We start from the raw sequence: 101,478 nt of genomic DNA on the forward strand, positions 1-101,478 counted from the left end.
TGGAGGTTTGTATTGACAGATTTTGTTTTTTACGAAAAATGGATGTCAGCCACTTGCTCAACCTATTAGGCCCATACCCTGACACACACAAATTGAAAAACAATATGTGTACTTGCCAGACCCTGGATTCGAACCTGGGACCCACGGCTTTATAGTCCAACGCTTAAGCCGCGCGGCCACCGTGGGTGTATTAATTAATTAAAATTTTAAATCACGCTAATCCATTAATCAACTCATTACTATCAGAAACAGCAATCTCTTATTAAATTCACATTATTATTTAAATTACAATATTATTTACTCCGTTAACCTTGTGTATTTCCAAGATTCAACGTATAAAATATTAACAATAAATGTCTTAAATTGTATAAATTATACTAGATTTATTTTTGACCGATTTTATCAATGTTATTTGTAAATATAAAAAATTTATATTAACAATGGAAAAAATGCCAATCCCGGGCCCGGGATCCCGGGATTGTCAAATTGTAATCCCGAAATCCCGGGATCAGAATTTTGGCTCGGGATTGGATTCCCTACCAACAACCAATTCTCATAGAAAGTCTGTTATTACAACCAAAATTTATTTGGCACCTTGTATAGAGTTTACATACTTTTATCATTATAATGTTACAGAAAATTTTAAATTTAAAAAATGACAGTACTTTCGATCGCAAAAAGCGATATTGCTTGTTATTAATTATTATTGTTTCATAACTGTTCATAATTGTTTCCCTTAGTCGCCATACCCGCTCTCTTTGATTTTTCAGTTTTGAATGTACGTGTTCTATATTGATAGGTCTACCAGCCTGTCGAGATGCGAGTTTTAAATTCCGCCCTGTTTCATCAAAACATCAAAATGAATATTGACTTGAGTCACCAAATCCGCTCTAGGATAAATAACAGGTTACTAAATCCGCTCTACATAGCCGACCAATCAGATGTCGCGATTCAAACCATGATTTTTAGAATACCTTTAAATCGCTTTACAAACGTCACGACTACTAGCATCGACATCATCGTCAAATAATTGAGTAGCGTTAATAAAATGGCCTAATGCTATTCCGGAAATAACGCACATTAACAAAAGGCTTACGCAGTTGGCGAGGAAATGCTACACCATAAAACAAATAACACATTACACAAAATAACATATTAAATAATTCATTGTCAAGTAAGGCAAACTCACATTAATATCGAAAAACAAGAGTGCTTCAGACAAGGTAATGCAAACATCAATTTCATTATTCACAGAACGGTAACCTGTAAAATTGTTTACCTATGGAAAAATTATTACAAAATCACAGGGTTTCGCACGGGTCACCAATGTTTGATGTCAACAGATGACTGCCGTACAGAATGGAAGTAAGATTAAGATGACTCGCACACAGTAACGGCAAACCGGCAACCAGTAATCGTCAATAACTTTCCTTTTAATAAAAACCTCACAAATCCTTAATGCAACAGTGGCAAAGACAAAAAGAAATTGTTATTTAACATTTCTCATAACTTATAAAGATGTAAGTATTTCAATTATGAGCATTTCTTAACTTAGTGCCTGAAGTTATGTAAATTGATTTATGCGTCAGTATTTAAATTAGGTACAGTTTGAGCAAACTAGCGAAGTCTCCACAATTTCAGTGGTGACAGTCCTTTGTATGAGATATTTTGTTTAAAATGACATGTGTTTAAAATGTTTAAAAAACGCTAGCGCCATCCAGAGGTGAAATAAACAGCGCTCCTCATAGTCCAGTGCGTAGGGCACTGATTTTTTATCCGGGGGCCCCAAACTCGATTTTCGGTAAGGTCACAATATATTTATGCGATTGTTTCTCTTCTATTGTTTCATTAGACTTCAGCCTCATATCCTGTTTTAGCGTTAAAAAGAACAATAAAAAAAATCCACAACTTGTCACAACACGATTCTGAAGATTGTATTCACTAAGAGATTCCGAACAATGAGAGCATCACGTATCAACACAATGTTTGGGATTATTTACTTTATTTTTAAGCCGCTGGCTTGATATTGGGTTTATGTCACAAAAAATTATTTACTTAATTTAGTTTTATAATATTGTCTGCAAGCTTTTAAAATGTCATCAAATTTAATATTCGTAATTTAATGTAAAGTGCGTACTGCCCCTTTTTTTTATGAATCGTTTATCTCTCCTCCAACAAGCGGTCTTCACCACTGTAAAGCAATAATCGGCTGCACAAAAATATTTCTATGACGTCTGCGGAAAGATCTAAAGATGGCATTACGGAAGAGTGAAAGGACACTTCTCAAGTTACGAAATTGCCATCATCGAAACAAACTGTTATTGTCTACTTCATGACGTATCAATTGAATGAAGGATCATTTTGTGAGTGAGATTGCTGTTATTTTGGTGATATCACAAATCACTAGTTGCCGATTGCTAACAATGTCAGTGTGCGAGCCCACCAAGTTGAAGGAATATATTCAGCGGCTCGACGCACATGTATAAGATAAAATTTCAGACTTCGATACCGTCGTTTGAGCCCTTGTGGGGGTTTTTGGCACGTAATTTGTTCTCCTCGTTCATCTTGGGCTTCTCGGTTCTGGTATGCCACACGTACACCTTGGTGCACATGTCAGCTAGCGGCTCCAGCTCTTCCCGAGTTATCAGCTGCCGCAGGATCTCACTCTCCTAGAAAAGAAATAATACAACTTGTTAGTCTCAGTTTGAGAGAAAGACATATAAAGTGACGTATCATTTTGGTTGTAAAAGTTTTGTATTCCTGAAAAGATTCTTGCACCCATAGCACGTCTAATCATGTTAGAAATCAATCAACAGAAGTCTAGTAAATCATGTCCATATAGTGGAAAAATTTGCAGCGGCTTTATTTAATGTACCCACCAGAGTAGAATCTACTGCCCCAAATAGTTAACACCTCGGTTACTCAGCGCAACATGAATCCGCGGTGCGGTAATGAATCACAAGGGAATCCACCGATTGCGCAATATGGTTACTTAGTTGCGCAATTGCTTGTGCGTGCACATTTTGACAAACTATTCACGTATTTTTGTGTACACACTAAAGAAAACAAAATATCATTGGCAATTCTTATCAATATCTAACCATTTGCTTCAAATTATAAAATGACAATACTTTACAGATTTACTATTGTGATAACAATATTATATCCACGTATTTCTCACCCAAGGATGTCAGTCAGATGGAATATTTGTATAATTAAACTGAGACTTACTGTTATTGTATAAAAATCGTCAATTTTAATTTAAACAAACAAAAAAATAACCTAACCTGCAATTCCAGACGAAAACTTCATGAAACTAATTGTATGGAATAAGTATCTTTTAAACACATTTACATTAATATAATTAATACAATTTCGATTTTCGCAGATTCGAACATGGACTGAATAGGGGATACAACCATTTTTTACAACACTCACAACAGGTTCCTTTCATCCTTTTTTTTAATCTAATAAACTCTGAGATTCTGAGATGTTGTTTTGGATTAACAAGGTTTACAACCATAATATGATTAAAAAATGAGTTACAAGCAGTTTTCTCATCACAAAAAAGTAAAAAAAGGTAAATTACCATGCTCACTCTATTTATGAGTCAACAGAATGGTATTCCAAGATGAATTGAATGCCTTGTATGAGAAGTTATACACATTTTATTTTAACACATTCGCAGACACATGTTAGTGATATGACACATTGAAATTATTATTGTATTAAGAATGTTTTACTTACTTTTTTTAACTTTACGATTTAGATACATATGTATATAGAAATGAAGTCTTAGGATACAACATTATCTAGTGGAAATATGTTCGCACTGTGACACAAGTAGACAGGGAACATATTGTTTTAATCCAAAACATGACTTCTATAAACATTGTGTTCAACAAAAACATATTCCGTTCCACAGTATAGGAGGTCAATGCATGTTCTGTCATATCACATCCCACAGAATACAACGTTTATAGAAGTCATGTCCGCGACCGTGTTAAACATTGGATTAAATTCTGTGTAGTCCTAAATAAAGATAATATATCAACAATGGAATTGAAATAATGAATTGTTTGAGAACAAGATCTCGTTTACAGAATGTTAAAAACTAATTTTAAAAAAAGAATTTGAAAATCTATGTTCAACTTTAAAGTTGATTTACTTAAATTGGTCCATGGATCATTTTAATCCTTAGCACTTCAATTGTTTACTGATTAATTAATTTAGTGATAATAATAATAATAAACAGAGTCATTGTAAGAGCATGGATAGTATGCCAAAAATAGTAATTACTATATCTTCCAAATGACTACACTTCAAGGGCAAACTATAAATACCTAGAAAAATAGAACTCAGCCCATTATCAGAACATATAATACGTAAACACAATTGATTACCAATGGATTAGGCAGGATACAGAAGACAAGGTTCAATTGCCTACGCATATTATAAGTGACATAAGTGGGAACTATATGAGATAATAATTACAAGATAAAAAGAACTTTTTATACACGTTTTTAAATTTTCTGTTGAATCATATAAACTTGACATACTAGCTTAAACGATCAAAAAAATTTGTACTTGATAGAAATAATACTGAAATGTCATTTTGACATGTCATATTGATTTCCATAGTAGCGGACGTATATTTTAATAAATTAGATGCTAGGACTCCAGACCCCTAGCAACCAATAATAGTGGATTGGATTACGGATTTCTTCCAAAATAACTTTTCATACAAAACAGAATTAACTGAAAATTAAGTCAATTCTACTTAAAGATGGCTAAAAGTATTAAAAGAATGCATTGGCATCGTGTTCCGATATATTCTAAAAGTTTCAAATGTCTATCTAGTCGGGAAGTTAGTTAAAAATCGATTACAAGATTTGTACTGGATAAACAACCACCGGACAAATAAGAATACGACCTAATAAAAACGTTGAAAAAATACATGGTATAACTTTTATTATTTCTAGCAGTCGATTGTAGATAGTAAGTATAGGTAGGCTATGTAGATCCGATATAAATAGTGCATACTTAGACATACTTGTTTATTTTCATTGAACTTAGATAACAAATTACAGATGGTAATGGTTAGTTTTTAAAATTCAATTAAACCCTCAATTGGTAAAGCATAAGGTAAATGTTATATGATGCTTGCTATTAGATATATGTACCTGATATCCTGCTTGGACTTTATGCGTGAAGACAGCATTGGGATGTATCTTGATTAGGTTGAGGTGTATGGCGAAACCGGCCATGTCGATGGGGAAGGGCCGCTCGGGCCGCCACACGCTGTTGAAGCCCAGCACGTGCTGTCCCTGAGAATCCACCACGGGCCGCTCCACCATCATGCCTCCGACCAACCCCACCGGCCACACCCCTACCTTGCGGACCTGCCGCATCTGAAAGAATAACATAGTATTAATTCTATGGTAGAAAGAAAAAGGGGATTAGTCTGAAATAAAATAAAATTAGAAAGAGTAAATTACAATGCGTAAAGGAAAAAATAAATGAGTCAAATCAATGCTTCTAAATTAGTAAACTTCACACGGAAACATTCAAATTTATCGAAAATTCTTTTCACTCTCCCGAAAAGTAGTGATTCTTGAAAGCGTTGTGTGGTGTCCATATATCTAACTAAGCAGTGGCCATGGATTATGTAAGAAGAAGATATCATTAGAAATACTAAACAATTTACTAACTAGGTCTACAGCCAGACACACTGGGTAAGACATGCGTCTGGATGAAGAGACAAGGATGAGTTCTTATTGCGAAAAATCACAGCATGACGATAGCATGCTTCAAGCACCAAATGCACGCACTAAAATCGTGTTAAGAATGTCAGAAGACAGATAAATATATTATTTGGTAACAAGAACGTGTGATAAAACTCACATACTTATTCTTCGGTGTGTTGTGAGTTATAAATATTTTAATAGTGTGCCGTGATGCAAAACAGGTTGGAAACCACTAATCTATACCTAACCACTAATAAAGTCATTAGATTTTAATTTTAGATATAGCAGGGGTGGCCACACTTTTTTTTTCTAGGATCGACTAGTTGAAAAAAATATTTATGGCGATCGACTGTAATTATATCACGCGAAAACAATAAAAACCCATTTTTTATGATTATTTAAATATGTATTTATGTATTTTGAAAACAGATATTTTGTACATATAAAAAATAACGATACAAAAAACGAATTAACGACTATAATATATCTAATAGTATTATATCTTTCACTACTAAAAAAATGAAGTAGGCACACATCAACTGTAATTTCGACATAGTTACCTGCATACCTGTATATCGAATATTAGAAATTTTGTAGTAACATGGAACCCTTCGCCAGGAAACATACTCAAAATAAAGTCTATACATGAATTATCATTTAATTACATGAATTATCATTTAATTACATCAATAATCGTATCACATCAAATTGCATCGCACAGCATGTATTTTAAAATGTAAATACCCCTCGTGGAAAATAGCGCCGCAGGCGACTTTTTTTACTATTCGAGCAAATTTGTGGTTTGTGTTTTTCTCACTTAACTGGTCGACCCGCTACGCCGGGCCCCCTTAGGCTAGAGCCCTGTCAGATCCAATTGAGGGAGCCATGCCTGCTGGTGTATAATGGAATAGTAACTGATAAAATTGGGTATTGCTTCCTCATTTTTACATAAAGTAATAAGCCCAAGATGATTCCAATCATAGCAGGAGCTCCATCAGTCGTTACCGATACTAGTTTATGAATAGGACATTGAGGACGATTAATATAAGACTTAAATGCATTAAATATATCTTCTGTTTTGGATCGTTCCTTCATTGGTAAAACTGTTAATAATTCTTCTGAATTTCTTCTTCTGTTCGTTTGAACAAGAAATAGTACAATATGTCCGCGATCGACCAAAAATACCTTTGCGATCGACGCACTTGCCATCCCTGAAATATAGCTTATCAAGAGAACTATAAAATTCATTTGGTTGATTTCTGTAATCAATCATGCCAATAAAAAATCATAAATAATAATTAGTTAAGAGATAAAGCATAGATATTATGATAACAATGAGATGACTCATTGAACGAAATATTCCAGTAACACCCATCATAACTGATTGCTTAATTTGTTTTGTAAAACATATACAGTTTGGATTATAACATAACGGATTCATAGGATTTTTTTATATTACAATATTTTATGACGATCCACGTTTTTTAGTGTGGTTGATTCGGTGGTCATACAAGAAACGCTACTCTGTGTTGGCACATTAAAATATAGCGGTTTGATTCGACGTTTTGGTACAATGTACATAATATGATATTGGCATACTTTGAGAATTAAAGATCACATCACCCCGCCTCCTGTGGGCTTTCTCACTGAAGTTGATTATGAATGTAACCGCATACCTACTTGAGCGGTATGAGTATATGGTATTCATAACTCTAGAAAACTTGAACACTGCCAGTTTACGCTTGAACCATGTCACCGGTTCAGACTTGCTTAACCCATCGCGCCCTAACGTGTTACAGTAATGTGTTACAGTAACGGTGTTACAGGATGCAAGACATGATGAAAATCAAAAAATTTTAATCATATTTTGTTTTTTTTTTAAAGTTGAAATTACTTAATAATAGATGTAGCTATCATTTTATGATGTTAGTTATATACAGTCCAATATATTTTTTAAGAAATATTTGATTTTTATTTAAATTTGTCAAAATAATGATCAGTTCACTAGGTATGAGGTGTTTGAGACAGTAATAAACATAAAATGGCCCTCCATCTTCTAAATATCTTAAAGAGTATTATATTTAGCTCCAGTTTAAGTATACCTTCCTTTTATTATTTACTTCTATATATAAGATATGAGGCGTAGAGTTACAAAACCCGCTCTGGGCGATTTTTCAAAAAAATAGTTATGAATGTACGCAGGAGCTCTTTCGTAAGACCTATCTTCTGTTCTAGGTGAGAGTTTTAAATTCCTCTCTGTTTCTTCAAAAAATCAAAATAAATATCGAGGAGACTGACTAAACCCGCTCTGAAAATAAATTTGTTCTGGTAAAACCCTCTCTGCGTAACCGGCCAATCAGACGCCGCGATTTAAATAATGACTCTTCACGAATCCTTTAATCTCCATACAAACCGTCAAACCGTTTTCTTGTGCGGGTCATAATTTTGCTTCAATTATTTTACTATTTTTTACTTTTAATAATGAATTTTTCAATAGTTATTGTGACGGAATCTCAACAAGAACAATCAAGGAAGCGTTTGAAAAATCCAGTTGCGTGGAAATGTAGCCTGTTACGCCAAAAAACGTATTTAAAAATTGACTATATTTTGCTGTATTGTTACGAATAACCCAGTGGTGGCTCATATTATTTTCTAGTTTTACGTGTATTTTTTTGTCGTCATCATCATTATTTGGTTTGAGTCAAAAATATAATTGAAGGAAAGCTATTTTCTGTCGGGGAAATGCTTTTTGTTTGATAATTTGTACTATACAAATGATAGATTTAGTAGGTTATGTTACGTTAGGTAAGTTTTTTCATCTCCCCTGATAAAAAATAACATTCCTTATCATTATCTCTACGGGACAAGTTTTTTTCGTCATAAAATTGTATCATTCGTTAATATGAATGATAATGAATTTTAATTCAAATATGTTTATTAATTTGTAGATTAGCTTAGTTGTAATAACGATACATAGTTAACAATGCTGTGCTATCTTGTAGAAATACCGTTATTTTTATAATACGTTTTTGCAATAAATTTCAGAAATTCCATGTTTACTATTATTTGTATACAAAAAGTATGAGGAACAACAGAATATAGGTAATAAATATTTATGTGGGAAAATAAGTAAGCTAAGACTTTGCGACTTTTGTTTGTCGGATTTGGTTTTCTGAATTAAATGCTATAAAATATCTAATATACCTAAGTAGATTATGAATAATATAGCTTTAAAAAATTATCATTTTATTTTTACATTTAATAAATAGGTTGGTAGGTAATGGTGGGTTTTCCCACAGACATGGAATTTGGAGACACAGGTAATGCAGGGATTAGTTAGGTAAAGGCCGGTACTTAATTCCGCTGGGGTTTTTTTATTTATGCTATTGATATTATTAAAAAATATGTTATTGTTATTTCAAATTATCTTATAATTACCTTTGAAGCATTTAATATTATCTTTTTGAATCAAAATATGGTCATTAATATTAAAATTATTAAGAATTATTAGGGCACTTATGTAATTATAAAAGATTAGTTACCTATTAAACAAATAATTTGCATGATATGTAGGTAATAACTAATTGTCTCCAGGAAAAGTAACATTTTTTGATAATGATTTTTTTTGTTTGTTATAGAATAAAAATAAGTACATGACATTAACATATTAAAATTAACTAGTTTCACAAAGGCAATTTGACATAGTAAAAAGTAGGTACTATTCAACTAAATAACTATTTTTTTAAATTTTAAAAATTTTGTTTTTAAGACAAGTACATACCACTATTTTTAAAAAATATTACATACCAATATAACAGCTAAATATGTAGGTGCAATGCGAAAAATATACAGCTCCCAGTAGGTAAGAATGGCTACAAAATATTTTCTAGACAAAGTAAATTCGAAAACATATTACATAATTAAAATAAATACGGACCGCTACTGAACTATCATCTCCTGTCGACAATGTACCACTGTGCGACAAACACCGCTCCTTTTAAAAAATTCCGCGTCGAACGCCGCTCTGTCAGGTAGAGACTGACAAAGACCGCTCTTGGGATAATTAAAATACATTTATTTGAATAAATACAGCTTATACATTGCATTTGACAATTTATTATACTTTTCCGTACGTAACGGAAGAAATGTAACATCTAAAATTACACTTAAATCATCATAATATGCCCAAAACAGTTTTTCGTCATTTACTCAAAACTCAAAAAAGTCTCTAGAGCGGGTTTTGTAACTCTACGCCTCATATATTCAATGTATAAAAAAAAGGCTAAAAAACCCCAAAAAAACTATATTTGACATGTTTTTTTCATTCCACTTATACACAAAGTTTACTTAAAATGTAAATACTTAATAGAAAAATTCAAAACCTATAATTATTTAAAAGATTTATTTGAATTGAATGAATAATACATGAGTTACGAGGGTGGGTCAATAATTCCTTAGAAAAAAGCATTAAGGGCGATGTCATCAAAAATTGTGATTTCATAGAGACATCTATTACACGATTTGCAAAGCATATACGAAAAATCATATTGGAATATCATTCCAATTCAAAGAACCTTCGAGTCATCTTAACTAGATGTCTCCGTATTAAAAATCAATGAAAAAATCGAAAAACCGGTGTTATAATTACAGTTGTTATTTAAACAATGGTTTTATACATCTATATAACATATTGCATTTTATTTCAATCGAACTGTCTTCATATTTTTATAAAAATACTGAAAATCGACCTAGTAATAATAATTATATGAATGTAACTGAATAGTCCAGATTCTGGATTTTATAGTCATTCTAATGAATATATTATTGTACAATGTCCTAAAATTATATGATATTATGGAATAATATTTAAATTTAATATTTGATTGCCTATCAAGTTGGTGATAATAATATTTTTTATGTATATTGTCTATGGTATTTGCATGACATTTGGTATATCATAATACTCTATACATAACCTAAAATATTTCGTGTTTCACTCAATTTCAAAGTTTGACTTAATATTGTTCTACAGTATCATAATTATTATCCATGTTGTACATATTTAAAATATTTGCGTGGCAAAAAATTATCAGAAATATTAAAACCAACAAAATCTTGAATTTATTTTCAGGTAAGATTAATTCATACTAATAATATTGTTATGTATCAAATATCAAAATTTTACGTTTGTTTGTGAGTTACCAAAATACGTTTTATTTTTATAAGGTAGGTAGCATGTTAATCGTGTATTAATATTTCCAGGCAACGAGCAGCTAATTGAGTTATGCCCATTTGAATGGAATAATGAAATTGAAATCGATGAACCCTTTATTGATTCAAATTTATCATCAAACTCTTAGAGTCACCGATGAAACATTAGATATGGTATCATAAGATCAGATACCTCCTACTTCAGGTATGTTCAGAATCGTTGAATTTATTTATATATTGCATAGTAAATCACTATTAAGCTCACAATGGCCGAGCGGCTTATAATATTGTGGGTCCCAGGTTCAAATTCTGGGTCTGGCCATGCGTATTGTTTTTAATTATTGGAGTCAGAATATGGACCTATTAGATTGAGCAAGTGGTTAACTTCCATTTTCTCGTGAAAACAAAAAATCTCTTAATACAAACGTCCATTCTATGTAGACGCTTGTGATTTTATTAAAATCGGACATGGCCAAAAAATAGTATAATGTCGCAGTTCTATTATTATTTATTTGGTATTATGTATGAGATAAATTAATTGACAATGAAGCTTTGTTACAAATATATTACTCATAGGTACATATACTTAATTACAATAATACCTATATTTTATGATTATTTATTACAATTTATAATTATGTATCATTTATAGGTGGATACCGTTCATGATGCTGCTGAATACAAAGCCATTCAGGACAAAGGGAAAAAGAAAAAGGGGTGTTTTTGCAGTTGCCGGAATCGAACCGTACCACGATTTTAGATAGGAATTCAACAGTAATCCACAGTGGAGACTATAAGTACCTGTTTACCATGACTGATAATGATAGGAAGGCTTGAAAGAAAAAGAATCTTGGTGTACAATGTTTTTTATTTATTATAAAACAATTTATATCAGGACATAATTTAATGTTACATTCGTCATTGCTAATATTTTAATAGACAACCATTCTTTATATAATATATACATTCATAATGAAATATATAGATAAATTCGCTTCATTACAATTTACATAATTTGTCTTTATTTCTGACTATTGCACTGTGTACCTAATATTTTTGTCTACAATTATTTATGTCTGTATTATGCCAATATGTTCGATAATTAGCAACTTATTCAGTTCTTCACAGTAACTGTTCACACTTATGGGTAACTTTCTTGAGATTTCATCACTGTTGTCGAAGAATAGCTGAATGTTAAGAGTCAGAGGTAAGTTGTTGCCAGTGCTGTGTCAGTATTCATGAATCTTTGAAAGAAGCGGTTGGCAATTTTGGCGACTATGGAATCTGCTACCTTGAGTAGCCCCCCTCCCTCTGGATTGGGGAGACGAAGATGATGATAACTGGCATGGTGGCAATTTGCAGAACAGATTCTTTACCAGAAAAAGTGCAGTTCACAATGTGATCCATGTCCAATTGATGTTAGGTGTCGTTTGCCTATAATGTTCATAGAGACTATTTTTACTTATGTATAACAGTCTTGTACATAGTCTGCTCTATCAGGGTGATGGTGTATTATGCAATTGATGATTTTGCACCCATCATCAGTGTTTGCCATATTCTCCACAATGAGATGTATGATTTACTCCGAGGGATGGGCAGCAGAAGCCATAGGTAGAATGACATTTTGTTGGCTACGCAACCTCTATCAGTCTCACTGTCCAAAGCGTCAGGGATCTGATATGACGAACTTAGGATAGGCAGCCGGAGGTGTATTGCAAATCGCTCGCCAACCTTTAATACTAGTCTTATGAAAAATCAGTCTTTGCATAGTCTTTTCACATAGATTGACTAGATGAAATAACAACTCAATGTGTATTCTTGGAGCTCTTCAAGTCTTGCAGATTTTTTTTCTCATGTTACATTAGGCAATGTTCATACAGAATATAATAACATAATTTCTTACTATAATAGTGATGCGACAGTGCTATAAAAACAATATTTTGGTAATTTCGCTTACGCGATGACTGCAAATAAGTCGGTACAGGCAATTTGAATGTACATACACATTCAATTCGGTTTGATAAGATCCGATGATCGCATAAGTAAAATTACACCATTATATCTTTATAAATTTAAAATACACACAAACGACAAAAAAAAATAATAGTAATACATGAAGTAATAAAAAAAATACACAATACACAACAATGCCCACCTATACTATCATCAAATCAAGAAGGTGAAATATATCGTTATTATGCTTCTTTACATATTATATTTACCAACAACCATTTACTGTTGTTATGGAGATACATAAAAATTAACATTCAACATAAAAAATGAGTTTAATAATTATTAAAGGGCTCTTATTTTTTATTTTATATTCAGTGTTTGATTGAAAATTTTACATTACGGTCACACGACGCTAATTAGCCCACAAGGCATAGGTAAGGCTCCAATTCTGTTTGATTTATACATTTTGCTTATTATATCAATTATTTCATGATACGTGTAAACTTCATATATAAAGAATTTTCCTCGGGTACACAAAGAGGCGAGCATCAATGTGAATTATGAAATTATATGTAAGTATTATAATTTTGTTCAGACTGGAATCGATGATAATAAAATTTATGAGTATTTCACATTCACAAAGCTGTGGACAGACAGGGACGACAATGAATATACTACAATTTCATTGAAACAATAGTCAGGTGCTGTATAACATTATGGGTATAATTCAACGTTAGAATGCATCAAAATATTTCTTGTGGGAATATATTATATAATATCGGCAAATATGAATATGTTTCGGTACTACATGCCCACCATCATTTATGGCACTACAACGGGTCTTGACCTCCTTCAAAAACTTCTTTCATCCTGAACAAACGAGTGCAGTCTCTCCATTTTCATATGCCACATGATCTTTTCGCCTCTATAAAAACCACATATCCATAGCTTCTGTTTATATTATCCATGTTATGGATCTTTCATGCGACAGTATCTTCCGCTGACTGCTCTAGCCCGTTATCAAATAAAAATTTTGAATAGCATGATATGCTTGATTTTTTCATCTCATATTTCAGTGAAACTTTTAGTATTCCTTTTCTAGGACTAGGTGGCCACTGTAATGTGCCAATCAGTAAATTCTGTGTGTCCTTAGCCAAGATGTACTGATTGGAATGTCATATCTTCACTTATATAATAATTTTTTTCTTCTTCTGATGTCATAATCAGGTTGACTTGGAACAGACTAATCAGATTGAAATTCTCATGAGGCATCTGCAGTATGTGGCCTGTTACTCAAAGCTCAGTATACAGTTACTCTGATCCTTCATAAAGTGCTATAACGGGCTACCAGCACCGTCAGAATGAAAGCGTCGAATAGGCAGTATTTGGTTCTTTAAGACGTTCACAATATAACACAACGTTCAGTACATATTTTTTGCGGTTTTCCTAGGTAGATAGGCAGGGCTTTTATTACAAGAGAATCTGTAAACTCCATAGTTAAAACCCCTGCCTATCTACCTAGAAAAACCGCAAAAAATATGAACTGAATTCACGTTACAACACTTGTATTAGACACTGTTACAGCCGCTATCTACCCAAAAATCTAACTATTCCACCAAGCAATATCAAACCAACACTAACTAACTAACATTAGGTATCTATCGACACAACTTCCGTACCTAACTTTCGAAAGCAATGGAAAACTGTAAACAATAAAAATCAATGTCAAAAAAAGTGCGATGTTGCCAGTTAGCAACGTTGCCACATCTGCATAGATAATAAAATATTCTGTGAATGCCTACTAACCGCCACGTATCTACATACGAGGTAGGTACCTATTATTCATGCGAACTAGAATCTAATACAGATGACAGTTATTTCGGTATCGCACGTTATTGCCGCTAGAGGCAGCACGTCCTTGACGACTGTATTTAATTGGAAATTAGTAAATAACATAATAAATATAAATTAAAATATTACGTTAAATATACCTAAAAAGTAAGAAAAATATATTGAACAGGCTCACGTATTCGCTTGATGCAATTAATGAAAATTGAACATTTTTATTTTTCGTAAAAATCGATTGATTTTAGATTGAAAAAAAAACATTAAAACTATAATTAATTGACAAAAGAGATTCGCCAGTTCCAAGAAAACTTATTAAACAATGTTAAATCGATAATTTTGTTTCAAGAAATTACTTGGAACAATAAATATTTATTTTAGTAAAACCCTTATTTTTAGCCGTTTTTTCAAATTTGTCGCTTTCTCTTTGAAATAAAAAAATATATTTTATTTTTCCCATTGTATTTAGATAGGTATCGATCGATTAAAATATGTTTAAAGCTTTAATTTGATAATGAATTTCTATGCCTCTCCCCCTTAAAACAGTTTTTATTTTTTATTTCTCAACATAATCTCCTTGGAGCTCAATACACTTGGTTAGACATTTCTCAATTTTTTTTAAACCATCAGAAAAATAAGTTTTCGGAAGGTCCTCAAAATAAGCATTTGTCCGATCGATGACTTCTTCATTTGAAAAAAAACGTTGTCCACTTAGCCATTTTTTTAAGTTTGGGAAAAGGAAAAAGTCACTGGGGGCTAAATCTGGCGAATACAGTGGGTGGTCGACCAATTCGAACTTCAATTCTTCAATTTTAGCCATTGATCGTAAACATGTGTGAACACGGGCATTGTCCTGATGAAAGAGGATTTTTTTCCTGTTTAAATGAGGCCGTTTTTCTTCAATTTTGTTTTTTAGCTGGTCCAATAAAGATGCATAATAATCCCCTGTTATTGTTTTTCCTTTTTCCAAATAGTCAACGAAAATAATTTCACGTGCATCCCAAAATACAGTAGCCATAACCTTACCAGCTGATTTTACGGTTTTCGCCTTCTTTGGACATGGTTTGCCTTCGCAATCCACTGCTTTGACTGTTCTTTCGTCTCGGGAGTATAGTGGTGTATCCATGTTTCATCTACAGTCACAAAGCGACGAAAAAATTCATCCGGATTGCGTTGCATGAGCGACAACAGGGCTTTAGAGGCCACCACCCTATTGCGTTTATTGTCGACTGTGAGCAAACGCGGCACCCATCTTGCAGAAATATTTTTCATGCCCAATTTGTCATGTAAAATAGAAATGACGCTACCTTTTGAGATCCCTGTAACCTCAATTATCTCACTTAACTTTAATCTTCGGTCACTTAACACCATATCGTGGATTTTATTGATCATTTCTGGTGTAGTCACCTCTACAGGACGTCCTGAGCGTGGTTTATCCTTTGTTGATGTACGACCACGTTTAAATTCATTTAACCAGTTATAAATAGTTGCAAGTGAAGGAGCAGATATGCCGTGAACTAAATCCAACTCATTTTTTATTTCCTTTGCTGTTAACCCTTTTATATTAAAATGTTTAATAACAGCTCTAAACTCAATTTTCTCCATTTTCCATTTTTCCATTTTCCACAAGCAAATTTTTTTTTTAAATGTACGAGAAACACACAACAACCCGACCAATCTGATTGAAACTTTGCAGCATACTAAATCGGTAGTGCTGCTGCATGAAAACAAACCGCTAACAGTACTAGTCGCGCCACCTGTCGGCTTTTCTAAGGACTTATTGACCCACCCTCGTATATCAATTTTAGTAATCAGTGTGCCTTTTTAAGTGATCCTGAAAAATTAATTCTGTCTGCAATGGGTTAAGTCACACATCATGTCGCCTCTCATAATATTTGTGAAATATTAACATACACACAGTAGTAGAGTGGAGGTAGGCTGTGGAGATCCAATAAAAATAGTGCACAATAAACTTTGTCAGTCTTACTTATTTGTTTTCATTGAACTTAGAAATTCGTAAAATACATCCAAACTGAAAATAAATCAAATCAAACCAATAGAATATTGATATAGAATATCAAATTTTATTTTAGGTGTGGTCCCAATATTGAAACTTGATTGGATATAAATAAAAAGGATTTCAAGTTATCCACATTTATATTTTTATAAAAATCGATGTTTTTTAAAATATAAAAAATATTAAAACGATGAATTAGTCAAAAATCTACACGGTAAAAAATTTTAACTTAATAAACTAAATTTTAATAATAAATATAACCATAAAATATAATGTAATAATAACTTAACTCGTGACATAAATATATAACAAATTCACATTTTTTTTACAATTGTAAGCTTATCTTTGACATAAAAAAAAAAATCTTTTAAACTTAAAAATAACTCAAGTACAGCAGTATTAAAATGATAAAGCGTACGAAAGAATGAGTCGGTTTCTCGATGGTGAGCGTGCCGATGTGGTATAGGAAGACCTAAAACGTTACTAGAGATTTAATGTTTTTGCGTATTAATTAAAACACATTGAATCAAAATTGAAGCGTTGAGTTTTAAATCCCCCTAAAACGATTTTAGATAGTTTTGATAAAAATGAGAAAAAGTCATATCTATTGAATGCGTAAACTTTATGTATTTATTATTTGATTTATACATTATAAAGAGTATTATACCTATTTAATATCTTTTACTCACTTTTTACATATTTTACCAAGAGAATAAATTAAAAATCAAATGATTTTCATTTTAGGGGACTTTAAAACTTACCTACCATTTTAAGGGCTTTTGAAATTAACATGTATGATTTTGGTGTTATGAAACTAGCATTATCGCAATGACGCATGAGGAAATCGCAAAAGGCGTTCTGTGGTTATTTTTTTTTGGAGAAAAGTTAAAAAATATATTTATTCAAACAGTACTAAATTTAAAAATATAATTATGTTTACGAACAGGTTACACATTTTTTATATTTGAAATGTTATAATAGCTTCACCAAGAATTAACAGGATAAAACATTATTTTTTTAGCTCGACACAGTGAGCATTAACAAACAGTTGATAAAATTTAATATACCTAACACGTTTATTTTTGTATTACTACAAATTTAAATAACAATCAGCAAAGATAAAATGTGGATACAAATAAGATATAAAAGAAAATAGAATAATTAATAATAATTAATACGCAAAAAACATTAAATCTCTAGTAACGTTTTGGGTCTTCACCATCGAAAAACCGCTTTTTTCGTTTTGATTTTACTGTACCTACATATCAATGTCAGATAGAAAATAATAATAAATCAATCATTGATAATAGGGAATATGAAAATGGCAATTAGATAAGCCATGCTGTTTGTTTATTTATGTCAATTATTATTCAAACCACAAATAGTTAGTTTATAAAAAAAATATATATAACTTACACAAGAGAAAATAATATGCACTAGGATAAATAGAAATGAGAAATTAAAATAACATCCGTGATACAATTTTTGCGTGCCGTTATGCAGAAAGCAGCCAGTCCACAATTTGGACAAGTATGAGTTATCATATTCAATATGATAATATAAAATGTTTATACTACGTTCTGCATAGAACAATATTCTATAAATGCATCAAGAAAATTTCACTGATCGCTGAATGTGTCATCTTCAATTTGCAGAAAACGCAATATTAACATATATTTTAGTTTTTATGAGAAATGGATGTTAGCCACTTGCTTAACCTATTAGGTCCATATTCTGATTCCCAAACACAAATTGAAAAAAGTTATATGTGCGTTTGCAAAGAAAGACCCAGGATTCGAACCTGGGACCCACGACATTATAAGCATCGTGGGCGTCACATATCCATATAGATAGATATTATGGTACCTATTTATCATAAAAAAAAACTAACATTTTGTTGAAGTAGCCCTTGTTCATCGAGACCCCAGCAAGTGTGAATTCATTATACTGAGATCAATTTTTAATAAAAAAGGACACATCTGTAAGTAGTGCACTACAAACACTAAATGCGGAAAGAGCCATCTGAACACGTAAAATTTATTTGCATGTCGTAATCTGGAACGCATAAACTAAACATCAGTAGCCTGATGATGAGTACCTCCGCTATACGGAAGTACATTGGAACATGTATATGTCTGAGAGCGATTGAAGACACATATCCACATTCCAATGTACTTCCATGTAGCGGAGGTACTCAGCATTTACCCACTAACCAAATATTTTTTTCAAAATTGAATTTTTTACCCAGTCTCTCAAAAGGTTACCGACAACTGATGTAGATAGGGTTTGTTACTTTTTAAAATTAAATTAAACCCTAAATCCAAGTCATATTAGATAATAGTAAAAAAATATTCATTTATTTATTAAATATCTAAAATTATGCCATTAAACCATACACAATATTAGGTATTTTATAAATAGAAGAATATTTTTTATCATCAATTTGTTTAGTCAAGTATTCACTTATTAACGTATATTTGTCTTACTAAGGTTCACCCACGGTGGCCGTGCGGCTTAAGCGTTGGACTATAAAGCCGTGGGTCCCAGGTTCGAATCCTGGGTCTGGCAAGTACACATATTGTTTTTCAATTTGTGTGTGTCAAGGTATGGACCTAATAGGTTGAGCGAGTGGCTGACATGCATTTCTCGTAAAAAGCAATATCTGTCAATACAAACCTCCACCCTGTGGAGGCCCATTTATGATTCTATCAGGATCGGACATGGTCAAAAAAAAAAAAAAAAGGTGAAAAACATAAATTAATAATTTAAGAAATAGGTACCTACATATTAATAATATATAAAAATATTTGTCGGAAGTTGGATTCGAACCCACGCCAACAGAACTTCAATTCAATTTTTATACAATATCTGCAGCCTTAGACCGTGCACCATGCTCGTCGCGATGTTGTGAAAAATAGTAATAAAATAGTAATGGTAACATTTTGCGTTACACTCGAATTTGTGCACATAATTTTAATATCACGGCAAGCGGTAAAACATATACATGTTAAAATATTGTCCCACACTTATTTTGACATGTGCCACGTCACAATGAGTGGAATCATGGGCGAACGATCATATTATTTGACAGTTATCGACAAATTTTACATAATAAGTTCAGACACGCCAAGCAGGGTAATCTAAATAGATTCTTTTTTGCAACGCATAACAAAATGAATGTTATTTTTACATAATGTTGCAATATTATGTTACTTTAATTTTGTTCATTTTGTAAAGTTTAGTAATAAAGTGTTTTGTTTTTCAAATCCCTGTGTCCAAAACATATTCCCCAAGATCAATAGGCATATAATATAGGGTGTAGTTTTAAATAATCAGATTTAACACAAAAGTGCCTATTTCTCAGGTTGGTTGGAAATTATTTAGTTTATTTGACTCCGGATTAAATTTAATGCCGGTAGTTGCTATCTATCTGCAGTAAAACAACAATAAAAAATATTCCTTTGCCAAATGCTATTAAAATAAATGCTGAGGAACGGACTTCATTTTTGTTTTACTGCAAGTAGATAACATTATTGACAACAGTGTTATAATAGTGAAATTTTAACAATACACGTAAAAATAATTTTACGACTATACTGCATACGAACTGTAAATCGTGAAATGTAAAATTGTCATTATGTTATAAAGATAAAGTTCTTTGCCATTCGCAAGATATCATTTTATGGAATAAGCATAGGTATTATCAAGTCAGTCTAGTAATGGGTAAGATAGGTAAAAAAGACTTTTATGATTTTAAGATAGTGACAAATGATTAATTTTAAATGAATATTAACATTATTCAAAAGATTTGTAAAATATTTACGGTCATAAAAAGAAAATTAAACTGATTAACAAGAATGGAAAATTTAAAAAAGTCAAAATCAGTTTTCTTCTTCTTTACCCATGTTTACTCCTCAATTGGAACGTCTCCAAGAATCCCAAGAATTTACAGTGCTATAAAGTTGGCTAAGAATGTAACTGCATATAATAATATGATTGGCTGCATGTTAATATTACACAAGTATTTTGACTGTACAAGCGGCATGAAAATGCTTGAATCTCTTTACTGTGGAACTTATGCAAGTCAGAACTGGTCACATTTTTTGATGACACGGTTCAAGTGTAAACTGGCACTGTTCGTTAAATGGCTGTCATGAATACTTATACAAAAAATTGCACAAGAATACCAATCAAGTAGGTATGCGGTTATATTCATAATCGGCTTCAGTGAGAAGCCTGACAGAAGGCGGTGTCATGGGCATTGCTCAAAGCATGTCAAAGAAAGACACTCCCACACTGCCCACTGCCCATGACCCCCACAAGGGGGGGGCTGACAGGACTTTAGCCTGGGGGCCGGGCTTATGGGGGGGCCGGCGTGGCGAGTCGACTAAATAAGTGAGATAAACACACATCACAAATTTGCTCTAATAGTAAAAAAAGTCACCTGCAGCGCTATTTTCCTTTAATTAGATACAGCTATATTTTAATACACTTATAATGTGATTGAGCGATGTAATTTTTAATTGTGTCATTACTTGAAAACTCCATAATTCAAGTGGAGGTAAGTATTAAAAATACACTAAATACCCTTAATTTTACCGTGAACGCCATTTGGAAAACGCTACTGTAGAGCGTCACACTGCCTTTAACCTTGGCGATAGCTAGGGCCCTACAAAGATCCTAGCCTTGGGGCCCGCTTCAGGATGTGGGGGCCATGATTGAAGTAGTAAAATAGTAAAAAAAAAAAGTAGATTGATAGTAATTTATTTTACATTTTTATCTGGAAACCGACCATGAAGAATCGATAGGACTGATAACAAAAAGTGGAGCCTCGATAGTGTTGCCTTATAATCAAGCCTCTAGAGGCGTAAATGGCGTAACCTCCGCCGCCTCCTATAGGGTTTGTGTCTTACATTTTAATAGTAGCCCTATTATATACCATAATGCTTTTGAAACTGTGAAAATATGAAAAATATGAATAATGCAAAGATTTAAATAAATCGTTGAATTGACGTTATCAACAGCGGCGGCTCCTCTAATACCATACAAGTGCTACGCACCGCCTGCATTTTTGAAGACATCGCTCAACTTTTCATTGTTATTCATATGTGTATCACTCACTTAGCGAAGTAGAACATGTAGCAATATTATGAACAATACTTCGTTCATGGGCGCAAAGCGATTGCGATCCAAATAGATTTTCAGTTTGCACAGGATTACAATGAGGTCATTGTATACTTCTTAAACCGTGGTCCAATGTTCCTATGGTAGCGGTGTGTGTAGCATTTTTTACACACTTTCTGATCGGCGCACGAAATTAGGACTCTAGAAACAAAAACGCCAGTTTCTGTTTTATAACAATGTTGGCGAGCTAATTTTTAACAATTTCACATTTAAGATTTAATGAATCGCCAAACTTTTACGAAAATACCAACTCTCGCATTTATTTCTAAACCACTCAAATACATTCATATAATACATCAAAATTCAAAAAAACACAGCAGCACTACATGGGTAGTAGGTCGTAGCTGAATAATAAATAAGAACGATAATATAAGAGAAACAGACTTTTAATGACATATAAATACATTAGAAATAAATCTGAGTTCGAATGAACGCTGATTTACAATATAAATATTACCTACGCAATGTTAGTTTATTTTATAATTTCACTTAAATTAATAATAATGTGAAATTTAAGAAATAAATATACTGCTATTCACTATTGACAAAGTGACCCAGTGTCGTCATCCGTTTTTAGAACGGTTCAATTTGGCTGACGCATTCATTGTTCGCAGCAGCGTTAAGCCATAAACTGTGACATTTATTTTTCTTTATTGATATTAAATCAGTCAAGTGTTTAAAAACTTTTTTAAGAAATATAATAAATAAACAAAGACATATTTAATTTATCTTCTGAGAAGTTCGACGTTCAGTCATTATTGTACACTAAGATATTATAATATTAGCTTATTGACACAGCAGTCTTCGGTGATTAAGGTAATCATGAAGAGACGCTTTACGACCTTTACGTGGCTAGGACAAGAGTGTTCCTGATGCCGCCAAAGAGTGTGACACTTCATACCCTTATGGCACAGCCTCAAGGGTTTCGTTGCCATGGCCGGCCCTCCCTCACCCTGCAGCGGTGCTACAAAAGCGACCTACGTGCTGCAGGTCTGACATGGCGGGAGGCGCAAGAGTTGGCGTTGGACCGAGGGAAGTGGCGCGAACTTGTGCTTGCCCTATGCTCCAATGCTGGGTATAGAAGGTAAACCATTGCGCACTACCAAAAAGTGCTATTCTGAAGACCACCGTCCGCCACTGGTTATCAACGGGTGCTATTTTAGACGATAAAGGAAGACATGGGAGGCTAAGAATGGTGGGGGCAAATTGAGCCAAACATGATGACGATTTCAAAAAAAAAAGTGTTGCGACAAATAAAACTCATGTAGGTTTTACGGTCTGATTCTATGTAACAAAAAGATTATTTTTTTATGTTGCGTGGTAGTAGCATAATAGTTGTCTGCATGGTTAACTTTCATTTCTAGTGATAACAAATAGAATATGTGGGTGGACTAAAATATGAAATGAATATTATTTAGAACAATGGTTCAGTGTATGTGAAATAATAAATGTTATCTCTCTTGATAAAAATTTGGAGCAGATTTGTAAAAACAAACACTTCTATAACAGTTTTTATTGCCTTATTTACAATGGTCACATTTTGTCTAATGTCTTAAATTTCATAAATCATCAGCATGGCAGCGCAAAGAAACGTATCGCATTTGAATCCGTTAGTGAAATTATTTTTATAATGCTTATAAAGGGTTATTTTTGTTTAACACATATCATAGACAATATCCAGATGTAATAAACATGTATATAATAATATAGTAGTCAGTGTGTATATAATATGTATCGCGAAGCATTAAAAATAGAACATAAAAATAGGTCTGTTTTTAATGTACGCAGATTTTATCTGCTATCCTACATTACGGTATTTAATAAGAAAAAACAACAGGATTTTCCAAATTTTACGTGGCTTCAGGCTGATATAAGTTTTTTTAGTGCATCTATTGATTTTCTATTTCATCATGTTTTAATATAAATTTTAAAATCTTTTCGAGATCACGCGGGATCAATTTTTTTTTAAAAATCGAAACTAAATTTAAAGGACTCCATACTGAAAGAATACAAATTAGCATTATTTTTTAATGAACAGTAAAACTTAAATGCAATAGACTAATTTGGTCGAGGGGCGTTCGTATTAACGGAAGTCTGGTTTCTAATAAACTAGGTTTCCCGAATGCATATGTTACAAATTATAGTCCCCCCTGCCTAACTAGTCCCTTAGTGAACACGAATATCAATGTCGCTTTTCCTCCACGGATTGTTTAATACAATACTCTAAGGAGAAAAAAATAGTACATTATTTAAAAGTATATAGCCTAGTGTTTTATCTTTTGTAGATGCTCTCATCATGAACCAGAGATAGAACATTCGTTTCGGCAAGTGACACACTATAAAAATTTGACTACAGGTAGTTTACCTGTTTGTAATCGTCTGTATTTAAGGTGACGCATCAGTGAAACGCCAAATAATTTTCAACTGTACGCACGACGAAATTTTGGACTCGCTGCCATTCAGTGAGAGAATGTTGACCCAGGAACACGTCACTTTGCTGCGTGATGGCGGCGGGTCAATTAATTCTAAAATCGTGTAAAGATGACTAAAAACGTTACCCATTTACTTTAAAAAGAAAACATGTCAATGAATATATTATTATTGTTACTAATAGAACAATAAACAGAACATAAAATGGACGTATGTTGGATTTATATGACAAATAATATTTCGTTTGACAGGCGTCATTTTCACCCGCCACCCGCAATCCGCGCATCGCCTAGCAACGATCTTTTTAGACCGTGCCTCAACTAATGCATGGCCTTAACAAAATAAAGTTAAAATTTCATGTCAGAATATTGGCTGGCACATGTTAAAACGGCTGCAGAAAGTCACACCAGGCGACAACACGCAATGCTATTTATGATCATGTGTTAGTCATGGACTGAACATCGATGACTCTTGGATTTACCTTGGAAATATGTAAACCATTTAAAAATATACAGGGTTTAAATATCCGTGAACTGAGTTTTATGAAATCAAGATTATCTGAATTATTTCGATGTTTTCTTTTTTTTATAAGATTTGTCTTTTAGTTTTTTCACCTTATCAAACTGTTGTGGGTCTCAAATTGTATATGGAGAGATATCTTCTCAACTTAGTAAACATAACATACTAACAGTTGCAGCTGTGGCTTTGCCACATCCAAGAATATATCATTTGGAACATTTCTAACCATTCGCCATCACAGTGGTACCGAACCGAAATGTTAAAAAAAAATTAGCGTTGCAGGAGAAAAAATTCTATCAACAAACTGTACACATTTCATTTACAAAATACAATTGACATAATTTTGTGGCTTTAACTTCTCTTTGGTTTTTCTGTGGAGGTTACCGTGGCATTTATTTAAAGTCCTCATAATATTGTCAAAATCTAACAAAAAATACTTGCATATTTTAGATGTAATTTCATACAATGTGACAATGATCTATAATTACTCTCAAAACCTGAAAATGATACAGATAAATGCTGATATGTCCAATTTTATTATGCTTATATTTATAGCAATAAGGGTTTATGGATTAATAAAAATAGCCATAATCTTGAAAATAATATGTTAATGATGGAAAAATTAAACTGATATTTAAAGCAACCATTTACGTTTGTAACACAAAAATGTTAATTACCACAAATATTGAATAAAATTGTAGACTTATTTGGAAATATAATATATTGGTATATTATTTGGCATGAACGTTATGACTAGAAAATTTTATTTTAATAAGTGTAATGGCTCACCTCTTCGAATAACTTGAGCGAATATGTGTTGTCATCGTCCATAAAGAAGACGACCCCGTTGAGCTGGTCTCCGTTGAGGTTTTTCCGCAGCCAGTCGAGCCCCGCGTTCCTCTGCTCCACTCCGCGCGCCTTCATCCAATTAGGTTCCTTTGTTATTCGGTTCAATACGCACACACGTGTGGACCAGCGGAAGCATACATTCATTTCGGAGAGATGAGACGGGATTTGTTTTGTTTTGGGGAAATGAAAAACAAATAAAATGCGATGAACTAGCGTTGCCTAATAACAAAGCATCAAACGAACATTATACACAAGGGAAACAATACAGGTCAGATAAGTCACAAGGCATGGCACTGCGTCGCCGCCGGAGTGAACATAGAAACACTCTTGGCAGCGTACTCCGCAATATGAAGAAATTAACGGCAATCGAGGATATAGAACAAACGTAGTAAAGTTAAATCATATTATGGTCTGCGTTTAAATCAAACTGCTGAGTAAAAGCGGATCAGAATAAAACCAATACCCGATCTTTGACTGTCAAGCTTTAGAGTAATATTACTAGGATTTTAATAGTGTAGAGCGGAATTTAATCGGATGGTCCCTAAATGGGGGATGGTGATTAGAACCCCTTTTGGTCAGTGGTATTTAGTACTATTTTAATAATAATGGGAAAAATATGCATGTTGTTTTACAATATGCGTTTGATCCCAATGAGTTAGAATAATGGCTAAGAAGCATTCATTGTAAAAAAAGTTTGTCAACAAAACAAAACTTCCACTCTGTGGACGCCGACCCGCTCTGCTTAGGAGAGATGTACTTGAGATATTTTTCAGTGAAACTCTAAGCTTCTCAGGAATTTCAAAAATAATTTTAAAAGTAAAAAATCCAACATCCCTCTGTGGCACTTGAAAAATGGTGCACACCACTTTTCTATAAACTATTTCAACTAAAACCATCCTAAAAAGTCTTCACTATAAATAGATTACCACATTTAAATAACATGCTAATTGCATCTAATGGCCGTTTAACGGGGACACGGCAGCCGTGTCGTCAGCGTCGAACGAGTTAAATAACATAAAAGTGGAAAATGATATGAGCTGTAAGACTTTTCTTATCAGGATTAATTTGCTAGCTATTCGTTAAAACTTGATTTGAAAGATGTGCAAGCAGACGGGCAAAGGAGAGAATTACATTACACTAATAAAAAAAATTCAATTTGTGATCAACGAATGTGATGCACTGCAAATTTCTGATCTACGGTGGAAGCCATATTCACTATGATCTATTAAAACAGACTAGCTTCGATTAATTGTATCAATGTTAGCTTGATAATAAAGTATAGGGAAAATAGTTATTCCAATGGATGAGAATGCAGTGACTCGATATATATCTATATATATCGACATCTGAATGAAATGAGACTATACTACTCTAAAACGAGACGGTCATGATTAATATGGTTTTATTGGAGTATATGTATATTATGTATTTATTTAGAAGGAAGTCAGATTTCGGCACGAGAGATTCAAATGTGAGAAAGAAATTATTAAATGCTAAAATATTACGTAAGTATGGAAAATTATTGTAAGCTATTTTAAAAAAAGTAGTTTATTATTAAAAAAAAAAGTAAAACAGGCAAATGCCAAACTTACGAAAGCCATTATACCAACGTATAGACGGTTGTGATATATGTATGTATCAGTGACAAGAGGTGGAGGCTGTTGATTCGACATAAATAGTGCACACTTAACTTCAGTCATACTTATTTGTTTTCATTAAACTAATATTACAATGTGTAGATAGTATTCGTTAGTTTTTTTACATTCAATTAAACCCTGCCAATCCAAACCGTAATAGTTTAGGTATGCCATGGGTGATCCGACAAAATAGTGCACACTTTTTCAGTCATACTTATTAGTTTTCGTTGAATTAAGAATACATATTTTAAAATTCACGAAGCCCTGCCCACCAAACCATAATCGATAAAAAATATTCTTCTATCTATAACTACAGATAAATGAATATTTTATGACTATTATCTACTATAGCTTGGGATAGGCAGGGTTCAATTGCATTTTATAAACTAACAAACATTATCTACACATTGCAGTCTTAGTTCAATGAAAACAAATACGTTATGACTAACAAAGTTCAGTGTGCACTATTTGTGTCGGATCTTAACAGCCTACCTCCACCCTTCACCACTGTATGTGAGATTAGAGATTGAAAATTGAAGGCAAAACTAAGAGTGAGGAGCTAATTCATTTGGGACATGCCAGCTCAATCAATTATCTAATATATTTTTAAAAATAAACTACCTACTAGGCTAAAAAAATATATTTTAAGTAGGAACTAAGCTAGGATATATTTTTAACCAGTTGTTTAAATAATTATTTTTAAAAATACTTACTACTCCAAAGTATCAAGAGAAATTTATTTTTGTATGTATTCATATAATTTAAAATCAGCGTTGTACATTTTATGCATAATTCATGAAATTGCCAATACTACGAAATTCTAATTTTCAACTAGAAAATTAATTGACTGCAGGCAATATATTTCTAAATTCCAAAATTTCCAAAAAATTCCAGTTATGGTTGTTGCATTATTCAGGAATGGATAAAAAGACGAAACAAACCGTGACCAGAAACTTGTACGTATGCAGTTCGCCGTAGCACACTTCACAATGAAATGTTGTATCGGAAATATATGGCCGTATATTAAAGACCGTCCAACCTCTTTCGGTCTTATAGTATTGACATAAAATTAATGTCTAAATAAAACACGGTTCTTGTCGGCTTACACTTTACAGGAAGCCAGCAGTAAACAAATTTTGAAAATAGTCGATATACTGGATTATTTGTTAGGTTAGGTTTTCATTCTTGAATTCATGAATTTTGCCAAAATCAGCTATAAAAATTGAATTTGAATCTAATAAAATTGGAGACCGTATATTATTAGGTCATCTCTTTCCGATAAGAAAGCTCACAGCGAACTGTACCACGGTGAAATGTTTTACGTACAATTTACATGTAACCGAAACAAACGCGTTGGTTATGTTGAAACACAGTCGTCACGGTAATGTCACTGATAATTGTCGGGGTATGGTAATAGATATATTTATTTATGTACAGGCTAATAAAAGATGGATTATTATATCCACAGCCCACCTAGTGAACACATATAAAATTTTCTTTTCATCTGAAATAGTCGAACCTTAAAAATTATTCGGGAAATTGGCAATTTCATGAATTAAGGCATAACATTAAAAATGAAATACGCAATATGAAAAAAAAACATGTCAGAATAATTAAGTAATAGCCTAGGTGCCATATAATGGTCGATAATGAAGAATTTGGGTATTTACGGGAACTGTATGAATAATCTGCAGACTTTAGGAAAGATGTATATGTCATTATGATGGCCTGTCACTTCTCATCAACATTTTATGATAAGATAAAATATATTAATATGTACCAAAGTAGTAAAAAAATAAACTATGTTCGGTAGGTACAGGAGACTCCCGTGTTCTAGTACCTTTTCAAAGTATTCTTTTGTCAACGCATGCATTTAATGTAATTGTTATCTAACATTATTTATTATAATAGAGTAAAATTTATTTAGTTAACATTCAATTGGAGTTTACAATTGACTTGTAAATTTGGTGACATTTTGCGGTCTATATTTTGCCATGATATATGCATTTTATGATGGCTTAATATATTTTTATCCCATGGTCCATCTTTCCCATTCAATAAATTATATACCTACACTGTGACTAATGGTACTAGTAATGGCAGGAAACTGGACATGGTCACCATTCGGGGGTAAGTAATTGACAATGGGCAATTCCTTAGCGGTCAGATCCAACAACATTTTTTTTACATCAAAGCACATTATTTCATAATATTATGATTTTTAACTTATTGGCGAGGCTCGACATAACAAAGTCTTTAGGTATAGTTTTCACAGGGAAAAAGTGCATATTGTTAAAAAAGCGTCATACACATACCGGGTCTGCTTTGGTCCATCATTCACTATTACAATAATATATCAATATATTATTACGATGGTAATTTGATTTGAAGTCTACAGATTGTTTAGGCTTAGCTTCCGAATATACCCAAAATTCTTCATTTTCTACCTTTATATGGGACTAGTTCCATTAATTATTTATAAAAATTCTCTAAATATAAACTATAACATTAAAATTGTCCTTGAAATTTTTTATGGCATTTAGGTTGAGGTACATTGATAAGAGTCACTCAACACCAGAATCATGAAAAAAAGAACATCTGGCTTCCGATATAAGATAATAATGTAGTTTTTTTTTTAATGTAGACTGTTTTGTTTAGAATATTTTTGTGTATCAATGTTCTATAATAAGCGTTTAGCAGTATTCTATAATATATACTGATAAAGAAGTATTATTAGTAAAGTAGATGGAAAAAGAAACTGGAAAGAATTGGTTAGTAAGTGAGTAGTGTGTGTACATGCAGTGCCTGAAATGGACTTTTTGAGTGCAGTATTATGTTGGACTTCGCAAAATTGTATATACAGAGTTGTGTATAATATGCAGTGCTAAGTATAGTATAATATATATCGGTCATTTACATATTAATAAACATCACACAAGAAACACAAATTATCAAAGAGAACACATTTTAGAGAGAACACAACTCACACATTGTATCATAATAGGTACAAGAAAAAATAAGTATTTAACAATAATATATTAGAAAGATAATATTAATAAAAGATAAAATGACAAACGGGTAAAACGTAACACAAAATAATATTTCTCACACGTGTTGGATTTTGAGGAGTCTTCCATACAGCGGTTTTAAGCCGAAGATCTTATATGTTACATATATTTCATTTCACAATGCTAAGACTCAAACTAGAAATCATTCTAAATTGTTGTCATAATATTTATAACGCATAATTATACAAAAAAGAACCAATCGACAATTTAGTGAATAATGACAAATAATGTTTTTTATTGGCTCTACAATCCGGTGTGAATCTTGGCCATCTCCCAAGTAAGTTTCATAACAGTTTTCTTAACAACAAATGGTTGTTAGTCATTCGCTGTCAGAACCACGCTTAGAATCTGAACACATATAAAAAATGTCATGGGATCAGAACACGCACCCGCAGCCTCGGAAATTGTCAAATAAAATAAATTCAAAATTTAAAAATTGTCAGTTGGATTCCTTTCGCATAGCTGCAATCAAATTTCAGTATTTTTTTTGTAGTTCCTGAAATATTTTAGGCAAACAATTCTGTCAACAATAACTCAATACAGTTCTAGAGAAATTTTACATAATTTGTTAAAATCTTCAAATTAGTTTTTTGTTACTGAAAGACTATCCAAATTAAATAGTTCCTGCCCGTTGACGGTCAATATTGTTTACATTATTTTTGTTGTACTCAAATAAATAAAAAAATTAATAAATTTTAAAGTTAAAACAGTTAGTTATAAGAAGAAAATTTAATCGGTAATCTGAAGATATTGTTCGAAAATATATATTTCAATGGCACAATAGAAATTGAGTTTAAAAAGCAAAAAACCAGTGTTTTAATCTTTTATAACAATGCATGAATGAAAATGATAACGTCTACTACATAAGGTACATTTTTTCGGATGTCCGGTATATTATCCATTTATGCATAGAAACAAGATAAAAAATTAATTGAAAAAATATCAACTTAATCGTTTTTTAGATAATTAAACATCAATTAATTAATTCTCTCCAACATTTTTCATTTAGCAAGATATATTTCAGAATTGAATAATATATTTGGAAAAATAGAATTAAGAACTCGTCATGAGTTTATTGTGATTTTTGAATTAAATACCGTATCGTATTGATTATAAGATGCTCGTCTTTTTGTCCAATTTTAGTGACTCTGAATTCGGGGTGCGTCTTACACCTAATGTACGTCTTACAATCGGTGTCAAAAATGTAGCAGTCGCGACGATCCCCGGAGGTGTAAGATATACCATCATAAATCGTCTGGTGTTCGAATTTAGAACTAAGCTCATCTCAGAATAAAAAGTATTAAATGATATGTCAAATGTGAGCATGTGGCACCCTCACTCAGCGGACAACTTATACTGGTGGATCTATAGTGACAGAGCAGGTAGTCGAGATACGTTGAGTTTGAATAAAATTGTCCCCCTAATTGTCAATTGAACGTAGTTATGCAGAATGTAGCCAGTCCACAATAAAGTCGAACTGAGATAATGGCACTTTAGCAACAACACGATATTATTAAAAATGTATGTAAAATGTAGAATTGTAAATAGTATTTTATTTCAAGAATAACTTTTTCGGCTTCAGCATAGCGTAGAGAAAACCTTCTTGCATCTGATCTATATCATATCTCATTTTATTTTGTGTGGACTGGCTACTTTCTGCATAACTATGTCCAATTAAGATTGTGTATGCAGAAGAATGGGTTTATGAAGAATATTGTTGGATTTTATTACAAAGCAACTCATCTTGGTATTTTAAAAAAAGTGTCATCTTATAATTGATGCAACACGGTAATAAATTATTGAATCACTAGTATTTGTTATTTCAATTGTTACTGAAGAAAAATGCAATTTATACTGACTGTAGGTTTCAGCTGTTTGTTTTTCTTGGTTCTGGCTACTAAATGAGTATAGTGCAGAGTGGATTGCTTGAGGAAGTTTCCAACTAAAGGCGTTTGGGTCTCCGAGTCCTCTATCACAATCCAATGGAAGTTTTCTAACCACATCAGCGTTTGAGCAAGCCTGCAATGGTAAAAACTACAATCAACGACAGTCAGCAGTCACGATGAAATACAATAAGATCGCTAGCACAAAAACGGTCAGGCAGATTAAGATGACCATAACTTAAGATGAGGCATCCTGGAGAACTGACATCTAGCGATACTCCCATTGCAACACTAGTACCACCACCACGCTTCTTGTTAAAGTTTTCACAGTTAATGGCGCTGCATCACTGAATCTCTGTAGCGAAAAGATTACTTGTTGAACAGAGGCAAAAGATAATGACAAACTAAAGGAATAATGACACACATCTTAAGGCTGGTTCGGATTAGCCGAGTGACGAGTAATTTAGAAACAGTGTATGAACAGACAAATTTAGTCGAGTAATTTAGTAAAATCATATTTAGTCGAGTCAATCCATTTTGTTCGAATTTTTCGGTCGAGTAGCGACCCTCACCACCTCTCACTAAATATTAAACAAGCCACGAGACAAGTCTGAACACATTATCTTTAGTCAAGTTCATTAGCTGTAGTAGAATTTCTTCCTCCAATTCTTCTAATATAGCCATTATAAATGAAGTAATTAACTTATTTATTTTTTGAACATACATAATTTGACAACGCTTTGAATCAGGTTCATCACGCAGTTCGAACCTGCTGGGTATTTTTATGAAAAAAAAAAGATTTTTTTCTATTGGTTTATATATTTCTCTGAAGTGTTTTTACATTATTTCAATAAAAATAATGTTACATTCTTAAACCTTGTGAATTTTTCGTTGAATAAAACATATAGTTAATTATTATTACCTACTGGCTAAAGCGTCAACGTGAGATGCACGCTAATGTATATGTACGTGTGTGTAGTTACAATACACACAAGGCTCACGCTCAACGTCCAACATTCTCGTCTCAACACGCTCGGTCAATTTAGAATCTGCCGGAAATATAAAATATTTCTTTCTCTCTCATTTTTCATATGTGAGACGGAGAGAAAGCACAAAGCCTTTTTTTCTTCATATTATTTTGTCGCAGCATTAGGCTTCATTTTGGACAATCAATGTTAAAAATACTAATTACGATCCAAAATTTATAGTATTTAAAGGTTACTGATAGAATAATAAATCAATCGAAGCTTTGTAGGTGCCTAGCAGTGGCGAAGGGTAGAGGTAGGCTGTTAAGATCGGCCATAAAAAGTGTATATTAAACTTTGTTAGTCATACGTATTTGTTTTTATTGAACTAAGACTACAATTTACAGATGGTATTAATTAGTTTTTAAAAATCAATTTAACCCTGCCTAAACTAAACCATGATAGTTTTGGTATATTTTGGACGATATGACAAAATTGAGCACACTTTTTTTTGTTGGATTAAGAATACATATTACACAATATATTGTTGATACGTTTTTTTTAATTCATTAAGTCCTGCCTATACCAAAATATAATACAGCCGAACTTGGTTATTACGAGGAAGATGGGACCAACTGAATTTGCTCGTTATAAGCGTTACTCGTTACATCAGAGAATATGTATTTTTAAATGAGCAGTCACATAACACAAAGTCACAATGCAAATAAAAATACACAATTAGAATTTATTTACACACCCATTACACACATATTACATTTATCTGTGAATCCGCTTTTCTTATAAAATTTAAAATTGATTCATGTTTCATTGTTTTCACTCTCATTGTTCTTAAATTTCCCCTCAAAGCACTCAGCCCATTAAAAGACTCTTGGGTGTTTATAATGCATTTGTCCAGAGTAAGCATATGTAGAACATAAAAAATCTGAAAACCATCGTAAAAATCCCTGAAACAAGCATGGCATTCATAAACAACAAAAGAAGTTGTTTATTGTAATGAACGCTGGTAGGTACCTACTGACTTCACAAACCTTGGATTTTTACATGCAATTTCAACCATATGCGTGGATACTTTTTCAATATTGTCAAAATATTGAAAAAACCAATTAGGTAGGTACTTAGACACTTAACTAGTGTCATAAACGTAATCCGTTCCCGGCGGCATCCTGTCCGGTCGGATTTTATTGCTTAGGGTCGAATTTTTTTAAACGATCGACACATGAAGAGTTTTAAGAAAATTTTTGACAATATTTTAGTTCGGTATACCCGATAAGTAGCTCGTTATAAAAGTGAATAAATGTATGGAGAAAATCATAAACTAAAATGTCAACGAATGTTTCCTCATTACATCCGAGATCTCGCTATATCCATGATCGTAATAACCGAGTTCGACTGTAGATAAAAAAAATATTATTCCATCTATAAAATATCAAAAGTTATGTATGATTTAATTGCATGATTTTGGATATTTTATAGATAGACGAGTATTTTTTGACTGCTATCTATTATGGCTTGGTTTTCGCAAGATTTAATTGAATTTTAAAAACTAACCAACAATTGTAAATTGTAGTCTTATTTCAATGAAAACAAATACGTATGACTGACACAGTTTAGTGTGCACTATTTATGACGGATCTTAACAGCCTCCCTCCACCCTTCGCCACTGGTACCTATTGTGGATTATGTTTAATCTTGAATATTTTTACAAGCCGAGTTACCCGTTTGGCTTATAGGATTAAAAATACATTATGATTATTATTAACAAGTGCATTTAGCATGAATAATATAAATGATCATAGTTCAAGCTCGCTTTATCTGAGTGAAGCCCTTGAAAGGCTTTTATAAAACTGTCTCATCAATACACAAAGGGGTTCAAAAAACTGTGATAAGTGAAATTTCGCTGATAAGAAAATATCATTGATGCATTTTAACCGTACTACTGCATAACAAAAATAATTCTGATTAAAAACAGAATTTGTTTTTTAATGAAAATGACACATAAAAATTGTCATACTTATAATTAAATATTACATAGATAGATAGAGAGACAGTTGAGTTATGAAGTGTAAAATTGAGTTAACAATTTAATCAAGGAAAATTGTATACATATTTTGGCAGACACGATATTAAAATTTGCGCAGGGAAATTTATTTCTAAAAGTATTTGTACTATGAAAAACCTATACTAGAAGTCAATTCTATCCTCAATCAGACTGGTCGGCTATTGCGATTGCGTTCCTACCAAGGCCGACTACCAGTGGCGAAGGGTGACTTTTGGAAAGAGGTAGGCTGTGGAGATCTGATAAAAAGAACATACTTGTCAGGTATAGGTACTTACGATAAATAAGAAGATAATACGATATTACTACTAATGAATAGGTACACACCAATGACAACGCACACTAATTTAATGAAACTTCAAAAACTCACTGACGACATAAAATTAAGCGATCAGTTTAAATTACGTATTTTTTCAAAACATTTATACACATCAAAAATCATTAGATAAAAGTTCTTTTTATTTTTAAAAACAGTATATTTATTAATATTCGATTAAGCATCATAGAAATTATTTTTTTATATTATCTAATTATTAATTATTTAGTTTTAGGCTCCGCGATCGGAGCTTACCTTAGTCCATACAATTCAATATACTGGGCGGGGCTACATGATGTAAAGTCCATATGAAAAAAAATTGAGAATTATTTGAAACATAATCCGACCTTTATTTACGTCAAGACAGATGGCGCGCTGTGGTATATTTTTAAAACAGATTTAAGCAGATTATTTTGTAATTAGTGTGTAATACATTCCTACACATACGGCATCTCTTGTTGGCAAAATAAATTATTTTATAGAATATATAATCAAGTCATTATATAAATAATATGCAATAAAAAAATATTTTTCTTAAGAAGGTAGGCTTCAAATAATCGCCTAGTATGGAGTCTTCGCCACTGCCGACTACATAATGCGAATTCGATGGTAGTGCTAGTTATTGATTATCTTCGAATGCAATGCAATAAATGAAGACTTTCAATTTTTGCAGGAGAGGCAAAATACTAAGATATTAATAATTGTCAAAATATATAATATATACTTATATTTTTTTTTTATTGCATTTTCTTTTATAAAAATTAGAATTTTTTTCTTTCAAGTTGGTAGTTGAGAATTATTACTGTTTGTATTTTTTTATTTTTCGGGATTTCGGCCTTCGGGATTCTGGCCATTCGGGATTCAGCATACGGGATTTTGGCATTTGAATAAAATTAAAACGTTTGATAGCATAATACGATCAGCATTATTGATTCATAGAATTAGCTCAAATTCCCTGGCAAACTTTTCTGTATAGAAACATTCTCAATATACTGTTTGTTTACTAGATGTATGGTTTGCCCATTTAATTCTTTCCTACAGATGACACAGATTGTGGCTGATAAATGAACTCTGAGAACGGTCAAATTGCAAACAGTATTAATTTGTGTCAATGGATAAGCAATGGAGGTACGCTGCGGAGATGTGACATAAATAGTGCATACTACACTTTGTTAGTCATAATAATTTTTTTCATTTATTGTCGCATTCACTGCTGACCTGCTAATTAATATTTAATTACCACATTTAAATATCATGTTAATTATATCTAATTTCCAACTAATTAAAACGCGCTAGGCGCGTTGTCAGCACTAAATGAGACTAAATATTCACTAGTACAAATTGCAGATAGTGTTAGTTAAATTAGTTATTAGTTAGTCAATTAAACCATGCCTAAAGCAAAATATAATAAGTAGATATTATATAAAAAATATTCTTCGTATCTATAGAATTTAATATCTAAATTTATGCCATTAAGTCACACTAATTTTAGATATTTAATTTTGCATCTATTATGGTTTGATCAGGCAGGGTTTAATTGATTTTAAAAAACTAACCAACACCATCTGCAATTTGTATTTTTAGTTAAATGAAAACAATTAAGTATGACTGACAAAGTGTGCACTATTTTTGTCGAATCTCTACGCCTACTTACATTATTATGGTTTGGTATGGCAGGGTTTAATTGAATTTTATAAACTAACCAATACCATCTGCAATTTGAGTTCTTAGTTCAATGAAAATAAATAGGTATGCCTGACAAAGTTTAGTATGCATTCTTTAGTCAGATCTCCACAGCCTATCTCCACTGATTTGTATATAACATTACTGTTCTATTCTGCTAATGTGTCTACACCCACAGCTATACTTTTTTAGACCATGTCCGATTCTAAAAGATCATACCCGGTGTCCACAGAGTGGAAGTTTGTATGAATAGATTTTTGTTTTTACGATAAATGGAAGTTAGCACTTTGCTCAATCTACTAGGTCCATACTCTGATACAGGATTCGAACATTGGACCCACGATATTATAATCCGACGCATTAGCCATTCGGCCATCGTGGGCAAAGCTACAGCTATACTACCAGACGTTTATTGTAAAAATACAATGGTACCTATGCACTAGAGGTGGGAAAACTGGTTGATTTTAAAGACTAAGTATACTTACTACCAGTATAAAAAAATACTTAGTATCGAAACTTGTTCCAAAATACGTACTAGTATTTGGTATATTATATAGAGCGTTTGGCGTACTTGACTTTTTAGAAGCCATTTTTCACAAATTGTTTTATAATTATTATCCATTTACACAATCACGCATAAAATTTGAATGCAGTTTATAAGTTCCAATTATAACACTAAAAAATCGAGAAACTCGACGTGACAAAACCAGATAAACGCGTAAATACTTATCAGAACTCAAGCACTAGTACCTATTCCGGGTCTTGAGACAGACGTCAACCGACATAAGTCTCATACTCAAAACAAACTTGTCACCGTTTCTGTCCTTCACTATACCAACTTTACAACTGGGGAGAGAGAGAGAGCAATGACAGTTGACTGTATCACGGCTCGGCATACGTGTGTTATGCTATCTCGCTCGCGCGCATTTAATGTCATTAGTATTGAAAGTCTCCCAACTAGCGAGTCGCGATGCCGATGATCTCATCGAATGTGTTCGAACAAGTTTATTGGGCCACACTTACAGAGTATGGGTAGTTGCATCCGAGACTTGAGTACACAAACTGGTGACAGTATTTCCAACTCACCTCCACTATACACTGTAAATGAACGTCTACATTACAATAAGGGACTCCTATAGATTTTTGTCAGATACATTGACCTATTCTGGAAAAAATGTCGATCAAAGTATCCTGATACATAATTATACTTAAATGTTTAAAAATTGTATGTGTTGTCCTTGTGATGTTGATATTTTAAACATAATATTATGTAGTTTAACACCACTACAAACATTATTTAATTTATTATAGATTATTTACTCATTTAATAATTTTAATTAAGTAAATCATAAAAAAATTTAATTAAAAACTTTGTATAGAGTAACCAGAGCGGTGAATATACCACTATAATAATATATTTAATACGCATAATTATCTGAATTGTGCTGACTCAACCATAATATACAGCAGAGGAAATGAAGACTTACTGACTATTAACAATATATATAAATAAATAAACAACAAAGGATGGGGCAACGATGCATAAAATACAATTTGCGTGAATGACTATACTTATTATTGTGGTAGGGTATTTTAGAATCTATGGAAAGTGTTACCATGTAAACAAAGCCTAAAAATAATTCAATAATTAATTGTTTACATTATTTGTATTTTGACACTTTAATTTATACAACAAAAAAAATGATTATTTACAAAATTTGATGCTACTTTTCTCGTGATTTTATGTATAGAGAAATTAACAAGATAGTGTAAAAGGGGTACCTAGATCAAACGAGCATATGATACTTGAATCACGGTTATATTGCTGTATTGAAACATTTAACTTCAAACAAATATTGCGGTGATAAAATAGGTAAAATAAAATTTAATTTAATTATATTTGACTCCATATACTGTCCTAGAGATAATTTTTGTGTATTTTTTATACATATTCATGATAAAAAAAATCCTTGTAAACTTAAAATATGTAAGTACTTAAGAATATTACGGTTATTATAAATTAATTTTCCAACATAATTAAATCAAATTTTTTGTTTAAAATGTTCTCTACATATTAAGTTACCTATTTAAGTAAATTACCTACCTATAAACATGACTCAAAAAAACTTCCTTCTTAAAAACAGATACCGAATCATTAGTACTTAGCTGTTTTATTTATGGAGGAAACACTATTCAACTAAGTATTCTAAATTTAAATTTTACGAGTATACCTACTCGGCCTATTTGAAGAGCGGTAAATTAAAGAGGAACAAATATTTCGCAAAATTGAAACTAGTGGAAAGCGGTATCCAGTATTTGGTTTCAGGTTTAATAAAAGAAATAGTCCTCTAATAGGTACTCGCCTCCTGTGTCACGACTCTGACATCTCCGGTCAGCACAGAGTAATTGCTAATGACGTAAACCTGAATTTAAAAAGATTCAGTCCTTGATTATAATATAAATCGTGACCGGAAAATCATCTACTCAAACCGATGATCATTCACTAATTCAGTAGAATGTGTACTTCACTCACCTGGTAAGCTCAGCCTTTTGTACTGGCCTCGTATATGTCGGAGTGATGGCATATATCATGGGCAGATCACTCTTAACCTCCTTCTTCTCATTTGTGCACTGCGTCGTCTTGTTGGTGCTGGAGAAAAAAGCAAACAGAAAGATGAAACATATCACCGCATACAGGAGGAATGTCCGCTTCCTGATTCGAATGTCGGACGACATCGCGATTTGTTTATGTTAGCTGTAACGAAATTGCCGCGGATACGCGTCATCACCCGAGGAACATCTTTCGCAAACTGACGTAAAGCGAAGGTGTTGCCATGACACGCACTACCAAAACATTATTTTGTATACAGGCAACACTTCTCACCTCATTCAACTGCTGTAATAAAATTTTATTAAAAATATATATAAATTATAATGTTGAACACCCATTTACAATAATATGGGATTATTTTGTCCCAATATAAGAATTAGAAAGAAGGAACATACCGTGCAATGTCTTTGTTACTCTAGGGAAGTTAAATATACCGACGGACGATTAACAATACCTATACTATATATTAATAATGACATGATTTATTTGTTTATACACCAACATGAATAACAAATTATTAACTTTAGTTTGGAACACCAAAAGTATGGAATACATAGGTAGCATGCAAGATATCGGCTGCATGCGGAATTATTAATTGTATTATTCGTTCAAGCTATACTGCAGAAATGGCATTATAATCATGTAGGAAATTTTGGCGGGTTCAGTTTCAAAATGTTCACCGATTACACAAGATAAATAATATAACTGCAGTACATTTTTATTTTTTTTAAATAGCGCCAGCTGTGAGTATAGTAAGATAATATTACAATATTACGAACGATTTTTCTATAGAAACATAGGTAATATACAATTTAGTTAAAACCAATGTCAAATTGTTTTTTTAATTAAATAGGTATCTTTAAAGTTTCCATATGACTAAAAATATATATTAATAATTAATTTCGATATGGTGACAATATTAAAGCTCGATTCAATAAAGTTTTGATAAAAAGGATTAAAAGTTAACATTTTTTTTAAAATTAGAAATCGATGTTTTTAAAATAATAATAAAAAGTTAAAACCATGAATTATTCAAAAATATGTTTGCTGCTAAATTAAATTTTAATGATAAACATAACCATAAAATAATATGTAAACATAAGATGAGACCCTAAAAGGAATTCACATTTTGTAACTTTTATTTTTGACTACTCATTTAAAATGTAAATTATCATTTTTTTGGAGGTGGAGTATACCATAACGAAAATTGACAACGTCAGATGCATTTATTATTATTGTGGAAATTTCAGCGAGCATATCGCGCGGAAAGGAATGGTTCAAATCAAATCCCACTCCGTGCATATCCATAACAATTTTCATTTGTTTTGGATAATAAATTACCATGTGATTCCAAATGAAAAATACTATTAATGTCATTGATTTCTGTGGTAAAGTAAATAGTTTCTACTTTACCTACTGGCAATCTGGTATTTACAAAAAACCCACTCGCAAAGTTTGAGGTTTGCTATAAATAAACGATAATATTATTTTCACTGCATTTAGCATTGTACGCCGTCCCGACTACTAATTTTATTTAAATACATACATATGCCTGGGGATACACATAGGTGCACAATATTCTCAGAAGCTTCCACGTTTGCGGTGAGATATGAATGCAAATCGTATTTAATCCAAAGGTTTAGTTTATCACATTATTAAATACATAGCGGATTTGCGTAGGTACTCAAGGGTCGTTTAATAGAGTGGGCAATCCCAAAGGGAATTAGGGAAGAAAATAAATTAAAGTGATAACGATTCGGTATATTAAGTGACGTCCCTAGGCAAAGTTCCGCCTCTAGACATACTGAAAATCGCCCCTACCCCCCCCGGCATATACAAATTAGTGGATGTATTGATTTTTATTTAATAACATACCTAATAACAAAATTACTGGGTGTATCTCTAGTACCTGTACGACATTCTTTTTGTTTTGATATTGCTGTCGATATTCGTTTGTTGCATTTTGTTTTAATATCACAAATGTTATACTCAATGAAATGAAAAAATATACCTACTTTCCATAGATTTAGTACCTAACTACTGTTAATAATAATTAGGGACCACGACCATAGACTATATATACATCTAGACGCCACCCGTTGCATTGCTAAATGAAGCTGCGTGCCGTGCGTTTGGTTTGTGGGCGAGCGAACGAATTCGTCTACAAATGTTCGAGACCATAGACCATTTCTCTAGTGCTCGCACTAGACGCTCAGAATTAAAATATAATTTACTATTTTTTTTTACGTTATATAGTATTTTTAAGCGGTCAAAATGCAACCATTAGGTAAAGATATCCATAATTTAAGTTATTTTAAAGAAACACTAGGTCACTGATATTAAAATATATAATAATATACAAATAAATTATCACGAACATGTATCAACTTACCTATGAAACGTAATACCATCTTCTTGCTTATCAGTACGGCTACCATATTTTAATACAACACAGAGAACCATCTTTCCTACTTAATTAACTAAAAATTTTTACCACTGACTTTATGTTTAACACAAAAAATAGCAATTTTAGCAACACGAGCTCGCAGGTCATCGACGCTACGTGAAGCGATTCACCAGGATTTTCCGGCGATACTTTTGGAAACTAACTCACACATATGTAGACCTTTTATCTTACTCTAGCGCAAGGGTGCCGAATACTTTCTCACTCGCACTCATGCATCGTTTTTGTTCAGGCCTTGACCACGACAAATAATCTGACCTATGATAAAACTTAAATTGTCACTGATATTTTTTTTTTCAAAACACATATCTTGAAGCTTTCCTAGTAATAAATATCTTATTTTAGAATTTGAAACAGTCAGCGTTTTTGCACACATACTAGAATCCCGTGAGAGGATCTACGTAATCACAGAATAGATTAATAACTAGAATTCAGATAGGCTATTAATACCCCAATCATGGCCCCCACATCTTGAAGCGGCCCCCAGGCTAGGATGTTTGGCGGACCCCCCTACCTATCGTTAAGGGTAAAGGCAGTGTGACGCGCTACAGTGGCGTTTTCTATGGTGTACGCGGTAAAATTAGGGTGTATTTTTAGCGATTTTTAATATGAACATCCATTTGAATTATGGAGTTGTCAAGTATCGGCACACAGTTAAAAATTGCATCGCACAACAAATATAAATTATAATTATTAATATCATCGAAGTAACATAGCGCCTTTACTATTATAGCAAATTTGTGATCTGTGTTTATCTCATTTATCTGGTCGACTCGTCACGCCGAGCCCTTCCTGAGCCCGGGCCCCTAGACTAGAGCCCTGTCAGCCCCCCCCCCCCTTCGTGCGGGCCATAACCCTAATAAACTACATTTTGAATGTGCGAGTGTCCTACGTATGGCCCCTACATCCTGAGGCGGGCCCCCAGGTTAGTTAATCGACATGAAGTATAATAGCGCCATTAATATATAGTACCTATAATAGGTAATATATGATGTGTGTTTATCTCACTTACGCGGTCAACCCGCCACGCTGGGCCCCCAGGCTAGAGCCCTGTCAGCCCCTCCTTATGGGGGCCATGGTCCTACGAAAATGAAACATACATTATAGTGTGTGTTGCAACCTTAAAATACAAATATATTGAATGAGCGTAAGTGCATAAACCGAGAGCAGTTGTCAGAACGAATGACAAGTTTAAAATGACGTATTCTGGACACGTGTTTAGGTTTATCCCATATTCTTCCACACTAGAGATCGGTTGCCTGTTACTCCACACTCGTTAGGTATTTCAGTTCCCATTCATTCTGTGTTCCCTGTACCCTGTACGTAATATATCACGTGTTGTTAAACTGATCCTAATGCCGGGTCCACACTGGCAACATGTCGCGCGACAACCTCGTTAAATTTTACGATAAGTATGATAATTATCGTAAAATTTAACGAGGTTGTCGCGCGACATGTTGCCAGTGTGGACCCGGCATAACAGTCATTCTATGTAGGTATACAATATCATCAACATCTGGATACTTTTCGGTGTTTTTCATGGAATGGAACTATTTACCGGATTTTAATTATATTTAGTAGGTACTTGGTGTTTCGTAGTGGTCATTATTAATCAGAGGTACTCAACCAATAAAATGAATTTAATGTTTAATAAAAATATATTTATGATATTATAAAATTTAAATATGTAAATTCTATAAATCTATTGATTTGTCCTCGGGTGTGCCCCCGCGGGACATCACTGTGTATACTTATGTGTAGCGTTAATCGAAAAAGGTTCCGAGAACATCTATTTTTGATACAAAATAAGTGTCGAGTAGTTTGCCAACTATCCGGCTAGGGATTATTTATAATAATTGTAGGGTAATTATTTCAACAGAGTGCGTGCAATATAATTGGATTAAGGAGGAGAGAGTGTAATCGTAATCCAAAGAGACTTGAATTTTAATTCAAATACCTATCTCAATGTCATGTTAAACTTGTTTGTTCAACATATTATAATAATTTAATACTAAATTCATTAACAATGATGTTAAGTTATTATGACCGTCATTTAGTTATCATTCACACAACATTATATTCATTCAGAATATTCTATTAATATTTATTTTATTAATACATATTATCTGGCATTTTTTAAATTATTATCTGCGTACACCAGGTCACACAAAGTTAACGGGAACTGGTTTACACTACCTACCGGGTAACAGGGTACATAACAGGGTATGGATATCGAGTGTGAAAAATTCTGGGATAAATATAAACACGCGTTCAAGAATGTGTTATAGTGACGTCTGTCTCATAATATGCATTAAAGTTTGTCACGTAAACATAACGCGCGTTCAATATTTAAGGACAATTCGGCACGCTTTGTGTCCCTTGGTTTCATCGGCTTCATAAATGAAGCGAACCCTGGTTCAAAACTGTTACCATACTAGGTATGGCGAGCCAGTTCTCATTAAATATAAATGTTCCCTGTTTGCGCCTATTACTAATTAGATACTAGGCTTAGGATATGTAGGTACTACAAAATGAATAATAGGTAGGTACCTATCTAAAATATGTAGATATAATTGGAAAATAAGTTATTGAAATTTCATAATTATGTGCTAAAAAACAAAAATAGGTGATAAAATTTAGGTTAGTATTACAATAAATCATATATATTTCAACAGTATGACATTCTTTTTACGACACGTGTTTCGGGCATACATATGCGGTTCATTCTTCTTGCTAGGCTAGGATTTTCCTAGCTGTTTTGAGTGTCATTTAGTTAGTCGTTATTAGTTTTAAAATGTCGTCCACAACCCCCACAACCTTATTAAAGGATCTCGTCCTCAACAGGAAAATGCTGTGTTCCCTGGTTGCATCGCATGGTCCTTCCTTATCAATGCCCACACCAAAACTATAATATTATGCCCATTTTGAACTCATAATAAAATGTTCTTGGTTGCCTGTTTCCCACCTTTTCATTACCCCAATTTAAACCAAAATTAATAATACAATCGAATTCGGTAAATTCAGTTTAGTTCAATTATTTTTCTAGTAACATAATATGAATACCAGGGTCGGCTCTACCTTAGGGGTTCGAAGGGACCACCCCCAGATCCATTCATGTCAAAAATTCACGTCTGATATTTTTATTAGGGTGGTAATTATTCGCACATTGAGTAAGTCACAATTCACAGGATCACTAATTAATTTTCCAACATTTACGAAAATAGTATTCACATAAACTAAATAATACCAAACAAAAGTGTGTCACTAGATTTCAAAATCAGCTAACTCCATAATAAATGAATAGGAGAAAAACAGCTTTTTGTTTTCTCAAATGCACAGTCACAAGGGTGAAATTTTATATTATTTCGAGTATAGAATATTTAAAATTGATAAGTTCAAGAAATGTTAGAAAGCAGTAGTTCTTCAGAAATTCACAAAATAGTCAAAAATACCAAAAAGTGGACTTGGCTGCTTTGAAATCTAACGACACAAGTAACGTATCACATTTAAAAAATATAATACCCCGTTAACACGTACATGGATTTACTGTTGACAGTAAGTGTTAACGCGGCCATAACAAGAAAATGTAATGTATTATCCTGCAGTTGCAAGCTTGCATGCATGAATCAAAAAAAGTTTGGAAGCTTCTGAAATTCGATCTGAGCCTGCGCAGTAGAACGATAGTGGCGAACCTGTCGGCAAAAAACGAACTACTTATACACATTTTGAGGTTAACCGATTTTCACTACCTGTCAAATAGTACCATCAAATGACAACACGCACTATTGCTGCCAGTCAATCCATGTACGTGTACATGCGCTATAAGTATTTTGCAACATAGAAAAAGGACGTAATTCACAAAGCGAATTCACCGAATATAGAAACAAAACAAAATTGATTGTAATTTATTCCTTACGCCTTACATGACCGAGTTAACAATAATTAATAATTATATTACAGACAAGTTGAATGTCCGAAGAGGAGTTGCATAATACGCCATTATTTTAGATGGCACTTGATATTTAAATAAATACCACAACATTAATTACACTAGAATGGTCCAGCTCTGAGATTGGCGTTCGGGTAAAATTAAATTGGTACCAAGAATACGAAATTAACTTTACGAGTAGGTAGGTATATGTAAAATAAAATAGTGCCTATATATAAATATAAATAAATTATAAAAGGTTATTGTTAATTTGATTTCACATTTGAAATCAACAAAAATGCATCAAAGCGTAAATCCAATTAGGTTGCAATAAAAAATAGATAATAATTATTTAGAAACTTTGTTTCCGTAACTGATTGAAGGGCGACTGTAATAAATTAATAATACTAGCTGAGCCAGCTGGCTCTCGCCAGTCTTTCTCGCTAGGTCTTGCAGACAGCTTTTCGTCATAATGACTTTGTGTTGGATTTTAATATAATAATTGTAAAGTGTGTATAGACGGCGCCATAGTTTTCCCTTCGGGATGGATTTTCATTCACGTCAGACAATTGAAAATTTATCTGATTTGTCAGTTTTACGATCTGCATGTCGTCACTGCCAATACAAATTTGGAGTCATGTGCGTAGTCTATTCTGGAGTCTGGCCTTCTCAATATCATCTGACACCATTTCAGACTGCTAAGCCTAGCAGAACAGCTGGCAATCGCCGATTGATACCACTGTCATTTTAATTTTACTACAATATATGTGTAGGTATGTGCATTTAAATATGATAAATAATTATACATCTCAATCGTGATTATCATTAATAGCGATCCAATATAACGCAAATATTAATCTCTTTCGGGTCCCATTTACATAATAGAAAAAGGTTAGCAGCATAAAAATAAATTTAAACATTATTTTGTTTCATTGTCTATAAAAAATTAATGCTTGGAGCCATAGAATAATATTTAAAAAATCATATTTTGATTTAAAAATTAACCTTTAACAATATAGTTTCCCGGTGCGGGATATTCATATCGAGACAAATGTTGATAAATAATGAAGCAATACATATTATATCTGATAAGAATAGGAATTTATAAGACCTAAAGATGTGGAATCAGCTTAAAAAGGCCTTCATCCAGCAGTGGATTGATACAGGTTGATAACGATAATGACGATATAAATGGGTAGGTATATAAAATCAGAAATTTAAAAAAATATTGCAGTTTATATGACCAAGAAGAGTAGAATTAGGTTGGGATAACCTTCATCCAGCAGTGGATTAATCTTGGTTGATGATGATAATGACGATTATATGAATGGGTAAAGATAATATGAGCAATTTTGATAAATATAGCAATTCATATGACCGACAGAAATTCAAACAACTTAGAGAGGCCTTCATCCACCGGTGGATTGATTCAGGCTCATAATGATAATGGAAATATAAATAGATATAATATAATATCACCGATTTTGATAAATACAGCAATTCAAATGACAGAAAGGAGTAGAATCAGGCATGGGAGGCCTTTATCCAGCAGTAGATGAGTTCAGGTCAATGATGATAAGGACGATAGAAATGGGTATAATATAGTAGTAGAATCAGGTTGCGGAACTCTTCATCCAGCATTGAATTGATCCTGGTTGATGATGATGACCATATGAATATGTAGATAAATGTAATATCAACGATTTTGATAAATACATAAATTCATATCACAGAAAGGAGTAAAATCAGGCTAAGGAGGTCTTTAAGTAGTGGATTGGTTCAGGTCGATGATGATGATGATGACGATATGAATATGTAAATAAATATAATTTCACCAATTTTGATAAATACAGAAATTTATATGACAGAAAGGTGTAGAATCAGGCTAGCGAGGTCTTTATTAAGCAGTGGATTGTTTCAGGTCGACGATGATGATGATGATAATGATGATAATGACGATATGAATATGTAAATAAATATAATATCACCGATTTTGATAAATACAGCAATTCATATGACAGAAAGGAGTATAATCAAGCTAGGGAGGTCTTTATTAAGCAGTGGATTGGTTCAGATCGATGATGATGATAATGATAATGACGATATGAATATGTAGATAAATATAATATCACCGATTTTGATAAATACAGCAATGCATATGACAGAAAGGAGTAGAATCAGGCTAAGGAGGTCTTTAAGTAGTGGATTGGTTCTGGTTGATGATGATGATGATGACGATATGAATATGTAAATAAATATAATATCACCGATTTTGATTAATACAGAATTTCATATGACAGAAAGGAGTAGAATCAGGCTATCTAGGTCTTTATTAAGCAGTGGATTGGTTCAGGTCGATGATGATGATGATGATAATGATGATAATGACGATATGAATATGTAAATCAATATAATATCACCGATTTTGATAAATACAGCTATACATATGACAGAAATAAGTAGAATCAAGCTAGGAAGGTCTTTATTAAGCAGTGGATTGGTTTAGGTCGATGATGATGATGATGACGATATGAATATGTAGATAAATATAATATCACCGATTTTGATAAATACAGCAATGCATATGACAGAAAGGAGTAGAATCAGGCTAAGGAGGTCTTTAAGTAGTGGATTGGTTCTGGTTGATGATGATGATGATGATGACGATATGAATATGTAAATAAATATAATATCACCGATTTTGATTAATACAGAATTTCATATGACAGAAAGGAGTAGAATCAGGCTATCTAGGTCTTTATTAAGCAGTGGATTGGTTCAGGTCGATGATGATGATGATGATGATGATGATAATGACGATATGAATATGTAAATAAATATAATATCACCGATTTTGATAAATACAGCAATTCATATGACAGAAATAAGTAGAATCAAGCTAGGGAGGTCTTTATTAAGCAGTGGATTGGTTTAGGTCGATGATGATGATGATGACGATATGTATATGTAGATAAATATAATATCACCGATTTTGATAAATACAGCAATTCATATGACAGAAATAAGTAGAATCAAGCTAGGGAGGTCTTTATTTAGCAGTGGATTGGTTTAGGTCGATGATGATGATGATGACGATATGAATATATAGATAAATATAATATCACCGATTTTGATAAATACAGCAATTCATATGACAAAAAGCAGTAGAATCAGTCTATGGAGGTCTTTATTAGGCAGAGGATTGATCCAGGTTGATGATGATGATGATGATGATGATGACGATATGAATATGTAGATAAATATAATATCACCGATTTTCATAAATACAGAAATTCATATGACAGAAAGGAGTAGAATCAGGCTAGCGAGGTCTTTATTAAGCAGTGGATTGGTTCAGGTCGATGATGATGATGATGATTAATGATGATAATGACGATATGAATATGTAAATAAATATAATATCACCGATTTTGATAAATACAGCAATTCATATGACAGAAATAAGTAGAATCAAGCTAGGGAGGTCTTTATTTAGCAGTGAATTGGTTTAGGTCGATGATGATGATGATGACGATATGAATATATAGATAAATATAATATCACCGATTTTGATAAATACAGCAATTCATATGACAAAAAGCAGTAGAATCAGTCTATGGAGGTCTTTATTAGGCAGAGGATTGATCCAGGTTGATGATGATGATGATGACATTATGAATATGTAGATAAATATAGTATCACCGATTTTGATAAATACAGCAATTCATATGACAGAAAGGAGTAGATTCGGGCTAGGGACGCCATTATCCAACAGTGGATTGGTTCAAGTCGATGATGATAAGATGGATAGAAATATGTATAATATCACAAATTCGTTGAACTAATAGTAGTAGAATCAGGTTGCGGAACTCTTCATCCAGCAGTGGATTGATCCTGGTTGATGATGATGATGATTATGATGACGATATGAATATGTAGATAAATAACATTAAAAATTCAATACTGTCAAAAATACAATCAACGTAGAGAGGCCTTCATCCAGCAGTGGATTTATTGAGGCTCGTGATAATAATGGCATTATATATAGCTAGGTAGATAATAATATAATATTACTGATTTTGATACATATAACAATTCATGTGTAAGTAAGCAGTCGAATAAGGCTGAGGAGGCCTTCATCCAGTAGTGGATAGGTCTAGATTGATGATGATAGGGACGATAAAAATAGGTAGATATTATACAATATGACTCATTTTGATAACTATAACAATTCGTATTAATTTCTTTCATTGTTTGCAATGGCAACTTTGTTAGTTTAATATGACTATATTGTGATCTATGGAAATTAGTAGCCTAGGTAATTATTCATTAAAAAAATAGTGTGTGAACAGCCACAAATAAGTATTTAAAAAATCAAATTTGGAATATCACGTTATCTATGAAATGGCGGACAGAGGCGGGTGCGCCTGTCATAATTTTATTTACGTAGTGAATCGTACCAATATTATGGTTTTTTCACCGGAAAAAAGTGCGCCAATGCCTACATTACGATATTTGAATAAAAATAATCGAATTTGTTTGTCAAATAAAGGATTAGAAGGTCTTAAGCGACGAAGACGTCATTCTGCTGTACGTTAAATGAAATATGGCGTATCGTATACGGTATGTAAGAAAATATCGGATATAAACGTCACGTACCTGTAAAATCATTGAAAATATCTGAAATGTGGTCAATTCAAACGGTAGATGAATCGGTAGCGCACATTTTGTATTGACGATGTAAAAATAACAATAAAATGTCGCTTAAATGAGCTGTTAGTGAATTTTCCAAAATCTCTTAGGATAATAATATATAAAAGATACTGGAGACATCTAGTGATGCAATTACGAAACGTAATCAAAACACTTGGCTGAAAATTATATTAAAATTAGTATGTAGCTGTACCTTATTTAAAAATAATAAAACAAAATTGGAATAGCATAGTTAAACCGATGTTTGGTTAGTATCATTTATTATGTTTCTTATGATCCTTACCTAGGTGTGGCATGGTATATGAAAGTATGGTGAAGCCGGCAAGTATGACGAAAAAGTATGGTGAAACAGGTTGGTAATCAATTTGCGGCAAAATTTCCACGTTAACATTATTTTATATGGGTACGTTATAATGACAAAAGTAAATCCTCCCTGATGCCCTGCATTTTTTTTATCGCGTCGCCATTTCTCGTGAGTTATCAGCTGTTGTCGGCATGCTTCATTCAGTTCTATGAGGAAGCCAAATCGTTGCCTATCTCTACTTTTAATACATCTATGATCCTTACCAATGGCATTTATTGTGACTAATAAAATAAGTCTCCGTCAAAGTTGTTTAAATCAATCATATACCTAGTTCATAAAATCAAAATGATAACATAATATAAATTATAATTTTGTATCATTATGTAAAACGGGATTCTATCAAGTAAATAATATACTCAAATAACACATAATTTATGGTTTAAAAAAATCTAGGCAATAAAATGTTGTTTATTATTAATTGAACTGGCATTTTATACGCTTTATAACATTGCACTTTTTTGCAGTTTTTCTTTCTTCTTTCTTTCGACCATGTCCGATCCTAATAGGATCATAATATGGGTCTCCACAGAGTGGAAAACACACAAATTGAAAAACAATATGTATACTTGCCAGACCCAGGATTCAAACCTGGGACCCTCGACACTAGACCGGCGCTTAGGCCACGCGGCCATCGTAGGTTTTTACTACACTGATATGCCTCTTTGCCTGATTACCACCTCGCATAAAATTAGATCAATAATAATAATGACGTGTATTAATATAATATCATCTAATAAATACATAAATAAACAGGTAATATAATATGTAAAATAAATATTTTTAGAATATAATATGAAACCATTGCCATCCTAGAGCCGGAGTGCAAAATAATGAAATGGCAACTCTACCTACAACTCTACCACAGTGGTTTTGTAACATTTTTTTTTGTAAATGATTTATAAACATAAAATAATAAACAGATAACACAGATCTCTTGCATGACTTTACAATCATGAGCCTTTGCTGTCCCGAAATTTCGTAGAATTAAGAACAATTAAATGTTTCAAAACCATGCAAGGCAAATATTTGTTAGGAAGATTTTTTTCGTCTGAACGGTTGTCTACCAATTTTTTTCCCGAGCAATCAAAAAATAAAAACAATACCAAGGCGGTTTTCCTCCGAAACAAATCTGCCAACTTTTTTTTTTGTTAATTTGTAGTGAAGATTTCTCGAATTCTCAAGAATTTCATTTACCTACAATTTTTCCTGGAACGATCTTGATATTTCATAAAAAAAATCTCGAAAATTCTCCATCACAGATTGATTGTAATCATTATTTTAAAGAGCAATAAATTATTTGTCCTCTATTTATGTTTTCCCAACAGTATTTTTTTCAGTAGGCTGTATTTAATTATATTTATCGTAATTCGGTCACTAGATGTCTCTAATACCTATTATACTCCAGTGGGTCTATTCTATACTTATCGAACACTAAATTGATAAATAGTATCAAACTTAGGGTAGGTTTGTATCAAAATATTAGCACTTATTGTAACAATTACACGAAGCCGGTTTTTATTGTTGCAATAAGTGCGATATTTTAACAGCAGCAAGATAGGTGCTGTTAAAATATAGCACTTATTGCAACAATAAAAACCGGCTTCGTGTAATTGTTACAATAAGTGCTAATATTTTGATACAAATCTACCCTAAGTTTGATAATATTTTTCACTTTATCACTTTAGCGGTCGATAAGCATAGAATAGACCCCCAGGTTAAATAATATTAGTTAACAAGCTTCTAGATATTCTGAAAAAATCGTCAACTATAGGTACAAAACCGCTAGAATGTATTGAGCAGTGATTCCCAATGTGGGGCGTACGCCCCACCGGGAGGCAATTTGAATGTTTTGGGGGGCATTGCGCAAATCATAAAAATTAATAAATAAGTCAATTGTCAACAAATCATTTTTTTTGCTATTTTGCAACAAACAGACATAATATATAGAATACTGAAATGTCATTTTGATTTCCATAGTAACGCAGGTATATATTAATAATTTAGTTGCTAGGACCACCCCCTTAGCAACCAATAATAGTGGATTGGATTACGGATTTCTTCCGAAATAACTTTTCATACAAAACAGAATTAACTGACACAGCGCTCGAAATGGAAAATTTTACGAACCGGAGCGCTCGATGATTTTACGAAAATATTAACATAGCTATCTAAAAGTATGAGTATTTTATAAAAATAAGTGTTAGGTTTTTTGTTTTATGGCGGATCTAGCTCAGACGGTCAAATTATTTTCCTACGAGATTTTATTAATCGGAACGGCGCTCCGGTGCGTTCCGGTCCATTTCGAGCCCTGAAATGACAATGAATTCAATTCTACTTAAAGATTGCTAAAAGTATTAAAATAATGCATTGACATCGTGTTCTGATGTATTCTAAAAGTTTCAAATATCTAGTAGTCGAAAAGTTAGTTAAAAATCGATTGCTATATTTGTACTGGATAAACAACCACCGGACAAACAAGAATACGAGCTAAGAAAAACGTGGTAATAATAAAATTTTGAATACAAAATACATAGCACGTCACTGAAAATGTCTACGTCTTTGGGGAGCGCATTGACTAGTCTTGCACCCCTCGCTAATGGTGCCTGATAGGCTTGACACGAGGAAACGGTTCCGATCTAGAATAAATCATGGCTGCGACCACGTAGGTAATTAACAGGCGCATGTAAATTCAAATTCTTTAGGACACCAGGATTGGAAAACATCCCTCGCGATGACAGGCAAAAATGTTTCAAGACCTATGAGATTCAAGAGAGTGAAAAGTAAGCATGCCTTGTAGAAAGGCAGTCGGAAAATAACCATGACGAATTATCGAAAGGAAAATACATAGTTATATTATGTTTTAAAATAAAGACATCGAAGAAATTTCTTCTGGACGCGTTCTAACATAAGCTTATAGGAAACCTATTTAGTATATATTTAGTTTTTCATATTGAATTATTTGAATTCGACTCTGTAGAATTAGTTGTATTACGCTAGTGTTACTCAATAATTTATTAGGCTGCAATAACGATTCAATTGCCGGTTGTAGTTGTTAATGGCAATCGAAAATGAAATGGCCACTTCACCGAATTACTGGGCAATATAAAAAAAGTATGATTAACCACCAAACGCATCAGTGATTTCAATGCGTATCCACGCAGTAGCCACAAAGGAAGAAAAAACAATTCATGCTATTCGAATCTGAATGAGTGATTCCTAATTCAAAATATGCACCTGCCGAATTGCCACAAAAATCTATTGTAACTAGTATTGTTTAAAAAAATCTATACAGTTAGGTACCTAGCAGGGGCATGAAAAATTAATATGTTCTCATAAATAGCAACACAAAAAGGGTCCGCTCCAACCCTTTGGTTTCAACGACGCTTTCAAGGTAAAACGATCGTATTTTGTTATGAGGAAAAAAGTTCTCCACAAAGACAATGTACGGGTGCACACGTGTGTCGTTTCCATGACAAAATTGAATGAATTGCTTCCTCATCCACCATATTCTCCAGATTCAGCTCCCTGCAACTATTCCCTATTTCGGGATTTAATGAAATGGCTTGGTGAAAAAAGATTTGGCATTAACGACGAGGTCAACAATGAAATAAACGCTTATTTCGAAGGGTTGGAGAAATTGTATTTAATATTTTTAAGGGATCACAAAGCTACGAGCACAATCGAGCTAAAAGAGGACTATGTTTATAAACATAGTACACTATTTATAAAAAAAATCGCGTCTACCCGGAGAGAGGTTCAGCCCCCAGTTTTAGAAGCGCTGAACTAAACAATACGTTTTCCTTAAAGTTACACGTGTTTTCTTACAAGAATGAAGATATTAATAAAGGTGATTAATCAAACCTTCTACAGCCAGGTTGCCATATGGCACTAATGATGGCACTTCCCACACGTCAATGGTGCCAGTTGGCGATGTTTTTCTACAGAGTGAGCTTCTTCTTCGTAAATTATGTCAGGATAATGAAAATATACCTTTCATATTTGTAGGAATTGCAATATCGAATGAAAATATCAATACCGGTATTTCATATTGAATACCGGTATTCGTAAAATAATTGGAAAAAAACAGAAGTATCTACCAATACATATAATATATGTAAAAATCTTTAAAATATTAATATTTTATAGCATGTGTCATTGCTGGTCACCATGGACGGTGAAGGGCGACGGAAGTAAACCAGACATCGCGTGATCCGATAAAAATAGTCATGTTAAGTCTATTATGTTAAATAATACATTTTATTTCCACTTTCAATACCGAATATATCGGTATTGTCTGATTTTTAAAACCGGTATTTCGGTATCTAAAAATACTGGGATACCGGTTTTGAAATATCGGTATTGCAATCCCTATATTTAAGGCCAGGCTCACACGACGTATAACAGTCCAACAAGAAAAAAAAATGACTATCTTTGGGAGATTAGCCTTAATAATCCTGTCGAAAAGGTGAAAATTTCATTATGATGTTCTCTCTTTTCTCATCCTAAGAATGAACATGGTAAATTAGAATAGAAAGTTTGCCAAACATATTTTACTGCTTACCGTTTCCAAGGGGCACTAAACGACCACAAGGACGCTCTAAAATCCGCTAGATCAACAAAATCATAAAGTTTAATGGATGTAGGTACATAAAAGCGAAGTGCTGAGGGCTGGTGGTAAAGTGGATCTAATCAGCTTGTAAAGGCCTCCATTCAGTGGGTTGATCCAGGCCAATGAATTTCGATATATCTTTTAAACATTTTCAGGTTATATTAGAAGGTTACATCCAAAAATTTACTTTGTAAATTTAATATTAATTTTTCGCTTATTTGTACTTAGAGCGCGATGCTCAATCGTCTGTCATAACTAAAATGTCCTTAGCCGAAAACACTATGGGCGTAATGCTCAATTCGTACTTACCATAAACTTACAGTAAAATTGGAAAGTAGCCGAAACCCATCTGTTAACTATAGATTATAGAGTTAAGGAATCCTTAACCATAGGCTACTTTTGTTATGAACTCGCCCCCTTCTGTATTACCATTTACCACTGACAGCTGCTGTCAAAATAAATTTACGTGTCTATAAAACAGCCCATACACTCAAATTCATTTAACAATTGATCTTAATATGGGTATTGAACAACTATTAAATATCCGTGACATTTAATACGACATATTTTCCTTTACTTTCGTTGATTCTGTACATGTTTTAATTTAGTAAAACCGATTATCGAATTGAAATGTCAGTGACAATGAATTATGAATTAACTTTTCTTATTCGGATTTAGATATTTATGTAATATAAAACGAATAGATAGGTAGTTGAAATATATAAGTACTTAGTTACCTACACACCAACATGGTAATATTAGTTTTAATCACTCTATATAATTATTCACATCATGGCATATTTGTAATAATTGTAAATGACAAAATCTGACATTTCAACGGCAATTGTTACCGTATCGGGAAAAACATGGGTCAAAAAATAACTTATATTATTCACTAATTGTGGAGACATTTAATCATTTTAATTAAATATTAATTGTGTATTTATAGTTATTGAATTTATTTTGTATATTTTTCATATTTTTGTCATTGTTTAACAATTACAAAATAATTTACCTAAATTATGAAAAAGAGAATTTTTATATATGGTATTATTTTCAATAGAAAAACAGAACGAAGCTATTGCAGATCTGGTGGACCATAGACAACTCGATCATAACTATGAAAGGCTTTCTGGATAGTGTTTTGTTGTAAATAAATTTTAGTTATGACCTTAGACTATAGATACATCTAGACGCCACCCGTTGCATTGCTAAATGAAGCCGCTTGCCTTGCGTTTGGTTTGTGAGCGAGCAAACGCATTCGTCTACAAATGTTCGAGACCATAGACCATTTCGCTAGTGCTCGCCCAAAGTGCTCGCACTAGACGCTCAGAATTAAAATATAATTTTCTATTTTTTTACGTTATATAGTATTTTTAAGCGGTCAAAATGCAACCATTAAATAAAGATATCTATAATTTAAGTTATTTCAAAAAAACACTAGGTCACTGATATTAAAATATATAATAAAATACAAATAAATTATCACGAACATGTATCAACTTACCTATGAAACGTTATACCATCTTCTTGCTTATCAGTACGGCTACCACATTTTAAGACAACACACAGAACCATCTTTTCTACTTAATTAACTAAAAATATTTACCACGGACTTTATGTTTAACACAAAAATATCAATTTTAGCAACACGAGCTCGCAAATTATCGACGCTGTGTGAAGCGTTTTGCCCCGATTTGATGGCGATATTTTTGGAAACTAGCTTACACAAATGTATACCTTTTATCTTACTCTAGCGCGTGTCAAAGAGATCGTAAGGGTGCCGAATACTTTCTCACTCGCACTCATGCATCGTTTTTGTTCAGGCCTTGGTTATGACAGACGATTGAGCATCGCGCTCTATGCAGAAAGCCTTTCATAGTTATGATCGAGTTGTCTATGGTCCACCAGATCTGAAATAGCTTCGTTCTGTTTTTCTATTGAAAATAATACCATATATAAAAATTCTCTTTTCCATAATTTAGGTAAATTATTTTGTAATTGTTAAAGGATGACAAAAATTTGAAAACTATACAAAATAAATTCAATAACTTAATAATTTAATGTCTCCGCAATTAGTGAATAATTAAGTTATTTTTTGAGCCGTGTTTTTCCCGATACGGTAACACTTGCCGTATAAAATAATGTCATATGATGTCGTTTACAATTATTACAAATATGCCATGATGATAATGATTATATGTAATGATTAAAACTAATATTGCCATGTTGGTGTGTAGGTAACTACTTATATATTTCAACTACCTATATATTGGTTTAATATTACATAAGTATCTAAATCTGAATAAGAAAAGTTAATTCATAATTTATTGACACTGACGATTCAATTCGATAATAGGTTTTACTAAATAAGACATGTACAGAATCAACGAAAGTAAAGGAAAATATGACGTATTTCACGGATATTTAATAGTTTTAACTTGCAATAAGTAATTAAAATATCGTATACCTACCAACGTACCTTTATTATTGTTATGAAATTGTACCTACTCATAACATTATAATAATATATACTACCTACCTAATGATGAGTAATGATTGTATAATGAATGACTAGTGAGTAATGCAATGTAATGAGTACTAATGAGTATGACTAATGACCTAATGAGTTAACGACTGTTGACAATTATTCACAATATAATATTATCGTAAGTATTGTGTTTCAATCGAAAACAAAAAATATCTCTTCTCTTTTTTCGAGATTGTCCATTATCGGCATTTTGCACGAATTCTACCATGCGCCATTGTTCGCAATAACTGCAAACTGTGTACATGCATATTTTGCATGTAGGTAGATGCCAAACGAATTAACACTAGCAATATCCACATTGAGATCAATTGTTAAATGAATTTGAGTGTATGGACTGTTTTATAGACACGTGAATTTGCAGCTGTCAGTGGATACAGAAGGGGGCGTGTTCATAACAAAAGTAGTCTATGGTTAAGGATTCCTTAACTCTATAGTCTATAGTTACCAGATGGTTTTAGGTTACTTACCAATTTTCCTTAAGTACGAATTCTGCATTAGGCTCAATTAGATACGTAGATTTTATTTTTCGGAATGTTGCAATAAAAAAACATACATTTAAATTTTTTCCACGAAGCATGAACCCAATGTATTGGTCATATTATGCTAACAACTTACTATATCTCGCAAAATGAGCGAGTGCGTAAAGCGAAAGGAAACTGTTAAAAAATCGACAAAGTGGCGTGTAAATAAAAAATGTTATGTAAGAGATTTTAGAGTAATTATTATATTGATACAATACAATAATATGAAAGAGTGCTAGCCGTGGTTCTAGCTCAGACTAACTAGGTTCTAGCTTTTCAGAAATATAGCTACACTAAATTATCGGCAGCGAATATTCGAAGTTACTAAACAGTTATTAACTCATTGTTAATTACGAGCACTTTACCATAATATCGAAGTAGGTACCTACCAAACATAGACAATATTCATAGTGCAGATTATTTATTTATTGTTGTCACATAATGTAATTTATAATATTGATTGCACATGACACTCGTCGAACAAGCTGTTTCTGAGAAATATTCATATTCATTTCTTTATGAAAATGTAAAACACCATCTATCGGAAAATTATCAAAGCCGCATTACTACACGGTTATAATACGTAAAAGTATTAAAATGACGTAGTCTCTTGTCTTGTCATACGACATAATATTATTTTGACATTCACAAGCGACATCTATAATATACCATTAAAAGCGTGCAATATGTCGTCAATCTAACAAATTGTTTCAAATTATTTGTCAATTGATCGTAATATCAATCCCAAAGACAAAACTTAAGGTGAATGCGCCGCCTAACAGAGGCACTCAGAATTTGAAATAATTTATCGATAATTCATATTTTGAAGGGTTTTAATTAGTTGAGTACCTAATCAATATGTATCGAAAACATTAAAAAGAAAAATATTTTTTGTTGTAAGTCAAAGATAAACTCACAGTTTATAAAAACTAAAATACAAAACAGGAATTCGCTAAAACATTCTGTTTTTATGAAATATTATTGCATGGTTATGTTCATCAATCAAATTTAATAGAGCGAAAATATTTTTGTACGATAAATATATAGTTATAAGTAAAATGTTGTCGACGAATTGAAAGGTGCCCTGGCAATGGGTAAGACGGAAGAGCTCGGCAAAATTGTAAAGTTCTTTAACAGAATTGGAGTGAGGACCAGATCGCGGATCCCCTTCTAGAAGGAAGAGACGATATGACAGCTAGCCGCAGTCAAAGCCTCGGTAAAATCATAAAAAAAAATGTATTTTATATTTATTTTAAAGAACACCGTTTTTATAAAAAAATAAAAATGTGTAACTTGAAATCCTTTTTATTCTGCCACTGGAAGATTATAGTAGGCATTTTTGAAACAAACAATATAAATAAGCGTTATCGGTTGATTTGTCAATAGTTCAGAGATAATTAATATTATCTCAAAGATAGTCGTTGGTTACGCCACTGCAGGGGCGGCTCTACCTTAAGGGTTCGTAGGGACCATCCCCACATCGTTAACATGTCAAAAATACACGTCCGATATTTTTATCATTGCCGTAATATACCTACGATTAAATGAACTATTTAATTTATTTTATCCATCTAAACCCGTCGCAATTTTATAGAGGTATTTATTATTATTATACAATTAAAAAATCGATGATTGTAAATTATATAATAACATAATAATGATTCCGCGATATTATAATAATTAATTAAATTAAATACGCCCTATTTCACGGTGACACCTATGTGCAAATTTAGAAAGCAATGGCGTTTATTTTTCGGTGGGGTCACTCGGTCCCATCCCGTCGCCGCGGTACAAAAATTTCGTTATATAAACGATGTGAAGGCATTAGTAAAATCATATTATTATAAGTAGCTTGTTACATAATGTATAATATGAGAAAGTATGTATATTTAATAAATTAATGGCCAAACCCCACCACCTAGAAAGTCGCCGAGCCGCCACTGCGCCACTGTATACTGTGATAGGCTAGGACTGGTGATATTGATCATTATAGAAGGCGCTAAATACGTATTACTCATATAATGCCTACTATTACTATCATTGACGTGATAATTTCATTTTTGTGTCGACGATATTGATACAGAGGTTTTCTAAGTGTGCAACTCAGATTAGTCAAAAAAATAATAACTCCAATTGGGAATTCATAATTAAATGCAGGCATTGGTGCGATGTTACAGTTATAGATAGGTATGCTTCGTTGAATGTTGTCTTCAGGCGAAAGTCTAACTAAATAGGGTGTAAAAATACACATTCAGGATCCAACCATCAAACCGTCCAACAAAGTCGAATTGATTTTTTTTTGGGACAGTAAAGGATAATTAATATTCTTTGCTGTGTTCCTGGTTCCACTTGCGACAATTAACTTCTACGAAGTTGAAAACCAGGCAATCTTCACCGTGAAATGGGGAATAAGAATCGCTTTGTACAGTTGATTAAAAAAAAAAAAACTGTACGGTGAACACAGGTTCAGCTACCACACATAATTTTAAAGAAAAATACAAATGAAGGGTAGTAATATGAAAAAGTTTTAATACCACTGGTGTAATAAACTCTTTATATGAAATAAACGTGACATCAGTATAACACGTGTATTTATCAGTTATGTCAGGCTTGGGAAAACTATTTGAATAAAGGGCCACATTAGGAATATAAAATTAATGGCGGGCCGCAAGTAAAATACTATTTTTAGACTTATCATGAAAAAGTAATTTCAACGTAAAAAAAATAAATGATTGTCTAATAAGTCAACAATTTAATAATAGGAATGAAATGATTTAACAATTTTTAACATTTTCTTAATCCCTTTGGCTGCTACGATGTTGTGCAAAATCCGGTCGAGGATTGCTACCAATAATTGTCGATAAATTAAAGTATTGTATTATTTTTAGAAACCTTACCACTCTAATTGGATTGCGAAATCGGAATATTATGGAAACACGTTTCGTAATTAATTTATCGTTTTGAATAGATAATGAGGCGATTAGATATCCCGAGCTACATCTACTGTTAAAAGTAATTGACATATCTCTTTCTCGCTCCCTCATACGGGCGATCGCGAGAGCGACGCACAGAGTTTTGATTTTTACCAGTTATTGGAAACAATCGGTTATCTCACACGAGGGATAATAGGTACAAAGTAGTGGAATTAGGAAACTACCCGGCTGAAAAGAAAAATTTTGCATGGCGGCCTCGTTAAAAGATCTCGTACAATATGCGTGATTTGTGAAAAAGGTCTGTATGGTGTTTGTTTATTGGAACATTTAAAATATGTATTGCAAATGATTTTATTTCATTATTTTTTTATAAATGAAACTGTTTTGATATAGCACAAATGCACTTTACTTTAAACACTGAGTTGTGTAAAAGACTTTCCCATTGGTTCGAATCCATAAAATAAAATAAAACATTGTCCTTCCACCAAGAATTTGACTGTAAACAAATTTTTATATTGTAAACTGAAATTTGTATTTGGAATTGTTTTTATTATAAAAAGGATGATGCCATGAAAAAAATTTATCCTTTATAATCCTTTTTATTTATATCACATCGAGCTTCAATATTCATACCTAAAAATTTTCAGATACATATTTATTAATCAATACAGTTGAAATTGTAAACTATCAAAAAAAAATCTCAAATTGCAAGCTTCGTATTTTTCCGCTAGGTTCTCTGCTGATATGCCTCTCCCCCTTAAAGCTCGCGGGCCCCACAGAAATACTTGGCGGGCCGTAGTTTGCGCAGACCTGAGTTATAACATAAAATAATAGGAATATAATATAAATAATCTATATTGTGTTGCCAGGTGCATTACACAAAGTATTTATGATAAATATGATGTACGTATATACTAATCAAAAATGTAGTACCTATACTAATAGTCAAGGACCCCGCATCCGATGTTAATTAGCGGGCCTGACAACCTATCGTTAAGGTTCAGGGCAGTGTAATGTTCTACACTTTGTTCCCCAAATGGTATTCTGTGGAAATCCAGGGTTCCATGTAAAATAAATGGATTTTTGGTATTTTTAAATATTATATTCACTTGAATTGTCGGCACTCGGCATCATATTATGAAACACTGATCGCGACCCCCTTTTGTGAAACCAAGTAACATGCGACCATTCGCCATATTGAATAAATAGTCATTTTATTAGTCAGAAACCACACATTAAAATTATTCATAAAATAAAAATCTACTCGTAAAATAGCTCCACGTCGACTTTTTTTTACTATTAGAGCAAATTTGTGGTGTGTGTTTATTTCACTTAACTGGTTGAGCCGCCACACCGGGCCCCCTAGCTAGAGCCCTGTCAGCGCCTCCCTTGTGAGCGCCATGCTCATAGTCATATAAATAATTATCGGCATGAATAAAAATTTATTATAGATGCCACACCTTTATCAATACTGATTTAGTCGACACTGATACAATGAGCAAATAACAGTAGGATCTATGACGATGGCGTGTTTACTGTTTTACATTTAACATGCATCTTAATTGTACCTATCGACTCAATGAACTTAACTTAATTAACTTACTTTATTTGGTGTTTTGAAAACACGTTTTTATTTTTTTTAACATCGATGACGTTCTTTGTATTTCAGAACTACATAATTTAAAATAGCCTCAGAAGCATACATATTATTTTTAAATATCCTAGAAAAACCTACATCCATGAAATCAGGAGAAGTTTTGCCAGTTAATCTACCGGGCCAAACACCGGCGTAATTATGTATGTTTAATTAAGAATATTACAATCATAAATATTATTATTCTGACCGAATTCTAGTTGCTGAGACCGCGGGATTATGCTGAAATCCCGAGATTAAAAGTAATTTATGTTTTTTAACAGTGTACATAGTTTGTTAAATCCTTCCTCCTCTATGTGCTTGTGACAGGGTCTCTTAACCTATGTGTTTGGCGCATTCACATATTCACATAGGTTATCACAGAAAATTTTCAGCAATAACAAAATTGACGAGACAATAAATAGTATATTACGATACCTACGTTACAAAATGTACAATTAAAACCCTTTGGATGTTTTTTGAAGAGCTGAAAAGACCTCGACTTGCATTCTGGATTAATTTTTTAAAATGTAAAACGGAAAAAATAAAGGCAAATTAAAAAAAATCTCGATTTTGAATTTAAGGGCGGACGTGCTCAGCGTGGGTCAAAATCGAACTTTTTTTCTATTTTCAAAGCATGATCCTGGACATACCTTAAACGTTGTAGATAATCTATTTATATAATTTTGAAGCCTTATTATCCTTTATATTTATTTTAAACATTTGATGACTGCATAAAGTATTTTTATTACATAAAATAGTATTCTTTTAAACCTCTCGCTCTAATGTTTTAGAATATAGTCATATTTCAGTACATAAATGTGCAGTGGTGTTAAGATTTTTTACATTTATTAATATTTAAACGTATTTATAAAACCATCAGTATAATTTATATCGACATTATTATAGTGAAATATTTACGATAAAAAATTATATTGATAATCTCTGTGATCCCAAATTTGACAAGAATTAGGCACTTTATTATTCAAAAAATGGGCAAGATTAAAACATTTGAAGAACGCGTGTTTGAAGATGTTCCGTTAAAAAATAAATAAATCGGTAAGGATAAAAATAAGGCTTCAAAATTATATAAATAGATTATCTACAACGTTTAAGGTATGTCCAGGATCATGATTTGAAAATAGAACAAAAGCTCCATTTTGACCTACGCCGAGCATGTCCCCCCTTAAGCGGAAAATTTTTGACGCGCCCAAAAATGTTGCCTTATAATTTAATATGTACATAATAATGTGGCAAAATGACGTCGACTTTATCATATATTAAAATGTTACAAGAAGTTTGTCCTAATTAACATTGTTCTTTTATCTTAATCTAGAATTCAGACATTGTTACTTTCCACCATAATAATAGGGGTTGAAGTTTAAAGACTGTTGTTTCCGAAAAATATGAGGTACGCAACACGTGCCCATTTATTTTCTTGTGAATCAACCAGCATTAGGAAAAAATCGAATAAGTTCAAATAAAATTCTCCTCCGTTCAATGCACCAGCGAATCCAGAAATTGGTCAAGTGGTGACCATTCGATTTGAAACAATAATTTACGAAAATACATATATATGTAATATAACTGATTTTAAATTATATCTCGATTTTTTATTTATTTACATTATTTACATAAATATATATAAAAAGAGATATTGCAACCAATAAAGTTTACATATATAAATTATAATAATATAGAAAAGCCTAACAAGACTTATAAATTGCATAGGAAAAATAAAAAGAGAATATTGGATAATTATAGACGAAAATGTAACATTTATATACTTACTTAATATTATTAAATTGTGTGTTGAGAAAAGAAAATACATACATTTGAAATTTGATTAGTGTCAATTTTACAAAATATTGGAGATAACGCGTTTAAATGAAGCAGGTGAATTATTGAATGAATCAACGGTGGCGAAAAAAACATCATAATTTTAACTAGAGCGCCTTATAAAGGAGTTTCGTGTAAAATTAGAATCACCGCGACTGACATGGTGCAAAGCTTGGTTTCGCGTAAATCTTGATGGATATTGGAAGCGCAATCGCTCGATATATTATAGCAGTAATTTGGCTTGAAGAACAACTTTGATAAAACTACATAGGTACTGCATTTGCTTAATTCTAACTCTCAAGAAAAACTAAATAAAAAAATCGATCATTGCGCTAGTGTACAAATTTATTATATACTACGTTAATTAACACTGATCAAAAATACACCGCAAGCGACATTTACTGTGTAGAAAGTTAAATTTAAGAGAAAAACGAGATAAATAAGGCGGTATTCTAATTTACATGGTTTAAAACACAGGATAAATATATTTTTTAAATGATATACTTTGGTCATATCATGCGGCATCCCGGATCCCGGTAGATATATTTATTATACTTCTGCATTTATCCTTCAAGCTAAGGGAAGATCACTGATAAGTCAGACCCTGCTAGTGACACGAGCAGAAACGCCGACCTTCAGTTAGTGTTTGTGGCAGAGTATGGTTTAACGACATAACTATACAAATCTAGCCTTGTAGTCAATTCTACTTCTCAATAGCCTTGCGACAACCTCACGACACGGTTCAGACAGGATATATGTCCCATGGTTCTAAATTATGGAAGAAGCAGAGAAGAAATGGTCGAAAGAGACCTTGAACAGGTAACCAGTAACGTAATCGTTTAGTAATAGGAAGTAAAATGTATGTTGTTAACCTTTTCTTTGTAAATGTAATAAAATTTTACGTAAAAAATTTCGCCTCCAAAAATCGAGACTGCTAAAGTGTAATTGGAGCGCTGTGACCACAGGCCTCGAAATGACACGTCGTGAAATATCAGCGCGATGTATTTTTTAATATAAATTTCCGGGAAATCTCCATTAAACTTAGGAAATAAGTTATGGGAGAGATTGTTTACGTAAAATTTAGCAAGTACATGCTTCAATAACTTTTATAGCAATAATGGAAGTGTATGAAAATTGGAAAAGAAAATTGAATATTTATAAATTTATATACTGTATAATTATGAATAAAGAATTTTAATACTAATTTTATCAATACAAGATAGAAGCTAACTACCGTTATAAAAATACTGTAAACGCGTACCTATACTTATAGACGCGTAATTATAATTATAGATTTTGTTAATGCTATAACTTGCTGACTATAATGAATATTGTAAAAGTAACAATTGGAAAAACTTAAGATTCTGGTATAGATGGGTTTCTACCCATAAACAATAATAAATCTTAATCGCATCCTAAGTAATAAAAGAATCAAAAATCACAACTAAAAATACGAATTATCGCTCAACCTTGAACTTTAAAGAAAATCTATTTCAGTCAAAAGTACCGACCAGCTGGTTCACGTCGCGAGACAAAAATAGATTCAAGGTTGCATTCAAATTACTACATAAAAGCTACCATACAAGATTAAATAAGTTAGTAACTGCTCATGTATAACATCTTGTTAGAATTAAGCATTTATATACTTAAGTGGAAATGTTAAGTATAATATTATAGTATTTTCACGTAATAATGTTCGTCCGAAAGGTAAATATCGAATGAGAAAGTTTCTGCGGCTCCAAACAGTTTTATTAAAACTTAGTAAAATTCTATTGGCCTAAAAAGGCCGAGAGTGGTGGAAAAGACCAGAACATGGGTGTCAACCTTTCGTTTTGACATTTTAAATTTAAAGACTGCCATTCCCTTATTTAGTACCCGAATACTTATTCCAATACCTCGATGGAAAGCTAGAAACTTTCCCCTTCGTTTGAACACGAAAAATCATATAAAATCAACTATTTTGCTTACGTCATCCTAACTGCGCATTTAAGGGACATGTTCTAGAGGGTGCTTGAAACACCCCTATTAAGTCTTAATTTTGCGAAAATAAAGTAGAGTAAATTTAGCCCGACTAAATTAGAAGATATCTCTATTAGAAAGTTGCCAGGAACGGGAGATATACGTAAATTTATCCCGTGAGAGAAAGATATACATCTGCTATCCCTTACGGACTGTTTCCTGTTAAACCTCTATCCGAAGGGTATAAAAGGCGACCACTTTTCCCGTAAAATCATTAGTTTCTACACTCTTCACCAGCGATCTTCAGCAAGCAGCAGTCCTCACTGCAAGCTTGCGAGACATGGTTCTCAGTACATTCGCGATTCATACGTACGAGTAAGTCCCCTTCGGCGGGCAAAACGTAGCGCGAATATCTCGTATCTGTCGGTAGTGACGTCGGCCGCTAAAACGTAGCACGAATACCACGTATCTGTCGATAGTGACGCGCTCGCGGAGTAATTTTATTTTTCATTACTCATCATACGAGGTGACGTAATCGGGATAAATTACGCGAACGGATTTGTTTTATAAAAACAAATTAATAAACTCAGTCTGTAATAATAAATTTTACAAATCTTTTTCGGGATTATAAAATAAATTTTTGAAACTTTATTAAGTAAACATAATTATAAAACAAGTTTTGGTAAATAAATTTGTAAACATAAAAACAAATTTTAGTAAATAAATTTGTAAACATTAAGCAATCCTTTTGTAAACGAGTTTGTAAACACAAATAAATATTTGTAAACATGCTGTGAACATAAATAAACTTTATAAACAACAATAAAATAAATTCTATTCTTTTTTATAAACCTAATACTGCGTGACCAAAGAATAAATTATATTTTCTTTCTTATGGGAAAATATTTCATGAATTAAAAATATCCAAAGAATATCTGCGTATACATTCTCTGAATTAGGTGTGACTTTTTGGGAATTTGTGAAAGATTTCACAGAGATCCTATAGTGAACAAATAAATAGTTTACTGATACTTTAATGAGATTTAATTACGGGAACAATGACAGTTAACTTTATTGTGAAACCGTGAACTCTAGAACCTGAATAAATTCGGCACCACACCAGCTGAGAGTTTTATTTGGGAATTCAAAAGTTGTGATACTACAAAGGGGATCCACCTCTCCTAGTTCATCACTAGTCTCCTCAGTGACGGCCCGGTAGCATTATTGAGCTAGCCGTGAGCCGGGTCATGTCACTAGGCCATCCTGACTCAAGAACCCCAGAGACTGGTTTGAGCTCAGCACTCCATCCCTATTTAGAGTAGCGAGAAGCAGGGAGAAAATGACCGAATTCATCGCCGACGTCCGATATTGGAAATGACACAAAAAGAAGAAGATACTAGAATGTAAAATTAAGCTTCCCTGCGATATCGGTCACTGTTACGCCGAATGTGCGAAATTGAATATTACATGAAATGGGCAAAATTTTGCCTAAATCATGAAAAATGCAAGCCCGTCGCCTTATTCATGAGTTAGACAAAATATCTGAAGAGTGCGTGAATTCGGCAGTAATTTTTCTGCCTACTTCATGTATTGGACAAATTAGATAGTAGCGCTACGGTGGTATTTTTTGCAACTAAACTAAATGTATCAAATGCTCAGGCATTGGTCAAAATGTACATATTATATTATCTATGGTCAAAATAGATGATCGCGCTTCGGTGGTATTTTTTGCAACTAATCAAACTAAACAAATGTGTCAAATATGTCATTGATTATAATATAAAAATATACCAATCCTACAATGACGTTCATATCCATTTACTATACGCAAAAAAATCTAGAACTATAATATGATAACGGAAGAATTTTATTGAAAAGTATTTTCGCGATTTGATTCGTGCTTGGGTATCATACTTGCAATGGTCGATTGAATGTCTGTGATAGTTTGTTGACACTTGATAGCTAACCTCAAAATGGACATTCAGTTGAATAATTTAATTCAGAATTACAAAACCTAACCTAATAATAATAATATTATATTATGTCCAATTATAACTAATAAAACCATCCGCATTAAATTTACTTTTTCTTCTGTCATGTTGACAGTTCAAGAATTCCATACCCTGGCGAATTCATGTACTCAGCAGAAAATTTACCTAATTCATGAATAAGGCGACAGGCTTGACTATTACATGAATTAGCTAAAATTTTGCCCATTTCATGTAATAGTTAATTTCGCACATTCGGTGTAACACATACAAGTTTGATACGGTCGACAGTTTCATATACCTTGGTTCTCTTGTAACTCGACATAATGATATTACAGAAGAAATCAACAAAAGAATCATGTCTGCGAATAAATGCTACTTTGGCCTGTTAAGACATTTTAAGTCCCGCATACTATCTCGCCGAACTAAAAGCACTCTTTACATGACACTTGTAAAGCCAGTGCTCACCTACGCATCGGAAACCTGGACATTAACTCTGCGAAATGAACGAGCCCTGAACATTTTTCAAAGAAAAATTCTCCGCCGTATATATGGACCGATCAGGGACGGCACCAATTGGAGGAGAAGATATAATGCTGAGCTCTACGGGCTATACAAAGATTGCAGCGCAGTTCAATCGATTAAGATTGGGAGACTGCGATGGCTAGGTCATGTGCACCGTATGAATGACAATAAACCGGCAAAGAGAGTGATGTCCGGCAATCCAATCGGGCGTAGAAGAAGAGGCAGGCCAAAGATTCGCTGGTTGGATGGAGCTGCCAATGACAGCCACACTGGATAGGGACAGGTGGAGGGAGCTGTTGGAGGAGGCCAAGACCCACACCGGGTTGTCGCGCCCTTGATGATGATGATGTAAAGTACCTACCTATCAGAGATTCAGAACATATTATTATACTCTCTTGTGAATAATATAGGTACCTAAATGTAAAAACTATGAAAAAATTCAAACGTTTTTATCAATCCAGGGATTAGAATCGAGACTTCTAATTCTGACATGGATTGAAAATTCTTTCTGGGATTGGAATCTCTAAACAGTGTCTAGGTATCCAATCTACACTACAAAAATGGTTCCAAAGTTATTTTTAATGGTGATTATAGAAAGAAGCACTTGGTGTCACAATAGAGTTAAATACGTTGTTATGACACGACCCCTTGTCCGACCTATGCTCCAAAATACGTGCGCAACAATGAACCGACGTACCTAATTTCAACAAAAATGTTTTTTTTGTAATTATGAACCCTTCAAAATAATAAATGCACAAACTACACCCTTTCTAACGAGACATAAAAAGGGAAGCTAAGTCGTGACGAGGCATATTTATCAAAACACAAAACTTAGCTAGAATTTACTAATCTATAGGTAGGTACGTCAGAAGCCAAAGGTCGGGTGTCACAATATTATTAAATATTCATGTGGTGCAAAATGTAAAAATAAATAATGCATCTGTTTTGCGCATACTCGGTAGATAAATTTATGTATTTTTTCTGTGTTAAGCCTCAATTACATTGAGGTTCTTTACGAGCTGTTTATTGGCGAATTTACAATCTGCCTGTAAAGTCGCCCAGTGTAATCATCGAATAAGCTAATAAGCAGGTTGTAAACACTCTACCGAGAAAAGTTGAAAACCGGTCAACTTTACACGCTACACGCCGGCGTGTGGGCCTACTGCATCTGCGCAGTACCAACCTCCCGGTAAAAAAACGAACTACGTTCCGTCAAAATAGTCGCTGGCTTGTGGCTTCTCAGCGAATGGAAAGTTTTGTGTGTAATCATCAAATCGCAGTAGCTGAATCGCCCGCTTTTAAATTAGCCAATAAACAGCTCGTAAAGAAGCTCAATGTAATTGAGGCTTAATTCTATTTTCTTATCATCAACATAAATTATATTATTGTTACGTAACAATTCCATGTTTAATATTTTTTTTAGATTTTTAAATCTACCTATTCGGCTGGATACTATTAAAAGTATCTACTTTAAACCAGAGTGTTGGAGCGGAGCTCGGAGCAGGAGCACAGAGCCTGCAGTGGAGCTATTTGGTTTTACCCGGAGCAGGAGGGAGCCGGAGCACCAAAAATCTGTAGTGCTCCACTGCTCCGAAAGTTTTTTTTTATTATTAAAATCCAATGAAAATATTATATTTGACACTTTACATTTGGAATTATTTGAAATACGGCACACTGCCGAGTGATAAATTACCTCACTTTATTGACAAAATAGGCATATAATGAAAGACGATTTGCTGCCGACGATTTTGTTTAATATAATTAATCATGAAAAGGACGAATAATAAACATTATTTCAAAACAAATAAATTTTTAAATTGTTTAACGTTCGTATACATATAATACATATTAAAACTTTTTACCCGGAGCGTAGCTGGAGTAAGTATTAGTTTCCGTAGCGGAGCAACTCAAAAAGGGTCCGCTCCAACCCTCTGCTTTAAACCACATATTTAGTGTTATAATATTATAATTATTTAACATCAACGTTTTCATAGTATTAGATACTAATACGTAGACAAAATTAAGAATGACTACATTCGTAACCCATTTTGGTAAAAAGACAGACACCCGACCTTTTATTTTTGATATAGGTATGAAACTAATTTAACAGGTTGATTGATGACCATATTATGAAATAAATTGAGTAAATGGGCACCTACTGATTCAAATATATTATAAAAAAATGCACTTTCATACGCACGTAAATTATCGAGAACAAAACGGCACACAGGGCCAAGTAATTTTGATTACCTAACCTAGAGGTTTTCAAAATGTGCGCCTCGCCGCCCTAGGGCACCGCATTGTATTCGAAGATTGCATTAATTTCAAGCAATATTAAATTAATACATTGAAGGCTAAAGACGCGCCTAGCGCGTAACGATTAGGTTGCCATTCGATATAATTAGCATGATATTTAAATGTGGCAATTGAAAAGTAATTATCTAGTCAGCAGTCAATGTATGCGCTGATGCACTATCAATGATATATTAGTATACCTTCTCAACTGTTTTTTTCAGGTGATAACGAAAGTTCAACGATGTAGGTATACTCCCTTCTCTAAACGCAGACACTACACATTACCCACAGCACTAGAGTTTAGATATCGGTAAAGAATAAGCAATGAGTGCCAAATCTATTCCATCTAAGTGACATAAAAACACATTTTTCTTATTTATCTAGGATCCGAGATAAAAAAAAAATACATAGTGTTACGGATGTATTCTGTGTGCAACACGGATGGAACACATTGTTAAGATTTAATAATAAAATTAACCGGCTCCCACATCAAAACTCGTCTCGCCTGCAACGTGTCGAATCCTTCGATCTGACATCATCGTTATTCACAAACACACACGTTGCCAAATGGAGCTCCGCAGATTGGTCGAACACGAAATTTTAGTTTGAAAAAAAAAAACATCTACTGTTGCAATCGACAAGTTGCATGCTTCTCGGGCTGCGAGTCGAAAATGCCATAACGCAAACGAATACCTACGAATTGGTATCCTATACCGGCTCGCCGATCGCTGCATCCAAATATCTAAACGTTTCGAGGGTAACGTGCGACTGTCGCTAGATAGATGTGCGCGGTTTTCTTATGCAACACCAGATCGACGTTCTTGGAAGGTTTGATTTATGGCTGTGCGGCAGACGAGGCGAGTTTCGATATGAGAGCCGGCCAGCTCACGGATGAACAGAGGCGCTGTTAACAAACGTTATTTTTGATGTTTCATAACCCTAAAGCCGCTAAGAGACGCTAAAGCCGCGTTGACACGGTCCAAGTACGATCCAAGTACACTTGGACCGAGTGCCATCCAAGCGCATTCGTATGAGACATCTTCATACTAATTATTCCTATCTAAGCTAACTTGGATGAGTAGGACGCGGTCCGAGTAGCTTGAATAGGAATAATTACTATGAAGCTGTCGCTTGGATGGCACTCGGTCCAAGTGTACTTGGATCGTACTTGGACCGTGTCAACCAGTGTTGCTATATTTTTCTATGCTGATTATAGTACAAAGGGGTATCAATTATAGTATTTCTGAAAAATATATAGTACAGTAACATTTTTCGTCTTTAATCCTTTAAAATTATAGTATTTTGGTGTATTTGGCGTAAATTAGTTTTTTCGCGGAATTAAAATTATAGTATTGTACTATAATTATAATACGGTTGGCATCACTGGTGTCAACGCGCTTTAAACGCTCAGACTTCATGATTTCGGTGTAAGGTGTTATATTGAAACAAACGTGCTGGTTCCATTTGCAACGATATACATAAAAAGCTGGGGTTTCGGGAGTAAAAATATAATAAAAACTAAATATCGATTAAATATAAACTTGTGGCGGGAAATAGGAATAGCTGTGTCAAGTTTCAATGTTTTTAAAATGATAAAACGTCATGGAGAACAATGGAATAACCCATCTAACTTTTTTAGGGCGCCTGGAAGAGATACAGTTTGAAAACCACTGAATTCTAACCAGTAACGTAAGTATCTAATCTGTGCCTGACCATTAAAATATGTTAGATTAATTTATGCGAGTGACCTACGCGACAATCAAAAACTACACGAAACGACACTCCCACACCAAAACAATGAAAAAGATGTCGGCAATCAGCATACGCCAATATTTTTTTCTTTATTCCAAATTGTGGGGGTCAACTCGCAATGATAATATCGCCGTAATACAAACAACACCATTTTGGTAGACGATATTTAAATTTATTGCCGAAAATACGCCAATAAGATGATAATAAAAAGTAATAAAAAATTGTGGCATAGAGTATAGACAACAGAAGATGGAATTTTAACGAATACACTTCAGTACCGACTGGTACATTTTTATGCCGCTCGAAATCTGTGTTCTATTAATAGATCCTCTGGTATTCGTTTGATTCATTTATTGGCATGGGTGACAATTACAAATTTTGAGTTCAAGACGTACAATAATCATCTTCTTCTTTGACGCATGTCCGCTCTTTAGTTGTGCTTATCATATGGACAACACACGTCAGTCACGTCACCATCGAGAATCCCTGTCGTTTCTTGCATCTTCCCAGGTTAGTATGACCCGTAGATCGGTATTATATTTACAATCTGTGGATGGTATTTAGCTGCGCAGCACAAGGCCGAGCCTGGTCCAACGTCGCCCCTTCACTCTCAGTGTGCTTTAAACTTAAACCAACGCACACATAGTATCCGACGCATAAAGCAGCACCGTCAGAATACAAGCGACATTTGGTTGACATTCCGCATCGAGTTGGATATCGCTTCAGCCATTCCCAATGGGCTAGCGAGCGCTCTTTACAAAGTGCTATCTCTCGTAATATGCACCCCCAGATATTCAAAGCTATTAACACTCCCGACATGTTGCCCGTCGCAAATCAGGTGGCCGCGCGGCTTATACGTTGGACTATAACGCCGTGGGTCAATATACAAACCTCTACTCCGGGGAGGCCCATATGATCCTATTAGGATCGAACATGGTCGAAAGAAGAAGAAAATCAGGTGGTAGTCTGGATCAGAACAGGTGTTATTGCGTTGATTTTCAAACCGACGCGAGACGAATAGTTATGCAGCCTGACGATTGTCTCTTGAATGCCCTCGATTGAGTTGAATTTGACAGCGTCATGGGCGTATTACAGGTCGCACAACTTCACCGTGGGGGTGAACAGCTATGCGTCAGTCAGGTGGTATTGACTTCAATTCACCAACGAATAACAAACCAGAACGCCTTCAGTGACCATTGTTATGTCATTTATAAAAATCTTAGAGCGGAATGCAGAAACATTTGTCATAACTAAAATTTCCTTAGCAGAAAACACTATGCAGAAACACTGTCCTTAGTTAAGATCATTTTTATTGAAAATAATACCATATTTAAAAATTCTCGTTAGATAAATTAGGTAAATTATTTTATAATTGTTAAACGATGACAAAAATATGACAACTGCATTTTATAAATGCAATAACTATAAATACATATTAATATTTAATTATAATACTCTTATGTTTCCGTTATAAGTCATTATACGTGATTCTACAGGCACCACAAGATTTTTTTTTAACATGGTAACACTAGCATCAAGTGTCATTCTTCATCTGGTATTTTGTATTTCTGCGGGCTGGCGTATAAAAATAAAATAATATTCTGCAAGTACATGCGAAACGAATTAACACTATCAATATCCATATTGAGATACATTGTTAAATGAATTTGAGTGTATGGACTGTGTTATAGACATGCGAATTTATTTTGACAGCAGCTGTCAGTGGTAAATGGCAATACAGAAGGGGGCGTGTTCATAACAAAAGTAGTCTATGGTTAAGGATTCCTTAACTCTATACTCAGGATTGTCTATAGTTAAATCATGCTTTTCGGCGACTTATCCTTAGGAACGAAATCTTAGATTGTGCATTCCGCTCTTAATCAGCTACGTCCCCACGTGTGAGCTCTGAGGGACCCCAGAAAAAGTGTTTGATAGAGGCCGTACGATACCTATTGTTGACGATGCTTAAAATAATTCGAGAATAACTTAAGAAATCGATTCGTCAATCCAATTAGTTGGAGTTTTTATAATCGCCAGTCATTCTATCAACCGGTTACGAAAGCTATTTTTGCAAGGATTATGTTTAACATTGGGATTAAAGTCATGAATCTAAAATACATATAAAACAATGCACAAACTTATTCCGTTTCTACAACAAATATCAATACAATACGACGGGCATGTACCTACCACACGTCGAAAATAAATAAAATGTAAAAAGCGTACACTCGGCTTTAATAAAATATGATTTCATTGAAATTTTGAAAGGAAAGCATTAACCATTCCTGTTTTTATTTCGTTTTTAAATTAACCATGAGAGACCTCGTTGTATAACTTGATGTGTACTATAAATGTATTGTACTGACTGTGGCCGGAATGAGAGAAAGAGACGATGTGAATCTCCGCGCTTTAAAATGAGGCGTAGTCTCCTTACCATCACGCAGTTGGCTCTTGGTAGAGTAGGAAAACATATCGACTATTAATGAAATCATTTTTATGACACCTGAGAATTTGAGTATTTCTTTGTATTGATGAAAGACATATTGTGTTGTTTAATTTGTTACGCCCCAGTGTCCTCATCCAAAGATAAAACGTTTATTCCAGGGAACATAGAAATGATGGAAAGTGCGCTACCTTCTGGGTGTGGTAGTAACAAGTTAAATCTTGAGTGTGGAGAAATGTGGGATAAATTTACACAAGACGTGTTAAACAATATGTTATTTTCAATAGTTACATCTGTATCGCAATTTCATAATATACCTACATTAAAGTTTGTCTTGCAAACAAAACGCGCATTCAATATTTTAGGATACCCGGTGTCCTTTGTGTTTTTTTTTTTTGATAACATACCGAGCCTGACTTCAAAACCTTGATCATGGAGACTGACTATTACATTTCTATCAGTTCTGTACCTACCTACTTAGTTTGTTCAAATTGAAAAATTACTATGAGATAGTGTGGTAGATCACAGCCAGTTTTTGATACTAGATAGTATATCACAGCCTACTTGTAGTTGGACATGCCTGCAATACGGCAACAGCACGTTTCGGCAAGCGGATGAGATCCTAATCATGGACTGGGTCGCTTACGCAGTGGCGTATATCGCTAAAAAAAACATCGGTGTAATTTACCACGACTCACACGTGTACGAATTTAAAAAAAATGGTTCAAGGTATAAAAAAAAATGATAGTGACTAAGCGACAGAATTACGAAACATGCATTATAATGTAGTTATTGTAAATGTTGTGAATTCTCGACTTTGTTCGTGATTCAAGAATTAAAGTAGGTATATTTAGATCTCAAGAATTTACGACAAAGTTTTCTCTCAAAAATTGTAAAAAAAGCTTGCAGTTTTGAAGTTGCAAATTGTTTTTTTTTCTCGGCGTAATATTATTTTTCTCAATAAATAAGATTCCAGATCTCTCATTAGTTTTCACATAGCCCCTAGTTATAACAAACGCTAGTCGTGATCTTGTCGTGATGTATTTTTTACAACGTTTTTATTAGCTCGTATTCTTGTTTGTCCGGTGGCTGTTTGTCCAGTACAAATCTTGCAATCGATTTTTATCTAACTTCCCGGCGAGCTAGACATTTAAAACTTTTAGAATATATCAGAACACGATGCCAATGCATTTTTTAAACACTTTTAGCCATCTTTAAACAGAATTGAATTCATTTTCAGTTAATTCTGTTTTGTATGGAAAGTTATTTCAGAAAAATCCGTAAAAAGTAAGACTATTATTGGTTGCTAAGGGGGTGGTCCTAGCAACTAAATTATTAATAAATACGTGCGTTACTATGCAAATCAAAATGACATTTCAGTATTCTATATTTGTTTGTTTGTTTGTTTACTTCATATCAAGTACAAGTTTGAGCATATTGAGCATAATAATTCAACAGAAAATTTAAAAACGTTGTATATAAAAAGTTCTTTTTATCTTGTAATTATTTGCAATATTTTAAAAAATATGCTACAAAATTCGGCGTTTTAAATATTTGAAAGGGAATGAATTTCTGATGTAGGTAGGGCGATATCATACTAATTGGCATGTTTTTGTCGTTCAAATTACGTATTATGCTTTACATATTGTTATAGAATAATAGTACGGATAGATATGTACGCTGTAAATGCAGAACAAAACATAACAGTAGCGAATAGGCAAAGCGATTTGAGCTGACTCAATTAAAATGTATGAATAATGCAAATCATTTGATGCCATTCAGTTCACATGTACCCAACAAAACGATGATAGCTATTGCCTATTATATAATGGGCGAGTTTGTGCAGGTAAGTATAGGTAAATCGCGCAATAAGGCCATGTATAACTGTGTGAGTGAACATATTATTTTATACAGAATTATAAATTAAAATATTATTTATAGTCCGTTACTGGCAACCAATAAAACTGTATGATCGTCCCACAGCGGCCAAGATACTTTAGTATATTCTTCTATCGAAGGTCGGTAATGAAATTACCTGGAGAAGTTGTATAAGACCACCATCGCTTAGAATATTGAGCCATTTGCGGAGCCTGCGTAGGCAAGATAATCAACTTCTGCCTAAACCTCTTCTGACCTCTACATTTTTTCTGCAATATGGAGCTAGACGAGTAAATCGTACTAATTATCAATGCGGAAAATATTGCCGAAGAATTTGTCTTCTCTCCGCTAGATGACAGCTTTGTTCACGTGGATTATAATATTGTCTATCATACAACCTCCGCATCAGCGTTGTCAATTTAGCGTTTTTCTTGCCAGATCCAGCATTTTTCGATAGGCATCTAGCTTTTGGCGTTTTTACTAGTATTTTTGATCTCTCCGACAGCTTTAAATGTGCTGAAAATACGCTAGATAATTAGTTTGTTTAATTTCATGCGCATCAAATTTATGACTATCAGATACATATTATGTACTTAATGCAGGTAGATCAGCCGCAGGGCTCGAAATGGACCGGAGCGCTGTTCCGGTTCACATGAAATCGGTAAAATTATCGCTCCGTCTCGTGGAAAAAATATTTTTACTATCTGAGCTAGATATGCCATATATAATAGAAAATCTAACACGTATTTTAATAAAATACACATACAATTTGATAACTATGTAAATATCTTCAGAAAATTGTCGAGCTCTCCGGTTCGTAAACTTTTCTATTTCGAGCGCTGGATCAGTGAGTACCTATTTTAGTAGCGTGAGAAATAAAATAACATAATTTAACACGTTGAAAAAATAAGAGCATTTATGGCCTTATAGTTAAATGGTATCATATCATTTAATACGCGCATAGGTATGTGACACAATTATCGGAATGAAGGAAAGGTATTGACTTCGTTTTTATCGACTTAAGTAAATTTTCTTGGAATTAATTTTCAGAAAATCTAGCGTTTTTTCCTGCCAAATAGCTTGTTTTCGTACCCCATCTGGCATGTTTTTGTCAATGACAGCTGGCAACACTGCTCCGCATTGGTGATGTGATCAGCACAAGATATCTTCTAGGTATGCCGAATTAAAAAAGACGTATTACAAAATTACATTGCATTTTATAATAAAATTGTGTAGTAAGCATTGAGATGCACAGTGCACTTAGCGTGATGTTATCTATTTTGTATAATATTATACACTAGTGTTGTTGACCCTTTAACTTTTAAAACTATGTTGTTTGTTGGCATTCATAATAGTTTATCGGCACTTAGTGTGAGGAGTTTAATGACTTATCTAATTTTACAAAACACTCACAGTGTGACCTTTGGCCTATTAAGTATGAAATCTCAAAATGAGGCCATATGAGTGGGCTGTATTTTCTTAGGAACAAAACGGGACATGTGCCACTTTGGGTGGAATTTCTTTTGAATCCTTTTACAACAAAGTATTGAAGACAAAATGAGTTTTATAATTGCGCTAGTAAATACATAAGTGGGCGTATAAACGCCCACGATGGCCGAGTCGCTCACGCGTCGTCTTATAATGTCGTGGGTACCATGTTCGAATCCTAGGTCTGGGAAATACGCACATTGTTTTTCAATTTGTGTTTGGAGTCAGAGTATGGGGACCCAATAGGTTGAGCAAGAGATCAACATTCATTTCTCGTAAATACAAAAACCGATAATATAAACCACCACTTTGTGGAGAACCCATATGATCCTATTAGGATCGGACATGGTCAAAAGAAAAGATACATAAGTAGGCAAAGATAGCCATTGAGCAAATTTTAAATTAAAAAAAAAATCAAAGCATTTGGGGTAAAATCAAACATGTTCCACGAAGGTGCCATACGAAACAACATGTAGGGTAAACATGAGTCTGTATGAAAATTAGTGCAGTATTCCCAGTTCTTCCTTTTCCGCCCATCATTTTCATACCTTTGTGTTTTATCTCTACACCAGGTTTTCTTCTACATATTTGGGTAAAACTGACATAATATATTATACAATTTCAATAAAATTAAAAATGTTCAGTAGCCTCATTTGCATTTTTTTTAATTTTAATAATAAATTTAATCGGGGGAAACTTTTCAGTCTAACTATCTATGATTAAAATATGTCTTTTGGCTGACGTTATCAACAGGATTAGTCGAAACCAACTAGCGATGCAGGCGAATAAGACACCATATTATGTAATACACTAAATGTGTTTTGTCAGTTTCATGGGATAACTAATAATTGTAATGATTTCTTTTTCGAGAGTAAGCATAGAGTTTTCTAGTGATGTTTCAATGATGACTATCAAATAAACGATGAAATTTGGTACAGAAATGCGTGTTGCCACATTGGCTAACTTGCTCCGACTGCGTAAATACGCTATCATTGTCGTAAATGAGAAAATATTGCGGTCCTAGTTTCTATTTACGGAAACATATGCATCTTTTGTACCATATCATGTTGCTTTGTTCATTAAATGTTTGCCATGCAAAAAAGTGTCCAGCAATCCTGCGATGTTATTCATTTTAACTTAACTAAAACAGTCAGAGCTTTGTAAATTGAAACTGTTCAGTTAAAACCTAGAGGTAAAATGTCGTAAAGGAGAGAATATTGAGGTCCCATTTGAATAATGTGTCAAGAGATTTAATTTATGTAATATACTGAGGTATATAAAAAAACCTATATACCGATATAAATAGTTAAAAATTATTATGATTAAAAGAGTATAAGAAACATACGAATAAAGCTTTTATTTCTTCAATATATTGAAGCAAACTTTAGAATTTAGGTACCTACATATTTCGTTTGACATGGCTTTTAAAACCTCAACACTTGACAACTAAAATAAATAATTACAAGATAAAAAGAACTTTTTATATACAACGTTTTTTAATTTTCTGTTGAATCATATAAACTTGACTTAAACTAGTTTAAACGATCAAAAAATTTGTACTTGATAGAAATAATACTGAAATGTCATTTTGACATTTCATATTGATTTCCATAGTAACGCACGTATATATTAATAATTTAGTTGCTAGGACCCCAGACACCTCTAGCAACCAATAATAGTGGATTGGATTACAGATTTCTTCCGAAATAACTTTTCATACACAACAGAATTAACTGAAAATGACTTAAATTCTACTTAAAGATGGCTAAAAGTATTAAAAAAATGCATTGGCATCGTGTTCTGATATATTCTAAAAGTTTCAAATGTCTAGCTAGTCGGTTAAAAATCGATTGCAAGATTTGTACTGGATAAACAACCACCGGACAAATAAGAATACGACCTAATAAAAACGTTGTAATAAAATAGGGCTTCTATTTACATCTATATTTTAAAAGATTCATATTATTTAATTTTGTTTGAAGTTTGCCATGCATTAAACCGAGTGTTCACTTCAATTCGAGAGATAAGGTCTCCCCACAAGTAAAGATTAATAATTACTGTTTGATTAATAAAATATAGAGCTGTGTTTAAATATATGTAAAAGTATCATACCAGCATTCAATTTACAGTAATTTGAATAATATTATTATCTATCACTTTCCGCAATAGTATGCCATTTGTGACAAAGATCAGTGTGACATCATTATCGTGTACACTGTACGTACACCAGGGATGGCCAAAACGTGGCGCATTGGATGATTACAAGTGGCGCATTGCATCTTTGCGCCTACTTATTCTTTTGAAGTAGGCGCCATAACTGAATCCATCTGCATATTTTCAACATCTGAGTGCTCTCAGTCCAAGTCATACAGCCTTCTTACACATCAGTTCGTCCCATTTTTTAACAGTTTACAATTGTACGAATAAAATGAAATTAAAACTGTTCATCTCTCAGTTAGAAAATGAGGATTTGAGTCAATTTCCACACTTAAAAGAGCAGAATGAATGTGCTGCAGATAATAGCAATTTGACCAAATATATTGAAAAAAATCAAGATATTGCAAGGGTCATTTGAAAGTCGTTTTCATATTTTTTCTAAAGAAAACTGCATGCTCGCATTTATAAACCCATTTTCACTTAGTGAACAAAATTTAATGCAGATGCTCGTAACATGCAAATGGAACTGATTGATTTAAAAACAAATTCACTATTGAAAATGAAATTTGATGTGATTTTTCCAGATCAAAATGCTTCCGACATAATTAATTTCTGGCGTTCATTGCCCTGTAAACATTTCCCAGAGCTAAGAAAATTTGCAAAAAGTTATAAATGTCGCTTTGGAGCGACATACAGATGTGAGCAAACATTTTCATCCATGAAATTATATTAAAAGCAAAACAAGGTCGCGAATAACTGATTCAAAATTGAAGAATTCTCTGCTGCTATCAGTAACAAATTTAACACCAAACATTGAAAGACTAGCGAAATCTAAACGCTAAGCTCTCAGTGCTCCATCCCGCTCAGAGCTCTCTCTCTCTCTCACCACACCCAACAACTTTACTATGGTCCAGAGTTATCTTCACCAAACGAGACTCTCAGGTAGTTGTAGCACCATCAGCAGGGTCCACGACAGCGATCACCCTCTCGTCCAAGAGATCATTTCTGAATATTGTAGATTGGTGCTCCTATAAACGCGTGTTTTTTGAACTGGCATACATTAATTAATTTAATTGCGTAATTGAGATATATCTTTTCCTCTCCTAAGCGAAGCAGATCCGATCCCTATTTTCCAACCCCAACCGTGAACGTAAGAAGGTAGAAAAGGTGCTTGAGTTGTATGGCTCATCTAAACTCGTATGTGAAGAAAATTGGCGCACGGCATGCAACAGGTTGGCGATCCCTGGTGTACACCTACTTAATATTTTTACAAAAAAAACTTCTGGCTTTATAATGAGAGTGTGTTAAAAGCAAAAATGCTTCTCTCCAACTTATACGCATGAAAATAATGATACAATAATTGTGAGAGGGTTTTAGGTACACGCAACGTGGCAAGTCAAGGTGAAGTGGCGCGTTTAGTGTCGTAGAGGCCCGATGCAATGACTGACTTTGAGGTCCGCTACGATAAAAAATGTACAATTAAATATTAATTTTCCAAATAAATCAATACAATGAAACAATTTTAAATTATTATTATCTCTTTTAATTGCTTAATATTTATTGGTGCATTCGTATGTAGATACTTATCTAAATACCTACAAGTTAATTGAAACGAAATCTATATCAATACATCATTAACCTATAGAGTTATTAGAACCCAGTTTGTGAGAAATATGCATCTTTTTTCAAATTTCAATATTAACTAAATGGCAGGTTTTAACTCTTCGGAGGCCCTCTTTTAATTCTTCTCACTAATCGGTTGCGTCATGTTGTGTTAGTTAGGGAAACGCGCTTCTGGAAATGTGCATGTTGGGCATAACGCATAAAGGTCTCAAAATAAACCAATGTATAAGGAAGCAGACAAGAGTACACGATGTAATATAGGTGGCAATAGAGTTGACATATCGCTCGGCGAGTGGACAACCCCTGGACAAATGCCGTAATACGGTGGTAACCCACAGGGCCGCCCAAAAACCCGTTGGTTAGACGAACTCATATAGTTCGGTGGATATACGTGGACGCGAAGAACTAGGGACCGAGAAGAGTGGAGGGGGGGCTAGGCGTGGTCTTCATTCAGCAGTGGATCAACCCTGGCCGATGATAATACGTTTTATTATATCACCTTATTAGAGTGTACTAAACTAATTTGACCATTGTTTAAATTAAAAATAATATAGTGATTTGGTCTCGTTTGAACATTTCAAAGAGTGACTGTTGTACATTTTCAAAAATGGAGAGAAGCCAGATAAGCCCTTTTCCGTTTACGTAGGTACTTACTCAATTATAAATGAATGTTAACATTTGTGTACGTACTTACTACATTATATTGGGAAACCAGACATATTAATAATCCTAATTGTATCATTGTATGTAATTCTGATAATAATGGAAATATTACCAATTACAAGATAATTGTATTAAAGAAAGTAAAATAGGCCATAATGTTCTTCTTAGAGAAATAATTTTATCAATTGCAAAATAAAAGTGACAGCTACTATACTTAAGATAATAATGTATCAATGAATGTAAAACATTTTATATAGCATTTATTTGAATATTATTATTAAACATTAGAAAATGTTATATTTGTACCGAGCAGGGCTCGTACCTGCACCCACCGGATTCCAATCAATGCGATATATCTACGCGCGCACACAGAAAATGGTTTGAGGGGGGTTCAAATAAGGGAGTCTCAAAAAATTCTTTTAAACTCGCTCCACCATAAGGTCATATTTCAACTGATGCAGGGCCCAAACATTCGACCCACTCTAACGACGGCTTCTAACTAAAGAATTATAAAGGATTTTTAATACAGTAACATCCGAAAAGACTCGGGAAGCACGTAAGACGAATCCCAACATTTGTAGCGCCATTTTACAAACGATATTTATATGGCCACTAAGTGACAGCTTAATGTCAAACGTAATGCCAAGATCCCTTACAGATATAACTCTGCCATGCATCGAATATTGGAAAAGTAATACTCGCGAGTACTGTACCTAACTGTACCCCCGAACAATTTTAAAATACTCAAATACTAGGTAACTGCACTTTTGCTCTCGAAGTATTACTTAATTGTTGTATTTCGCGACTCAAATAAAAGAATTTTGTTTTTCTTAATCTTATACTCACCCCGTTTACATGTGGATGGATTAAAAAAGTTCAGAAGCTTCTGAATTTTCATGCGACAATTGGACCGTGCAATATCTGCGCTTGCGCAGTAGAACGATAGGTAGAATAGCGAACCTGCCGGTAAAAAAACGGACTGCATCGCGCAGACTCGTTTTGAGGCTAACCAATTTTCACGACCTGTCAAATAGTACCATAAAATGACAACATCGCGTATCGCTTAGGCTTCGGCCACACCGAAGTGCTTCGCTTAGTGCTAAGCTAGGTGCTATGCTTGTCTACTAAAAACACTACTGCCACATTGCACGCTACATGCTTAGGTACAAATTCAGTTGACATTTGGGAGCGCTCAAGTCAACAACGATATGTCACTCTCAAAACTAACCAGAATGCTACTTCTCACAGAGAATTTAAGTTTAAAATTTCGAAAGTCTCGAATTCGAACTTGTTAGGTGCATAATGTCAATTAATCTAGAATTAGTACTCTTGGAGAGTCTCAACTTTTCTACAAAGAATTTCGGAAATACGATGAAAAGTTTTTTAGTTATTTGAGGATGAACCAGGAACCATTTGACTTATTGTTGGGCAAATTAAAAGAGACATTACAAAAGGATGATACGCATTTCAGATGTTCTATAACACCCGAGGAACAACTTTATATAGGTACTCTCTTTTATAAACTGATACTATTAAACTTCCTCCATGTTGCAAAATCACTAGGTGACACAATAAAATTAACCAACATGTTTGTTCGCCGGGAGACTCACTAGGCGACTAATAATCACGTAGCGAGGCGCGAAGCGTGCAGTGTGGCCATTGCGATAGTACGTAGTGTAGCACTAAGCACCAAGCAAGGCACCTACCTATGTGGCCTCGGCCTTACTCTTGAAGAATGAGTTTGGCGAGACAGTCAGCACTTTTACGTGTGGAGAGTTATTATCGTGATATAATAATATATATAGTATAAGTACATAATATAATACCTATTAAAACTTTTTACCCGGAGCAGACCCTAGCTAGAGCAAGTATTATGTACCGGAGCGGAGCAAATCAAAAAAGGGTTCGCTCCAACCTCTGGTTATGAATACAGACCCAACAATTTCATTGTACATAAAGTGTTTCATTGTATGCAATTTCATTACTTACACAATAAATCAATTCGTCCTAGTCGTGGAATTTCCTTATTGATATCATGTTCAGAAACATCCAATATTTATAGTATTGAGTCACCGACACTGGTATTTGCTTGATAAGTGAGCTTGCGTAGTGACTGGAGCGCACCAAAGCGCCGTTCCGGTTCATAAAAACGCCAAAATTATCTCTAGGAATCGTGGATATATCATATAATAAAAAACCTGACAAACTTATTTTTATAAAATACAAATACAATTAGCTAACCACTTGTGTATGTTAATATTTTCATAGAATTATTGAGCGGTCCGGATCGTAAGATTTTCTATTTCAAGCGCTGTTTGCAAGTTGTAGGTACTAAAGAATTTGGACTTTTTCAGTTAGGTGGTTGTATTTAATATAAAAATAAAATATAAATATAATAAATAAAAAATAATATAATAAAAATAAAAAATAAGTAATATGATATTAGAAATTTCTAATATATTGTATTCAAGAACCTTAAACCGAGAACCTATAGGTACAGTTTAAAACTTCAACGCTTAAGAACTTGCCTACTATAAATACCTACATTCCAAATTTAAATAATAAGTAATATGTTTAGAGCAAAACAAGCATAGACAAAAATAGATCATTTTATAAAATATTAGTATATTTTTTAATAATGTAACATAGCTTATCCGTTTTCCAGTTTGAATTAATAAATTTGTTTGAATGGTGCCATTTTTTAATAGTAAGTAAATAAAATTAAAATACATACAGCAACTAGATTAAGACAAAATAAATAACAAGATAATAAAAATCTCTTTTCTACGTGGGTATACAAATTTTCTATCAAAGTTGCATTATTTTATTATTCTCTTAAGAATCTATAAGTACCAGGTACTGTCTACTTCAGTAATAGTGGAGTTATTCCAAAGGCAGTGATAAAAAAATATTATTTCGAGTAAAAAAAAAATCTGATATTTCTAATCGTCAAATATGTTTTGAGATGATTATCAACTTGGTACAATTATTGATAATAATATTCTTATCTTCAAGTACCTACCTTGTACAATAACAAACTTGAAATAATATTATTATCTATATCAGTATTTACAAAATTGATAAGAACATGCCACACATATCTATTGACACATTGTCAAAATCAGTTTAGTACACATAGGGAATTGTGCAAATTACCTCGCATTCTCTGTCGCCTTTCTTGGCTTAGGAATCGGAATAACTGAATATTCAATCGGCAAATCGCTTCTGTAGTCTTGGATGTCGGATGAACAGTTCGGCGTAGCTCCATTGCTCGATAAAAACGCACAAACAACAATGAAAAGCACGACCAAATAAATAAAAATAGTCCTTTTCTTTATTCGAATGTCTGTTGTCATCGTTGTGGTGTCCACTAAATATTATTATTTGTTACAGAACCAACTCTGTCTTATATCGTTATTTGACAGCCATTTCACACTTGTATTTCTTTCAGACAGTGTTGCCTTCATCAAGAAGATCATTTCCTTGACTGTCGATTCAAAACACCTAAAAATACTTTTACCCAACGAGATATATTTTTTCACTCCATTCCTAGATTAATAATATTAAAAATTAAAATCATTAGATAGCATCACCCAAAATTGATAAAAAAAAAAATACTTATATATTTTATTTTTATTATAATACTTTTTTATTGTATAGCTACCAACTGATTTCAAATTATTTCCCTTATTTTAAGGGGTCCAAATCTACCGGAGCGCTGTTCCTGTTTGTGAAATCGGTAAAATTATCGCTCCGTCTCGTGGAAAAAAATAATTTCACCGTCTGACCTAGATAGGCCGTGTAATAGAAAATCTAACACTTATTTTTATGAACAAATACACATGAAATTTGATAACTATGTAAATATTTTCAGAAAACTGTTGAGCGCTCGTTTGTAAACTTTTCCATCTCGAGCGCTACCTACTTATTTTGGATTGATTAGTAGCTTACTCTAAATGATGAAAGAGATAGAGCGGATAGAGCCGACCTGTGGAGAGGCCTTATCATTAGGACCCAGGCGAATCATTTTGGTTATGATCCTTAATAACCCGTTCACACGTGCATGGATTTACTGCTGACAGTATGTATTATCGCGACCATAACAATAAAATGCACGTGTAAACACGTATTATCATGCAAGTCCCTTACATAATAACTTAAATGTACCTACTCAAAATAACACTTCGGAATTGCAATCACAGAATTAGAAATACTAAAATATTATGTTTGAACCTAGCTTACCCAAAAATAACCAGAATGGACTTGGTTCACTATGCTTGTGAACCACTCACATAATAGTAGTAGTAAACCTCTTTAGTAATCAGTTTTTACTTGAACCTGAAAAATAATAAAAAGACCAACCATAAAATGAATATAATGTACCTACCTATATCACATCAATAACGAAAGTCTATATAATATGTATGTATCATTGAATACGGACATACTTAGTCGAAAGAAAAGAAGAAAAAAGAATACCTAAAATCTTGTGAAAAATAAATTTATTGGATGGTGTACGTCAGTGATGGATAAACTGTAGCCCTAAATAAAGAGTACTTCATCACCAATAGCATCGTGAATTTTCTACAAACACGTATCTCAATTTTTGTCAGTTTTGAGTTGTTTGATGCAATGAATTCAGAATTTGAATACGCACATATTCCACTAACACGTATCTCAAAACATACTTTATAACATAATAGATTTAAGCAATGACAAAAAACTCGTATTACAATAAAAGACTTTTATAAATATTATAAACTCATATCTTGCATTATGTGTTGGTAAGTATACAGAATACTGAACTCCGACAGTTGATTATACTGAAGCACTTTCTCGTAAGTCAAGATACGTGTTTACTGCAGTAATATCGTGGAATATTTCACAGTAAAGTTGCAACGCATTCACGTATCTCCGACAATATGACTGATCGGTCCAAAGTATAATGGGGTAGATTGAACAAACACCATTTTTTTCATGAAAATATGTGTAACTATTCTAAATGGATATGCCATAGAAGAAAATTTATTTCTGAATTAAAAACTGAGAGAATAAAATTGTTATTTGCCTCTCTTGAAAAGTTGTGTTTTTTTAAGATAAGTGTTTGTAGAAAATTAACGACGATATGTAACTATTAAATTTAAAATAATAAAATGTATGTCTCGTCTAGTATAATATATCACTATTTTTCAACATTGTTAGCCACTGCCGCCCGTGACAAATTGTGTCGCTGAGTTTCCAAACCCGCTATAACACTTTTTTGAAATAATTAAGATATATATATATCGTTGGATTCGTTATTAAAATCTATACATGAAAATTTTATCGCCTCTTTCAAAATCCGCTACGATTAACTGTCATTTATGAAACAAAATCAATGTGTCTATCAAATCCCGCTATAACACTACTGAAACAATCAAAAACCTTTTTAGTTCAAAAGGTTTTTGTTGATTTTATCAACATAATGAAAAAGTATTATAGCGGGTTTTGAAACTCTGCGACACAATTGGTCCTTCTTTCAAATACATTGTGCACCCACTGGTTTAAGTACTTTATTTTGTTTTATCATATTATGTAGGTACTTTTTTTTACTCAAAAAATCCATTAAAGTGTTCATGGAGACATTCCTACATATGAAAATCGTACATTGCCCACATTCAGTTTGGGCAAACGCAATATAAAATCTCATTGGCTGATAATCACTTCATACTAATAAGTCAATACCTTATTGACTGCATATTATTTAATACCACTATGCCGACCAATAAATGGCTCTCATTCGTTTCGAACTAAGAGAAATTGTATACGCATAAAATCTATATGAATTTAGCTAAAGGCATATTATCCTATATCAGAGATGGCAAACCTTTTTACGTACGCGTGCCGAAATTTCCCAAATATTATTTTTTGACTGTCTGACGTGCCAAGCAGTTTTTCGAGTAGATCAAGCAGGAAAAAAAATGAAAAAATAGTTATAAGAATTCTATTAAAAAAGTTCAAAATTATAAGCAATTGAGTTCTTTAGTATTATTACTACTATTCCTACATAGTTTGGTTCTTTACAAACAAATTGACGCTAAAATTTCTCAGATCAGAAGAGGCATCATCTCGCTACAGTGGTCTCAAGCATTATAAAATGATTGTAAATCAATTAAAATCAGAGGTTCGCGACAGGGCTTACCCCGGCGCCTGATGAGGTCAGTGCTATAATATTATTATGTTGGACGCATAAAATATAAAGACCCACCTATGCAATTTAAATTAATTATAATGATTATGGTTCAATAGTATGCCTGTTATTTTTTATACAATGCTATCTGTATGCATGAATTTCGTCGTTTCCGATTGCGCATCATAATAAATATTATTGGTAAAACTATTATTAAAAACCAAAGAAAATACGCATTTTAATATTTTATAATATATATTTAGGGATTTACAAAACTTTTTGTAAAAAAAATATATTTTAAATTATATACCTATCTATTTTTTTTCTCTTCAACACAAAAGATTCGCGTGCCATACAAAATCATCTCGCGTGCCATATATAGGTTCGCCATCCCTGTCCTATATGGTTTAACCATATCAAGGCTGCTCTAAATAAATTGTTAAATAATTAGTTGACTATCATTTATATGTACTAAAAACAAGATTTTTTATTGGCAATTTGATTGGAAAAACCAATAACGGTAATATTTCGGCTCATAAAGTCGTGGGTCTGGCAAATTCAAATTGTTTTGTTCAGCGTGTCATTGGACCCAGAAAACGAACCTAATAAGTTGAGCAAGTGGCTAACATTCATTTCTTATTAAAAAAAATCTGTTATGAAACATCTTCACAAAGTGGCCAAGACCCATATTATATGATTTTAGAACCAATTGAAACAAAATTCAAGCCAGAAATGTAAAATCACAGTTCGTTATCAAAACCTGTTTTATAAAATAATATCTTCATTTAAATTTTAGCATTTTTTGAATGGGGAGGATAGATTGTGAGATAACAATATGTTGTCACTTGTCATCATACAGTAGAACCTCGGTCTGGACCTCAATTATATGGAATTCTTTTTGATGATCAGTTTCGTATGATTATAAGAAAATAGTAAATACAATTTTTGAAAATCACCATAAAAAAACCATTCTAGAAGAAAAATAATTAATAGATCTTTAATATTTTATCGATTATCTAGATTTATCGTTATACATACTATATTCATCCCCAATTAATCCAGGTTATCAAACTTCTACTGTACGTCATAATACTGAACACAAAACACAAGAACACAATTTCTTCATTTCTTCAGTTTCCCAAATGGTATTCTGCAGAACTTGAATTATTGGGTTTTCCGCACTCGGCATCATATTATGAAGCGCTGATTGCGACCACCTTTCGTGGTTGCCAAGTAACATGCGACCCCTCGTTATATCGGATTTTTTTTATTATAATCAACTAAAAGAAATATAAAATAAAATTCTACACGTCATGAATAATTATCATTTAAGTGTATGAATCATCATAATATTGCAGCAAATGGCATCACATGACATATTCACATTCATATTAAATATACATAATTTGAAAACATCTCGACAAAATACGACACTCGACGGGCTGCTGGATTCGCATCAGTATGCTTTTCCAATAAAGCTATGGGTATCTTAATATTAATCATGACAATTTTAACTAGCAGTTCTTACATTAAATGCTTATCGAATTGCGTTATAATGTTGGCTTTTGGTTTTAGTATATTAAATTAAGGTAGATAAATTAATTCCTTAATTACCGACGTCGCAGATTACTCCATTATTTTGTTTTTATAACGTACTTAGATTTGCTAATTATTTAATAAACTATTTTTTTTATTCAACGAATAAGACACAAGATTTTCTAGTGTGTATATGCATGAGATGTTTTCAAATTATGTATATTCAATATATAGAATGTTACATTCTCAAATCTTGTCTTATTCATTAGATAAAAAAAATAGTTCATTGAGTTAATATATTAAGGTGACGCATCAGTGAAACGCCAAATAATTTCCAACTGTAGGCGCGACGAAATTTTGGACTCGCTGCCATTCACTGAGAGAATCTCGAGTCGGAAGCACGTCACTTTGCTGCGTGATGGCGACGGGTCAATTAATTCTAAAATCGTGTAAAGATGACTAAAAACGTTACCCATTTACTTTAAAAAGTAAACATGTCAATGAATATATTATTATTGTTACTAATAGAACAATAAACAGAACATAAAATGAACGTATGTTGGATTTATATGAAAAATAGTATTTCGTTTGACAGGTGTCATTTGCACCCGCGACCCGCAGTCCGCGCATCGCCTAGCAACGATCTTTTTAGACCGTGCCTCAACTAATGCATGGCCTTAAGTAAAGTAAAAGAACACCACAGACAACCTTTTTTTTACTATTACATAGAGCAAATTTGTGATGTCTCACATAGCTAGTCGGTCCGCCACACCTGACTCCCAGGCTAAGGCCCCGTTAGCAACCTGTTATGTGGGCCATGAATAAATGTATTCTAATAATACTAATACATAATATCAACATCCATTCATACTTCGGGATCTCAATGCTTGCTTGATTTGTATTTCAAAAATGTTTAGGGCTTAATCATTTTACATAATAATTTAATAATTACGAGTTATAATTAAAAATAATATTTCCAGTTTCTAACATAATATGCTAGCTTAAATAACCTACGGTAATAATATACTACCTAACAATATTATTCACATTAAGCTTTCATATTTTTCTAGAAGTTCATTTATCTCCGAACACAGCAACTTATTTTCATTCTGACATTTTTCAATCTGTTCTGAAGTTTCTTCAAAAAATTTCCATTTCTCTGTAAGTTGCTCTTTCAACTTTGCCAAGTTTTCTTCTTTCTCGAGGGCAACTTTTGTCAAATAATCCCGATGGGCCAATAAGGTTTGCTTGTGAACAAAATTACGCAAGTGTCCAATGTCACCCGTCTTCGGTCTCCTATAAATAAAAAAATAATAAATAATTTTCACGAAAACATCATGTGTAGAAAACGTTCGATCATTGGTGTATACAAAACGATATTGAGTATATGAAAAAGCTTCACGAGTAAAGACAGACTTCTATATCAAGTCTTTTACGTCACAGTGCTGCATGCGCCAGTAGCGAAGAGGGGAGGTAGGTTGTTAAGATATGATTTAAATAGTGCACACTAAACTTTGTCGTCATTATTATTTGTTTTCATTGAACTAATCATACAAATTGCACATGGTATTGATTAGTTTTTAAATATCAATAACCTTGTTGACTTGTCATAGTATGTTCAATGTCTCTCTATCTGTGGCAGTATTGAGAGGAATTAAGAGCTTTCTTTTCTATTTCTCCTCCTCACAATACTTTTCAATATTCTAAATAATTTGCTGCTTCCGTAAAGGTTTAGGCATATTAATGTTAATAAAACTCCATGCGATATTGAACGCACACTGAATTATGAGCGCGGAGAATGTAGCAGTAGCGAAGTGTGGAGGTAGGCTGTTAAGATCTGGCATAAATAGTGCACATTAAGTACATTTGTTAGTCATACGTATTAGTTTTTATTGAACTAAGACTACAATTTACAGATGGTGTTGGTTAGTTTTTAAAAATCCATTAAACCCTGCCTAACCAAACCATAATAGTTTTGGTTACTTTGGACAATATGACAAAATTGTGCACACTTTTTCATTCATACTTATTTGTTTTCGTTGGATTAAGAATACAATATTACACATATTGTTGGTTCATTTCTTTAAATTCATTAAGCCCTGCCTAAACCAAACTATAATAGATAATTAAATAATAATAAATAAATATTATTTTATCTATAAAATATCCAAAAAAATGTATGATTTAATTGCATAATAATTTTAGATATTTTATAGAAAGACGAGTATTTTTTTATTATTAGTATCTATTATGGCTTGGTTTTAACAGGGTTTAATTTAATTTTAAGAACTAACCAACAATTGTAAATTGTAGGTAGTCTTATTTCAAAGAAAACAAATACGTCTGACTGACAAAATTTAGTGTGCACTATTTATGGCTGATCTTAACAGCCAACCTTCACCCTTCACCACTGCAATGTAGTAGCGGGGAAAGTAAATACATGGGTAGGTTTTAGTTTCAAAAACGATCATGGTGACGTAGAACAATGTTTCTTAACCTTTTTACACCCGCGGACCACAAAAAATCAAAAAATGATTTGCGGACCATCAACACTGGAATAAAATAATAAATATTTATATTTACACTATTTTTGAAACAATTGTCGAAATATAATACAACCCCACTTCAAATGTTGGGTTTCTAGGTAACTATTTTTGAACTACAGAAAATTTTTGCGGCCCACCCAAAAATCTTCACGGACTACTAGTGGTCCGCGGACCACCGGTTAAGAAACTATGACGTAGAAGACTAATAAAAAAGTTACACCGTAGATGCACGTTCGATTCAGTGATTCAACCGACATAAATATTACAGGTTGGGTGATAAAACGCATTTGGTGTGAATGCAAGAAAACCTCATTGCGCTGTAATGTCATGACGAGTATATTTCCATAACTCTGGAGGGGATATTTTTAATTGCTTCCACACCTAATGTTGTTGAGTCAGAATTTATTCACGTTTTATCTGCTTTCAAAGGCTCGTACTTAACAGTCTTGATGTCGAAAAAATAGAAGTGATCATCGTTAGACACTGACAGGGTTGCAACCAAACGTTAAAAAATCATCTAATTTGCATTAGTCATAGGATCACACTAAATAAAAAAATGTCAATTTAACACAGAAAATGAGCATATGCGTAGGTACATAATATCCACTCAATGAGAAATATTGTGTTATAAGTATTTTTATTCTTATTCTTATAGCTCGCATATTGTACGGTCCATCAAATTGCGTCGCCTCGGATGGCTGGGTATGGATGAGTCACGAATAACAAAAAAAAAAACCAAAGAGTGTAGCCGGAGGGCAAATGAAGACCTAGAGATAGTGTTAAGTTGGATTTAAAGACCTCGCGTCTCCTGAATTGGAGAGAAGCGGCTTTGCACAGGCCTGAATGGAGGTAGATGCTGAAAGAGGCCGAGACTCAGATAGAGTTGCAGTGCCAGGATAAAGATACACTCGTTTATCTAATATTGAAAAAAACTTATATCGCAGCAACGCTATCCATTAATTTCATAAAACAAAAATATCATAGATCATGTTGTTACCAAGCGATAGATGTCTTGTTAGCATTTTCCTTGAGTTTAATAAGTGTTTCCAGCTTTTCCGTGAGACATTCTTCCTTCCACATATCATTCCAATTATCCGTGAGCCAGTCGGATATTTCTGTTTGTAATATTTTCCTAATTTTTACCCAGTTCACTTTATCCTGTTTTTTTCCGTAGTTTTTGAGTAATCTCTCATCACTGCAATGAACAAAATATTGATAAGATATTAATTCAGTTCCACATTATTAAAAAAAACAGGTATTTTATAATTACAAAAATTATGAATATTTAAAATTGAGCTGAGTACCTACCAGAGAATATCTGAAATTTCTGCAAATTTTTTCAGGACTATTAATCTAAAATATTCCGCATCATTCGCCTGCATGTCGTATTATTGTTTAATAGGTTTTCACTTCACCACGTACTGTGTATTTATGTGTGTTTATCAAATATGCAACAACAGAAATTCCAGTTTGCAATTTTCGTATTCAAACGTCAACCGTCATAGCTGTCAAAAAGTTATTTAAATGTGGCAAGCAGCAAGCAATTTTTGCAAGAAAAAATACTTTTCCAAACTAAACAAATTAAATTTAATTAATAATAAAATATATCAAAATCTTGATAATGTTACGTCAAAAATATTTAAAAATTAATATAATAATAAAACAATTACTACTTGAAAATATATCGCTGGTTTAAAGATAAAACTTATTATGTGACATATAGAATGATGTTTTCAGATGATGAGGTTTGAACATATTTTTTGCAATTAAAAATCTAATTTAAAATTAACATTTTTTCTTATTTTTGTATAAAATGTACAAAAAATTAGAGAATACATTGAAAGTAATCAGATTCTGTAAAAAAATAAGGAACATAAAAAAAGAGTTTTTGTATATGATGAGTTTTTCCACACACATATTTGTTAGTAAAGTGATAGGTACCAGTCTTTCAATCTCTTTGATAGGTACCTAGATTGTCAATACTTTGGCAAGGGTTTCGCAATGTTTTTTATTGTTTTAAATCCCTAATAATAATAAAAGAATAAAAATATTTAAAAACAGTTTTATTTTAACCAAAATAGGAATTAGGTGCTTAGTAACAATTAAAACTGAAAACAATTAAACATACACTGAGGTTAATAATTATTATTTCACAATAATAATACACTGGAGAAGATGATAATAAGGACAAAACAATAATTATAATAAATTGAGGTAAGATAAACAGCATTAAAAAAATATTCTTTATTCCTCAACAATTTCTTCCAAAACGTCTGGCTCCGATAATGTGCCGCGATCAATAGAATATGGTAAATTTGCATTTCAATATCTTATCTCTTCCGGAATGTCACCCCTTTTCCACAACTTCATAAGATCCTTTTTTTCAAATTAGATTAGAAAAATACGGTTGCAAAAGGTGGGGTAGAAGATTTTTTTTCTATTTGTATATATGGTAATGAGTGACAAGAAAACGAATTTTGCCAATTTGGATGACTTCGGCACAACTTTTGGCGGGCAAAAAACCGCAAAATTTTGGGTGTTTTTTTGGTTTTTCGGTTATATCTCAAAAACGGTTGGCCGTAGAAAAACATTGTTTAACACAGAATTAAAGCTTATTAAATTTCCTAAAATGTTTACATAAAACGTTTTTTTCTATCTCTGACCGTTTATGAGATACTTGCTGTTGAAAACAGTATATCGTCGCTCTAGGATTATATTGTCCAAAGCGACAATATGTGAAATGTTCAGGAGACGAAAAACATAGTTCATTACCTTATATATCAATATTATTATTTTATTTTTACATTTAATAAATAGGTTGGTTAGGTAATGGTGGGTTTATTACATTCATGGAATTTAGGCCACAGGTAATGGAGTGACTAGTTAGATAAAGTCCATTAATTCCGCAGGGTTTTTTCAGTTAATATGCTATTGATATTAAATATTTTGTTATTGTTATTTGAAATTATTCTATAATTACCTTTTATTGGTTTAAGAATATCTTTCTGATTCAAAATATGGTCAGTAATATTAAAATTATTAAGAATTGAAATTATTAGGGTACCTACTTATATAAATAATAAAAGATTAGTTCCCTATTAAAAAAAATATTTGGGGTTTATTAATTAGTTAATTAGTTTGGGTTTACAAACTAGATTTGATTTTCAATGGGCGCAATGTTCCAGATGGTGCGTGTGGTTGGGGGAGGGTTAGTGGGAGTGGTAGAAAGGGCCATATTCTGATACCCTCACCAGTACCGCTGGTGCCACGACACTGTCGAATCAGTACCACTTTTGCCATAATTTAGTCTCCGTCGCGCGCGCAGTTTATTCTATAGCCAGCTCGCACATCACAACTCGCCTTGTGTGCCTGACGGCCATAAATCAAAACTTCCTAGACCCGCCGGTCAGTGTTGCATGATACAACCTCGCACATCTCTAGCGACATCGACATTCGCGCGTAATCTCCTGAAACGTCAAAATATACTCTAGCTAGACGACGCCATTGCGCAAATATGTCATCAGACACGGAAACAGCGATTATTATGTATCGGTACCGGAGACATTTAAGGAGAAGTCTCTCGTCCGCCATTTTTATTGTGTTGATTGTATGAACAAACGTCAAACGCGGTGACCAGCGATGAGCGAGCAATGACAGTGTAGACAGAGACAGAGACAGAAATGGCCGATTGTGCGGCTGTGCGCATGCGCGAAGTCGACATTTGTCGATATCGACATGCAGGCTCTAGCAAACGCAACTTGTCGCATGCAGGAGCGTCGCAGTTGCATCGGCCAATCTGCGAAGCTCCATTTGATAACGTTTGTTTCTTGGATGACGATGACGTCACATCGACGAATTCGTCGTAAGACGCATGCGGCGAGTTCTGATGTGCGAGCCCTCTTACATGTGTATTGTGTAGGTAGGTACGTGTCTTTAAATTACATGTTATTATAATTTGTGTAAAATTGAGTATACTAAATGTGTGTTTTATATGTGATGATCAGTTGGGTGAGGAACGTTTACGGGTGGTTAAAGAAAAGGGCGTGAAAACTCTTCAGGATTGTAGTATTAAACGTAAAAACAAGGAACACCAAGGTTTACTTAAAGGTTTGACAGAAGTGACGGTGCACGAAAGTTGCTATAAAAAGTACACACTTGATGGAATGATTACCGCATACCTCCGTCGTGGTAGGGATGCTGTCCGTTGTAGTACGTCATCATTACTTCGTTCAAGCACAGATATTTTTGATTTTAAAGCACAATGCTGTGTGCAGAAAAACTCAGAGGGTTATTTTAAAAAACAGCGAATATTGCCACATCAAAAAAAAAATATTCATCAGGTAATGAAACTGGAAGTAAAACAAACAGTTTTAGAAGCAGCTGCAATTCGTAGTGATGAGTGGTCTAGAAAAATCACAGCGAGAATAAAAGATGTGAACGATTTGGTGGCTGTTTTGGAAGCCTGGTACCATAGGTTTTGCCTTCGAAAATTGTACCAGAAACCTGAAGGAAGATCACAAAGAGGACACCGACCTGCAAAAAATGTTGATGAAGCGACGGAGAACATTTTTTCTTATCTTGAAGATAACTCAGATGAATGTCAGTTTCCGTTGGATGAATTAATTGATAAAATAGAAGGCTCTTTTCGCCCTGATGTAAGGACAGTAAAGGCCCGCCTGTTTAAGAAATATGGTGAAGATGTTTTGATAACTGAAACTGCCAAAAAACATTCAATTGTTTGTTTTCGAGAAGTAGGCTATAAAATACTGAGTGACAATTGGTATTGTAAAAGAAGTGCAAATGATCAAGAAGAACGGCTTAGGGTTGTAAAAGCAGTTGCAGATATTATATTGGGTGACATACGGTCACAAGTGTAGGTACGAGACTTCTGAGTAAGCCCCTACTGATAGATTTTTTATCTAATGTTGAAGACGTTATTCCTGACTCACTAAAACTATTTATTGAAACAGTCATTTTAAAGCACAAATATAACATGAGCAAGTATAAGAATATATGTACCACTTTGTCACATGCTGTGATAAGTGCAGCAAGGCCACGTTCTTTCCTGTCACCCATTTTGTTGTGAATACGCTCATATCTATACAGAAAGTTTGGCTTTAAACACTTGATAAACGTCCTGTCTTCTCTAGGCTTCGCAGCATCTTATAATGAAACTTTACTCCTGGAAATGTCTAGTATCCTCGATCCGCAAACTGTTACTTTAAAGGATGTGCATTCTGCCAATTTATTTTTGATAACGCAGATTTCAATGTCAATACTCTAGATGGCACGGTGACGTTTCATGCAATGGGTGGAATTATGTGTGTGACTCCCAACAACGCGTTACTTCCTAACGAAAATATAAAATGATAGTCAAAACGAGGCAAATGAAGAAATAAAAGAGTTGAAATAATCCAATTGGTAACAGATCTCCTTTGGATGTACGGTAAATGGTCCAAAAATGACAGTATACTAGGTTGGAATGCATTCATGGAACAGGTTACCATTTGTGATGCATATGCACGGTCAAAGATAATGTGCATTCCATTCATCAACTCACCACCAACCCAGCACAGTACTGTGTACACTGCTCTTCCACTTGCAGCAGAGCGGTGTAAAAAAATTGTCAGAAAACTTGTCTCATAACTTTCGACCAGCCTTTATATTATAAAGCAAGAGATATCGTGGAACATCGCCCTGAACTTGATAATATTGTAGTTAGATTATGAGGTTTCCACGCTCTAATGTTATTCATGTGAACAATAGGCATGATAATGGGTGGAAGTGGTTTGAACGCTCATTCCAATGATACTGTCTTTAAAATGGTCACAAATAAATTTGAAAAAGCCATGTGTTCGCTAGAGAGTAATGGTCCCACTGCAAAGCTATGGTTACAGTATTTTCGAATGACAACGCTCATCAAACACTTTTTTCAGGCCAAACGAACTGGTGACTGGAACCTTCATTTGAAAAGTATTGAAAAAATGATTCCATTCTTTCATGCAGCAGGCCATTTTCTTTACGCTAAAAGTGCCCATTTGTATCTTCAGGACATGCAACAACTGAAAAAGAAAATGGAACCTGCTGAATTTGAGGAGTTCACTAGCAGAGGATATTTTACGATACGTCGCTCTGACAAACACTCGAGTGGAATTTGGTCGGATATGACCATCGAACAAACATTAATGAAGACGATGAAGATTTCTGGAGGTCTAACACACTAAGGCAGAGGCATAACTGACAGTGTTCTAACCAGATGGACTTTGGGAATGGTCAGTATGCAGAACATAATAATATGCAATGAAATTGAGTCATTCTGTAATGTTCAGTCCGAATCATCGGAACAGCATGTTGACATGAGAAGTTCCCGAATTGACCGAGACAATGCTGACTCAAGTAAGCTTCTTGAATGGCTATCATTACACTACCCATTCCCCAAAACCGACGAGATAATGTCGTTGAGTAGTGGGATTGTTGGAGGAGCAGCAGTAAACTGCTATAATTCCCAAGAAGGGTTAAAAGGGATCAATAGAATAGTCGGTAACGACTTTCACAATGTTAAATTCAAAAGAAAAGACAAAATTGTTACCCTTGCATCCGTTGGCGGTAGTATGAAAGCAGGAAGCGCTAAAGTTATTGTAGCAGATCCGCTTACCCTATTTCAAAGAATATGTATAAGTAAAGAAACGGAGGAATCCTCTCTATTTGGCCATGGAAAGATTAAATTGTGTGGTATTTTGGAGAAGAATATTCAGAATTATTCCAGCACTGATGAAATAGCTGAAGCAGGAGAACAGGTACTTATGAGGTTGTACAGTGATGCCTGTAGACCTGAGGAAACACTGGACACTGCGTTATTGGCTATTCATGAAATCGGCCAAACAGATTAAATTTAATCTATCAAGA

General features: G+C 33.2%; 2 protein-coding genes and 1 long non-coding RNA gene across 5 annotated transcripts; 1 reads left to right on the forward strand and 2 right to left on the reverse strand.

The window, feature by feature from the left end:
* Positions 1–975: 975 nt before the first annotated feature.
* Positions 976–87,789, reverse strand: GlcAT-I (Glucuronyltransferase I). Of its 3 annotated transcripts, none has more exons than XM_085949026.1 (6): positions 87,478–87,789; positions 39,918–40,034; positions 32,320–32,479; positions 25,696–25,842; positions 5,184–5,411; positions 976–2,669 (listed from the first exon to the last, which is right to left on the reverse strand). In XM_085949026.1, the coding sequence occupies exons 1-6, from the start codon at positions 87,675–87,677 to the stop codon at positions 2,496–2,498; spliced, it is 1,026 nt and encodes a 341-aa protein (XP_085805152.1). In that variant the 5' UTR covers positions 87,678–87,789; the 3' UTR covers positions 976–2,495. The 3 variants fall into 3 exon arrangements, with proteins under 3 accessions (XP_085805152.1, XP_085805153.1, XP_085805154.1); XM_085949027.1 differs by having other exon boundaries at positions 25,696–25,824; positions 87,478–87,774; XM_085949028.1 differs by lacking the exon at positions 87,478–87,789 and having other exon boundaries at positions 39,918–40,176.
* On the forward strand, positions 10,715–11,972 carry LOC147070931 (uncharacterized). The gene is made up of 3 exons (XR_015070900.1): positions 10,715–10,878; positions 11,010–11,163; positions 11,611–11,972. It is a non-coding gene; the product is annotated as an uncharacterized LOC147070931 (long non-coding RNA).
* Positions 87,790–92,905: 5,116 nt separating the features above from the next.
* On the reverse strand, positions 92,906–96,085 carry LOC147070932 (uncharacterized). Its single transcript, XM_085949093.1, has 3 exons — positions 95,881–96,085; positions 95,570–95,767; positions 92,906–93,322 (listed from the first exon to the last, which is right to left on the reverse strand). The coding sequence occupies exons 1-3, from the start codon at positions 95,952–95,954 to the stop codon at positions 93,070–93,072; spliced, it is 525 nt and encodes a 174-aa protein (XP_085805219.1). The 5' UTR covers positions 95,955–96,085; the 3' UTR covers positions 92,906–93,069.
* Between the last annotated feature and the right edge of the window lie 5,393 nt (positions 96,086–101,478).

This window comes from Rhyacophila brunnea, unplaced genomic scaffold (assembly GCF_057557595.1).
Source record: "Rhyacophila brunnea isolate RB1 unplaced genomic scaffold, BYU_Rbru_1.0 scaffold_21, whole genome shotgun sequence".
Lineage (NCBI taxonomy): Eukaryota > Metazoa > Arthropoda > Insecta > Trichoptera > Rhyacophilidae > Rhyacophila > Rhyacophila brunnea.

Coding starts and splice junctions, on each gene's coding strand:
- LOC147070932 (XM_085949093.1), bottom strand. CDS start 95,954: ATGCAGGCGAATGATGCGGAATATTTTAGATTAATAGTCCTGAAAAAA. Junction 95,768..95,880: donor GAAATTTCAGATATTCTCTG/GTAGGTACTCAG, acceptor TGTTCATTGCAG/TGATGAGAGATTACTCAAAA. Junction 93,323..95,569: donor AACAAGACATCTATCGCTTG/GTAACAACATGA, acceptor TTTTATTTATAG/GAGACCGAAGACGGGTGACA.
- GlcAT-I (XM_085949026.1), bottom strand. CDS start 87,677: ATGACAACAGACATTCGAATAAAGAAAAGGACTATTTTTATTTATTTG. Junction 5,412..25,695: donor CGCTCAAGTTATTCGAAGAG/GTGAGCCATTAC, acceptor TTATTCTTTCAG/ATGCGGCAGGTCCGCAAGGT. Junction 2,670..5,183: donor AAGTCCAAGCAGGATATCAG/GTACATATATCT, acceptor TTTCTTTTCTAG/GAGAGTGAGATCCTGCGGCA.